Source organism: Drosophila eugracilis, unplaced genomic scaffold, assembly GCF_018153835.1.
Source record: "Drosophila eugracilis isolate 14026-0451.02 unplaced genomic scaffold, ASM1815383v1 contig_341, whole genome shotgun sequence".
Lineage (NCBI taxonomy): Eukaryota > Metazoa > Arthropoda > Insecta > Diptera > Drosophilidae > Drosophila > Drosophila eugracilis.
Window position 1 is genome coordinate 3,051 of NW_024573196.1, and position 122,813 is coordinate 125,863.

Here is a 122,813-nt window from a genome sequence, read left to right on the forward strand (position 1 = left end):
TATAAATATAAATATAAATATAAATATAAATATAAATATAAAATATAAATATAAATATAAATATAAATATAAATATAAATATAAATATAAATATAAATATAAATATAAATATAAATATAAATATAAATATAAATATAAATATAAATATAAATATAAATATAAATATAAATATAAATATAAATATAAATATAAATATAAATATAAATATAAATATAAATATAAATATAAATATAAATATAAATATAAAATATAAATATAAATATAAATATAAATATAAATATAAATATAAATATAAATATAAATATAAATATAAATATAAATATAAATATAAATATAAATATAAATATAAATATAAATATAAATATAAATATAAATATAAATATAAATATAAATATAAATATAAATATAAATATAAATATAAATATAAATATAAATATAAATATAAATATAAATATAAATATAAATATAAATATAAATATAAATATAAATATAAATATAAATATAAATATAAATATAAATATAAATATAAATATAAATATAAATATAAATATAAATATAAATATAAATATAAATATAAATATAAATATAAATATAAATATAAATATAAATATAAATATAAATATAAATATAAATATAAATATAAATATAAATATAAATATAAATATAAATATAAATATAAATATAAATATAAATATAAATATAAATATAAATATAAATATAAATATAAATATAAATATAAATATAAATATAAATATAAATATAAATATAAATATAAATATAAATATAAATATAAATATAAATATAAATATAAATATAAATATAAATATAAATATAAATATAAATATAAATATAAATATAAATATAAATATAAATATAAATATAAATATAAATATAAATATAAATATAAATATAAATATAAATATAAATATAAATATAAATATAAATATAAATATAAATATAAATATAAATATAAATATAAATATAAATATAAATATAAATATAAATATAAATATAAATATAAATATAAATATAAATATAAATATAAATATAAATATAAATATAAATATAAATATAAATATAAATATAAATATAAATATAAATATAAATATAAATATAAATATAAATATAAATATAAATATAAATATAAATATAAATATAAATATAAATATAAAAATATAAATATAAATATAAATATAAATATAAATATAAATATAAATATAAATATAAATATAAATATAAATATAAATATAAATATAAATATAAATATAAATATAAATATAAATATAAATATAAATATAAATATAAATATAAATATAAATATAAATATAAATATAAATATAAATATAAATATAAATATAAATATAAATATAAATATAAATATAAATATAAATATAAATATAAATATAAATATAAATATAAATATAAATATAAATATAAATATAAATATAAATATAAATATAAATATAAATATAAATATAAATATAAATATAAATATAAATATAAATATAAATATAAATATAAATATAAATATAAATATAAATATAAATATAAATATAAATATAAATATAAATATAAATATAAATATAAATATAAATATAAATATAAATATAAATATAAATATAAATATAAATATAAATATAAATATAAATATAAATATAAATATAAATATAAATATAAATATAAATATAAATATAAATATAAATATAAATATAAATATAAATATAAATATAAATATAAATATAAATATAAATATAAATATAAATATAAATATAAATATAAATATAAATATATAAATATAATATATAAATATAAATATAAATATAAATATAAATATAAATATAAATATAAATATAAATATAAATATAAATATAAATATAAATATAAATAAATATAAATATAAATATAAATATAAATATAAATATAAATATAAATATAAATATAAATATAATAATATAAATATAAATATAAATATAAATATAAATATAAATATAAATATAAATATAAATATAAATATAAATATAAATATAAATATAAATATAAAATATAAATATAAATATAAATATAAATATAAATATAAATATAAATATAAATATAAATATAAATATAAATATAAATATAAATATAAATATAAATTATAAATATAAATATAAATATAAATATAAATATAAATATAAATATAAATATAATATAAATATAAATATAAATATAAATATATAAATATAAATATAAATATAAATATAAATATAAATATAAATATAAATATAAATATAAATATAAATATAAATATAAATATAAATATAAATATAAATATAAATATAAATATAAATATAAATATAAATATAAATATAAATATAAATATAAATATAAATATAAATATAATATAAATATAAATATAAATATAAATATAAAATATAAATATAAATATAAATATAAATATAAATATAAATATAAAATATAAATATAAATATAAATATAAATATAAATATAAATATAAATATAAATATAAATATAAATATAAATATAAATATAAATATAAATATAAATATAAATATAAATATAAATATAAAATATAAATATAAATATAATATAAATATAAAATATAAATATAAATATAGAAATATAAATATAAATATAAATATAAATATAAATATAAATATAAATATAAATATAAATATAAATATAAAATATAAATATAAATATAAATATAAATATAAATATAAATATAAATATAAATATAAATATAATATAAATATAAATATAAATATAAATATAAAATATAAATATAAATATAAATATAAATATAAATATAAATATAAATATAAATATAAATATAAATATAAATATAAATATAAATATAAATATAATATATAAATATAAATATAAATATAAATATAAATATAAATATAAATATAAATATAAATATAAATATAAATATAAATATAAATATAAATATAAATATAAATATAAATATAAATATAAATATAAATATAAATATAAATATAAATATAAATATAAATATAAATATAAATATAAAATATAAATATAAATATAAATATAAATATAAATATAAATATAAATATAAATATAAATATAAATATAAATATAAATATAAATATAAATATAAATATAAATATAAATATAAATATAAATATAAATATAAATATAAATATAAATATAAATATAAATATAAATATAAATATAAATATAAATATAAATATAAATATAAATATAAATATAAATATAAATATAAATATAAATATAAATATAAATATAAATATAAATATAAATATAAAATATAAATATAAATATAAATATAAATATAAATATAAATATAAATATAAATATAAATATAAATATAAATATAAATATAAATATAAATATAAATATAAATATAAATATAAATATAAATATAAATATAAATATAAATATAAATATAAATATAAATATAAATATAAATATAAATATAAATATAAATATAAATATAAAAAAATATAAATATAAATATAAATATAAATATAAATATAAATATAAATATAAATATAAATATAAATATAATATAAATATAAATATAAATATAAATATAAAATATAAATATAAATATAAATATAAATATAAATATAAATATAAATATAAATATAAATATAAATATAAATATAAATATAAATATAAATATAAATATAAATATAAATATAAATATATAAATATAAATATAAATATAAATATAAATATAAATATATAATTATAAATATAAATATAAATATAAATATAAATATAAATATAAATATAAATATAAATATAAATATAAAATATAAATATAAATATAAATATAAATATAAATATAAATATAAATATAAATATAAATATAAATATAAATATAAATATAAATATAAATATAAATATAAATATAAAAAAATATAAATATAAATATAAATATAAATATAAATATAAATATAAATATAAATATAAATATAAATATAAATATAAATATATAAATATAAATATAAATATAAATATAAATATAAATATAAAATATAAATATAAATATAAATATAAATATAAATATAAATATAAATATAAATATAAATATAAATATAAAATATAAATATAAATATAAATATGAAAATATAAATATAAATATAAATATAAATATAAATATAAATATAAATATAAATATAAATATAAATATAAATATAAATATAAATATAAATATAAATATAAATATAAATATAAATATAAATATAAATATAAATATAAATATAAATATAAATATAAATATAAATATAAATATAAATATAAATAAAAATATAAATATAATATATAAATATAAATATAAAATATAAATATAAATATAAATATAAATATAAATATAAATATAAATATAAATATAAATATAAATATAATATAAATATAAATATAAATATAAATATAAATATAAATATAAATATAAATATAAATATAAATATAAATATAAATATAAATATAAATATAATATAAATATAAATATAAATATAAATATAAATAATATAAATATAAATATAAATATAAATATAAATATAAATATAAATATAAAAATATAAATATAAATATAAATATAAATATAAATATAAATATAAATATAAATATAAATATAATATAAATATAAATATAAATATAAATATAAATAAATATAAATATAAATATAAATATAAATATAAATATAAATATAAATATAAATATAAATATAAATATAAATATAAATATAAATATAAATATAAATATAATATAAATATAAATATAAATATAAATATAAATATAAATATAAATATAAATATAAATATAAATATAAATATAAATATAAATATAAATATAAATATAAATATAAATATAAATATAAATATAAATATAAATATAAATATAAATATAAATATAAATATAAATATAAATATAAATATAAATATAAATATAAATATAAATATAAATATAAATATAAATATAAATATAAATATAAATATAAATATAAATATAAATATAAATATAAATATAAATATAAATATAAATATAAATATAAATATAAATATAAATATAAATATAAATATAAATATAAATATAAATATAAATATAAATATAAATATAAATATAAATATAAATATAAATATAAATATAAATATAAATATAAATATAAAATATAAATATAAATATAAATATAAATATAAATATAAATATAAATATAAATATAAATATAAATATAAATATAAATATAAATATAAATATAAATATAAATATAAATATAAATATAAAATATAAATATAAATATAAATATAAATATAAATATAAATATAAATATAAATATAAATATAAATATAAATATAAATATAAATATAAATATAAATATAAATATAAATATAAATATAAATATAAATATAAATATAAATATAAATATAAATATAAATATAAATATAAATATAAATATAAATATAAATATAAATATAAATATAAATATAAATATAAATATAAATATAAATATAAATATAAATATAAATATAAATATAAATATAAATATAAATATAAATATAAATATAAATATAAATATAAATATAAATATAAATATAAATATAAATATAAATATAAAAATATAAATATAAATATAAATATAAATATAAATATAAATATAAATATAAATATAAATATAAATATAAATATAAATATAAATATAAATATAAATATAAATATAAATATAAATATAAATATAAATATAAATATAAATATAAATATAAATATAAATATAAATATAAATATAAATATAAATATAAATATAAATATAAATATAAATATAAATATAAATATAAATATAAATATAAATATAAATATAAATATAAATATAAATATAAATATAAATATAAATATAAATATAAATATAAATATAAATATAAATATAAATATAAATATAAATATAAATATAAATATAAATATAAATATAAATATAAATATAAATATAAATATAAATATAAATATAAATATAAATATAAATATAAATATAAATATAAATATAAATATAAATATAAATATAAATATAAATATAAATATAAATATAAATATAAATATAAATATAAAATATAAATATAAATATAAATATAAATATAAATATAAATATAAATATAAATATAAATATAAATATAAATATAAATATAAATATAAATATAAATATAAATATAAATATAAATATAAATATAAATATAAATATAAATATAAATATAAATATAAATATAAATATAAATATAAATATAAATATAAATATAAATATAAATATAAATATAAATATAAATATAAATATAAATATAAATATAAATATAAATATAAATATAAATATAAATATAAATATAAATATAAATATAAATATAAATATAAATATAAATATAAATATAAATATAAATATAAATATAAATATAAATATAAATATAAATATAAATATAAATATAAATATAAATATAAATATAAATATAAATATAAATATAAATATAAATATAAATATAAATATAAATATAAATATAAATATAAATATAAATATAAATATAAATATAAATATAAATATAAATATAAATATAAATATAAATATAAATATAAATATAAATATAAATATAAATATAAATATAAATATAAATATAAATATAAATATAAATATAAATATAAATATAAATATAAATATAAATATAAATATAAATATAAATATAAATATAAATATAAATATAAATATAAATATAAATATAAATATAAATATAAATATAAATATAAATATAAATATAAATATAAATATAAATATAAATATAAATATAAATATAAATATAAATATAAATATAAATATAAATATAAATATAAAATATAAATATAAATATAAATATAAATATAAATATAAATATAAATATAAATATAAATATAAATATAAATATAAATATAAATATAAATATAAATATAAATATAAATATAAATATAAATATAAATATAAATATAAATATAAATATAAATATAAATATAAATATAAATATAAATATAAATATAAATATAAATATAAATATAAATATAAATATAAATATAAATATAAATATAAATATAAATATAAATATAAATATAAATATAAATATAAATATAAATATAAATATAAATATAAATATAAATATAAATATAAATATAAATATAAATATAAATATAAATATAAATATAAATATAAATATAAATATAAATATAAATATAAATATAAATATAAATATAAATAAATATAAATATAAATATAAATATAAATATAAATATAAATATAAATATAAATATAAATATAAATATAAATATAAATATAAATATAAATATAAATATAAATATAAATATAAATATAAATATAAATATAAATATAAATATAAATATAAATATAAATATAAATATAAATATAAATATAAATATAAATATAAATATAAATATAAATATAAATATAAATATAAATATAAATATAAATATAAATATAAATATAAATATAAATATAAATATAAATATAAATATAAATATAAATATAAATATAAAAATATAAATATAAATATAAATATAAATATAAATATAAATATAAATATAAATATAAATATAAATATAAATATAAATATAAATATAAATATAAAATATAAATATAAATATAAATATAAATATAAATATAAATATAAATATAAATATAAATATAAATATAAATATAAATATAAATATAAATATAAATATAAATATAAATATAAATATAAATATAAATATAAATATAAATATAAATATAAATATAAATATAAATATAAATATAAATATAAATATAAATATAAATATAAATATAAATATAAATATAAATATAAATATAAATATAAATATAAATATAAATATAAATATAAATATAAATATAAATATAAATATAAATATAAATATAAATATAAATATAAATATAAATATAAATATAAATATAAATATAAATATAAATATAAATATAAATATAAATATAAATATAAATATAAATATAAATATAAATATAAATATAAATATAAATATAAATATAAATATAAATATAAATATAAATATAAATATAAATATAAATATAAATATAAATATAAATATAAATATAAATATAAATATAAATATAAATATAAATATAAATATAAATATAAATATAAATATAAATATAAATATAAATATAAATATAAATATAAATATAAATATAAATATAAATATAAATATAAATATAAATATAAATATAAATATAAATATAAATATAAATATAAATATAAATATAAATATAAATATAAATATAAATATAAATATAAATATAAATATAAATATAAATATAAATATAAATATAAATATAAATATAAATATAAATATAAATATAAATATAAATATAAATATAAATATAAAATATAAATATAAATATAAATATAAATATAAATATAAATATAAATATAAATATAAATATAAATATAAATATAAATATAAATATAAATATAAATATAAATATAAATATAAATATAAATATAAATATAAATATAAATATAAATATAAATATAAATATAAATATAAATATAAATATAAATATAAATATAAATATAAATATAAATATAAATATAAATATAAATATAAATATAAATATAAATATAAATATAAATATAAATATAAATATAAATATAAATATAAATATAAATATAAATATAAATATAAATATAAATATAAAATATAAATATAAATATAAATATAAATATAAATATAAATATAAATATAAATATAAATATAAATATAAATATAAATATAAATATAAATATAAATATAAATATAAATATAAATATAAATATAAATATAAATATAAATATAAATATAAATATAAATATAAATATAAATATAAATATAAATATAAATATAAATATAAATATAAATATAAATATAAATATAAATATAAATATAAATATAAATATAAATATAAATATAAATATAAATATAAATATAAATATAAATATAAATATAAATATAAATATAAATATAAATATAAATATAAATATAAATATAAATATAAATATAAATATAAATATAAATATAAATATAAATATAAATATAAATATAAATATAAATATAAATATAAATATAAATATAAATATAAATATAAATATAAATATAAATATAAATATAAATATAAATATAAATATAAATATAAATATAAATATAAATATAAATATAAATATAAATATAAATATAAATATAAATATAAATATAAATATAAATATAAATATAAATATAAATATAAATATAAATATAAATATAAATATAAATATAAATATAAATATAAATATAAATATAAATATAAATATAAATATAAATATAAATATAAATATAAATATAAATATAAATATAAATATAAATATAAATATAAATATAAATATAAATATAAATATAAATATAAATATAAATATAAATATAAATATAAATATAAATATAAATATAAATATAAATATAAATATAAATATAAATATAAATATAAATATAAATATAAATATAAATATAAATATAAAAATATAAATATAAATATAAATATAAATATAAATATAAATATAAATATAAATATAAATATAAATATAAATATAAATATAAATATAAATATAAATATAAATATAAATATATAAATATAAATATAAATATAAATATAAATATAAATATAAATATAAATATAAATATAAATATAAATATAAATATATAAATATAAATATAAATATAAATATAAATATAAATATAAATATAAATATAAATATAAATATAAATATAAATATAAATAAATATAAATATAAATATAAATATAAATATAAATATAAATATAAATATAAATATAAATATAAATATAAATATAAATATAAATATAAATATAAATATAAATATAAATATAAATATAAATATAAATATAAATATAAATATAAATATAAATATAAATATAAATATAAATATAAATATAAATATAAATATAAATATAAATATAAATATAAATATAAATATAAATATAAATATAAATATAATATAAATATAAATATAAATATAAATATAAATATAAATATAAATATAAATATAAATATAATATAAATATAAATATAAATATAAATATAAATATAAATATAAATATAAATATAAATATAAATATAAATATAAATATAAATATAAATATAAATATAAATATAAATATAAATATAAATATAAATATAAATATAAATATAAATATAAATATAAATATAAATATAAATATAAATATAAATATAAATATAAATATAAATATAAATATAAATATAAATATAAATATAAATATAAATATAAATATAAATATAAATATAAATATAAATATAAATATAAATATAAATATAAATATAAAATATAAATATAAATATAAATAAATATAAATATAAATATAAATATAAATATAAATATAAATATAAATATAAATATAAATATAAATATAAATATAAATATAAATATAAATATAAATATAAATATAAATATAAATATAAATATAAATATAAATATAAATATAAATATAAATATAAATATAAATATATAAATATAAATATAAATATAAATATAAATATAAATATAAATATAAATATAAATATAAATATAAATATAAATATAAATATAAATATAAATATAAATATAAATATAAATATAAATATAAATATAAATATAAATATAAATATAAATATAAATATAAATATAAATATAAATATAAATATAAATATAAATATAAATATAAATATAAAATATAAATATAAATATAAATATAAATATAAATATAAATATAAATATAAATATAAATATAAATATAAATATAAATATAAATATAAATATAAATATAAATATAAATATAAATATAAATATAAAATATAAATATAAATATAAATATAAATATAAATATAAATATAAATATAAATATAAATATAAATATAAATATAAATATAAATATAAATATAAATATAAATATAAATATAATATAAATATAAATATAAATATAAATATAAATATAAATATAAATATAAATATAAATATAAATATAAATATAAATATAAATATAAATATAAATATAAAAATATAAATATAAATATAAATATAAATATAAATATAAATATAAATATAAATATAAATATAAATATAAATATAAATATAAATATAAATATAAATATAAATATAAATATAAATATAAAATATAAATATAAATATAAATATAAATATAAATATAAATATAAATATAAATATAAATATAAATATAAATATAAATATAAATATAAATATAAATATAAATATAAATATAAATATAAATATAAATATAAATATAAATATAAAATATAAATATAAATATAAATATAAATATAAATATAAATATAAATATAAATATAAATATAAATATAAATATAAATATAAATATAAATATAAATATAAATATAAATATAAATATAAATATAAATATAAATATAAATATAAATATAAATATAAATATAAATATAAATATAAATATAAATATAAATATAAATATAAATATAAATATAAATATAAATATAAATATAAATATAAATATAAATATAAATATAAATATAAATATAAATATAAATATAAATATAAATATAAATATAAATATAAATATAAATATAAATATAAATATAAATATAAATATAAATATAAATATAAATATAAATATAAATATAAATATAAATATAAATATAAATATAAATATAAATATAAATATAAATATAAATATAAATATAAATATAAATATAAATATAAATATAAATATAAATATAAATATAAATATATATAAATATAAATATAAATATAAATATAAATATAAATATAAATATAAATATAAATATAAATATAAATATAAATATAAATATAAATATAAATATAAATATAAATATAAATATAAATATAAATATAAATATAAATATAAATATAAATATAAATATAAATATAAATATAAATATAAATATAAATATAAATATAAATATAAATATAAATATAAATATAAATATAAATATAAATATAAATATAAATATAAATATAAATATAAATATAAATATAAATATAAATATAAATATAAAATAAATAAATATAAATATAAATATAAATATAAATATAAATATAAATATAAATATAAATATAAATATAAATATAAATATAAATATAAATATAAATATAAATATAAATATAAATATAAATATAAATATAAATATAAATATAAATATAAATATAAATATAAATATAAATATAAATATAAATATAAATATAAATATAAATATAAATATAAATATAAATATAAATATAAATATAAATATAAATATAAATATAAATATAAATATAAATATAAATATAAATATAAATATAAATATAAATATAAATATAAATATAAATATAAATATAAATATAAATATAAATATAAATATAAATATAAATATAAATATAAATATAAATATAAATATAAATATAAATATAAATATAAATATAAATATAAATATAAATATAAATATAAATATAAATAAAAAAATATAAATATAAAATATAAATATAAATATAAATATAAATATAAATATAAATATAAATATAAATATAAAATATAAATATAAATAAAAATATAAATATAAATATAAATATAAATATAAATATAAATATAAATATAAATATAAATATAAATATAAATATAAATATAAATATAAATATAAATATAAATATAAATATAAATATAAATATAAATATAAATATAAATATAAATATAAATATAAATATAAATATAAATATAAATATAAATATAAATATAATATAAATATAAATATAAATATAAATATAAATATAAATATAAATATAAATATAAATATAAATATAAATATAAATATAAATATAAATATAAATATAAATATAAATATAAATATAAATATAAATATAAATATAAATATAAATATAAATATAAATATAAATATAAATATAAATATAACGCTGAGAACGCTCAGGAACTATATAAGAAACATAGGTGGAATTAATATAACAGATTCTTGAGATTCATACGCAGCGCTAGTTTATTAGCGTCTCCAAGCCAAAGCGATAATGCACTAACAATTACTCGATTTCTTCCTTCCGCCTCATTCGGTCGCCAAACGCAATTTATTTTGTTTTCTTCCTGGAAAATCTTTGAACTCTTGCACTGGAATTCTGCTTACAATTTAGAACATATTTTGCATTTGGCGGGTCAGTAAAATGAGTGATGATTTTTATTTTTCTATGTACAGCGACGCCTACAAAACACGGAGAACCAAAATCGCTGGGATCTCAAAATGTATAAAACCTATAAGGTTAGAATCAAATAAACATATACAAGCCTATTATCTGGCTATGCCTAACTCCCACCAACCACGAAAAAGTGCCGTATTCTCTAAGAACGCTGAGATATAAGTGACAGAATGATGGGATCAATGATGCCACCAAAGCGTAACAAATTTTTAGCATCTGCCCATTGCGACTTTCATCTTAAAATGTATGTTTTATTTGACCTTGTAAAAAACTTTCTTGTCAATACCCATCGATTTACCAATAAATAATCAAATATTTCACAATTTATTAAAAAATCTGCATAGGTTATAGAGCTTTATATAGGCAGTGACGTCACAACCAGTTATGCAACAGATGTTTCCAAAAAAGATGGTGCAAAAGGTTAACTTGGTTAGCAAAGGTCAATTTCTTTCAGAGCATCTTAAAAATAAGCTTTTCGATGCGATTTCAAAAACTTTTTTTAAAAACAAATTACAGAAATTTATAAAAAAAATACCGTTTTTCTCAAGAGGAAAGAATAATCGAAAAACGCAAGTGTGCAAACAGTTTCTTAACAGTGTCAAACTTGTGTAAACTTAAGATTTTATTTCTAACCCCATCCCATTGCAATGTTATGTTTATGTTTTTGCTAACTAACTAAGCACATTATATATGATAGCTACGTATTTAGAAAAAATGTACATTGAATATTAAGTGTTATTTTTTAAACGCAAAGTAAAAAATTTAGTTAAATTCCTTTGTGTAAACAGTTTCTTAATATACTGTAAGTAATCTAAACTATAAGAAAATAGTCTTTTTGATACATTCATATGCATGTATGAATGCATGTGTGACTTGCCTAGGGACCAACACTCTCCTTCCTTCTGAAACACTCTGTTCTAAAAATAAATAAAGACATACATAAATATCTATGTATTTGCTTTCATTTGAATGCAGATACATATGCACATAACATATAACATATGTATATATTTATGTACATATTAAGATGTATGTATGTATGTATATGTAGGTCTAAATAGCAGATAATTCCAATGAGCGTATTCACACAAACATTCTTTAGTTTTTCACCCATTGTCAGGTCTGATAATTTTTAGCTCTCTATTTGTTATTTTAAAGCTTGTTGTGAGCAATTTTCTTGTTTAAACCGCTATGTTGTATACATTATGTGGGTTTATCTGCTTATTGATGATTGGAAGTCATGTCTCATTAGCAAATGGTAAGTAAAATGTTTTTTTTTTATTCTTGCCTACATATGTATGTACATACATATGATATACATATGTACGATATACATATGTACATATGTTGTGGGCTAATAAGCCTGCTTGTCGTTTATGTATGTATGTATGTTGATAAGATGGCCAATTTGGGTCTACAACATAAAAGCAGCATCTAAGAGTGCATTTACTTATGCACTTCTCTAAGTAAAGTACATACATACATATGTACATATATAAGCAGAAAAGACCCAGCAGTTTACAGTTTATCAATTTTTATAAAGGAATCTTCGCTAAATTGGTTTTGATTTACATAATGTATTCAATACTTGCCTGCCCTTCACCCTTTCATTGACCATTTTATTAATTAATATGCAATGAGGAGAAGCACATACAAATAGAAACATATTAAAGCCATACAAACCAAAGTTATGCATATCTACATATTTGTATATACATATGTACTTACTTACATACATATGTACAATGTATGTATAAATTTTATTTTCGGTAATTGCTTTTTTGAAAATAAAGGGAAGTTTAAAATTATATTATGATACTGTTTACTTATGGTTTTAATTTTAGCCACAATTTTCAACTCCGCAAGTATTCTTTAAAGATGCATGAGCCCATTTGAAGCTGAAAATCAATTTTGCTCATTTCGATTTTTGCTATAGAATGAGATAGGAAAGTTCGCAAACCTTTATTTTACTGCCACCTCCATTGATTGATATAGATTTTCATAGCTTTCCGGGCGACATAAAACATACAAATCATTTCCGAGAAACTGGAAATCATTTCAACAATTACTTCAACAGATTTGCAATTAGTTGCAAAACATTTAAAAAAATTTTATTTATCTTAATTTTTAGGCAACTAAATGATAGGAAAACAATATAAAATATATTATATATGGGAAAGCATTGCTAACGGTAAATCGAAAATCAAGAGATTGTACACAGTTTCTAACTTGTGTAAACTTTAGTTTTGTAAGTGCCGCGACAATGGGATACCCTTTACATTTGTATTAAATTGTAAAATATTAATTTCCCATCAGGCATTGACGAGGCATACTTGAATATTTAAGTTTTGCGGCCTTTTAGGCCTTATATGGGTAGTGAAATATGCATATTTCACTACCCATATAAGGCCTAAAAGGCCGCAAAACTTAAATATTCAAGTTTTTAAGAAAAAAGTGGGCGTGGACAACTGCTGAAACAACTTGAACTGCAGTATCATCTTAAGCATACATATCGAACAAACGCTGCGCAAAAATATCTTAGATTTCAGAGTCCCAATTTTAATTCCAACATACGAAAACAGGTAGATATGCACGACGAGTGATTCTTATCAAAAAGCAAATGCCATAGAACCACATACTCGTAATTACTTACTCACACATACACTCACATGACATAAAAAGTGTGAAAATGAAACCTAAATAGGACGCTTTTCACCCCAAAGCTGTCTTGATTCCTGATAACAAATATAATAGATATTTTATGCCTTCTTTTGGAAACTCCATTACATATCAACGGTAAGGTCTTTCAGTCTGTATATAACTATATAGTGGCAAGGAATTTTAGTCCATATTATTAAAATGTTTGTCTTCGTTTGATTTTGTATAACATTTTGTTGTCAAAAACAAAAGATTTTTCAAATCGGAACATTATTTCGGTATTTATATAAAAATAAAGGTAAAAGCATCATATGAAAAAGGCTTCCTTTCGACTAGCAATATAAATGCTTTAAAATATTGTAAAAAAATATCGGGTATGTTATAGTCGCGGCACTAAACTGTCTTCTTGTTATAAATATAATAATAATGATGGTTGCATTCTTTCAAAAACTACTGGTCTTTGTCTGGATAAAGGTAGATACTATGTACACATATAGACATAATTACATGGTTGTATATTAACAAATACACTCGAAATGTTTTAATAAATACTTGCAATGTAAAAGTTCTTATAAAATAATTCCGTTATTATTGTCCGAGACCCAATTCGCTCTCCCTATAAACAAACTTAATAAACATATTTATATATTTAAAAATATAAATTGCAATTTTTAGGTAGCATATCGGATTATATAAGAAAATGCTGTATAGGTGGGCTTCGACATGCACGAGCCTCAGCGTCTTGCAAAAATGTCGATATATCTTTATCAATAATCCCACAACTCTGGCTTGGGCTTTGTCATTCTACACTTGACGTATGCTGTTCTCGAGAACTCGACCATCAAAATTGTGAATTAGGTCGACTCGCTGCTTTGGAAGGTACTCGCTGTGACAGCGAAGGAACTCTTACTTTTAATTCTTATTCAACATGTTGCCGTGCTTGTCAAATTGGATTGGCAGTTAAAGCAAGTAAAGTCAATTGTGAGGATCCATTATTTTCATTTCTTTCTTCAATTGATTCATATCGATTTTGTTGCTATGGGGCGAAAGATTTTAATGGCACAAAATCTAATATTGATCAAATCAGTAATGACAATTCTATCATTGAAGAAGGCGAAAGCCGATTGGATTCAAAAGAAGATATGAACGGTACTATTATTCTAACCGGTGACGGTAAGTTATTTATATACGTTAATCGAAACCCTAAATATATTCGTGTACATTTCCCCTTAGATGACATTTGTGGAAAAATTGGTAACCTTTGCGCCCACATATGCGAAAACACTTATGACGCATATCAATGTAAGTGTCATCCCGGATTTTTGTTAGATAACAACAACGTAACATGCTCTCCAGAAAAAAGTGAAATATGTCCTAGTGGCTACCACTTGGATAAAATAGAAAAAAAATGCATTGACATTGATGAATGCAGGGAAGATATTCACGAATGCAAATTTTCTCAATACTGCCATAATACTAATGGCGGATACCACTGCTTAGACGTGAAAACAAAGAATTGTTCCCCAGGATTTCACTATATTAGTGAACTTGATGAATGTAAAGGTAACATACTATATATATTTTAAGGAAACAATTTAAAAGAGGTAATGTTTTATATTTATATGGGGAAACAGAACTGAGGTTTAATTTGTAAATCCCTTATACATAGAGTAATGTGGTATACCATATCCCTCAAAATCAGTAGATCGTATCTCCTTATAGCAAATTTATATTTGTGGACAAGACTAAAAGTTGCATCCACATTTTTATAACTAGGTATTTCGGAAATGTGCAATTGAACAGCAAGGAGCACAGCTCCTTTTCTTCAACAGAGCATTTATGGTATCACTTGCTTGCTACAACGGATTTGTTTTGCCTAGAATAGTGAGATGGATACAATGGTACAATGAGAAAATGATTTTTTTACTCGTAGTCCATTCTCCAGATTGCACAATCTTATTAAATTTCTAACAGTTACGTCTCTTCGTAAATTTGATTTAGTTTTCCCTAACTCCCATAAACGGGTTAAATCAACTTTGATTTTGAATTATTTGACTCTGCTTCCGCAGATACTCAAATCTATCCGTTTTGGCTTAGCTTAGATAATTCACCTTTGCTATTCATGCTAATTTTTCGCTGTCTGAGCATCGCATATTTTATCTTACTCAGGTATTAAGATTTCATGCTCTATCAACTGTAACTGTTTTTAATTATGGAAATATGAAAATCTTACTTATGAAATATCTTACTTTAAAATAAACATATTTCTCTCCTAGATGATTACGATTGCAAAAAAGATGGTTCTAAATGTACTACGATCAAAGAGCTGTCATGTGATAGTGGATTTAGTTTAGAAAACGGCCACTGTACCGATATAGACGAGTGCTTCCTTAGCACATTTAACAACTGCAGTAGTAATAATAATCAGGAATGCGTCAACACTGTGGGAAGCTATTCATGCCGCTGTCAGGCTGGATTCAATTTTGATGCAACCCTAAATAAGTGCGTTGGTATGTTAAATTTATCTTTAGTTTTTATGCTTCCAATATATAATATGTATTGTTTCCCATAGATATAAATGAATGTTCAATAAACAACCACAACTGCCTTCCAACTCAGAGATGTGATAACACTATCGGATCATATATATGCACGGTATGTTTTAACATCATAAAAAGATGCTTCTTTTACATAGCTTATTCTAAACAGCGTCTTCAAAGCTGCGGCACAGGCTATACCTTAAATGCAGAAACTGGCAATTGTGATGGTGAGAACTTAATAAAACTACTAAAAGATATTTTCTATAAGAAGTAAACGAATAAACATTTGATGAATGATTGTATAGTGTATTGTATTATTGAAAAGTATATAATAGGTAGAAGAAAACGTTTCTGACTCTATAAAGTATATATATTCTTCTTCAGAAATAATAGTCGCGGCCCATCTATCCGTATAAAATCTGATATTAAGTTCAATTGTGTGTCCGTATGTCGGGAACTATAAGATTTATAAGAGCTTTATGATTATCCGTCTACTCGTGTCGCCGTTTCTTCGCACAAACATAATATTATTGGGCAAAAAAAACAAGAAGAATCGCTATAGTCGAATGCCGCGACTATAAGATACCCGTTACTGTTTTACACAATTTTAAAATATTCATTTTGCCACGCCACATATTGTCGGAGAAAGCTTGTTGGGTAACTGATAGTAACGTCACTGCCCATGTAAGGCCTTATAACCTAAATTTCTTCATAAATAGCAAAATAATGTTCCGATTTGAAAAAAGCTCAAACGAAAACATATAATATATTATTATGTACGACATAGTTTTCCGCGGTTCTTGGGCGTTAGAGTGGGTGTGGCCGGATAAAAACTAAAGGCAAGTTGCAGGGGCATCTGTTAAATACGCATTCTTAAACACACCTTTCTAGCTCTTATAGTTTCCGAGATTTTCGCAATTTTGATTTTTCGGGTTTTGAAGGCGTTACAGTGGGCGTGGCTTGATCGAAAAAAAAACAATTCGCATTGGGGATATTCGCTACGACCTGCATTATAATGCGCTCATAAAACTGTTATTTTTTTTTATTCTGCCTTCTCAAATTTCTACAAAAAAAATTAAATGTGCAAGCTAAAAAGTAGAAAACTACTGCATTATTATGCGCTCATAAAACTGTTATTATATATTTATTCCGCATCATAAAAACCTACATGCTTAATCCGACCTTTCTATCACTTATAGTTACTGAGATATCAGATTTTCTACAAAATGCGAAAACCGTCTTGTGAGCTTGGTAGGCGTAAGACTCTACGAGTTACGGGTATAAAAAGAACTGTTATTAAAATATTCAAATCTAATGCTTTCGGCTTTTAGTTTCCAAGAGACAAAATAATAAAAAGAAACGTTTTCCAAAAAATTTTTATTTTTGTTAAAAAAAATCCCTTTCTTGCATGACTAATGATACTGAAAATACGAACGAAGATCTGATATGTTCAATTAAAAGCAGAACCGGATACGTGAATAATGATGATATATTATCACACCCCAGAAAGACGAGCCGCTGGTTCGGAATAATGTACTTGTTAATAGAGCATTAAATTATTCATATCCACTGCTTTCGGATTTTAGTTTCAAAGTAAGAAAATAATAAAGGAAGATGAAGATGAGAAATAATTTTCTTTAATTTGAGATGTGTTCAGTTAAAAGCAGAATCGGACCATGAATTAATGAAACGCTTAATTCTTTAATTCTTTAACGAATCTGATATATTGTTTTACTCTACGAGTAACGGGTATAATAACAGGTAACAGCTATCTCATAGTCTCAACAATCGACTATAGCATTTCTTCTTGTTTTCAATCTATCATAATTCCATTGAACTTAATTTTATATTTAAATGAATTTTCATTTAAGATGATGATGAATGCAAGCTCAATACGCATAACTGTCCTTCTAACTATGATTGCCACAATACAAAGGGATCGTTTCGATGTTATAGAAAATTCTCCACAAGCTCAACCACTACCACGACGTCAACAACAGTTTCCCCATCAGCCTCAGAACATGGCCAATACCCATATTCAACAGCTGCACACCATAATCTTAAATTTGGCAATTTCACAAGATCCCAAATGAACTGTTCCTCTGGGTTTCATAGAAATAATCTTGGTGCATGTGTTGGTAACTAGAAAAACATTATATTTTGTATTTTTTATTATTTACCTTAACTAAAAGATTTTAATTTTAAAGGATAAAATCTAAATCTAACCCTTGGATATGATAAGGTCTCCGGCATTACTGAATCTTTATAATATACCAATATGAAAATTTAATATTTGTTAAAGAACTTACAACTTTATTTAGAAGTCGACAGAACGTATTTTAAATTATATTATGTAACAAACGGTTCTTGCCGTTGGTTTTATTAGTATTTACACCAACTACGTCGATTTGGTTCTTACAAGAGCTACAGAAATTAACGAATAAATATCTTTTATTGCTAAATAGATAAGATAGTAAGTGCTTTGAATAACTGAAATAATTTATTTTTCTTAGATACAAATGAATGTGTGGAAAACAATCCTTGTGGTAACCATCAACGCTGCATCAACACGAATGGGTATTTTCGATGCGAGGGCCTTCTTCTCTGCTCTCCCGGATACAAATCAACGGCAGACGGAAAATCATGCACAGGTAGTAAAAAATTAAAATAATCACTATACTTTCAAAAATTGAAAAGCTTTAACAAAATCGCACTTATTGTTTGGTCCCAAGAACGTTTGGAAGTGCGGTGCCTTTAAAAAGTCATTCTTTTGGCACGGTCATTTATGAGGGTTTAGTCTTAATTGTCAAACCTATTTTTTTGTCCAGGACATCAAGATCGCTTTTTCTATTCCTATTATATTTATCTGTCGACAAATCTATTGATTCTATTTATCATTTTCAGACAACAACTAAATTTGTATTTAAAAACAGTATTTTACGCTGTTCATTTAAATTGAGCAAAACTTATTTATTTAATACTGCTATCTTTATTTTCTGTCTCTTATTTATTGTTATGGATAAAAAACTATAATTTAACCCATCTGATTTTAATAATCTGATTCTTTTAAAATCGGCACAAATTTATACGGCTTGGCAATTTAAACTTTAAATAAATAAAAAATATAAATTTGGATATAATTAAAAACCGGGTACTTAGACAGAGTGTTAAAAAATGTTAATTTCATATTCTCTGCCATTTAACTTACAAAAAATTAAAATTATATTTTCTCCCATTACAAAAATTGAACATCATCTACAGGAGATTATCCTATTTACCCGAATTTTTAGAAGTATTTGATTTCTTTGCCAAAACCGGTACATATCGCAAAATCATTACTACCCTGCTATTAAATTAAATTCAAATAATAATAAATAAAAAGTTCGCTTAAAACACGAACAAGTGGATATCCTACTAAAAAGTGAAATATTTATATTACTTATATTTAAAAAAAGGCAGTTCTCTTAAAATGTTTTTTCAATTATTTTATTTAATTTTTTTTTGGCTTTTACAAATTTAACATAATGTTTTTAATTAACAGACATTGATGAGTGCGATTCAGGTGATCACAATTGTGGCGAAGGACAAATATGCCGAAATCGAAACGGTGGGTATGTATGCACCTGTCCGACAGGTCACGAGTTTAAGCGCCTCAGCACTGGTGTTAATGTATGTGCTGATACAAACGAGTGCACTACAGATCAACGGGTATGTCCATCCAATGCAAACTGCTTTAACACGATAGGATCTTACTATTGTGAGTGCAAAGCTGGCTTTCAAAAGAAAACAGGCAATAATAATTATACACAATGCTTTGACATCGATGAGTGCCAAGAGGTTTCGGGTCTTTGCCAACAAAAGTGTATAAACTTTTGGGGAGGATATCGATGTACATGTAACTCCGGATACCAACTAGGACAGGACAACCGCACATGCGATGATATAAATGAATGTGAAGTGCATAAGGATTACAAGCTATGCATGGGGTAGAAACAAAACGACTTATTTTTATAAAGCATTTGATAATTACTGTGTTCAAATTTAAGATTCTGCATCAATACTCCCGGATCCTATCAATGCTCCTGTCCACGTGGGTATATGTTATCACCAGACAAGAACTCCTGTCGCGATATCAATGAATGTGAAACTGATTCTATAAATCAGGTTTGCACAGGCCAGGTATGTATTTCATTCGCCAAAATAATACAATACAATACAATTTTTTCAAACCATTCAGTTTGAAAATTTTGTCAGGTTATATAAAAGTAAAATAATAATTCGCAAAGATTACAGCAACGTTAGATTTTGAAATAATTTTATTTTCTTCTGTTGCTTGAATTATAAATAATAAAATAAAAAATTAAAATATAATCCAAAAGAGCTCATTTATCATAAACATACTGCACACGCTTGCTCTTAAAAGAGAATTTGACTAAAAAAATAGTAAAGTGCACTACGTTCAAAAATGCACTTACCTGCGAATGCATGAGCGGAAAGAAAATAAGGACAAGATTCCCTTTCTTGTGCTGTAATTTGAATTAAGAATTTTATTTTTATTTGTATGTCTAGAATGACATTTGCACCAACACTCGAGGAAGCTACAAATGTACAACCGTTGATTGCCCATATGGATACACTATTGATCCAGACCAAAAAAAGTAAGTTTAAAAGTAAATCTGTATGTTGTAATAAATATTTACCAATTCCAATTACCAAATTACCAAAAAAAATCATTGGTTAAATGATTGTCTATAAGTAAGCTACCTTATCAACCAGCTCCAAAAAACATTATTGAAGATACGCTTCTTTTTCTTATGCAATAATTTGTCTCTATAATAAAGGCTCTTAGTTCGATAGCTGATTGGCAAAGCTAACACATTGACGCCAATTTTACTGGCATCTTAACCATACGATGTATGCTTCTTAACTGATATTGACGTCTTTTTTACCCGTTACTCGTAGAGTAAAAGGGTATACTAGATTCGTTGAAAAGTATGTAACAGATAGAAGGAAGCGTTTGCGACCCTATAAAGTATATATATTCTTGATCAGGATCAATAGCGAAGTCGATTGAGCCATGTCCGTCTGTCCGTTCATCCGTATGAACGCTGAGATCTCAGGAACTATAGCAGATACAAAGATGAGATTAAGCATGAAGATTCTTGAGGTCCCGGGACAGCGCAAGTTTATTACAGCATCCTGCCACGCCCACTATAACGCCCACAAATCGCAAAAAACTAAAATTGCTGAAATCTCAGTAACTATTGGAGCTAGAAAATTGAAATTCAGAAAGTATAATCTTTAGATGCCAGCGCATCTTATAGTGGTACTACTATCCGTCCACACCCACCCATACGCTCACAAGGCTCAAAAGACGGTTTTCGGATTTTCTAGGAAAGCTGATATCTCAGTAACTATAAGAGATAGAAAGTTCGGATTAAGCATGTAGGTTTTTATGATGCTCCCAATGCGAATTGTTTTTTTCCGATCAAGCCACGCCCTCTCTAACGCCCATTAAACACGAAAAACCAAAAATGCAAACCTCTGACAATAGCGTTTCCTCTTGTTTTGATATCCATCAATTAAACAAAAACTATCAAATATGTTCGGTATTTCGTAATTTGTTCGCAAGATTGGGACATTGGCTCATGGAACGAAAAAAAAATTGATTTTCAGAATCGTTTTTCTTCGATCTTTTAGACTAAAACTCCCAAAGCCCACTGGCTTCACTTAATTTTATTTTTTTTTAATTCTGACTCATTTGCAATAGTCCAATACGCGTTTAAAAATGGTGAATCACCAGGCTTTAAAATATCCTATTTTGAATTGAAATGTTATCGAAATGTTTAATTTCACATTAGGTATATAAGAGATAAAATCTCTTCGCAAACGAGCACTTTGAAACTTTAGCCACTCACTATTTAGAATTTTCATATACATTTATAATTTTTGTTCTTGCAGCAGGTGTCGACAAAATACTAATTTTTGTGAAGGGGATGATTGTTATTCAAAACCGTCAGCTTACACGTATAACTTTATAACATTTGTTTCCAAACTAATAATACCACCGGATGGTCGAGCCATTTTTACATTGAGGGGTCCACTTTGGTATGATAATATTGACTTCGATCTAAGGATTGTTCACATACAAGCAAATAGCAATATACAGTCGGCAACAGACAAGAATTTTGAGTAAGTTATTAATTTTCATTTAGTCTATAAAAAAAAATTAATTGTATAATTCTCAGCACTTTAAAAAGCAACAACCAAGTTAATGTGATATTGAGAAAATCTTTGGAGGGGCCACAGGACATTGAATTGGAATTAACTATGACGGTGTTTACAAATGGAATGCCTAGAGGAAAAAGTGTGGCAAAATTATTCCTTTTTGTTTCTCAATATAACTTTTGAAATAAATGCACATATCAGAAAATATTTTTTGTTACCCATTACTCGTAGAACATAAGAGTAATAGCCGAATTAGCCAAGTCCATCTGTCTGTTTGTATGTATGAACGCTGACTGAAATTTCGGAAACCCTATATATGGCCGCTTAGGTCTCGGAACTTATAAGAGATAAAAGATGGCACCAGTTAATTATTTTAAAATTAAAGACTTATTAAAAAAATTGACAACGGGAAAGTATCTCGTCCTTTTACCCGTTTATTTTCAACTTTATTTCAGTTATTGAATTTTAAATTTCCTAAATCAATTAACAATTGGTTGCACAACTTAAAGAATAATAATGAATATGGTCTTGTTGCTGTCATCGCCATTTACCGAATTTCTGTGGAGGTTTTAAATAAATCACAATCATCAACAAATTCAACATGCGTGAATGGAAAATGGCCCATTCTTCCATTTAGTTCCCCCTCCCATTGTCCATTAATATTTGTTTTGGTGACTTTGATAATATCACCAATTTCCAATTTCAATGCAGTCTTATCGTAGGCGTTTGGGACCCTAGACTGTTTTACGCGGGCGTATGCTGGCAATTTTCGCTGTATACATAAAAAATAATTATTTATATGGAAACATTTATTTTTAACACTTACATTTAAATCTGTTCTTTTTAGTGAGTTTCCCAGCAGATTGCTAGATCCTGTATTGGTGAGTTCATTTATATTATCTTCATCTATTGAATCATCATACTATAAACATATTGGAAATAGTTAATATTTCGGTTTACATTTACAGAAACAATTTATTTTTAACCAATCTACAATATCCCCTTTATTTACTTCATACGAAAAATTAAAAGTTAATTACAAAGGATTTTGAAACCAGAAAACTAAAAAGATTATTATGAAAAATTATTTGTTTTAAATTGTTAGTCTTAACAAAGAGTCGAAAATTTTTTTAATCTTTTATATGGCTTAAAAATGATTAAATATGTACATTTACAATTATGTGAAAATTACAACACGAAGATAATGAGACCAAGATAAGGTTTTCCATTAAAAAATCGCTAATATTAAGTACGCTCTGCATAAATAAAAACGTTCTTATTATATTATGATAGTGTGGTTTTAAAGGTTAATAAAAATATATATAGTATGAAATTAAAACCGACCATTCTTTCCGATATTTTATCAAATACCTAGCACATATTGGTATATATTGGATATGGCATAAAAAGTTTAATATTATTGTAGCTATATGTATATATTTGGCTTAAAAAAGGACAAATTTACAATAAAAAAACATTCTAGATAACGTAAAAATAAATGTGCAAATAATTCATACATCAGTGACGCCGCCTCAAAAATATTCTACGCACCGAATGTATATAAGGAACAGGTATTTGCCCAATTTTCCCAGATGAATTACGGGCAGTCCACCATTGATCTTCGTCTTTTCGAACCACTGTTAGAATTTCACCTCTATGGAATGGCAAATCATCCTGATCCTTTAAAAAATAGAATAAATTAAAGAACAAGTAAAGTATTAAAATATAACAATTGAATATGTGCTCACGCTGCCAACAAAGTCGAACTTTCCTATTACTTTTTCTACCCTTTTACTTTTACACGCAGGCCGTTTAAGAGGGGTTGTATCCAAGTAATGAAGTGTGTAAAAGGTCAATAGTTTCGGTAGATTATCGAATGACTGATCCCCAATGCGGTACACAATGTGATCCTGTTGTTGAACTTTGTTAATGATGTAGTTGCTAACTTTTGTATCTTCTCTAAAATCAAAAAAAATCTTTAAATATAAGTCTTTGTTATAATACATTTATACTTGAATTTGCCAGTTTACCTCATCGTACAAAAAAAAAATAACCTTCCAGTTAATAGAAGTCAGAAAGAGCTATATATATGTTATATATTATTAATTATTATATAAAGTAGAAAATAGATATACAGTGAATCGCAGATTATTTCGTCCAGCTACAAAAAAAGTTTGAATCGTTATTCCTGCTAAACTAAAAAAGATATCAAAAACGCAGTTTTTTAACAGGGAACAGGTTTAAACTAAAACGATTTTCATAATCATAAAAACAAAAAACTTATGTAATAAAAACAAAAAATTCAGACTTTTTCGTGCCACAGCTTTTTTCGTGCATCAGATTCTACTTAACTGCTGAACGAAATAAGCTGCGACATGAAAAAGGCTGAATTTTTTGTTTTTATTACATAAGTTTTTTGTTTTTAATATTATGAAAATCGTTTTAGTTTATAAGCATGTTAATATTCATATATTTTTTAGTTTAGCAGGAATAACGACTTTTTCGTAGCTGCACGAAATAAGCTGCGATCCTCTGTAAGTCGAAGTAGCAGTTTCTAACCTATACGTATGGTGGGTTTAAAAAAAGGTATTTCTGAGATACTTCCGTAAAAAAATATATATATATGCAGTAGTAATATTCAATCACTTTATCGGCGTTTATTTTACATTTTTATACTGTAAACAAAGATATTCTGACAATTGCATGTACATTTAATAACTTGAATGTCTTACCTTTCATTTTTTATTTATTTATTTTAATATATACTGCACACAAAGATAATCTGACAATTACATGTACATTTAATAACTGTAACGTCTTACCTTACACAAAGGACATAATCCCCGGCTATTGAGTTACTGTCACGGACTAGAAATACGCCTCGTTCCCGCTCGTTCATTAAAACTTCTGTAGCATCCTGCCGGGTCATGGGTCCAAAATACCAGCTATATAGAACAATCAAGAATATTTTTGTACCCACTTGCTACTAGTTTTAATAAAAAGTTATTTAGTTTACTTAATTTATTCAACTTTACCTGTTTCTATCAGAAACATCAAACGAATCCATTTCCGTGTTTAGTATAGCTTACTTATCATTAAGTTATACACAGAATCAGAATGAATCCAATTCCTGATATAGCTGATTTCTTAATATTAACCACTAGTCTTCACTATACGCATATTAAATTTATATCTGTAAAAGAACTTGCAAAATGGTTATTATTTGCCTCTTCTACATATGTGTATCCACTCTAGAGGTGCCAGAAACATAGAGTTTTTATCGATGATTCGATAATGTGCTCATAATCATATTCACTATATATGCTTAAAATGCAATACTTTCACGTAACACCGTATTGATAGGCTTTAAGTCGTTCTTATTTCATCCGTTTTCTAATAATAAGATATCACAATAACTCGTGCTGTTGCAAATCTATTTTAATTGTTAGGCTGATACCTTAGGCACTAATTTGAAAATAAAATGTAGAGGGATGTTTTCCATCATTAGATTTGACATTAGGTGAACCTAACCCCCTCAACATTAGATGATCCCAATAACATCATTTGGTGGCACAGGGATTTAAAATTTACTTGAAATATTTTCACAGTTTCGTAATGATTAGTAAAACTTGGAATCAGGTCGCATAATCCTTTCATAGTAGTTATTTTGTTTAATTGATATTGGATAAAGTATATCAAAGTGTTAGGAAATGCAGTGAATGTTCCGCAATTATAATTATATTATGAACTCCGTATAATGGCGCTAACTTCTATTTTTCAGTGTGAACATGCTGTTCAAAAATAACTAATGTACGATATCTGGAGAAGACTTGCACATTTATATCGGTGTCAGCGATTATTAATCGAATTTGTATACGCCATTTTGTATATGTGTGTTGCATATAGTGAAAATTCGAGAGGTCATAATGAAGTAAAATGTTTCAATCGAATAATATTAAAATACTCTTCTAAAAGTGTGGATTTTATGTTATACAATATATTAATGTTGAATGATTATTCAAACTGCTAGTAATTTAAATTGTGTATTTAACTATTGCTTATGTGTACACATCTGAATACTTACCTATATGTGTGTATTCAGTTCAATATGAAGTGAAAGATGTAAAAACTTGTTTCGTCCTCGGGCAAAATGAATATGCGTACCACAGTATAATTTTAAATATGATTGGGAGACATAGAAAAAAGTGGTAATATATGATATATTGCTAAATGGGTTAATTTATCTCAGAGTATGAATTAACATTGTTGAACAATGTTTATATAAAAAAAATTTTAATATTTATATATGTAAATATATACAACCATTTGTTATAGTTCATACACGGCTAAATCGACTCAGCTACAGATCTTGAATATATACAGTAATGGAAAACATAGTAACGTCTTTTTATTAAAATTAAAAAAAAAAACAACAACTAATGGTATACATTTATGACAAGTTTTGTAGATTATTGAATTTACTAGTTAACATCTGAATTTTGTTTTTAATCCGGACGTTGCTTTGTATCGGTATACTATTCATATAAGTAACAAAGTTTGTAGATTGTCTAATCAAAATCTAAAGTTGTTTAGCCTATTAAATCTAAATTGAATGAAGTAGTTTTAAGGATGCACTTCATCGTTTATTCAACTTAATAGTTAAAGCTGTACCGAATATTTTGTGTTGCATCCTTTAACTTATTTTATTTTCCTTATTTGAAAAAATCAGAATATTCTTCGAAATGTTGTAAAATGTTTAATGTGTTTGTCGAAAATTAAAAAAAAATTGTAAGCCATCATATGGGATCGATCATTAATTTGAAAACAGATGGCGCTAGTAATTGTACCCACTGTCGTTTTCTGTTGTTTATAGTTATAGTGTGTTCTGTTAAAGTTGGTTAACAACGTAATGATCTTATAATCACGGAACTGGAGAATAACATTCCTTCTTGTACTCTTTCAAATCATTTAATACGAAATTAAATCGTGAGGTCAATCAAAGTCAGGTCGCTATAATAATTGTAAAACTATTATTGGATACCTTCAGCTTTCTGTATGTGAAGTAAAGACCGTGATTATTTACAGAGTGATGGTGAAACTTTAATAAAAGATCGCCAATGACAACCAGTAGCTACGTTAGCATCTCTTGAATCTGCACGCTATATACATTTCATTTTTTATAGTTCATACACGGCTAAATCGACTCAGCTACAGATCTTGAATATTTACAGTGATAGAAAACATAATAACGACTTTTTTCTTCGTGCTTAACTTCATGTATCTAATTATATATTTATTTTGAACCATACGCAAGGAAAAAGTTTTTATTTATTTTGTTTCAAGTCTATGTTTTCGGCCCTAAAATAAAACAAGAAGAAACTATAGTCGAGTGCCGCGACTATAAGATACCCGTTTCTTTCTTATCCAATTATTTAATAATGATTTTGCTCGCAGAAATTGACGCAGCGACACCTTTTGTCAGGAAAAGCATGTTTATTACTACATATTTAAATAAATGAGGAAATAATGTTCCGATTTGAAAAATTGGCTAACCCAACTGCGTTCCTACATAAAGCGGTTTGCAAACATTCCAGCTTTGTTGAGTCTCGGTGATTTTAGTGACTTATTAGTGATTTGTAGGCGTTAGAGTGGGCGTATCAGGATGCTGATATAAACTTGCGCTCCCAACGTTGTATCCCTTATATTCAGCGTTTATACGTGCAGACGGACATGGCGTAATCGACTAGGCTATTAATCCTGATCAATTGATAACTGAGCAGTCATACAAAGCTTTGGCCATGCAAAAATCACGCTACTTCAGATGACCATTGGAATAAGGGCGAAGTCCATTACATTGATTTATCTACATATATCAGGGTCAGTAGTACTATATACACACTTCTGTATTGTCGGCGAGCCGATTGTCCATTGTTAGCTTTACCCATGGGTGAATCAAAAATCACCAAGGAAAGAATACACTTATTGTTAACACCATGAATGTCTTAAAGTTTGGAGAAAAATTTAACTTAAGTTCCTAAATCACGTTATTTTTTAATCGTATGCATCCACGATATCAATAATAAGCTATGCGTCACAGAATTAGTCAGCTTGAGATTTTGGGAAATATAAGAGATGAACATTTAACATTTAGTATTCAACAGATGCCCTTTTAGCTCCAAGTGGCTCCATAATATTTAGGCTTTTGTATTGGTTTGACCTTATACTTTTTCGCAATACCTATTAAATGTTTCTGGCAATATTTCGAAGGTAGTATAATTGTACCCGGCTTTAGTTTATATTGGTAAAATTATTATTTGAACATACGTTAACAAAGTAACGGGTATATAACAGTCGCTGCACTTGACTATAGCGTTTCTAGGATCTATGTAATATAAGTCTTTAAAAAATGTATTTTCTCGGGCCTTAAAAATGTTAGATAATGTCTTGTCATATATGTATAACAATAAAACAGAGGTATTTCATAAGAATCTATAAACTTATTGTTTTCATTGTAACAGCTTCCGTTATTGATCATCCAAAACAAGATATATGGCCGAAAACATATTCAATGGTACAACATCATGTCTAAAACCAACCATAGCTTTCGAATCAAGGATAAAGAGCTTAATTCTTCTAAAAACGGTGAGTATTATTAATAATAAATGTCTTCGTGACTTTTAAAACATTGTATTTTTATTTTAGGCAAAGAAAATGAGTGTAAAATTGAAAGAAAATATGTTTTTAACTCAACCCCCAAAACAGGTTGTTCAACAGTATTAGATAACGAGTTGGTCGCATTAGCAGCTTTGCAGATTTGTGATTATAAAAAGAATACTAGTGGCATTAAATGTATACCCAACGATCAGCTGATTAATCCCACATGCAAAGGCACCATCATTATCTCGTTTTTACCTCAAAAAATGCTTACACGACAACCCTATCATCTATTTTTCTTTCTCCTCCTTGTTGCGGTTCACCAGATTTCATTATCGCAGTCAATATTCTTAGACGATTTAAGTTCAAGGGACAACAGAACCATTTCACAAGAAAAGACGAATGGAAACAATAACTTAAAAAATGGCACAGGAAGTAACATGATTTCTGGAAACTCACCTATAGTGCAAAAAGATTATTTGGAAAAGTTAAATAATTTTGAGCGTAATGTCGCAGCTGTTCTAATAAAAGTAGCATATGGGACAACTTCTACAACCAAGCGAAGTATACCAGATACTAGTTACTCCTTGGGTCTAACCACTGTCGCTACACCATTTTTGACAACGCAAAGGTAAGCCAAAATTATTCTAAGAAAGCCAGAATAGAAAGCAAGCTTAGAAAGACAGAAAGAGAAGCTGTGTTTAGAAGATTCGATATGTAAATTGTGTTCACTACCGGGTTCTACAAATACGGCTATCTTTGGTGTCTACGGATGTTAACGGAAAATTCCTACGTTCTAAAATGACACAACGAGTTCAAAGTCTCAGATAAACGCTGCAGTTGTTTTCAAAATCACTTTAGTTAGTCTTGAGGGTTTGGCGTGAGTGCAACCTTTGTTAAGAGGCTTCCGACTGTAAGAAAAGACAGTTTACCAGTATTTGCACTTTCCTAATTACCCAGACTATACTCACAATACGATATATAGTCGATAACAATAATATTTTTGGTTTATTATTTTTTCAACTTTAAATCCATCGAAAAGGCTTACCTAACTTAAAAAACAAATTTAAAAATTGTATAGTAAAGCTTATCTTACCTCTCCATATACAGTGGATCCAGCTTATTTTTATTTTTTTAACGGGGAATATTAACATCCTTATTAATCTAAAACGATTTTCATAATCAAAAACAGTGATTGATCCGTCTGTCCGTCCGTCCGTATAAACTTTACGCAGCGCAAGTTTATTTCAGCATCTTCCCACGCCCACTCTAATGCCCACAAATCAAAAAAATAAAATCTTTGAAACTTCATTTCCCTATTTATTAAGAAATTAAGGTTATAAGCACTCACATGGGCAGTGCCGTCACTATCAGTTACTCAACAAGGTTTCTCCGACAATAGGCAGTGCTTTCGGAATTTCCAAATGCAAAATGAATATTTTAAAATTGTGTAAAACAGTAACGGGTATCATATAGTCACGGCACTCTTGTGGCATTACATTTTAAATATGATTTCTGTCATATGATGGCCACGGCTGCCTCGGATGTAGTCCAATCTGGACGTCCAATTTTCCATGGCTGTAACGTTCTAGCCATCATCGTTTTTGAAGATTCCACCAGCCCATAAAGCGCACCAAACAGTGCGTTTTTCTGGATGTAACGGTTATATGACATACACAATCCATAAAATAGTAAGAGAAGTTCGCGATAAATATTCCGCACAATTGCACTATTTGCAAGCTTTGTTCAGGCGTGAGTCTATTCATGATGAATTGACAAGCCAAACTGAGAATAAATCACTTAATAGCTGTTAAGTCGGCCGCCCTCTTCAACAGTAATACCAACTTAAAGTTTTATACCCCTAAAATAATAACCTTTATATATACAGTGATGAAAAAAATAATAGAAACGAATTTTCCCTTTGGGTTTAAATACGTATTTTTTAAAGGGAACGTGTCGAGTGGAAATTTTAATTTTCCTTTGATATATATACATCTATCTTACATACTAGAAAACAAAACAGCATTTAACTTTATTCATTTAGCTAAAAAATTATACTTAAGTTAAATTTTATGTTTTTGACCTGGAAATAAAAATAGAAACGAACCGACTAATCTTTATCTAAATTGACTAGTTCAGCAAAATTGAAATGTTTTCAGTTTTAATATTTTGTAGACTCGTCCCGGACTTTCTCCCACAAATGGTCCTAATTTTTTTGGGTTGAAAACCATATAAACGTTTTTTTAGGATGCACCACAAATGCTTAATAGGGTATAAATCGGGAGACTGGGCTGACCCATCCAATTTATCGCAGGATTCAATGTGTGTTTGGGATCGTTATCCTGCATCAATTCCTACTTCAAAGGCATTTCATCTTCGGCATATGGTAATATGTTTACATAGTCTGTAGCACACATATTGCCTTGTATCCAATAAACCAACACCTGAAGCAGAGAAACATTTCCATAGCATTATATTGCCACCTCCGTGTTTGATCGTCTTTTTTGGTGTATTTGGGATTGAATGCTGTGTTTTTTGGGCGTCTAACATGGGGTCTACAATCAGATCCAAACAAATTATTCTTTGTCTCATCGGACCAAAGGACATTTTTCCAGTTCCGCCGGGTCTCTTGGTTTTTGGCAAGGAAGAGTCGCCTTTCGTTATGCCTCTTGCTCATAAAAGGAACTCTCCTTGCTGAGTCTGTTAGTCTGTTGCGAATAGTGCGACTTGTTACGAATGCTTTCATGTAGTTTTTAAAATCCTTCGACGAAATGGCTCCTTTTTCGGCATCCTATAAGGGTCGTGTCAAATTTTTTAGAAGTGGCTCGCTTTCTGTTACATTTTTCCTGTTTGTTTGTATTGTGGATAGCAGAAAACACTAGCACTTTTTTTGAGCATTCCAATAGGTTGACAATTTGTCCCATAGATTGGCATTCTGCTTTTAATTTGAGGACTAGATTCCTCTCTACAGCGGTGCAATGTGCTCCACGACCAATTTTGATCCTTTTAAAAAAATTAAATGATAAAATGTAGAACAAATTTCTGTATTCCTTTTAATAAAAATATCCCAAACAATACCTTTTATTTTAATTTAAACCAAGAATAATAATAGATTTTGACAAAATATGACCTCGTTTCTATTATTTTTTCCACCCCAAGCACGAGGTCTTTTGACGAATTTCCATGAACAACCAGGTCACCAGGTCAACTAAAACTAATTTAATTGTGCCGTGTGTACATTAATGCTTTAGTCTATTTCTTTTGAGAGAGCGCGTCACTCTCATCTATGCCGTCGCTCTTCGCTGCCGATACGGATCTCCACACCCCTTCTTTTTTCTCCTGACGGAGCTTCAGGTTTTCGTCGGGTCCGGGAGCTCCTTTGATGCCGGAGTTTCCTGTGGCGTCAGAGTAGCTGAGGGAGACATCTAAACATCGGGGCTTACCGAATTAGACGACTTCGATGAGTCTGCGCCGATGATCTTTTTCAAATGGCTTACATTCCTGGTGTACGACTTACCACCACCAGAAATTTGAACAACATTTCCCTCTCGGTTAGTTACTCCATATGTGGTCGTATCGAATTTTGTCGTCAGCTTATTCGGGAATACTCCCTTTTTTTAGAGAACTTTGTCACCCACTTTTATATCGATCACTCCCGCTTTCCTAGCGTTGTCTGCTAACTCTTTCCCTTTCATTTTCTTCCAGACGTCCGTGTCTTTTTCTTCTAAATCAACAATTTCGCCAACGAGATCCTGTATACCAGGAATTTTGTCCCTTATCACTATGTTCAACATTAGCTCTATTGGTGGTGCGCCCGTGTTCCCATGTGGGGGAACGCTGTTTTCACAAAAATTTTTTAACTTGACGCTGACAAATTGCCTCCTATTATCAGTCGGTAATGTTTCCGGGAATCCCAATCTGGAAAAGATCTCTTCCATTTTCGCAATAATGGTTCGACTTGATGAGTTTAAACTCCATATACCGCGAGCAATAGTCAATTAGTACGAGTACATTCTCACCTGTTGGTAAAGGGCCCAAAGGATCGGCCGCTAAGCATCTCCAGGGTGCATTCGGGAACGGATGCCTTTTCATTGGGGCCCGATTTGATCGCATTGATACCAAAACGCAATCGCGGCACTCCTTAACATACTGTTCTGCGTCCCGGCGCTTATCTCGAGATGCCCTTCATGAGCGAGTTCAAGTACTGGTCTGCGGAATCTCTAGTCTTGTGCCCCGCAAAATAATATTTCCCACAATCGAGAGTTCCAAACGAAATGGATAGTACGCGCTAGAATTATTTGAGTTCCATTAATCCTGACCAAGGCATGTCATCAAGTCTATTATTTCCTCATCCTGGGTGCTCATCTCCGTGACCTTCGATATGGAGAGCGATCGAGGAATTGAGGTTAACACCACGCGAAATATGTGTTCCTCACCAGCACAGTCATAAGGGTCGGTATCGGTTACTTCGCAAAGTCTTGATAGTGAGTCGGCAATATTCTCCTTCCTGCCTTATATACTACGCGGAATCGGTAAGATTGTAATCGCAGCAACCACCTTTCAATCCTGGCCGAAGGTCGCGAAGTTTGGTTTAAAGATTGTCTCAAGTGGCTTGTGGTCAGTTATAAGATCAAACTGTAATCCCGCTATATAATAATACAATTTCTCAACAGCACACACCAATGCCAGGCTTTCTTTTTGTCTTTTGTTACTAGCAAACGATATTATGCGTGCATTATTCGACTTATCAAATTGCACCCACACTGCCCCTAAGGCCACTAGGCTGGCATCTGCGATCAAACAGGTTTTATCCTGCATGTTAAAGTATTGGAACTGTAGAAATCTTAGCTTCTTCCTGTGGCTTGCCCCAACAGAACGTTTCATGGCTTTTCAGTAATTTCTTCAAAGGCTCTGTATTATCCGCTAAATCAGATACAAATTTCCCAATGTGTGTGACTAAACCGAGAAAGCAGCGTACTTCTTTTTTATTTTTGGGTGCTATAAACGTTGTAATCACCTTCACTTTCTCGGGATCAACTTCGATCCCCTTGTCCGAGAGGATGTGACCTAGAAATTTAAATTTTAAATTTAATTTCTGTACTCGAAATACGCATTTCTTCTCATTTAGTGCTACGTTATTGGCTCGAAACATTTCCCTAACCTTCGCGAGTAATTTTTCATGTTCCTCAATATTGTGGCCAAATATTATTACGTCATCAATGTAATTTAAAGCATTCTGACAGGGGGCCAACATTTCCTCCATCAACCGTTGAAATATTTCTGGGGCTGAGTTCACGCCAAACATCCGTGCATCCGCTTGGATCGAAATAAACCGCGGTGCGTTATGAAGGTAGTAATTTATCGATTCGGTCAGCTCCAGCTGATGGTAAGCTCTTTTTAAATCGTGTCGCGAAAAATACTTGGCACCTTTCAGCTTGGACATAAACGTTTCGAACGTTGGCAACGGGTAGTTTTCTCGTTGTATTGCAACGACAAAGCTTTCTATCTGGTCCTTCCCAGTTGTCATATGGCTTCCTTTCCCTTGTACGGCATTTCCGATAAAAATGTCCAATCCTTTCGCATTTCCAGCATGTCGCGTTTCTGGCTGGGCAGTCCAAACTATTCTCGTGGTGCCCTTTTTGACCACATTTTCCAATAGCTTCTTTTTTAGCTCCAACGAAGCCCAGACTTCGATGATTCTATCTTTTAGGCAGATATCCTCTATCTGTTCTTTGGTCTCTCCAAATGAACATTTAACTATTTGGCGGCGAAGTCTCATCAAAAACTCTGTGAAACCTTCTCCCTCTATTGGGGTCACCGACCGAAACAAATGTCTCTCAAAAGCCGAGTTTCGCTGTAACGTCATTTTTCTCCTCCTCGTCAAAAGGAATTAATGCTCCCGGAACTACAGCCTAGAGCTGCGGTCCGCCCAGATGGAGAAACTTGTTTCTTTTGTTATATATGGATACCACGCCTCCCACTCTGTTCGCCATAGCGCTTTATCCATTCCCTGGCACAAGAATGGTTTTAACTCGGTCATGTTTAGTATAAACTGAAAACTCGGCCAAAGCTGCTTAACCTCCATTTGGAACAGATTCTTTTAATACGAAAATTACACTTACATTACAGCGTTCGCTCTTATTTTGATCTCGTTCTCTTAGGAAAAGACTGTTAGTGCAGCCGCCGGAATTTAATCGACTTGTGGTGTCACCCTTTTCTTCTTTTACATTTTCCTTTTACCACCTCCTACATATATATGTATATGGCACTTTATTGTCGGCTTGACTTCTCCACTTCTTTTTATACCCATTTCTCGTATAGTAAAAGGGTATACTAGATTCGTTGAAAAGTATGTAACAGATAGCAGGAAGCGTTTCCGACCCTATAAAGTATATATATTCTTGATCAGGATCAATAGCGAAGTCGATTGAGCCATGTCCGTCTGTCCGTCCGTCCGTCCGTATGAACGCTGAGATCTCAGGAACTATAGCAGATACAATGTTGAGATTAAGCATGAAGATTCTTGAGGTCCCGGGACAGCGCAAGTTTATTTCCGCATCCTGCCACGCCCACTCTAACGCCCACAAATCACGAAAAACTAAAAGCTCTGAAATTTCGGCAAATATTAGAGCTAGAAAGTTGAAATTCAGTACGTATAAACTTTGGATGTCAGCGCAGCTGGTATCAGTGGTACCATTATCTGACCAGACCCACCCATACGCCCACCAAGCTCAAAAGACGGTTTTCGCATTTTCAAGAAAACCTGATATCTCGGTAACTATAAGTGATAGAAAGTTCGGATTAAACATGTAGATTTTTATGATGCCCCAAATGCGAATTGTTTTTTTTTCATCTAGCACGCTCACAAAGCCCGAAAAACCAAAAATTCAAAAATCTCGGGAACTAAAGGAACTAGAAAGTTAGGCTTAAGAATACGTATCTTAGGGATGCCACTGCAACTTTCCACGAGTTTTTATCCGGCCACGCCCACTTTTACGCCTACAAACCTCGGAACACTGTGGCGTCTATAATAATATTATGAATGCCTTTGACGTTGTATAACTTATTTCTGTTTATATCTATCGACTTACCAAAGATTTTTCAAATCGAAAAATTATTTCGCTACTTATGAAGAAATTTAGGTTATAGGGCCTCACGTCACTATCAGTTATTCGACATGCTTTCTCCGACAATAGGTGGCGCATGGGAAATTTCCACTAACAAAATGAATATTTTAAAATTGTGTAATACAGTAACGGGTATCTTATAGTCGCAGCGCTCGACTTTAGCTTGTTTCTCATCAATTTGGCTGGTAGTATTTATAAAATACTTGGTAAATATTTAAAGTCCAGTTTTTATCCTCGTCGCCAATGTAACCCGACTTAAATAATGATTATCAAGTACGGTCTCAGATTCACTCTTTTATTAGTACCGGCACTGGCGGCGTTAATTTAATTTTTTTCTTATGTAACTAAGAAATGGTTAAAAGTGTGTAACAGGTAGAAGGAAATGTTTCCAACCCTATAAAGAATTGTCGATCAGGTCGATAGCCAAGCCGATTAGGCAATGTCCGTCTGTCCATATGAACAATGAGATCTCAGGAACTATACGTGATATAAAGTTGAGATTAAGCAAGCAGATTCTTTAGGTTCCTACGCAGTGTAAGTTTATTACCATCCTGCCACGTCCTAACGCCCAGAAAACACACAAAAAAACCAAAATCTCTGAGATCTCAGGAACTACTAGAGCTAGAAAGTTGAGATTGCGCATGTTTAATCCTCAAAAGTGATACAAAGTAAAAATTAAGCAGGTCATTTCTAACAATGCTCCCAATGTGTATTAATTTTTCTTGATATGATCATATAAACGCGGAAAACCAAGAACGCTAAAGTCGTGGTAGTTACCAAATTATAGTTATGAGAGCTTGAAATTTAGGAGCTCGTGGTGGTATTTTCATCCGGCAACGCCCACAAAAGACGAAAATCCGATTTTGTGAACTGTAAGATCTAGAATGTTGGGACTAAGCATGTATAATCTTGAAATGGTAGCGATAGTACCAATTTCTCAAAGCTCAAAAAGCTCTTACAGCTTTTTGTAGGAATGCTAAGTCCTTGGTAGCTATAAGGTATTAAAACTTGGGATTACGTATGTAATTTCCAATGATGCCACCAAAGTAAAACATATTTTGCGCATCAGACCTGGCCAACTCTTTCAAACTTCCACAAAAAACGGAAAACAAAATAAGCTAAGATCTCGGACATTATAAAAGTTAGAAAGTTAGGATAAAGCATAAACATTTTGGAAATTTTTTCGCTTAATTCTGATTTCTTTGGCAATTTGTGGCAGATATATTTCTAGAATGGTAGCAAAAGTTTTTCGGATTCCCAGATTTAAAAAAATCTAAAATAGTCCCACAACTGAAATTCCAAAAAAAAAAAAATAAATAAAACGCAATAGACCACAAAAAAAACAAGAGGAAACGCTATAGTCGAGTGCCGCGACTATAAGATACCCGTTACTGTTTTACACAATTTTAAAATATTCATTTTGCTAGTGGAAATTACCCAAGCGCCACCTATTGTCGGACAAAGCATGTCAAGTAACTGATAGTGATGTCACTGCCCATGTGAGGCCTTATAACCTAAATTCCTTCATAAGTAGCGAAATAATGTTCCGATTTGAAAAATCTTTTGTAAATCGATAGATATAAACAGAAATAAGTTATACAACGTCAATCAAAGGCATTCATAATATTATTATAGACGCCACAGTGTTCCACGGTTTGTAGGCGTATGAGTGGGCGTGGCCGGATAAAAACTCGTGGAAATACGTATTCTTAAGCCTAACTTTCTAGCTGCTTTAGTTCCCGAGATTTTTGAATTTTTGGTTTTTCGTGTTTTGTGGGCGTGGCTAGATGGAAAAAATAACAATTGGCATTATGGGCATCATAAAAATCTACATGTTTAATCCGAACTTTCTATCACTTATAGTTACCGAGATATCAGGTTTTCTTGAAAATGCGAAAACCGTCTTTTGAGCTTGGTGGGCGTGTGGGTGGGTGTGGCCAGATAATAGTACCACTAAAAGATGCGCTGGCATCCAAAGTTTATACTTTCTGGCTCTAATAGTTCCCGAGATTTTAGCGATTTTAGTTTTTCGCGATTTGTGGGCGTTAGAATGGGCGTGGCAGGATGCTGTAATAAACTTGCGCTGTCCCCGGACCTCAAGAATCTTCATGCTTAATCTCATCTTTGTATCTGCTATAGTTCCTGAGATCTCAGCGTTCATACGGATGAACGGACAGACGGACATGGCTCAATCGACTTCGCTATTGACCCTGATCAAGAGTATATATACTTTATAGAGTCGGAAACGCTTCCTTCTATCTGTTACATACTTTTCAACAAATCTAGTATACCCTTTTACTCTACGAGTAACGGGTATAACAAGAGGAAACGCTATAGTCACAATTTTAGAATATTTATTTTGCTAGTGGAAATTCCCAAAGCGCCACCAATTGTCGGAGAAACCATGTTCCGATTTGAAAAATCTTTGGTAAATCGATAGATATTGACAAAAATATGTTATACAAATTCAAACGAAAACATGCACTATAATATTCAGGACGCCACCGTTTTCTGCGGTTTGTGGGCGTGGCCAGATGAGAACTGGGGACAAGATGCAGTGGCATCTCTTAAATACGAATTCTTAAGCCCAACTTTCTAGCTATTATAGTTTCCGAGATCTTCACAGTTTTGGTTTTGTGGGCGTTAGAGTGAGCGTAGCTTGATCGGAAAAAAACAATTTGCATTGGAAGCATCATAAAAACCTACATGGTTAATCGGAACTATCACTTATAGTTACCAAGATATCAGCTTTCCTAGAAAATGCGAAAACCGTCTTTTGAGCTTGGAGGGTGTGGTCGGATAATGGTACCACTATAAAATGCGTTGTCGTCTAAAGATTATACATACTAAATTTTATTTCTAGCTCTAATAGATCCTGATGTTTTGCGGTTTGTGGGTGTTAGAGCGGGCCACCCATTTTAACTATTTTAAAATTAAAAACCATTTAAAAACATCAATTTGAGTAACTGTACATTTTTTTTCGTTTTTAATTCTCAGATATTCCTCGGTATATCAACAACAAGGTTTTAATGGTCATCAAAGAAATTATGAACTAGACTTAGAGAGAGACCATGCATTGCCAACTTCTGCTCCCAACGCTGACATACTAAAAAGTAATAATAATCCCACTTACCCAAACCCAAACCGCCATCACCCACATGATAGGGAGCGGAACAAAAACACCGCACAGTATAATTCGACTCCGATACCATCCAGTAAGATATCTCAATATGTTATTTTTCATATTTAATAATCCGAATTTTTGCAGTTCCCAACATTTTAAAAAAATCAAATGGAGGACAATCACCAACATCACCAATGTACCCTGGAGATATTCCGTCATATTCTCCACCGTCGCGAGCCTTCTTTACACCTCCACTGCCACCGGAATATCAAAATCCATTTGCTGATAAGCCCACCTTGCGTGGTACCAATAATGAGGGCCTTATAGCAGTTAATAGGCGTCCGATCCCACCGCCTAGCTTAATGCCCAGTCAGGACCGGATCCCTATTCGACCTCCAGATCTTGGGGGCAATAGTAACGATGCCGTTTTAAATCCGTTGGCAGACGCAAAGGTTGGTGATGATACAAAGCAGCGTCCTATTGAATCAACTATATCTCTTGGAACGGGATCCAATGTGTCTGTATCGGATCGTAAAAAAACACTAAATACCCCTGCACGTGCCAGTGGTGAAGACTTTTTAAACGAAAAAACAACAAGCAGTGAGGGACTGATGTCTCATGAACCAATTAAAAGACAGGAAGTCTTACCAAATATAAGACGCATTCTGGGATCGAATGGAAAAAATGGTGATATACCAGCAGTGCTGTTGAAGCAGGTAACTCAGCGACCTATAATTAGCTTCCGACATCCACCATCTTCTCCAGTTGTATTGGTCGATAAGAATTTAACAAACGAGACTACAGATGCGGATGGCTTCTTGGTTAGTCCAAACATTAATCAAAGTAAATACCAGCACGGTCAGTTGGACTTCTATGACAATGCTAATCACACAACAGGAACAACTCCATCAGCAGCTGCTGCCATTGGGGATGTATTAGCCACCTCGTTTTCGTACGCCACTACTAAGGCGGTTCTTCCAGGACATAAAGGAAAAAAAAGTAACACCGTTAAGGAACTGGGTCCGATCCCGGGCGGTCGCGATACTATTACTGGCTCATCAGCAGCTGCTTCAGCACAAACTACTTGGGCGTGGGCTTGGAATATCCACATCTATCTGTCAGTTGTAGTCTTTACTATTTTATCGGTTTACTCGCTATACAAAATGCTAACATATAACAAACTTACACATTTGTTTGCACAGTCGTATTTTGTATGCATCCATCTCATATTAATTTTAATTTGCATAATGAGAATATTTTTCCTATGCTTCGATGCATATAATGCTCATGGCACCTTTAACATGTTCACCTCGGAACTCCTGCTGAATCTACCCTCGACCTTCTTAACAGTTGCATTCTCTATACTTATATTATATCTCTTCCTCAAGTCTTTAAACCACAAAAACAATAGATACTCGGCTTTGATAAGACCACTGACAGTAGTTGTCGGCTGCGGAGTTCACGTTGTGCTTTGCATTACATTGCACTATGTTGAATCCTACACATTAAAAAATCATAATTTGTATTTTCAACAACAGCAGCAACAGCAATACATTCGTCGACAGCAACTTCATAGTTATCAAGGCCAAGTTACTGCTACAATGTCCCCATCGGCAATAATGCCACCGCCTCCTCGAGTCTTGACCCTTATATGTCAGATAATTTATATATTTATTTGTCTCAGTTTAGGGCTACTTTACCTATATATGTATCGTATTTTAAAACGTATTCTCCGCAGCAAATCTCAAAACTATATACACGGATATCAGAATTTGTCCTACGCTATACATATAACTATTGCTACGGCTCTTCTTTTTGTACTATTGGCTGCTATTCAGATATTCGGTGCTATATGTATTTCAGCATCGCGGCAAACTGATATAGTTGATGTCGATTGGATTCAATGGGGTTATCAATTCTCACTGCGTCTCATAGAGATAGCCATAGTAACTTTAATATCATGGGTAACTGGGCTTAAAAACAGTATAGGCCACGATTCTTTAAATACTGTAAATGGGGAGATTCGAATGGTTGGTTCTGGTTTGGGAACTATGGGTGCATTCGGTCAAGCAAGCGTTTCAAGTAACAATCCTATCAGAGAGAAAAATGCTGGCAACGGGTCCGGCACACACAACTCAAATGTGACCAATTTTTTTTTGCCGTGTACATCAACCTCTAGTCAGGAGCATTTTGAAACAGACTACCCAGCAATTTGTAACGCAAATACAAATCTCCATACGTACACTATGCGGACGGGAAAACTTATTTATGATGACAGTTATGCCCTAAATTCTATAGGGCCCACAACTGCTGCAACATCCTGCAGTCGCCCATGTGAATACCAGCTACAGGAGCCAATGTACCAAAGGCCCTATGATACAGGTTCGATTGGAAGTGCTCTCAATGGACCTAATGGTCAAAATTATCCCCAAGCTTCACAAAACCACAAGCAACAACATCAGTTACATCAAATGCGTTTTCACGAGCATCCCACCCATATGACTACGGACTACACCACAGATACTGCACCGGATCATTACGAAAATCCAAATTTCAGCTTGCGCACAGCTATCTTTGCAACAGCTGAACAAAAGTTAAAAGAAATAAATGACAAAAATGGAGTTGGTTCTACCTCAGATTCTGGATCGTCCCATCAGCAAGTTGTGTTGTTGCAAAACGACAATTGTTATTCTGAGCCACTGGAGCACGAAAACAAGCATTATGAATTTAACATATTTGAGCGCCCCGTGTTTAATGATAAATTAGTTTACAATGTTCAGCCCAACAGTGAATGTTTTGCAGATCGACAAAAAATATCGAATGGCCCCGAAAGAAAGTTTGATGGCAATGGTACAATAGATCGGAATTTCTTCGAAAATAAGATTACCGAGCGTCGCAATTCAAACTCAACCAATTCATACTCGTCCAATGCTGGTGGTGGCGGGCGATGTGCAAGTTATAATTCATATGAACGCGCATTTTTCAACGGCGTTTGCAATACTAACCATATGTCCAGTGGTGTAATAACACTTGGCGCCCCTGCTACAGGTCTTACTAGAGAGGCTACAATTGCCTCTGTTGGTACTCAAAGAATAATTGCCAATGGAACGCAGACGATAGGAATATCGGATAGAGCCGCCCATTTTTATCAGAGAGAAAATGGACGTACTCCAAACTTGAGGTCATTGCAAGGTGATAGTGACATGTTTAAAAATATGCCTATAAGGCAGCACCAACTACAAAAGCTACCTTATGATGATAACTCAGATGATGAAGAAGAGGAAGACGACATAATATCAGGAAGTAATGTAGAGTGTACAAACTTGATAAGCAACGATAACGGTTCTGTCACTATTGCAGAAGACAACGCTACAAATTCCGTTTCAATTAATAGCACAACATTACTTGCGGGCGCAACAGCGAACAAAAAATTGTCGGTTGACCCGCTTTTGCATTCCAAATTACATGCACAATTGCGCGCAAATAATGGAAAGTTTCATTCTGAGTTGTGCACTGCTTCATCAGCTTCGGTGGCCTCTGCATCCTCGAATTCATGCACAACATCCAGTGCCTCTGATAGTATGCTAGTGGCAGATCAAGGCTTTCTTCGTTTTCGCTCTATAGAGGATCAAAATGGTACCCAAAATGCAAATGTAGAGACCGAAAGGCCTGTTGTATCTTCTCTACGTTTCAAAAGTTGCAGTGCGACTGTAAATGACATCGATTGCTAAGATTCTTTAACATCATAGATAAATAGCTTTGCATGTCCTAGCCATAACCGTTTTTCTTTGACTTAATATCAATCAAATGCTGTTTTGATTGAATGTTTATGCCAATAAAAGTAGTTAAATCACCACTTTATAATATCTTCAAACTTGTGACTGCGAAAAGCAGAATTAAATCAATATATATTCAAACTTTAAGTATAACAATTTTTATTCGGTAAAATCTAACGCTCAAACTTAAAACAAAACACTTTTCAAATGAGATTTTAATGCTTAGCTGGGTTACTTAAAATCTATGCTTTCCTTATTGCTTTTATATATTTTTATTATTATTTATTCATTCATTCACAATTGTATATTTCGTCAATCAAAATCGCTTATTAATATAATAAATATATATAATAAATATGTATATAAATAATCACAATTCCTCTTTAAGATTTCATAATGTACACAATTCCATTGAAAACTTTTTATAAAGTGTAATTTTTTATTTTTATCTTGCAAAAACTCCGTGTTTTTTTATTGCACAGATCAATCGTTTAATGAAATATATACATATGGTATATAATTATTAAAAACTGTATAAATTTGTTTGATGTAGGCCATACGAATGAAAACAATCAGAATAAAATGAAAAACATTTTCTTATTTACATTTTTATTATAATTAGTTTGAAATACACAAATTCTTTAAAGAGAATATTTTCATGCAGTTTAGCATTAAAAAGTGTTAAAGTAAAAGCCTACTTATAGCATTTAAAGCATTCTCTTTTCTCTTTTTTGTGCATAGTGCAGAATAAACGTAAATTCTAAACATTATTGATATTTATAATAACGATCTATTTACTATAGAATATTCAGAAAAAATGATTTTTATAAGTAAAAGTGTCTGTTAAAAATAAACTTTAATTACATAGTACTGACTAGTTAAGGCTTTTGCAGATTTCTATTGTTAAAATGATTAAAAGTAAATGTATTCTTAAAAATACTTCTAATTTAAGAGTATGTGTAATCTTTTTATGCAGCACATTTAAGTCGTTAATGACATGTTAAGAAGCCATACATAAATTACTATTATTATAGATACGCTGTAAATATATTTTTATATCTATTTGAAATAATTCCCATAATAATGAAATACAAACAATATTTCTGAAATATAATTATCCTTTACTTTGTAAGCATTGACAAAGAAGCTACGTGTATGCACATTCTTAAATGTAATTACCTTTAGTAAAGTAGCCAGGCAAGAATAAAAATATAAAATACAAAGTTAACATACATCTATCAGTCCTACAGAGCACGTACTTATTTGTTACAACCTCATTTTCGCTTTGCAATTGTCATTAGAACGGAATGCAGAATCCTCGTAGAGAAAAGGTTATTATGTCAAACTGTCCGTATGAACCCAAATATTTCAGGAACTATAAGAGACACAAAGTTAAGATAAGATATTCAGATTCTAGAGATACGCATCGCAAGTTTGTCCAGCGTCTTTCCCTGCACACTCCTACGCTGGCCAACCGCAAAAAAATGTTTCCGTTTTCTGCAGGAAAACAGGAACTGTAAGTAAAAGAAAGTTAAAAGGATACTTGAAGTTTTCAATAATGGAAAAGGGCATTTTTATTATATAGACACATCCAGTGCATCGCCCATAAACCACGGAAAACTGTGCATCCTTAAAATATACATTTATATTTTGGTTTGACCTAGTTTAAATTTTTTGTGAATACCTATCGATTTGCCATGTGCTCACAGCTGAACATTACTTCACCAATATTTTTTAATTGTGTTGGATGAGGCTTCGCATGTTTTTTTCTGATAAAAGGTGGCGCTAATAAAACTGTTCAGGCAAATATTCTGATTCTGATACTGTAACTGGGCTTAACAACAGTATAGGCCACGATTCTTTAAATACTGTAAATGGGGAGATTTGAATGGTTGGTTCTGGTTTGGGAACTATGGGTGCATTCGGTCAAGGAAGCGTTTCAAGTAACAATCCTATCAGAGAGAAAAATGCTGGCAACGGGTCCGGCACACACAACTCAAATGTGACCAATTTTTTTTTGCCGTGTAAATCAACCTCTAGTCAGGAGCATTTTGAAACAGACTACCCAGCAATTTTTAACGCAAATACAAATCTATGCCCTAAATTCTATAAGGCCCACAACTGCTGCAACATCCTGCAGTCGCCCATGTGAATACCAGCTACAGGAGCCAATGTACCAAAGGCCCTATGATATAGGTTCGATTGGAAGTGCTCTCAATGGACCTAATGGTCAAAATTATCCCAAAGCTTCACAAAACCACAAGCAACAACATCAGTTACATCAAATGCGTTTTCACGAGCATCCCACCCATATGACTACGGACTACACCACAGATACTGCACCGGACCATTACGAAAATCCAAATTTCAGCTTGCGCACCGCTATCTTTGCAACAGCTGAACAAAAGTTAAAAGAAATAAATGACAAAAATGGAGTTGGTTCTACCTCAGATTCTGGATCGTCCCATCAGCAAGTTGTGTTGTTGCAAAACGACAATTGTTATTCTGAGCCACTGGAGCACGAAAACAAGCATTATGAATTTAACATATTTGAGCGCCCCGTGTTTAATGATAAATTAGTTTACAATGTTCAGCCCAACAGTGAATGTTTTGCAGATCGACAGAAAATATCGAATGGCCCCGAAAGAAAGTTTGATGGCAATGGTACAATAGATCGGAATTTCTTCGAAAATAAGATTACCGAGCGTCGCAATTCAAACTCAACCAATTCATACTCGTCCAATGCTGGTGGTGGCGGGCGATGTGCAAGTTATAATTCATATGAACGCGCATTTTTCAACGGCGTTTGCAATACTAACCATATGTCCAGTGGTGTAATAACACTTGGCGCCCCTGCTACAGGTCTTACTAGAGAGGCTACAATTGCCTCTGTTGGTACTCAAAGAATAATTGCCAATGGAACGCAGACGATAGGAATATCGGATAGAGCCGCCCATTTTTATCAGAGAGAAAATGGACGTACTCCAAACTTGAGGTCATTGCAAGGTGATAGTGACATGTTTAAAAATATGCCTATAAGGCAGCACCAACTACAAAAGCTACCTTATGATGATAACTCAGATGATGAAGAAGAGGAAGACGACATAATATCAGGAAGTAATGTGGAGTGTACAAAGTGTGTTCTGTCACTATTGCAGAAGACAACGCTACAAATTCCGTTTCAATTAATAGCACAACATTACTTGCGGGCGCAACAGCGAACAAAAAATTGTCGGTTGACCCGCTTTTGCATTCCAAATTACATGCACAATTGCGCGCAAATAATGGAAAGTTTCATTCTGAGTTGTGCACTGCTTCATCAGCTTCGGTGGCCTCTGCATCCTCGAATTCATGCACAACATCCAGTGCCTCTGATAGTATGCTAGTGGCAGATCAAGGCTTTCTTCGTTTTCGCTCTATAGAGGAACAAAATGGTACCCAAAATGCAAATGTAGAGACCGAAAGGCCTGTTGTATCTTCTCTACGTTTCAAAAGTTGCAGTGCGACTGTAAATGACATCGATTGCTAAGATTCTTTAACATCATAGATAAATAGCTTTGCATGTCCTAGCCATAACCGTTTTTCTTTGACTTAATATCAATCAAATGCTGTTTTGATTGAATGTTTATGCTAATAAAAGTAGTTAAATCACCACTTTATAATATCTTCAAACTTGTGACTGCGAAAAGCAGAATTAAATCAATATATATTCAAACTTTAAGTATAACAATTTTTATTCGGTAAAATCTAACGCTCAAACTTAAAACAAAACACTTTTTAAATGAGATTTTAATGCTTAGCTGGGTTACTTAAAATCTATGCTTTCCTTATTGCTTTTATATATTTATATTATTATTTATTCATTCATTCAAAATTGTATATTTCGTCAATCAAAATCGCTTATTAATATAATAAATATATATAAAAAAAATATGTATATAAATAATCACAATTCCTCTTTAAGATTTCATAATGTACACACTTCCATTGAAAACATTTTATAAAGTGTAATTTTTTATTTTTATCGTGCAAAAACTCCGTGTTTTTTTATTGCACAGATCAATGGAATATATACATATGGTATATAATTATTAAAAATTGTATAAATTTGTTTGATGTAGACCATACGAATGAAAACAATCAGAATAAAATGAAAAACATTTTCTTATTTACATTTTTATTATAATTAAAAAGTGTTAAAGTAAAAGCCTACTTATATCATTTAAAGCATTCTCTTTACTTTTTTGTGCATAGTGCAGAATAAACGTAAATTCTAAACATTATTGATATTTATAATAATGATAATAATTCTGAAAGTAAAATGATTATTTTACAATTCGATAACGCATTAACGGGTACTTCATACTTGACGCACTCGACTATTGATTGATTGATGACAGTGCATTGGTGAGACTCTGGTTATACATCTACAGTATATGCAGTTGTACAGAAATCAGTCGCTGCAAGCTAGGCACCAATAGGTCACTAGAACTCCGTGAACATCGTGGCAAGAGTTACCAAGAGCACTACTTTCAGAGATAGAAACAAATATGTAAGTCCTTACCTTTAACAAAATGTTTTTGTCATTCGTGCGGTCATAGACAGTCGCGCAAAATTTTATTGGAATGAACCCTCAATTACCTAGGAAATATTAATATAAATAGTTCTTGTCGGGAGTGGTCTTCGCCTGTTCTTGCAGCCCTTGAAATCTTGAATGTATCCAGTAACCGAAATATTAGAGTAATCGTCAGCAGAAAAAGTAACTAATACACCTACATATCTATTGATATTAAAGAATGCGATTTTAGGGGCATTACGGTTAATTGCCGAAAGATTCGAAGCTGATATATGTACATACATACATATGCTGTCCAAGGGCTAAATATGCACTTCTGTTATATTTAAATGTGAGTGATTTCAATGTAAAATTCTTATGAAAGAGCACGGCATATTCACATGTATAAAATGCCCTAATATCGCGAATCGCTTCTAAATCGCAACAAAATCGACCCGTTTTTGAAGAGTATGGTGACTGGCGATGAAAAGTGGGTCACTTACGATAACATAAGGCGCAAACGGTCGTGGTCGAAAAGCGGTGAAGAGGCCCAGACGGTGGCCAAGCCTGGATTGACGGCCAGAAAGGATCTTCTGTGTGTTTGGTGGGATCGGCAGGGAATAATCCACTATGAGCTGCTCCCCTATGGCCAATTCGGACCTGTACTGCCAACAACTGGACCGCTTGAAGACAGCACTCATGCAGAAGAGGTCATCTTTGATCAACAGAGGCCGAATTGTCTTCCCTCAGGACAACGCCAGGCCACACAAATCTTTAGTGACGCGTCAGAAGCTCCGGGAGCTCGGATGGGAGGTTCTTTTGCATCCACCGTATAGTCCGGATCTCGCATTAAGTGATTCCCACCTGTTTCTATCCATGGCGAACGCGCTTGGTAGTCTGAAGTTGGTTACAAGAGCGTCCTGTGAAAATTGGCTCTCCGAGTTTTTTGCCAATAGGAAAGCGAGCTTCTATGAGAGGGGCATTATGAAGTTGGCATCTCGTTGGGAACGCGCCATCGAACAAAACGGCGCATATTTGACTTAAATCGCATTATTGTAACCAATTTTGTGAACAATTAAAAATTCAATAAAAAATACTGCAAGACTTTTTTGACAACCTAAAATATATAATTCATGAAGCTCTAATACCTCAAATGGTATTTTGAAGTTGATGGATAACAAATTTTGTTTATATATTTTTTTCTGTTATGTAATTTACATATATTAATCACACATACATATCACATATCAGGGTCTTAAGACCCAGTATTATATGTTAGAAAAACAAAAATAAAATAATAAAAAATAAATATAATAATATTATTTAAAGAAGAGTATTTAAATAATTTTGATTTACATTTATTTTATCAATTTCAAGTTTCCTTTTGTTATTATTTTCTTATTAATTAATATTGTAACATCGATTCCCAAAACAAAAATGGATACTTAAACCAATAACCCAGAATTAATTATATCGATGTTTAAATTTGATTTCTTACATCTCTAGTGGTCAGTGTTACGATGCAAACACACATACATATATGCATGCATATATATAACTTTAAATTTCCAAAGCTTTATATCTAAGTTATTGGGGAAACTGGATTTGCGTTACGAAGTTAAATTATTTTAAAAGCTAACTCCTTATGTATACATTAGTATATGAACTTTTGTGTGTGTATTTTATTCCACATACTTTAATGCAGACATATGTACATACATATATGTATACAATAGTACTAATTGTAAACACGTTAAGGTTTTGAGTTCTTGTGTAGTTTGGTCGATTTAAAGTGCCTGCTTCATGAGGGGATTGGTTTTATTTTTCATATAATAAATTATTTACGATTATTGCTTTAAATTGAATATCATTAAATATTTAATACAAAGGAATTGCTGCAGATAAAGTGTATGTATTGTTGCAAGATTTAAGTTGTTTATATTTAATAGTGCATAATAATATACATATGTACATACTTATATGATATATGGAGTACTGATGCAGATCCTTATACTGATATTTGGAAATTATTTGTGCACATATATATATGTGTGTACATATGTTTATAGATGTATGTACATACAGATTCCACACTGTAATGCTCAAAAACCAAAAGTTGAATCTGAAAATCTATTTGAAAAATAAGTCAAAAGTTGTATTTGTTGTTTTTGTATCATGTTCATATACATATGTACATACATAAATACATTTAGGTTATTGTTGGGTATATGTATGTGCATATATATTTGAATAAATGTAATAGAGATAGCGACAGGACGCTAAATTAAACCAATATTATTTTATATACAGACTAACCATTTTATGATTATTAATGATAAAAGCTCTAAAGTGTAAAATAACATATAAATGTATGTATATAACAGTGTTGCACAAAGTCTAGGTACAACACATATGTTTTATGTCATTAGGGTATGAAAAGTAAAAGTTTATTTTCTATTAAATAAAAAATCAATACCTTGATTTAATGTTTCCTGTCCAAAAATAGTTTATCCAAAATTATTACACACACATCAAAAAGAGGGTAAAAATTATCTTAGCTTAAGAAATTGCCATTTGTAGAAAACTTATAGCAAAGATAACGTAGTGCCGAAGTTCTCTAAGAGTGTGTAATCTGTACTTTTCCACAAACTAAAATTATTATCTATAGATTTCTGTTGCCACCGGCTCTGTATCTTCTTCTCCTCGGAATCTCATTAAACCAGAACCCTCAATATCGCATTTTGTATTCCAACGAAAGTTGCTCATTATTCACTATTATTATTAAAATGCGGAAGCCATGCCATCTGCTGTTGTACAGGTCTGGACGCCATGTCGCTGAAGTACCGGGAACTATATGTGATAAAAGAATGAAAGATAAGAACTAATCTGACCTCACTCACTCTACCGCCCACAACCGCGGAAAACTGTAAAGCCCTTGTATAACACTTTCTTGTCCCTAACTATCGATTTACCAAAATAATTGCAAATCGGAACACTATTTCACAATTTTATATGAAAAGGTGGCTCTAATAAAGTGGCTCATCTTTACATGTTACATTACATGTTTAATTCGAACTTTCTATCGCTTATTGTTACTAGAAAATGCGAAAATCGTCTTTTGAGCTTGGTGGGCATAAGAGTGGGTGTGGCCGGATAATCGTACCACCATAAGATGCGCTGGCATCTTATAGATACTAAATTTCAGCTTTCTAGGTCTAATAATTTACGGGTTTTCAGAGATTTTAGTTTTTTAGTGATTTGTGGGCGTCAGATTGGGCGTGGCAGGATGCTGAAATAAACGTGCGCTGCATATGGACATCAAGAATCTTCATGCTTAATAAAACTTTGTATCTCTTATAGTTCCTGAGATCTCAGCGTTTATACGGACAGACGGACATGGCTCAATCGACCTCGCTATTGATCCTGATCAAGAGTATATATACTTTATAGGAAACGCTTTCTTCTATCTTTTACATAATTTCCAACGAATCTAGTATAAATTTTTACTCTACGAGTAAGGGGTATAAAAAGTGTATTCACTAGTATAAGTAATTTGTTTGCTAGAAGTAGTATTTTATAAATTAACTACCGTTTACCCCTTTAAATCAGGGTATATGACAAACTTTATTGAAAAAACAAAGGTTTTAGTTTTTAAACTAATGTATTAATGTATAGATAGTTGAATGTGATATTTTAAAAACCCGATCGGTGCGTCTTTAAATTATACTGGAAATTATAAACTTTATAGGGAAGCTGGGTTATAGTCCCTAAATTATGAGTCATTTATAAAAGCTATTGTTTAAAGTAACACGTATTGTCGCATATATTTCATACCATTATACTTTTTGTGGGTACAAGGTGCAAATACGCTTTCTTTGCTAATCTAATCCGCTAACTCAATTTTTAGATTAATAATTCCATTATCTAATGTATTCTTATGCAGTTACATAACATTTGGACTTGCTAAGATTATATAAACATACCCCTGTATTTGTTTATATATATATTCTTATCATGTTTAAAATTATCTTTTGTTTAAGTTGGAATTCAGTACAGGTACACAACTTTCGAAAATCATAAGAATTTTCTTACGATATACGCAACGGTAATATTGAGGGGTTCTTATCAAATCTTTTCGGCACCTATAAATACAAAAGTATTCCCATCAAGAAATACTATTTAAAAGCCTTAATAACAGTTTAGCTACAAAGCGCGGCGAAAACGGACTTTAAATTTTCGACGGCTTATAGACCATTTAGGAATCTTTCATTGCAAATATAAGAAAAGTGTTATTCGATCAGAAATACATACATAAATTTAATAACTGATAAGTCGATATTGCCAGATTAATTTTTTAATCCTACAATCATTTATGACAGCTATATAAAATAGGTAATGGCCTGACCAGCAATTAAAAAAATTATAATTATATTAACTCGTCCAAGTAATCCTGAAGCAAATGCTTGGTGTCTGTGTAGACCACGTTTATTGAGATATCGGAAACGTCCAAAAACACGAGAAAAACTGTGCCGTCCACATAGTATTAAAAATAAAGGTTTAGTTTGACTTGACATACGTTTTTAACAATACATCACAACCTGAAGTCTTAATAAATGTTTTACCAACAATTTACGGAACTCGAATGCAGCAAGCTTATATAATAATATTCCAATTAATCTATTTCTGTAATAATAATTTAAAGTAAGAGCTATTTTTCGGTAATTCGATTGCGAATAAAAAATAATTCTAATTTTCTACACCTTACTGTTCTCACGATCTCAGCGCTCACAGGTTAAAAGGACGAACAAGCCTAAAACGTCTCGCTTGCTAATAATAAATAATATATTATTAGAGGTATCGGTTCATTCTACCTTTTATAAACCTATATAAAACATATAGCTGGCTTCGGTCTTTTATCAGCTTCTAACATAGGTTTTTAATTTCATAAGAATAGGGGCGACTCTATCATAAGCATAATGTTGTTTTAACCTTCCTATCATAAAAATATTTAATTTATTTTTAATAATAAATTTCAGCAGTATTCTTCTTGGTTATTTTGACTTGATCGTAACAAAAGGTGCAGTAATATTTAAAACAACAATGAGTGTTCTATCCAAATATGGTGACTTCATTGCTGAAAAATGTGAGCATAATGGGCTTACGAAACACGCTTTTAGTTATGCTCTTGTGAGTAGTGCGATACTAGCACTTACCATAAAGGTGACTCTCCCATACGTAAAGACCGCAAATAATACATATAAACCAAATACGGAAAAAGAAACAACGAAAATCAAGAATGGTGTCCTGATATCATCTGAATCAGACTGCTTAGAAGAGGACTTAAAGCTTGCAGAGGCCGAAAAGTTGTTGGTTGCTCAGCAGCTGAAAAAAAAAACAAACAATTTTATTGAACCTGGGCTAAACAAGGATTTTTTAAAACAGCTAAAGATGCTGGCAAAAATAATGGTACCCCAGACCCTGTGTTACGAAACGGGATTACTGAGCATACATACTTTTTGCCTAATTTCTCGCACTTTTCTTAGTATTTATGTTGCTGCACTGGAGGGGGCCCTTGTTAAATTTATAGTTCGGAAGGACATTAAACAATTTGCTTTTGTGTTGCTAAAATGGTTTGGAATTGCTATCCCAGCTACATTTATTAATTCAATGATTCGATTTCTTGAAAGTAAACTTGCTCTCGCTTTTCGGTAAATATAAAATTTCAGTGCTTATGACGGTATAAGTCGAACTTTTTTATTTAGAACCCGATTGGTGCGTCATTCATACCGGCTTTATTTTAAAAATCAGAATTACTATAGAGTATCGAATTTAGACGGTCGTATTGAAAATGCGGATCATAGGTAAGTTCTTTGTTTTAAAAGTATAATAATTCAAACATCTCAAACTTTCTTATAGACTTACCGAAGATATTTCCGTGTTCGCTAGTTCTGTAGCGCACTTGTATAGTAGCCTGACTAAACCATGCTTCGACTTGATGCTAATTGGCTTGGCATTAATGAGATCATCCAGAAAAATGAAAGCTAACATTATAACAGGTTATTGATATTTTATGAGTAAATCCATTTCTGACTATTTTATTTGCATAAGCAGGACCGGCTTTATCAGTCGGTGTCATTGCCCTAACAGCCCACATTTTACGAATCGTTTCGCCAAAGTTTGGACAGTTGGTTTCGGAAGAGGCTAATAGATATGGGTACCTCAGACATATCCACTCCCGCATAATAACAAATGCAGAAGAAATCGCATTTTACGGAGGACATAAGGTAAGATTATCAAATCGAAGCCCCCAGGAATTAAAAAAAAATAGAGGGCACGTATTAAAAAAAAACTTATAAGCTTCGGTAAGGCGTTTATGTCTAACGTAAATTTGTCTCGGCAATGGATTTGGTTATTCTTGTAACATTTTTACAAGTACAGGTGTGTTATATTTAGCCAGGGTTAGTTATATCCATCACATCCATTGGTTATATTATAGTTAAGTTTATATTATATTGCTTAATTAACTTATGATTATTTGCTCATGAGTATTTGCTCCTCATGAGCACGTCTTTTCGTCGTAAACTGTTCTCTCAAACTCCGCGATCCGCATGACGCTTTACTCGCCGTTGGCTTCGTTCTCGTCGTCGTCTTACTCCTCTACATCTCATGGTCTCCTTCGCCAGATGGTCAATCGTTAACTCTTGGTTTCTGCTTCGTTGTTTAGGGCCTTCATCTGTTCTTCCAAACCAATCCCACATATATTTATGATCTGGATCAATTGCCAAGTTGATTAAGCCATGTCCGTCCGTCCGTCTGTTCGTATGAACGCTGAGATCTCAGGAACTAAAAGATATACAAAGTTGAGATTAAGCATACAGATTCTTGAAATAACTATTCAGCGCACGTTTATTTCATGCCTGCCACGCCTACTATAACGCCCACAAAACGTGGAAAACCAAAAACGCTTCAATCACGGTAACTATAAGAGCTAGAAAGCTAGGATATTCTTGAGATGCCACCGCAGCTCAAAGTTCGGCAACACTCAATATAACGCCCACAAAAGACGAAAAACTAAGGTCGTAGCAATAGCAAAAAACAGTAGCCGTATTCTCTAAGCGCTGAGATATCGGTAACATTACATGATCAGTGACGATGGTGCTGCTAAAACTCTTCTAGTAAGCTGATAGCCGTGTCGTGGCTCCTATCCTATATATGTATTATCGCCGAGGTTGACAAAAATGATACACTCGATTTGGAAGAGGTGCCTTTATTCTTTGGCTGTCAGCTCAAAAGTAATAAACAAACAAACAAACAAATCACGGCCGTCGACCAACGCCCGTCGTAAGACTTCGTGTGCCTTCCGTCGTGGTGCTCTTAGCTCATATCACCTTTGCTTTGTTAACTTGTATTCTAAAAATGCTACCGCTGCTCGAGGTGATATTTTAACCGGCTACGCCCACTCTAAAGCCTACAAGAAAACTGTGTCATCCATTTATAACATTTTTTTCTCAATATCTATCCATATACCAAACATTTTCAACTCCAACCATTATTTTGCAATTTATTAAGTTTTAATTATTAAACAGGGTTTTTAAGAAATGGTCAAGGTTTGTCAATTTCCGCTAAAAAAAAGATGTTTTAAAATTTATAGAAACAAAAATTGAATCATTCCCTAGTCAAGTAAAAGTTCATTAGCTGATGATATAAACTATTAGTTTTATTTAAAAAAGCTTATTATTTTAAAAATACGTAAGACAGTGACGGGTTCTTTATAGTCACGATTGTTATGTTAGGCATTGGTCCTTAAAAATATCTACATTTCGGCTTCGTCTTAAAGTCCTTAAAGTCTTAAAGTTAATATATGCCCACAACCTTTTTAATTGAATTTAATGTAATTTTTTATAAAAATATACCAAAGTTTAAAGTACATATATATTACCCCTAGTATAAACGATTCGATGTTTTTCTTAATCCATTTAAAAAAATAAAAACTAAAACTTTCTGTCTTACTTAAGATTCTCGATATCTGCGCTCCATATCTATTAAAACAAAAGCGTGTAATTCCCCGAATTCACTGAAAATGTACTCGCCTAAGATTACGATTACGACGTATTCTTAAACTATGGTATAATTAATAATTAATATATTTTAATATTGCGACATATTCTTAAACTATAATAAATATTAAAACATTTTAACCTTAAGAAGAATTTTATAATATTGTACCGCTTATTTAAATATCAAAAAATATTACGGAAATTAACTTTTCTGGAAGTGTAAAAATGTTTATCGAGAATTATAATAGAATGGAAGGGTTAGAGCCACATAGTTATTTTAAATTCGTTAACGGAATAATGAGTACCTGATAGTAATTAAGTATAGCGGGCCTTTTCGTTTTTATTGTATTTGTAGTCCGACCTAATTCGAAGCATTGCTGTTATCCTTTTTATATTGAAATTATTTTGGTTTCGAGTCTTTGGTTTCGACAGTTTACTCTGATCAAAAATAATGTACATATAAACTTGCAACATAAATATCTCGCCAACAATGAAATTAATTGGCTAATAATTGTATTATTTGATATAAATTAGGTGGAAATGCTGCAGCTCCGTCAGGCTTACAATCGACTTATAAACCAAATGACCACAGTTTTCAATCAAAAACTTTGGTTTATAATGCTGGAACAATTTTTTATGAAATATGTTTGGTCCGGTACGGGAATGATTATGGTATCACTTCCTATTCTGACAGGCAGTGACGTAGGATCTGGACAATTTCGAAATACGGCCTTTACGGAATCGCGAGTTAGCGAACGCACTCAATATTTAACTACGGCTAGGAACCTACTTATTTCAGCAGCAGATGCGATTGAGCGATTAATGTCATCCTACAAGGAAATCGTTTCTTTGGCGGGTTACACTTATCGGGTGGCTGGCATGATGGATGTTTTTGAAGAAACCGCTCAGGGAGTATATTGCAAGTCGAGCATAATAGAAAGTGGACAGCCGAATGGTATTATTGAATTCCGCAATGGAAAACCGGTTGCAAAAGGCCGCATTATTTATTCAGATGATCCGGAAAATATGGCAATAAACTTGCGTGCAGTGCCAGTGGTGACACCTAACTGTGATATAGTAGTACCAAAACTAACTTTATGCATCGAACCTGGTATGCATTTGTTAATAACTGGTCCTAATGGATGCGGAAAATCTAGCTTGTTCAGAATACTAAGTGGATTGTGGCCCATATACGCTGGAGAATTGCAAATACCACGTCCAGTAAATGATATCCCTTGCATGTTTTACATTCCGCAACGTCCATATATGTCAATTGGGAGCCTATGTGACCAAATAATATACCCCGACACGCAGGATGATATGAAACGAAAAAAAATAACTGAACATGAGCTAAGATGCATTTTAAAATTGGTGAGCCTTGAACACATCGCTCAACGGTAATTTTCTGATTTTTAAATTTTGTATGTTATGTTTTTATCTTAAAACACTTTCAGTGATAGTTTTGACGTTGTTCGTGATTGGAAGGATATATTATCTGGAGGTGAAAAACAACGGATGGCGATAGCTCGTCTGTTCTATCACAAGTAAGAATAATGAAATTTGCAGATGGATTAGTTTTATGGGCGGCCTTTATTTAGATATTAAGACTTAGCCAAATATTGTTTGATTCTGCCTAATGCATACATTCCTTCCTCTTAGGCCACGTTATGCCCTCCTTGATGAATGTACGAGCGCAGTATCTATAGATGTTGAAAGTTCGATTTATGAAATTGCTAAAGGTATGGGAATTACTCTGTTGACAATAACTCACAGGCCGACTTTGTGGTAAGTATTCATTATATAAAAAAATTTGAAGAAATTTAATTAAAATTATGCCTCTTTAGGAAATATCACACACATATTTTGGAGTTCGATGGTCTTGGAAGTTGGCAGTTTAGAAAAATGAATGCAGATGAACAACAAAAAGAACAATTTAATTTGTAATATACTATATAAGTTAAGCTAAAGCTTAGCAAAACAGTTTTAAGACATGTCTTTTTGGTAGGATAGTTTTGTCCGACAGTTATAATTAAAAATTTCAAAGTTCTCAGGAAATTAAATAAAGCTACTGTATTTTGACCAAATATTTGTGTGCCTTACGCCAATTATAAACGAATAACAGCATGACAACATTATTATATTTTTTCGCGCGGATGGCGTTGCTTGACTTACAACCCACCTCCCACCCGACCGACTGAGGGGCGCAGCCGTCTGACGTACGGCTCAGAACACGGGGATAGATCCGAGTGGATTAATAAAGATACGAGAACAAGTTTGTTTTGTACTAAATTGATTAGTATCAAAACTTTTAATGTGTTAGGAGAACAGTTAGAGATAATGTTATAAAGATTATTGTAGTTTGAACATAGTACCAAAGTTCGAACCCAGTTGACCTGGGTTACAAATGAAAAGCTTACCGGATGCCACTGGTAAAAAAGAGTAATGGATGAGGTTATTTTTTTGGGTTTATTTGTGGAAGCTTTACTCCCAATTGTAGATTGTTGAACTGAGTGTCCAGCGCAGAAAGCAAGCTGTTAACTTTGCGAAGAACAACCTGTAGCTGACCTGATTTTTGGTCTGCCTGATTTTTAGTCTGTAGATTGTTGAACTGAGTGTCCAGCGCAGAAAGCAAGCTGTTAACTTTGCGAAGAACAACCAATACCTGACCTGATTTTTAGTCTGCCGTATAAACGATCTAATTTCTCTCTGGGCTTCACGACATCTGTCACAACAGTAGTGTAGGCCAGAGACGGAGCGATCCAAAGCATCCGGTATGGTGGCTGACTTAAATCCTGCACCGTTGGAGTGCGCAATGTAATTGCACAACCAACAGGGGACGCTTGGTTGACACCGACACGATTTTATTATATTTTTTAACGCAACATACAATACCAGACATTTGGACAATTATTTACTTATCTACAAGCCACATTGCCTAAAAAGTTTTGGTCCCACACCACCAGATGGCGTCAATAAAATATTCCCACTTCTTAACTTATGAAATTAAAAAGAGCACTGTTAACAGTACTTAACGATCTGTCATTCGTTTTTATCTTACCTTTACTTAAATGTTGTATAATTCTAGAATGTTTTTGTTGAAGACGACGACAAAATATCGTGAATAGAGCTACTTAGCTTAGAGGGGTTTGCTTTAATACATTACTTTATTGTTGTCTTAGTAAAATTGTATATTTCAACCTTTATGTATTCCCCATCTAGTCACGCCCACTCTAACATCCACAAAACACGGAAAACCAAAAACCGAAGATCTCGGGAACTATAAGAGCTAGAAAATAGGAATACCTATTTCAGAGATGCCACTGCGGCTCGACCTGAGTTTTCAAGCAATCATTATATTAAAATGTATTTCTTCGTTTGACCTTGTATAATATTTTTTGTCAATATCTATTGACTTACTTTAGATTTTTATACCCGTTACTCTTAGAGTAAAAGGGGTAAACTAGATTAGAGTATGTAACAGATAGAAGGAAGTGTTTCCGACCCTATAAAGTATATATCAAGTATAGATCAAGAATGATCAGGATCAATAGCGAAGTCGATTGAGCTAAGTCCGTTTGTCCTTCCGTCCGTCCATATGAATGCTGAGATCTCAGGAACTAAAACAGATACAAAGTTGAGATTAAGCATGAAGATTCTTGAGGTCCCTGGACAGCGCAAGTTTATTTCCGCATCCTGCCACGCCCACTCTAACACCCTAACAAATCACGAAAAACCAAAAATGCGAAAATCTCTGAAACTATAAAAGCTAGAAAGAATACGTATTAAGAAGATGCCACTGCAACTCTAACGCCCACAAACCGCGGAAAACTGTGGCGTCCATAATATTATAGTGTATGTTTTAGTTTGACCTTGTATAACTTATTTCTGTTAATATATATCGATTTACGCAAAATTTTTAAATTGGAACATTATTTCGCTATTTATGAATAAATTTAAGTTATAGGGCCTCACATGGGCAGTGACGTTACTATCACCGTTTTCTATCTCTTATATTAACCGGGATCTCAGCGTTACGTCTACTCGAATATATATTCAAAGGCCTTTTTTCTAGCTGATGCGTCCTTCCCAACAAATACATTATACCCTATTATTATCTACGGGTATAATGTTGTCGTTAAAATTGTTTTTGTGTACGTCGGAGTAAATGTAAATAGGAAAAGGAACGAGTGAATGAACGGGTGCTAGTCAAAAAGCGCTTACTGGTAAAAATGCAGAACGAGACGGCGATCATATTATCGCACTGCGGTAATATAGTCAGTTTTTTCAAATTGTTGTGATATAGAAACCTACCCACGGGATATGGATCTCCGGCAAAGGTTAAGATCTTTTTTTATATACATAAAAGGTTTCGTACGTGACGCTGTCGGAAACTTATAGTTTGTGAGCTAATAAGGACAACGTTTTATATATTTTATTACATTTATATATAATTACTCTATAAAAAAGGGTAAGGATATTGCGTGAAAAGTATGTATCAGGAAGAAAGTGTTATCAACCTTACAAAGTATATCCTTGATCAGAATCAATAACCGCGTTATTTTAGCCTTATCCAAAGAGATAGAAATGTGGGATTAATGGTATTATATGCATTATATGCCTGCACGACGCGAGTTTGGCACTTACTTACTAACTATAATATGAGATATTTGGAGCTATGTATATATAATAGAATTTTGGGATTAAGTAGGCAGATTGCAGAGATGCTATCACAGCGTATGTTTTTCCACATCTAGCTAGTAATAATAATAATAATAATATATTTTATTAGAATACTCAACTATAACTCTACCACCGTTTTCGGAAAAAGTAAGATTAACTTTATTGTGAATGCGGTGAACGCAAAAAATTTCGTCATAGGACGTGGGAAACAAAGTTGGCGCGAAGTAACGTTAAGGAGCTTAGGCGAGTTAATCGTGTTAACAAAAAGACTAATTTGCCCTTCTTATGCCAGAGTTAATAGATTTTGATGTGTATAAAGCAAAGAAAGTTAGCTTTTTATGTAAATAAAGCTCCGCTTTGAAAGTAGAGTGACGGGAAACAGGAGGTGCAGTTGTGCGAAAACTTTTTCAATAATTTGTTAATAGTATAATTGTTTTCATACTAATATATTTGTTCGATATTAACGCGTCTTACTCTCTTATATAGCACAATGTAATCAACCTTTCGCCTTTAACGACGCTGGTGCTGGTATTAAGATTGAAATAAAAAGAACTATAACGTTACTAAGTAACATGTTGAAAAATCAAATCAATCAAATAAATGATAAATGCTAACCGTCGCTGTGCAAATTTAGCATAGTGTAAGCATCACGTTATACAGATCAACTAAAATATTTTTATCGGAAACATCATTGCATGTCTAATGTTATCGAGTCACATGAAAGTACTTTTGAGCATAGTAATTTAAAAGCGGATTTTTAATAAGATAATGGGTGCCACAATGGTAAAGCCTTTGGTTAAGAATGGGAATTTATTGGATGCGTTGCCCTCACAGGTAGTTAAATAACTATTTGCAAAGATTAAGAAAACAAAAATATGTTTTGTATTACAGGCAACCCTACATGTAGTTATGTTAGGTCTGGATTCTGCAGGTAAAACAACGGCATTATATAGACTGAAGTTTGATCAATATTTAAATACTGTCCCTACTATTGGCTTTAATTGCGAAAAGGTTTGTGTCTACTAAATAATTGGCAACGGTTATAAATTAAGATTGTTTTCATAGGTACAAGGTACTATTGGCAAGGCAAAAGGAGTTAATTTCCTAGTTTGGGATGTGGGTGGACAAGAAAAACTGAGACCACTTTGGCGAAGCTATACACGGTATTAAATATAAAATGATTTTTAAATGATTTTAAAGTCTGTTAAATTTCTTTCAGCTGCACAGATGGCATATTGTTTGTTCTTGATTCTGTAGACAGAGAACGAATGGAAGAAGCAAAACTGGAACTATTGCGCACAGCAAAATGCCCTGATAACCAGGTAAGGGCATATTTATTTTTTAACATATCTATAACTTAATAATTTAATTTCGTTTTGTATTAACATTTATAGCTGTTTAACTTTAAACTTAACTGTACTAAACAAGGTGTAAAGCTATACTTGAGTGACGCGGCTCCTGATACCCGTTAATCATTTTGAAAACAATAATTTTCTTATTTATTTGTTACTACTTATAACTTTTTCTTTCCTTACATCAGGGTTGCTCAACTTCTATGCTCTGAGTGCTCATTTGTTTTTGTAAATGCGCGGAGCATAGGGACTTGCTCGCCCATAAGCTTTAAGCGGTCGCGGCGATAATACACTAACAACTTTTCGTTTTCCTCTTTCCGCATCATTCCGTCACCAAACGCAATATATTTATACACGTTACTCATAGAATAAGAGGGTATACTAAATTCGTTGAAAAGAATGTAACCGGAAGCGTTTCCGACCCCATAAAGTATATATATTCTTGATCAGGATCAAAGAAGATGATTGAGCCATGTTTGTCTGTCCGTCTGTCCCTATGAACGATGAGATCTGAGGAACTATAAAAGGTAGGAAGTTGAGAATAAGCATGAAGATTCTTGAGGGGCGTACGCAAAAAATCACGAAAAACTAAAATCGCTGAAATCTCAGGAACTATTAGAGCTAGATAGTTGAAATTCAGTATGTATAATCTTGGAATGCCAGCCATCTTTTGGTGGTATCATTATCCGGACACACCCATTCTTACGCCCAATTATAAGTAATGGAAAGTTCGGATTAAGTATGTAGGTTTTTATGATGCTCCCAATGCGAATTGTTTTCTTCTGATCAAGCCACGCACACTCTAACGTCCACAAAACCCAAAAAACCAAAAATGCGAAATATTTGGGAACTATAAGAGCTAGTATGTTATGCTTAAGAATACGTATGTTGCAGATGCCATTGCAACTTGCCCCTAGTTTTCATCCCGCCATGCCCACTCTAACGCCCAAAACTCTGGCGTCTATAATATTATTTCGTTATTTATGAAGAAATTTAGGTTATAAGGCCTATATGGGCAGTGACGTCACTATGAGTTACTCAACATGCTTTCTTCGACAATAGGTGGTGCCTTGGGAATTTCCACTAGAAAAATTAATATTTTAAAATTGTGTAGAACAGTAACGGGTATCTTATAGTGGCGGTACTCGACTATAGCGTTTATTCTTGTTTTTTCTTGTTTCTTGCTGAAACATCTTTGAACAGTTGCATCGGAATTCATTCCTTATACCTTGTGTTTGCAATTTAGAGTATATTTCGTACTTGGCGGGTCAGTAAAAGGAGTCATGATTTCTTTTCTCTCAGTCCACAGCTGCAAACCAACGTCACTAAATATGCGCACGCTTTCTTGTATTTGGGCTAGTAAATGCTCTGCCTTAAGATGAAGACACAATTTTGAACTTCCATAGTAGAATTGCTCAAAAACTATGATTTAAAAAGTATGGCAACTTGTCTTCTGTATAATTCTGTATAATTCAGCTGCGAACATCTCATCGAACACCTTTGATCTCAACCCTATTAAACATTTTTCTTAAAAAAATAATAATTGTATATTTGTGAATGAACAGGCAAAGCTCCTCGAGACAAAACAAAAACTCGTTGATAAAAAGTACTTTACCGTACACTGCACACAGACTTGAATGTTATTTTATTTTTTTTAATACAAATATAAAGAATTATATAATTCCAAAATTTAAAAGCAAATAATTTAAGACGTTTAAATAAGGAGTAGTTACCTTTCGGAATTTTTCCCTCCAAGACAGTTTTGCAACAAGTGTGGGGACCAAAAAGTATTCTTGATCAGGATCAGGATTCGATTTAACAATGTTCGACTGTCCATATATCCGTCCGACTGTCCATGTATCCGTCCTTCCGTCTGCCCGTGGGAACTATAAGAGATACTCAGTTGAGACTAAGCATACAGATTCTTGAGATGACTTTCAAAAACCATAATAGCTAGAAAATTAAGAATTGATTAGTATTATTTTCACCAAGCGCGAAAAACGGTTGGCGCTTTTCGTAAGAATGCTGACGTCTCGGTTCCTTTTTGATTTGCTTAAACAAACAATTTGATTTTTATAATCTATTAATATGATTGTCCAAATTACAAACAGTGATTTATCCGACCTAATAGACTTTCATGATGTCCATCATCCTGCTGACCGATCGAACCCATATCTGCCAATTAATTGAACCTTTAAAATAGAATGAATGTGTTAATAAATTCTGTAGCGATTCTTAACTTCATTAAATACAGTTTTGTCGCCGATACAGAAGCTATATGCTACAACAATGGTGTTTCATTGGTCAGTTCAGATGCTAATTTTCTCTTTAGCTTTCTACTGTCAGTATATCGTTTACGACCTTTTTTTTCTGTTTTTATTGTCATAAGGACCAGTTAAAAAAAATGAGAAATGCGAGTGACTTATTCTACGTTTAGATAAGGTTCTAATGATATTAAAAATAAATGTGTAAGAAAACAAATACTAAATTCGTGTCATGAACAATGAAAACATCTAGACGGTAGTGATACCCCTGTGTGAACACCGGCAAAACAATTTCGTTCTATAATTCTGTAGAGGAGAACACATAAACACCAAAAAGATTTATTTTTAGTTTAGTAGTTTAGTTTACTTTAGTAAGCTGTTAAAAGTATAATATATTTTTGTTAATTTTTAAGGGTGTTCCGGTGCTGATATTGGCAAATAAGCAAGATCTTCCTAACGCGTGTGGTGCAAAGGAGCTGGAAAAACTTTTAGGCCTGAATGAACTTTATAACCCTATGCCGAATGTATCAACACTACCTAATTCCGAATCTTCCTCCAAAATTAATTTAATCGGCTCTAGCATCTTAAACCAAAGTATTACAGAAACATCGTTGAAAGAACACAAAACGCGTCACTTGCATTCATCAATGATCCACATAAACCCCGCTCTTGAAGGTAAGGATGACAAATCCTCGATTGGCGGAGGAGCATTCCCAACATTCATATATCCCCATTCGTGCAATAATTCTGACGTGGTTCAAAAAAATCAGAGAGACGTTAAAACTTGCTTTCATAGTATTAAACATAGCAGGGTTTCTTCCAACGGCATGCAATTCAGTGGGTGGTATATACAACCAACCTGTGCTATAACTGGCGAAGGCCTCCAGGAAGGTTTGGACGCTTTATATGATATGATTTTAAAACGCCGAAAAATAAACAAATCGTATAGAAAAAAACTGTAGCAATTATTATCGACTGTGACTAATTGTCAGTATTTCTCGATTGTCTTAGCTTTAGCACAATTAAATACAAAATGCACAATTAAGTTATGTTTTATTGGTCTGTAATTTAAATATTTAAAATAAAAAAAATTTGAATTAAAATATTTTGAAAAGTTATACATTTTGGTTCTTGTTACAAGGTTGGGAAAATATAAGAAAATATTTATTTATTTTTATACCCGTATTCGTACTCGTAGAGTAAAAGGGTGTATTAGATTCGTTGAAAATGATGTAACAGGTAGAAGGACTCATTTCCGGCTCTATAAAGTATATAAAGGGTGTATTTTTAGAGTTGGCATTACTGTTCAAGATGGCGAGCGATTTAACAGCTGTTAACTGAGAAAATAATATATACGTAACGAGTCCACTTTATCGTCGACAAAATCGATAAAGCGTACTTCTGCTTGAATGGCTACGTTAACAAACAAAACTGTCGCATTTGGAGCGAAGCTAACCCTCAAGTGTATGTCAAAACACCGTTACATTCAGAAAAATTGACTGTTTATTTAAAATAGAATGCCACAAGATTATCTTTCGAATAAAAATGTCATTGCGCAACTTTATTTCAGCGTCCTGCCACGCCCACTCTAACGCTCACAGACTGCGGAAAACTAAAATAGCTGAAATCTCAGGACATATCAGAGCTAGAAAGTTGAGATTAAGTATGTATAATCTTGAGATGCTATAGCTTTAACCATTATCCGGACACCCACTCTGACGCCTACCAAGGTCGAAAGACCGGTTTCGCCTTATGTAGAAAAGCTGATATCTCAGTAACTTATCCTCGTATAGCGACTCGATAATTCGCATCTGTAAGCGCAGCTCCTGTAGCGACTGCTTCAACTTGTTCTTTTTCTGGCGGATATGGCGCGACTAATTGATCTCCTGCTGTCCAGGTCCTCACGCAGGCTCTGAATGTGTGTGTCCTGCTCTATAGCCTTGCGCGTGTGCTCGAACTGCTGGCGCAGACGATCCAACTCCTTGGTTATATCGAACAGTTCATCAGTAATCTTCTTCCGATTGGCATTGGCCAGGTTGAATTTGCTCAGCTCATTGAAACGCGACTCGTACATGCGGGCATTTCCCTCAGCAGTGATGCACTCCTTGGTTTTCTTGTCCAGACGGTCCTTCACATCCTCTCCTCCCATGCTTGCTATCGATCTCGCCACGGCCACTTGGCCGTATCATCCAGAAGATGTCGCGTCTCCAGCAGCTCATCCTCGAACATGTTCTTAATATTCGTCGTCTCGCGTGTGATCGTGTCCGGCAGGATCGACGCCGGAAGCGGGAACGGAAGCAGTGCTGGATAATTTGTCGCAAGGATGTAACAGGGCATGATGTCGGCGATTACACGTTGAGCAGCGGGAGGATCAGCATCCACGGGTTAGGTATCCAGACTTGAGGCAAACGAAGCAGAGGGCAAGTCCTCGGACTTCATTGTATCGTTCATCAACTTGCAAGGCAAGGAACCTTGGGCAAGAAGGCACAGCATGTGATAAGATACCGCACAGGCCACACGGAGCAGGCGGCGCATTGGAAGGGAGTGTGTGAAATACCAGCACCACTGGTACCATCCAACTTCTTTAGCAACTTTCACCTGGATGTCGACGTGCACGTCCGTGGCTAGCTGAGAGAATTTCCAATATAAATCACTTCCGAATTCACTATAATTCAGCTCCTCTAATTCCTCCTGAATCGCGGCAAATCGGTCACGAAGACGCTTTTCTATTGACTCGTGGGTCATAATGATTGAGTCCTCGGTCAGAATAGCAGCCTTGACCATCTGATGCAGGACCTTCATTTCTTGACAGGTATCCTCTGCTCGTCTCCGCAACATCCTTTCCCTGCTTGAAGCAGCAGGTCCAACGGCTTCAGCTCCAGACTCTATAATGCAATTTATGTAAGTGCACGGTTATTACAACAAAAACAACAAGTTTCCGGCAAGTGGCACTTTTAAACTAATCACAATAATCAAAACGCGCTGTGATCACGTCGGGGTCATCAAAATTTTGAGCAACTAAGAGTTTTTAATTGCTTTAGAATAAATAAATCGTGGAAGTTCCATTTCCAAATTTTTATTACGAGTTCAAATCAAAACCAAAAACCCGTATCACGCCGTCTATTCCAGCTACTCGCTCTAACTTCTGTGAAAAAAACAAAGAAAGGAACTCCCAATATAATGCGTACATAGACAAGAACTCCCAATATAACGTAACAATGTTAATGGTTTAGGAATATTGAAAAACTAACCAACCCTCCAGAAAGCATAAGCTTACGCCTTCATCTTTACATTCATATTTTCCCGGTCTTTAAGTTTTCATTTCAAAAAGGTTTGCCATTTCATCAGGCAAAAATGTATTATCCGCAATCGAGTCAAAAATATTAAAATTTAAGGGCGCTACGACCAATTTATTGCCGCCATAATTTTTCTGTCAGAGCAACAATGAAGTGTCTAGTGGAAAAATTTGAATAGACAACACAGTACAAAAACTTCCCGTTCCAGTGAGACAAAGAAATACCCGAGTGTCGAGAATATTGCTGTATCAGTATCCACACGTCGTTCTCAAGCTTTGGCCATCTCTGTGGCGTCAAATCAAATTTACACAAGAACTTAAGCCACACAAGACCACCCACGTCGTATGTTTGTGAATCTTCATTAGATTCGTCTTCTTCTTTAGATTCGTTAGTATTCCAAATATGCTAATGGGCGAGGGGTACTCAAGTGGATCATGCATCTCCAAAAAATTGGGATCAGAGTCTGGACTTTTTGTAAGCGTGCCCATGGAAACGATATCGAGTTTTATACATAATGCCGTCGAATGCACTTCCACAGAAATAAAGAAAATTCATTGATATCGCAAACTGTTTTTGTTTAATTCTAAAAAATGTTGTATCGCGGTATTTTGCGCTGACGTATGCTGAAATTTGTTCTTCGAAAGCAACCTCTTGCACGCAGAAATAAGCTTCTGTTTGTTGGATAAGGGTGTTAAATTAGCTAAGACGTCTGAGAACTGCATCGGTACGCCGCAAGTAATCCTCATAAACGTAAAGTATTTTTATATTTGTCAAAGCACCGCATTAAAAAATGATACGATGTTTATATACTTTACTTTTTATATGCGGTACCAAAAGTTAGTATAACCTGATGCTTTACCTACAAGTAATGGGAATAAGAAGTAAATAAGTCTTTTCTGACTAAAGCAAGAAATGTATTTAAAAATTATGTTACATGTTAGTTATTTTTCGCAAGAAATATAATTTTTAAAGTTAATTAATTTTTGTTGTTGTCGTTGTCCTTTCCAATTTCGGGGTACTCCAATTTAACACCAGACTCACATGTGAAAATGGGACAACAATAAGGAAAGGAAGCGGTTTTATTTGTCTTCTCAGTATCCAATTTACACTTGTCATTCGCTAAGGGCAATGGGCCGCAATCTTCTACAAGTTCTAAAAGCCTACAAATTACATAGAATACAATTTGATTTTTTGTTATCGCTTTTAAATAATAACGTTACTTAGTTTCGTTTTCCTGATTTTGTACGCAAGTAGATCGACCGCAGAACGGTGTGAGATCCCAAGACTTTCCGGGCTCTACAGTAGCACATCGAGTGGAAGCAAAACACATCGCCGGAAAATCTAAAAGTTATATAAAATTTTATTAATCGTGAATCTAGTGTTATGTATAGTGTTATATATATAGTGTTATAGTGTTATATATATATATATATATATACATATATATATATAAATGTATTCTAAAAAATTATTTTACAATTGATGAAGAGAGAATTTTATGGTCGCTCTTTTAAAAATGACAGTTCACATGAAAACAATAGTTCGCAATATGATTGAACATAAAAGCTTGAATTATTCATGAATAACCTCAAGCTTTTAAAAGATCTTTAGCATGCATAATCAAATGTCAAATCACATTTTCTTCAATTCAATAAACTAATATGCGGAAAAATATTAAATTAATAACAATATTAAAGTAATAAAGTATATATATATATATTATTTACCCTATAAATATGCATGTGTATATCTACAAATTTTCGGATATTGCTTTACGTACCTCTCAGAACATCAGCCGGAATAAGTCGTTTGAAGACTCGGATTTCACCAGCATTGGTATCGTCATGCTCAGCTTTAACACAAGCTATTATAGTTATTATAATGATCAAAATACCAAAATTAAAGCTCATTTTAAATGTGCTTGAAATTTTTAAATTTTATAAATTTGTCACGATTTATAAATATAAGAAAAAACGCAAACGGAATCAAGCGCCTAAACAGTCTGCCTGTAGCGAAAGTTCACAACAAGTAAAACTCACTAGATGGATACACCTATACTTATGGGGAGTTCGTACATATATGCGTTGGCTACCTGGGTTAAAGCGTTACGCTGGCTTGAATGTAGCTTTGAAAGTTCAGTTATAAATAACCAGATCCAAGCTGAGTGCTTTGCTCCGGTTTTCATCTGCATTCATGTATATGACAATAGACACTATTATGCTCTTAATAGAGTACCTATGTCGCTGCTATGAAATTTTGTGTGCTTTTAAGTTTCGCTGAGAATCAGTCAACATATATTTTCATATAACTTCCAGAGTGATTTGCCATAAATGTTTTTTTTTTAATTTTATTTACCCTTATAGCAAAGTTTAGGCATTCATTTAGGCATGATGATCACGGTACTTGACAACAGCTTTTCTTCCTGTTACAATTTGTCAGCAATCAATTTAGACAGGGAAAATACTAGTTTAGACAGTGGTTGGTATCAATGTTATCCATTTAACCATGGATTGGTAATTGGTGTGCCCATTTCACCTACCTAACTATTTTGTTACCACGTTTGTATTTTTTCATTTAACCAATTTTGTATATTATTATTTTTAATTACACGCATAAGAATATATGCGACTTGAGCTAAGCTAAGGTGACGAAATCCAATCGACTATGGCGCTTTCCGATTACCTTGTAGGCAAACTGGTGTTTTTTCTATATAAGACCATACCATAGCATTATACTCTAATGTTATAATATATGCTACCTTTTATATGAAATAAGGATATGATATGATATTCTTATGAATACTTTTCTTATGCGTTCTCTTCTTCTCATTTATTCTGCATCGAAACGTAAATAAAATTAATGTATTTTATGTGCCACTCAATTAAGGATAACGTCAAAATTTTTATTTCCTTATTCTACATGATGATACTACAATATTGCGATCAGACTACCAAAATAAATATTTTTTATTCAATAACTAAAGTTGTACTTGTGCTTATTGTTCGCGCATACTTGATTTATAACTAGTAATAATTTTTTGCTCGTAACGTAAAAAGGTATAATGTGTTCGTTGGACATCTGAGTACATACCTCAGATGTGTGGAAGGAATGTGAACCTATAAGTATCCTAATTAACGGTCAATAGGAAAGCCCATTTAGTCATGCGCGTCTGTCCCGATGCCTACCACAGAAAGAAAAAACACTAGCATCTTTCTGTATTAATGCTGAAATCTCGGGAACTATACATGATGGATTAAGCATGCAGATTGTTACCACATGCCGCGGAAACCATTTTATATGAATGGTATCTGGGGATCCCTTTACATTAGATACTTAATGGCCATAACCTCCTTTATGCATATATAGCATACCTTTATGGGGTAAGGATTGGGAATGCCCAAAAGCAACAACATGGTAAAATCAACGTTTGCGTAATACTCAAGAAAATCAAGATGGACTTCTATATACGATATTATAGAGTTCTTTATATTACAAAGTTAGTATATAACTTTACTTGCTGATCTGCGACTTCCTGCACTCCGTAAAATCTCGCTGACTGATGCCTACATTCATCACCTTCTTGAAGGGTTTTTTTTCCTAAGTCCCAATAAGAAAGTATTATTGTGAGTAACTTTAGCCCAGACCGAAGCTTTCCTTATAGTCCATTCTTTCTTCCGTTGTTTCTGCCACCTTTTCTGTATTCAGGACTTTTTCGGAGTCAGGCAATACCAGGACCAACAGCCAATAATAAAATTATTTTCGTCAATACACTTTTTTTAAACAAAGGTTAGCATAGTAATGGGCAAATATAATTTTATTCTTTATTTTTTTAAAACTCATTTTATTTAAATTAAATTATCCAAAGGTTTTTGTAATTTCAGTCATATACTTTGTAATTCCTTAAATAATGTTTTATTTGGGTGTGGTGAAATGTTTTAGCAACGTCAATGGCATCATCCACCACCATTTCGTTTTTAATATCCTTAATTGATCTATTAGAATAATTAGCAGAAAATGATTCTTGAGAAATATTTGGTACATAAAGTTTTACGCGTGGAATCAAAAAAGAAACCGAACGGTCCGTTTCGTCATCATTGTATGGGCTATTATTTATTCTTTTATTTATAAAGGCAATCTTTCCAATGGCATATTTGATATTTAAATCACCGTTTACATACAAAGCTGAGGGGGTCTTGTAATTTTTAATCGCACTAGTTTTTCTAAGTAATATAGGCTTAAAATGGTGATTTCTCAAGTCGTTACTTTTCTGCAAAAAAGAAATAGGGCATCTAACATTATTAATACACATTCATTTAATGTGGCGATTACCTTTTTATCGATGGATGTAATGCGTAGACTTAATTCATTTATACTTCCATTTCCACAGTTTAATGGTCCACCAACATTAGTTGGTGTTATCGTACTAGGATATAGGGTGGAAGCTGAAATAAAAAATGTACTTTTTTTCTCCCTAGCCCACAGTTTATGTTTGATTTTCATTAGTGCAATGAAAGACAGCAGCAACATAAATATAACTGTACCAGTTGTAAAAATAAAGATTATAATAATCTTTTTATTAACTTGGCATTTCGTTCCACCATACCAGGAATGGCACTTGCATACTGTTATCGCCAGCTGCCCTTTGTGGATTGACTCGCTAATACATTTCCCGTTATAGTTACACTTAGCACATCTATTTATATTATCTGAACAATTTCGACCTGGGTATAAATCGTTATCAGATATATCTTTGTAACCCGTCTTACAACTGCAAGTGTAACTGCCAATCAAGTTAAGACAGTGAGCATTAATAGAACAATCATTAAAGTTATGATCAACACACTCATCAAAATCTAAAATTATAAAAGTCATTATATAAAAAAATGTTTTTAAGGCTTTACCTCTAAGTGATTGTAAATGTAGTCCATTTTTTGACATGAACAGACCAGTGCCGATTCTTGAGTTGTTACGTCGAAAATAATTTTTAAATTCGGATGTTAGTTGATCAACATCGAGATTTTCTGACAGCTATGTACATTTAAAAAATATATTATTATTATAAATAAAATGATTTTTTTAATCGTTCACCTGTAGCAAAAATGTAATTAATAAGGTATCATTCTTATCTGCAAAAACATTTCGTATTTGCACGCCGTGAAATATGTCCCTATAATCTGATTCCATAATAATGCGATTAGCGGCTTCTAGTAATATTCTTTTCATTTTATTGTTACGCTTAAAAGTATGGTTTCTTGAAGATGCGGCTTGAACTTTCATTTCGTATGTAAAAGAAGCTAAAACAAGATTATTATTATTTTAAATTAAATAATTAAATCAAAATACATACGTTTGCAAGGGCGATCCAAAAACATGCGACCAAAACTTGGTCGACACTCACATGAATTTAAAGATCCGGTATTATTAGCAAAAGTAACGCATATTTCATTGTTATTTAATTTGCAAGGTGGATGACAAGCATCAACAGTATTTTTTTTTGTTTTTGAAGGAGACTCTTCAAGAATTATATTGTGGAGTGAGCTTTTTGAGTCGCTTGTTGGGTATAAGCTTATTTCGTCTCCAATAAATTTATGGTTAGAAGTGCTTCCATTTTTTTTTTCAGTAAAATTTACAGTCGTTGAAGAACTAAAACCAGATGTCACTTTAAATTGATTCGCTAGAAAACTTGAAGTTTTCAATTTCGAAAACAATTTACTAATGACAACACTTTCAAGAACTTCTTGTGATTGTGTGTTCATTCTTGATGACGTTAATATTTTTTGTATAGCAATGGAAAGTGGGATTTTAATATATTTTTTTGGTGTGTTAAGAAACGAGTAATTATTGTATGTAAAATTGTTTCTATCACAAATAATGCCTATTTCAGAAACGTTTATTAAATTAATATATTTTGTTTTTGTGGGCTTTAATATATTAAAATAATCTGGTGTTTCCCGTGAATATATGGACGCATATGTAGACGGATTACATTTTTTTGTATTTATCAATGCCCCTGATATGGCTTCCCATACCACGTTTTTTTTTGATACAGAGTTTATATCATCCAGCGAAATTTCTGATGGATTAAGCATTTTAAAAGAGTATTTTTTTTCTTTTAATATAATGTTTGTGCAGTCCTTGTTGCATTTAATACCAGAAGTCCTAAATATTGACATTAATGAAATTGGTCTTGGATTGGTGAATGGTGTTACTGAATTGTATTGTGGACTGGCAATGAAATATTTAAAAGATATTTTTAACGCGTGTATATCGGTCAAAGGTAACTTGAGAGTATTTGACTTCTCAATGTGATTGTGCTCTTTTGTGCTCTCAGGTTTTGTAACATCAGTTATATGCCTAATCACTGAAAAACGTTTTTTCGATGAGAAGTCATATTCTTGGTAATTATTTGACTTTAATAACAGCGATGATTTGTTTGAATGCTCCTCTTTTTGACATGAATCAATAAATGGTTTTAACTTTTTATTAAGAATTCCAATAATATGTCTAGTTGTTTTACTGTTTGACTTATCACTATTATCTTGACTAAAAGTAGATTGAGAGAAAGATTTGTTTGTATAGATTATAGGATGATTGAATATTACTTTTGTTTTGGTATTTTCAAAGTAAAAACTATGTTGACCATTTCTTAATTTAATACTTTCTAGTTTGAATTTAGTACTCGCGGGATCCAAGTGTTCATGTACAACTCTCCTGTGTGTAAGCTGAACATCCATTCTATCGTCGTTCATAGATACTGTGATGTATGGCATCAATTCAATTTGTCCCCTTACGGTTGTTTCGTGTGGATCATTTACAAATTCTTTATTAAAAGTTAGAGGACGGCCATGCATATTAATTGTATGTCTACTGACGTTGTTTTTGAGTTTTACTTGTTGAAGAGCGCCATATGTAGATACAATAATGGGTATTTTATGGAGAAAAGTATGTTGTAAAGATACTGGAGAGATATTATTAATAAAATAAAAGTCAGATCTATTTGACACTGTTTCACCTTTCGCAGATGGCAGACTTAAACCAAATATTTGAGGTGTTTGAAATATATTTAAAATTTGATTTTTGTAAAAAGCAGTATTCAATCTAATTATTGATTGAGAAGAATAAATACCAATGCTCGAACTTTTTTTTAACCGTACATAAGATGAAAACCTTATTGTGACCGGTGGTTTTCTTATTTTTATCTGTATTGTTGAAGAATGCTGTTGTAGTAATTGATGATTTACTGTTAATGGTGGCGGTTTTAATATATTACCATACTTTATCATTATTCTTTCCTTATTTGAATGGGAATTATGTATGCTCTTGGAAAAAAATGAAATAGTTGAGTGCAATGGTTTCTGGGAAGTTAATTGATGACTAGAAGATGTAGATATGTTGCCGCTTAACAATGTTTGAGATACTTTCATATCGATATTTGGCCTTCCAAAAATGACATTATTCCTGGCAGTTATAACTTCACCGGGTTTTATGGATATACCGCTATAAATGAACTCGTTTCTATATACCTTTGATGTGTTTACATCGTCTCCGGTAGATAAAATGTTTGTTAAAGTATGCTTAGGCAGATATAAAGAAATTTTATTAAATATTAAATTTCTCAAAAAATCATGTGTCCATTGTTCACTATCTGACGGATATAAATTATTTTTTTTTAATTTATTGTACTCATTTTGCTCCAAAGGTATGTAAACTGGATTTACCCTTGATTTTGATATAGTTTGGCGTTGTAGTATATTTGGTTTTAAGTTTTTTTTAATATATGTGCTTTTGTTGGTTAGTGCCGTTTGTGTATGAACTAACTGTTTTTTTAATATTTGTGAAACAACATTTATTATTGGACGGAAACATTTTACATTGAATTTTTCAATAATACTCGAATGTAAAACTATACGAGAACTATATTTATCATTACTTTTTATGTATGTCGTAAAATTTTCAGAATTTGGTAATATTAAATTTGAATTATTTTTCTGGTAATTGTTCCTGCTGTTGGCACTAATAGAATTGGGCGATTCTTGTAAGCATGAAGGGATGTAATTTGAATTTAGATCTTTAAAAATATTCATAGCAGTTACTTGAATATTGCCACCTGCCGAAAGGCTTGCCATTTTAACAATAGTTTGGGGTTCGATCCTTTTTTGTTTAAGCATTAGTTCGGAGTTTAACGAAAGTAAAATATTTGTGTTCAATAGCGAACTACCCACAGTATGGGTTACTATATTTTGTATAACAAAAATCTGAAGCTTTAATTGATGGGTGGGAACTTTTGAATCATTTTGACAAAGTTGTTTTAATATAGAAATGTATGAAGACATTTCGGTCAAACTTTTATGTAAATTAGTTGTAGAGAAGGTTACAGTTTCCATTAAAGATTTTGTTGAGTATGTAAGCACATATTTAGATTGTTCTTTTTCAATTATTGAAGCTGATGAAATAATTTCTTTTTCCGACAAAAAAGGTAAATTAGTTATTTTTGTATTAATATCATAAGAAATGGTTGTTTGAAGAGACTCTGTGATAACGACTTGAGTAAGGTTATTTGTACTTGTAACATGTCTCGGTGTATGGACTTCATCAAATACTATTTTAATAAACAACACTTGACTGATGTAGGTATTTGTGATTGGAGATGAAACCTTAGACAAATGTAGAACATTAACGAAATGTGCAGGTAATGTCATTGTATTTATAATAGTATATTTTGAGGAGACTACAAACGGAGGTTGTTCCTGTTGGCCCTTATTTATGGTGTTAAAATAGTGATAAGTGGTTGGGAACATTGCAATCACTAGATCTGGTGCCTGAATACGATAAAAATGTTAAAATTTTGTAAACGTTTATAATAAATTGATTATTTTGCTTACCCTTGAGAAAGTGATGCCTGTTATCATTGGAATTCTTTTATGAAGACACTTCCGCTCTTCCGTTAGACTATTTAATATAACCATTGTTTGGTTTGCTACACTCGAACATGCATTTTCCACACAGGATGAGCGATAAGTGTAGGTGGTAAGACAAACTTTTGTAATAAAAGAATTATCTGGACGAAAAAGAGTGTTCTATGGGAAAAGATATTAGAATTTTCTGAAGATATTGAAATCATGTAAATGTCTTACCTGTAATTCAAAAGGCAATGTTAAAATCATCTGATATTTCAACGTACTTGGTGCCAAGGTAAAGGGTTGGTTAGAATGCTGAGTTAACAAAATAGTTTGACTTTTATTACTGATGAGCTTAGTCACCGCAAGGTTTTTAATATGTTTCTCCTTATCACTAACAATTATTAGTTCTACACCATTTGACATAACTCGAGTTGCTAGATTGTACCTATTCTCGTCCAATATTCGATCCCTCATAGAGCCATGTAAACCTTTATTTTCAAAGTCCAGTAAGTACCGCGAATTATTTTTCCCGGACCTGAATTGTGCTTGGAAACAAAAGTTTTTCGATAGTTTTCTATATTAATTCGAAAACACAATTTAAATATTTTATTTGAATGGAAAATATAGTCTGAATGGGATTAGAGTTAGAGAGGAAAACCAATATATTCACTTAAGAGTTGTAAGAAAATCCTTACAGACAAATAGTATTGGTTTTGTGAAATTTGATTTAAGATCGTATCTAAATGTGTTTTCTGTAAGACATAATTTTAATACAAACCAATGTTGATGTACCCCTAAGAGAAAGAATTATTTAAAGCAAAGAATTTTATAAGATGTTTTTGTTAGGTAAAAGTCATTTATTTTATAAAGAGCATTTTACATAGAAAAGCCTTCTTTTACCCCTGAATCCAATACGTTTCGATTATATCTTTCTCCAGACATTCAGTATAAACCGAGAAATGACACATGTTTTAGTGCAGTCAATTTACATTTACCAAAATGTGAAGAACGTATTTAAACCAAAGATCGTCATTACATTTACGTTTAAAATTAATTGTAATACAAAAAAATATAGTAATTTACTTTTATTGATCGTATATACTCGTATGTTAATTTTTGTATTAGTAAGAATAATTGATTAAATTTATTTATTAGTATACACATATATTCATCTTTAAATATAATAATAACAATAACAGAAAAAGGTACATGTACATATATGCATGAGTATGAAAATTACAGTAATGCTATATCTGTTTGTTTTAAAGACTTACAGAACAATTTTTTTTATTATATCCTATAAAGAAAAAATGAATTATTTTTAAAGAAAATAAATTTTGTCCTTCCCAAAATCTTACAATTATTATGGAGATATACTCAAGTACATTATTAGAGTATTATACATTAGTGCAGTATTATTTTTTTATTAAAAGGTTAATATTTGTTTTATTTTAATCTTAACTTTTAAGGTACTCATTATACATAAGATATTTATATTTACATACATATGTGGAAAAAAATGTAAGCTCGATCTGAGTCAAAACAATTTCTATCATATGCATACGCCAGTTAATGCAAACATTATATCTAGCTTTTTGTACACTCTATTAAGATATTACAGTCTACCGTCAATTTATTCAATTTTAAGTCAAAATCTTAATATTAGAATTGGCAACGATTAATCTTTTGTTACTTTATGAAGTTTAATTTTTGTTTACATACATACATAGTTGGGTGTTGAGGAAGACTACTGTTGAAATGTTTATTATCTTTGACTAGTAATCAGACATCTTCAAAAAGACACCCTCTTTCGCTTGTATGCAGACTCGATGAATACTTAATACTATAAAAATTGTACGTCAACTTTAATAACATAGCCAGCTATTTTAATTTTATACATTAAATCCATATTGGATTGTTGTTGTCGGCGGTGGTGTCGATTGCCTACTTGATTTTGCGTACCAAAGATCCACATCACCAACAAAGCTTCCTAACGATGCAGTTTGATCACTTTGTTCATGAAATGTCGAGTAACTTTTGCGATCTTTTGAGCCCAATGTTTTTTTCTTTAGTTTTTCGCTTTCTCCGGTATAGGAAATATGATTTATAGAATTAGTAGGCTTTATTTCTATAAATGCGTGCCTCTTCTGCAAGGTGACTGAGTGATCATTTTCGATTCCTATAGTTGACAATACAGTACTGAATTCACCGGGCCTACGTCCGGATACATAAAGTGTTATAACTTTTGGGTCTTGCTGTTCCATAGCTATCTGGCTTTGTCTACTGTGCTTATGTCCACCACTTACTTTTCGGGATTTTTTATGATGAGTTTTGATAAGTTTGTTATTTGAGTTAAAATCCGAATCATATCCAACATTTTCAATAGCATCCGATTTAAATAATGACCGTGATGTATCATCCAAGTCCTGTAGGTTTTCGCTTAAAAGTAGTTGTGGCGCTAATGTGTTCGAAATGACTTGAGTCTGTGATAAAGACTCCTGTTGTTGCTGAAGAAGTAACTGTTGCAACAATAAATTGTTTACATGTGCAACCGGACCAACAGACTGTATATTTTGAACGGATAGAGTATTAACTATGGTATCTACACTGTATTCAGTGGCGGTTATTGTTTGTGCAGTAGTGTCATAAACAGTAGTTAAAATCTTTTTTCCTTGAAATGTAACTGGAAGTATGGTTGATTTCCCATCAAATATCGTCGTTACATATGTGGAAGTGTGCGTGAGGTATTCAGTAAGAGGTTCAACAGATGTAGGTATTGTAGTCGATACAGCGTTTGGCTGTCTGACAGCACTTATAATTGGATGAGTGGGTAAATTTAAGTTTCCCAAAAGTAACTGGGAAAGCAATATGTTGGCGAGCGGCGCATTATCAGAAATTTGAGGCTGAATTGTAGTCACAATATACTCAACTGAATATGCTGTAGATGGAATAATATGTGAAAATGATGTCTTTCTACCCCGGATTGTCGTTGGTGTAAAAATAATTGAACTTGTAATTGATTCATGTAACAAATATTTTGTATGTTCTGTGGCACCAGCAACATTAATACTTGAAACTTCTCTATTCAAGAATGTAGAACTCAATCCGTTTGTTCCTAATAGTTGAACATAGTCATTCGGACCTAGTAGCTCGGTGCTTGTTTTTGCAGTGACAATGTTTTTGTACTCAGTTACATGTCCGCTAACTACCGACACTGTGACTTCAGATGGTATGAAATGAGTAACTGTAATAGAATGAACTTCATGCTCTACTGATTGTAATTCAGAAGGGTATTCGATTCGATTTCGCCCACGACCTCTTCCTCTTTTTAATGTATTGGAGTTCGAGTTTCGAGAACGAGGAGTACTTGATAATCGTCCGAGATCTACATTGTTTTTAGGGTTATAAGTAATATAGCTGTTTAGCCTGCGGCTGCTTGAATTTCCTGTACTTGACCCAACAGGACGCCTAATTGACATTTTTCCTGTTGTTTGTTGCCGTCTAAAGTTATTAGTGGAACTTGAACGTACAGAACTTTTTAAACTAGTATCTTTCTCTCTTAAAGTAAATTGAGGGCGTTTGGTTGTCATTCTAGTCGGGCGAATTGATCTATGATTAGTTGCTGTTGATGTGTCTACAAGGGTTGCCTGTGTGTACTGTCGATATCTTGATCCAATTCTAGAAGTAGGTTTTTCCCGAGGGGGTGATGTGGTGTCAATACGATCAAAGTCAGATCCAATTAGCTTTGATTCTTCTTTGGTAAATGTTGCTGTCTGGTTTTGTCGACGATATCGAAATCGGTTTCGTTTTTGTGTATCTACCTGCCGACGTACTCTCCTTTCATTTTTGGGTCTAGTTAAAAAGCGTAAAGACCGCTTTCTTCGCTGAACATTTTCCTGTGTGGTAACATCTTCGTTATTATTCGGGTGATATTCGTCAAATTCAGAATTAGTTTCTGGCACATTATCGTTTAATTTATTTTCATCCTTCTGCTGATTAAGGAAAAGTCCCCGTGGTGGAAAAAGTGTGTTTTGTGTTCTTGATCTTGGCAGCAGACCAATAGGTCTTTGTAAACTTCTAGATCGGGGCTTGGTTGTTGTTGTCGTTGTGCTGCTTGTTGTAGTTGATGTTTTCGATCTGGCTAATAATGGGTTTTGTCTAAGCGATATTCCTTGAGAACTGCCAGTCTGTCGCAAAACAGGAGCAAACCCACTGGGTCCATTTATAGGCCGTCGGAAACGCAGTAATGGGTTGTTGTTGCGTCTATAGTTTTCTTCATCATCAGCTATTTCGTCTGTTAAATCTTCTTCTTCGGCACTACTTTCCGAGCTTAGATCCTTTGCTTGTGTTATAGACTGTGTAGTCCTTACACTTGGTACTAAGCCAGAATTAGTTACATTTATCCGCAGCCGAGAGTTACTTATTATTCCAGACCCACGGAAAACAGGAATATTCGATGAACGATAAGAAACATTTACATTTTGCCGTCTAGAGCTATGTAATGGGCGTGAGGATAAGGCAAAACGTGTTTTCAAAGGTGAAAAGGTATCACTAGACTGCAGAGCGCCAACCGATTCGATTGAACCAATTAATGACTTTGTTTGACGCCCAAAGAGGCGTCTCGATGACTGAGCTTGAGATAAACTTTGTTCGTTGGGATTAATCGGAACATTGGATATCACACTCCGCCGCGACGAGCTATACCTACCAGCAGATTTTAAAGCAGGTGTTGCAGTAATAGTTGGTGTGACGTCTGATCTTGTTATTATGGTTGCGCTACTTGGGAGTATAATTTTCTGTTTTGGTGCGAATGTTGGCCTGTTTCGCGAGGCAAAAGGACGTATTACAGGTGCAAATGGTCGTTTCGTATTTATTGGTGTATAATTCTTCTTAACGTCTTCCCCTATTTTTGAGATTTGAGGGTCTTTTATTTCATCACTTTCACTTTTAACAAATTCTATTGATTCCAATAAATTATAATTTTGAGTTGCCATATCAAAGGATTTAACGGTTGTCGAAAGCAAATTGTCATCAGAAGTTTTCTTTTCAAAAAAAAAGCTTGATGTACTCTCAATTATCTGCGCATAGCGATTGCTTATGACAGTACCTATAACTTTTGATTGGTATAAGGTAGTTGTGCTGTTTTGAATGCGCTTTCCTTCAATAAGTCTTACTAAACCAGTTTTATACATTTTTTGGACGGATAAGCTATCATCAGGTAAGATCGTGGCTAAAATAGACTTTTTGGATTCGTCAACATATAGTCTAGTGGTGCTACTCGTTATGTTTAGATCTTGTCCCTCGCTGTTCATTGAAGATATGATTTCCGTTGTAAAGTACAATGTGCTTACTTTTTCCGCATCAATTATTTGCTTATAATCATAAAAAACAATTTTTGGGGTACCTGTTATGGTCGAGTAATCGTCTTTAATATAGGGCTGACTAGGTTTAATCATCTGATCTAGGGTCATAGGGCCTGGCGTTAAACTTGACACATTTCTAGGTGACACTACGTTAGTTACGGTTTCGTAGCGCGAATCGATAATTGTCATATTGACATCATAGGAAGTAGTATAATAGGTATACGTAGTAAAGTATGTGGTAATGTCAAATGGTAAGCTTATATCAGTGAAAGCTGAAATTTCAGTGTTTGCAATATCGGTTTCCCAATAAGTTTGCGTATTGAAACCATCTACAGTTGACTGGATCGCTTCATTATTTATTGTCTTTGAATCATCAACAATTATAACTGATACATTTGAGGGTTGTATCACATTGGATAATGTTTCCTCTCTGCTCAGAGTAGTAATCTCACCATCCTTTGCTAACTTAGTCCAATATGTAAATGTTGTAAAATAAGTTATCGGGAATGAAGAATGGTCTATGTTTACTAATTTTGTAGGCTGCAGAGTTTCAGTAGCTACGTTGGTTATAGTCTCAAGACGACTGATAACATTTGTATCATCACCTACATACATTGTAGTATAAAAGGTAAATGTTGTATAACTTGTTTGGAGAAGAAACGTTGCCGATGGTAAAATTTCCTCGGTATTACTTTCTGAGCTTATTTGATCGTCAAGGGAAGTCTGTGTAACTACAGTTATTTGATTTGTGCAGTTTAAACAACGACTCGAATTTACCACCATATTAAATGTCATAAGTTCCGCTTTTTCGATTTTTTGTTTGTCAGTAAGAATCTCGGATATCGAAAAACTATTTGGATAAGAAGTTTGGGGAGTGCTACTTTGAGCTTTGAGCGAAGTGTCAGAGATATAATTTGTGACTATTTCGATTTGCGATTGCACTTCAGTTTTATTATCCGTAAAAATTGATGTGTAATATGTATATGTTGTATATAGGGTCCTACTATATTTTATATCGTCGATATAAGTAGTTATTGTCTGGTGGGTTTTTTCCTTTTCAGTATTATTTTCTGTAGTTTCCTCTTTCACTAGACTAGCGATCTCAATAGGTATAGTATACTTAGGAGAATAAGTTGACGATTGTTGGGAAACATGTTGAATTGTGTTTTCAGAAATCTGGTTCTCTTCAATATTTTTTGATTTTAAGTCACCTTCCATCGCCAACTTTGAGGATACGATATTTGTTAAAATCTCGGTATGGCTAGATATTGTTGTGTGAGAACCTTCAAAGAAAGTTGTTAAATATGTATAAGTGGTAAATAGAGTTTTATATATTACATCATCATAACTATCATCTTCGCTTTCATTTTCGTTTTCTGTCGTCATATCATAATCCTCTAAATCTCTACATGTAGTTTCATCTACATCGTCTATGTCCTCAATGGATAATAATTCTCCTTGTGACTCTGAAACAGTGCCGTAGGACTCAAAAATTGTATTTAGCTCTGGTTTGTGTTTCGATTGAGAAGCTCGAATGCAATAATATTTAGTTGTTTGTACAATATCGTATTCGAAAAGTGGATTAGTGTTAATAACAATGCTGTCCTTACCAATAATTTGTTTGTTTGTTTCTAATTGCTTAGGCATTTGAGTAAGAAATACTTGAGATGTTGTATGGTTGCATAATTTATTACTGTTATTATCAATTTCATATCTCCCAACACCTGGTTCGCTAAGCAAGCTGTCTTTCTTGATGGCAAAAACAGTTTTATCTGTCAAACTTTTATGCATTTCATCACTTTTAGATATTTCGATTTTTTTTAAAGTTTGTTCTTGATCAGCGATATTTAACTTTAAGGTCGATGGGTTTCTCAGATCAATGAAACTAGAAAATGGATCATCATCCTTAAACACAGTTGTGGCGCCTTCTTGTTTTTGAATGTTCGGTATGGTGTGATTTGTTGCTGTCTTTAAATCATCTTGAGACAGGGATTGAAAATTTCCATTGGAAAAAAATTGATCAACTTCTTGAGGAAAAACGGAAGTTTCTAGCTTATTTAAATATAAAGTATGGAAATTCTTTTCCTTATCAGCAGTGAAACTAAAATCTGGCTCAAGAAGTGACACTTTTCCCAAGTCATAATTGTTTTCTGAATTTGCAACCGTTCTCAAAGTGCTTCGTGCTATTTCCAAAGATTGACTATTGTTGCTGTGATATGACTCGTTTGGTAGAGTTGGTTTGCCCATTATTGATGTAACATGCCCAAAATTCATACTGCTGTGAATAGTACTTGGAGAAAAAACTATGACACTATCACCAACGACGGTGGTAAACTCTGCGAATCCGTAATAAGTTATAGTAGCTAGGACTAGATTATTGTGTGATTGTCTTTGATGATCTTGGGATTCCACATTTTTATCTGTACGAGGTTCCATTAATTGGCCATGATTTCTTTCTTCCTTTGGAACAAAAGAGTTAGAAGTTGTTTCGTTTAAAGCAGATGTTGTAAACTGACCAACAGTGTTTTTTACTGTAAATGTTTTCAAATGTTCAATAGACAATACCTTATCGTCAACCATCTTATTCATTTCGTTTGTTTTTTGTACGTCAATTTTTATTGCGATATTACTGGGATCCACAAAATCTTGATACGTTAAGGGCTGATCAGAATAAACATTAAATTTCAAGTTTTTACCTATTGCGCTTTGTTGCATTACAAAGTCGGTGTTACCCACGAATCCTTCCCGTTGAATACGTATGCTATTATCAATATCCTGCCAATCAACGTCATCAGAATTAAAAATGTCATTCTGGGTCTGTAGCAATAGTGCTGTTTGCAGAGAATCTTCCTCACCTACCCAACTAGTAACCACGGACGGTTCAAGTTTTTCGTTTTCATAAAGTACTCTAGAACTCTTTTTAAGGTACTGCGCATAGAGGCGACCTCTATTTAAAGTAGTCCCTATAACCTTGGTGGAAAATTCTGTTGTTATTCCATCCTGAATAAATGTTCTAACGGTTGATGTCAAAACACCTATTTCTGGACGTACTGTCAAATACCGTCCATGAATATCGCCTCCATGACCTGATTTATTATTTACCAAGAGTATAGTTGTTATATCTGGTTATCCATTAAGGTAATTTTATACGATGGTAGTAGTTTTGCAAAAAATAAGTTATTTTAATAACAAAAAGTTGAAAATAAATATACATAGAAAATGAACATAATCATTTTGTAAAGGTTTAAAATGTTAATTAACATTTCCATAATGTACATTCCAAAAGATGGTGATCATAGAAAGAAATAAAGAAAATGAATAAGAAGTAGCACGAATATTTTAATTTTGTTTACTTAAAATCTAGTTTTAAATTATTTAATATTAACAGACATTTGTTTCGTGTTAATTAACGTACTCGTACTATATTAACATTTTATAAATTTTACCAATAAAGCACAATTACTTGGGAACAGCGTGATTTTTTTTAATATTCTTACCATCCCCTGCTATAGCTGGAAAAGTTGGCGTCGGGCTTAATAAATAAGACTGATCTGAAAAAAAATAAAATTTCAATAAGTCAACCGACATATTTTCTTCAATTTATATATTTATTTTTTTTTATATTTTATATTTTATATTTTATATTTTATATTTTATATTTTATATTTTATATTTTATATTTTATATTTTATATTTTATATTTTATATTTTATATTTTATATTTTATATTTTATATTTTATATTTTATATTTTATATTTTATATTTTATATTTTATATTTTATATTTTATATTTTATATTTTATATTTTATATTTTATATTTTATATTTTATATTTTATATTTTATATTTTATATTTTATATTTTATATTTTATATTTTATATTTTATATTTTATATTTTATATTTTATATTTTATGTTTTATATTTTATATTTTATATTTTATATTTTATATTTTATATTTATATTTTTTATTTTAAATTTTTTATATCTTTCATCTTTGATTCCAACTGGTTTTGCCGGATATGCTATTATCCCACAGTGTTCGAGTGTACGCAAATAACACCACATTTGTTAAGATTATTCAATGATATAAATGGGTTAGTTAATTCATCCATTTAACCTGGTTAGATTTCATGGATCTACATTTTTGGTCCATTTCCCTATACATATTTTTTTCACATTGTCCCACACCCATAATCATTATTAGACATAAAAATGAATTTTCTATTAAAAAGTTAATACCGAAAAGGTAAGAATTTGTTTAAAAGTTATTTGTAAGGCTAACGCAATACATGTAACCAAATCTATATTTAACAAATAAATAAAAACCTAATGAACCGGCGGCCATTGACGTGTGATTTTTATATGAAAGTGCGAAAATAGTATATATAAGCTTCGATTTGCAGTTTCTTTTCCGTTTTTTAGAGATTCCCACAAATACCAAATTCAGCCAAAGTACCTGTTTGAAACTGGTTATAGCATATAGTATGAAAACCTCATTCCTTTAACGCTAATAATACAGATTCCTGCTGTCTTAACTGTACAAAGTTTATTTAAATATACATATTTGTTTAATTTGTTTATTGAAGCTATGACACATACACCGTCGTTATATAAAAGTATTAGTGTATACGTATTTAACTTGTTGGGAAATTTTAAATTATGTAATTTTCTTAATACTCACTAATCGCAAGACAAGCTTCAATATGAGCCATTGTTAAAATGAGTGTTGTTAACAAAGCTAGATTCTGCTTATAATAAGTAGAATATGGCATGGTGATTCTCAAGTGTAACATATAGCTTTCCTTTAAACAACGATCAGATATCCTGTTTGTTTTGCGTGGTTGTAACATGTTTACCTTTAAACAAGTAAAAAAGGTCACTCTTTTACAAATGATTAAGTTGAAAGAATTTTAAAGAATCGCCCTTATGGGTTTTGTAGATTTATATTGAAAATGTATAAGCTTAATTTCACCGCCACATAAAAGTGTAAAACTTCAATGCTAGTTCTAAAATTGGTTTAAATATTCAAGAGCACGCACGTCTATTCGGAGAAGCGATGATCAGAGAACTGATTTCTTTGGCCCAATAACGAACTCATCCGGTTTTTTCCTTGTAGTAGAGCTTCACAAAGGTTGTTTTGCTGGTTTGACCAACTTTAATAGTTTCCATTCAACAATTTGAAACGACTTTTTATTAATAAAAAATGAAGCTTCGAAAGCTTTACTAATGGTTGTTTTAAGCTGTCATTTCGTTAAATTGCAAATTGTTGTCAGCTTCGGTTACACCCAAGGAATCCAATACAAGGTAGAGTGCAGCGACTATTGGTTAATTAATTGCAAAATATTTAGTTAGGGTAGCAGAAATTGACGCAATGTAAATTATTAATTTAGCACCATTTATATAATGTATTAAAAAATAATATTCCGATAAGAAAAATTATTATTTATTTTTATTTATTTAGTCGCTTGTGACCGGGTTTGTTTATACTGCGCTCGTAATTTTTTTAGACTTTTCAAGCATTAAACTAAATAACTAATATGTCAATGGAAGAAGAGTAAAAAAAAAATTTAACTAAAGTTTATTTTTAATAATAGTTTATTAAAGCGGTGTACAAAGTTGTTTCTTCAAACATACACATTTTTTTAATAGTGTGTTACACAAACATCAAAAAGGTTATACATTTCATCATCGTTTCGACTATTCTCGGCGTTATTCATAAAGTGAATCTGTTGACTTATGGTGTCAGCTAGGGGTAGAAAGTTAGTGTAATCATAATTTATTGTTACGTTGCATGGATGGGTAGGACCAGATAGATGTCGATCTTCTGCGATACCTGCGTTTGAAGCAAACATAGATGTCTCATCTGAATAAATATTTATGTTGTCAAATGTGCCAAACACTTCTTCCCCAGAAACCTGTTGTAATAAAATAGTTATATTATTTCAAAATCTCTATAATATAAATCTTACCATGTTGGCATTGTCTACTTTGTGGGAGGTAAAGCTTTGAGGCGCTTTTATAAATTCTTCTGGTCCTATTATAAGTGTGTCAAGATCAAGCATTTTTTGTGATATACTCTCTTTACTTATTGTTTGTGACTGGCGTTTTTCCAACTCCACTTCATTTACGTGATCGGTAGAACCATTATTTATGGATTCGAGAAAGTTAAACTCGGTAAAAGTTGTAATTTTTTTAAAATTTTTTGTTTTTGATATATCTAACGGTGTATTTTTCTTAGTAATTTTAGGTAATCTGGAATATTGAGGCTGAGAAGAAGTTTCATTATGCTTATAAGTTAACTGATCATAACGGTATTTTGCTGTTTGATTTAGTTTTGGATGACATAGTTTTCTATTTCGTATTCGTTTTCTGTCACATTGTTTTAGGTCAACTCCCAACTCCCAATAACCGCCTTTTCCTTTTTCCTCTCTTTTTCGATTGCGAAAGCAGTGGTGTAGTGATAAGTTATGTCTTATAGAGTTCTATACAAATAAAATATCCAATTACCTAAAGTATATACAGATTACACATTTAAATGTACTTACATTCCATTTCTTACGTACTCTAAAAAATGCAAACTTAGCCTCTATCCAATTGCATAATTGCTGTAAAGTTATTCGACCATTTTTAAGCATAGCCATCCCTATTATATGAGAGTAATTAAAAGGTGGTTTCACAGTGACATCAGTTTCATATTTGGCTGCAAACTTTTCATACTCTTTTAAATCCCTAATAGAATATATATACAACGTTTTAATTATGCACGAAAAAAATATTCATATCTTAAATACCTTTTTACTTTGTTAACAAATAATTCAAAGCGTTCAGATGGAGTTGCCCGCTTAGGGATTGATTTTTGAGCTTTCATTATTTCTGATTTTGGGCCACTGGAACATTTTAGTTTGATTTGGTTTCCATGGATGTATTGATTATAAGGAAATGTTGTGTCGGAATTCGTATTTGCATTTTCCTCGAAATTTGTAACATTGGTCCTCGGCCATGTTAAATTTTGATTTATCAATAGCCAATTGAGGTTAGTAAGCTCGCGTTCTTCATCGGAATCCTCTGTTTCTTGAATGGAAATATTTTCTTCTGTATATGATTGTTTTTGAGCCTCGCTCTTTAATAATGAAGTCCGAAGGTCTGTCATCGCCTGGTTTTTATAAAAAAAAAAGAATTCTATCATTTAATATGACTTCATATTGTAGTTACTCTGTTAATTTTAAAATAAATACATTAGCTGTAAATTTTATAAAACCATCTTTTTACGAAACCTGAAGCAAAGGCATAAATATGGTCTGATGTAATGATTCAAAATCTCTAAGGTGTAAAGGAAAAGTTTGAAGTTTTTCGGTTTACGAAAACATTATTATAAAATATGGGACCATGCCTTATTCTAATGCAAGAAGAATGAGAACATAAATAATGTCGAATTTGTAAACTATATTTATACCAGCTACTCCTAGAGTAAAAGGATATACTAGATTCGTTAAAAAGTATGTAACAAGTAGAAGGAAGCCTTTCCGACCCTATAAAGTATTTACATTTTTGATCAGTATCAATAGGGAAGTCAATTAAGCCATGTCCGTCTGTCCGTATGAACGCTGAGATCTTAGGAACCACATGAGATACAAAGTTGAGATTAAGCAGACAGATTCTTCTCTCTAAAGCCCACAGGCTGTGGCGTCCATAAAATCATAATCAATATCTTCGTTTGACCTTGTTTAACGTATTTTTGTCAATATCTATCGAACTACCAAAAAAAACCAAAGATTTTTTAAATCGGATCATTATTTCGCTATTTATGAAGAAATTTAGGTTATAAGGCCTCACATGGGCAGTGACGTCACTATCAGTTACTCAACATGCTTTCTCCGACAATAGGTGGCGCTTTGAGAATCTCGACTAGCAAAATAAATATTTTAAAATTGTGTAAAACAGTAACGGGTATCTTACAGTCCTATTATATTATAGATCTATTATAAGTTATATTTAAAAGCCAAAGTTGGTTCAATTTTAAGTTTAAAAAATATTCAAAATAAAGCTTTAAACACTGTAATTGTATTTTTTATATACGATATCAACCATTGTTGTAAAGGTGTATGTATGTTTTACAGAACATTTGCATATAATAAGCAGCGTTATTAAAACTTCGGCTTGTCGGAACTTAACTTCCATTCTCAATTGACTTAACAAATCTTTAAAAAAAAAAACGATAGAATCGTCAACCTCTGTTAGAAAAATGAATTAAAAATCAAATCAACTTCATATATAAATATACAGTTTTTAAGAAAATTTTAATAGCGACCTATTTCCAAAAAAAATAAGCATCGAAATAAATTAAAATAAGTTTTATGCACTACGAATAGAAAAATAATACGGTCGCGATTTTCCTGCGAACTTTTAAAGAATATTATGTAAGCACCATTTTACTGTGTACCTGGCTTGGTTTATTGGACGCCATTATAATAAACATATTTTTGAAGAATTGGAATATCTTTCATTAGTGAATCATGTTCTGATTTTTATTTACATCCAACATATTCTTTGTTTTGCTCAACTGCTTTTTATACTAAAAACTTTTGATATTAATAGTATATATTAAAAATGTAAAAGAAATTTAAAATGACATTTCACTTTTTTTATTTTAGAGACACTGTCTTTATAAACTTACTTGGAAGAACTGCCTGTCCGAAACTCTCTACCATTGCACCTGTACATTTGGCCTATGAACAACCCTCATTTTTATATATGTAATACCAATAAAAGACGACGTTAGGCTTATAGGGTCGAAGTGGCCGGTGCTTGAACGAGCACTTAGTCGAACCGACTATTTCGACCAAATAGCTTCCACACATACCCCGATAACCAAAAAGGTCACTGCAACAACCCTATATATAATTACCATTGTGCTGGACATAGTTAGCTTAGTAGATATAGTGAATCCACCACCATTCGTCTACTAACACAACCACTCATGAATTTATGTACCAAACATTTTAATAAATAACCCATTTACCTCAGCTTTCTGATAATTCAATTTGATATTTAAAAATGACCATATAATAAATGGAGTTGAAAAATTATTACACGATTTACGTATTAAGTTAATCCGTGTCTTGTATTCGAAGTCTTGTTAATTTTGATCAATATAAGAGGGAGTTTCAGTTCTTAATTAGATTTCGTTATAATCAGTAAAATATTGATAATCAGTCAGATGTCAGTCAAGAACTTTAAGGAATGCCCAACGCAATTGATTCAGTGTTGTTTCAAGCCCATAAAACGCTGAAACTAAAAATGTTAAGATCTCGAAAACTATAAGACCTAGAAAGATTAAATTGAGTATATACTTATATATAATTTAGAGATGACACCACAGCTCAAGTTGATATAATTTTTCTGCCCAGAAGCGGAACACATTGCCATCCATAATAACATTTTTCTATCATTATTTATCGATTTTCGAAATATTTGTAAGTTTCAAATAGGAACATATTTCAAAAAATTTTTTAAATGGCTTACTGGCCGTGACGTTACCGTCAGTTATTAATCATTCTTATTTCTGACAAACGGTTGCGATACTAAAATTGTTCTCTGCTTTAATATTTTCTATAAATATTAATTTTAAACAAGAGGAAACGCTATAGTCGAGTGCCGCGATTATAAGTTACCCGTTACTGTTTTACACAATTTTTAAATATTAATTTTGCTAGTGAAAATTCACAGTAATTGATGGTGACGTCACAAACCATGTGAGGCGGTGAGAATTCACAAGGCGCCACCTATTGTCAGAGGAAGCATGTTGAGTAATTGATAGTGACGTCACAAACCATGTAAGGTCAAACGAAGGCATTCATAATAATATTATAGACGAAAGGGTCTTCCGCGGTTTGTGGTCGTTAGAGTGGGCGTGGCCGAATAAAACAAGCAAGTTTGCAAGTTGCAGTGGCATCTCATAAATACGTATTATTAAGCACAACTTTGTAGCTCTTCTAGCTTCAGAGATTTTTGCATTTTTGGTTTTTCGGGTTTTGTGAGCATTCGAGTGGGAGTGGCAGGATGATGTAATAAGCTTACGCTGCGTAGGGACCTGAAGAATCTTCATGGTTAATCTGAACTTTGTATCTCTTTTAGTTCCTGAGATCTCAGCGTTCATACGGACAGACGGACGGACAGACAAATATATATATATATATATATATACTTTAAAAGGGTCGGAAACGCTTCCTTCTAACTGTTACATACTTCTCAACGAATCTAGTATACCCTTTTACTCTATGAGTAACGGGTATAATTATATAATACAGTAACGGGTATCTCATAGGCACGGCACTAAACTGTAGCGTTTCCTCTTTTCTTATATTTTTTTCCAAACCAGCCAATGCATACATACAAGTACTACAATAAATAACCAATAAAGATTTTTATAGTATTTTATATTTTGGGTATCGGGATTGCCCACCACAGAGAAATAAATACATTTATTCCAATTTACTATTAAGATTATTTAGTTTCAATATACATTTATTTAAGAAAATACTTAAAACGAATAAATAAAGCCAAATGAAAAGTATTTATTTATATCTTTGAATACATACTATATAAACAAAACATATTTTGAGGTGTGAATACGCAGCTCTATTTTATTAAGTACCATTTTATTAGCTACATTTTTTAACAATTTGTTAAGGAAACCCAGGAAACTTTTCAAGCTGCGTATCATGGCTTTGTTCAGCGTGCAAACTAACATATGCCGGCTGCTCTATTTCCCAGTCGGTAAAATTATTTGGTTCATAAACTTCAGTTATTGGTGGCCAATTTTTTATTTTGGAAATGTCGTGCTCCAGTCGCATGTATTTTTGCTTTGATGTGACCCAGTTCTTCTCCCGTTGAACTTGGTATTTTTTGAAAATCAGATATTCAACCAAAAATGATTCGACAAAAATGTGAGAAGTAAATGCTGCTGCTCCGTAAGCCAGCATTATGTATCGAAAACTCATAACAGGAGGTACAATGAGTTGAAAAAAATGAGCTACCCAGTCGCTGGGATAAATGACCAAATAGACAATTACGCATAAATTTACAATAAATGCAAAGCAGAGTGGGCAGTTCGACCACAGTGGTTTCCGATATGGCGCACCTTTAGAAAAAACAAAAGCTAGTATAATGTACTGGAAACTGGAAATGCAAAACATGGTGTAATTTTCATAACAACCCAAATGTTCCTCGTCAGCAGGTTGAAAAGGTTTGAACCACGACTGTTGGTGAAGATGAATCCAACCTAAAATGGGATGATTAAGAGTATAATTCTGCGAAGTTTTTTACGATCATTCACATCTTACCAGTTACCTGGAATCCAGTTACAACAGTAAGATGTAGTAAAATGGACGCTAAAGGCGTGGAGGATATTAATGAACTGAGAGGCACTTGTTTTACCAGATTTCCATTGAACGACTCAGTTTTGCCAAAAAAGAAGGCAAATATTGATATAAGTCCAAGGTCTACATAAAGATACTGTTTGTCTGTTAAATTTGAGTCGATTGAATAAAGAATCATAACAGATATAAACTGAACCAGCGAATAGGCAGCCATATACTTGAAAATACCAAACGATGTGACTAATGCAGCACGTCCTTCTTTAATAACTTTTAAAACCGCTGAAATCGTAGAGTTTCGTGATGTAAACGGTGACGCTATGGACGCTTCTGTGTCACTTAAGGAAATACCAGCATGAGCTACCTTTAGCGCACCGCAGTCGTTGGCTCCGTCACCACACATGGCAACACAGTAGTCCAAGTTTTGAAGTTCTATTACTAGTGCCTGTTTCTGATCAGGTGACATTCGTGCATAAATTGATCCACGTGTTAATAGAATTTCCATCTCCTTGGGAAAATGATCTTTAACAATTTGCCAAGTTTTACCATCCATTGCAAATACATAGCGTTGGCGCGAATTTTCGTCTTGAGCGTTTTTAATTCCAAGCTCAACATCTGCACCTGTTGCCTCATTGTGGGTCCATGTCTCTGTGGTCATTACACTGGCCAAACTATCACTAAGCGGCAGAGCGCTTTCTGCATAACCTGAGCTCAATTCATTAACTAATGAGTTTTTCGACTCCATTCGACAAAGTGTTTGAACACCGTCGCTAAATTCTCCTTTTCGGTTTTCCTCGGGAAAAATATTACCATTGAAACTTGATGACAAATGTGTTGAAGACATTTTACTTCCCAAATCTAAAGTATACTGTAACTTATAGGGTTTATCTGAAATATATTCTATATATTCTGTACCAGTAACACCGCTGTTTTTAGTATTCCCAACATCGTCAACCGGATCTGCATGTACAGTAATAACATCTTGCGATGCACTGACTATACCACAGTCACGAGCTACACTCATAGCAGTTAATATATTATCGCCGGTAATCATAATAGTTCGAATTTTAGCTGAGTTTAGCGCATTGATTACTTTCGCAGTATCTGGTTTGAGACGATTCTCGAGGATAACGAATCCAAGAAATTCCAAATTGCTTTCAACCTCTTCGCGGGTTAGACGCTGTATTTTTGTATAGTTCATTTTATGGACAAAAGCTTTAAATGCAATAGCAATAATTCTGTATCCTTTTGAGGCAAACGCAGACAAATGTTGGGAATAATTATCGGGTAAACTGTGGGGGGTGCACAGCTTCTGTAACATCTCAGGAGAACCTTTGCAGTAAACATTAAATACTTGGTCACTTAGACATCGAGAAATTACAGACATTCGCTGAAGATTCGAAGTAAATGGAAATTCTCTAACGATACCATGATCAAAATTCTTTTGAGCTTGCGAGATACCAACAGTAGCTAGTAAATCGTCAACAGAAGACTGCCGTTGAACATTTCTTTTAGTTTCCATATCCGGCGAAGGTAAAGCAGAATGGCAGACTCTTGGTTGTCTTAAAATTGTTGGGTAAATAATACCATATTTTTCATTATCTGGTATGTTCTTTGAATCTTCTAATACCCAACCAGTAGATTGAAACATTTTTAAGTCTAACGGATCCCCCATCATTGAGCCGTTCATTATTGTGATAGAATGGCACGTTACCATGCCAAATAGAAAATGATCGAAAGGTAAACGTTCCACATTTTTTAACGGTATTTGAAATTGATTAGTTGATGACTTGGGCACTACACCCCACATATCAAGTCCATCTTCAGTTAGAGTACCAGTCTGAAAGAAAGTAAAGATTTCAACATTAGTATGAAGGGAGAAGAAAAGGTAAAGAAAAGAATGCGGAAATTGTATTTTTAGGGTGCACTCTATAACGTACTCTATTAATTTTAAAATAAATATAATAGAAACATAAAGATCCATCTATATATGTATTTATTATTAACATATGAATGAGAAAATCGTTTTTATATCCGTTACTCGCAAAGTAAAAGGGTGTGCTAGTTTCGTTTAAAAGTATGTAAAAGGTAGAATGAAGCGTTTCCGACCGACGATTGAGCAATGTCCATGATATCAGCTTGGTATGCGTAAGAGTGGGTGTGGCCGGATAATGGTACCACCATAAGATGCGCTGGCATCTCAAGATTATACATACTGAATTTCTATCTCTGATAGTTCCTGAGATTTCAACGATTTTAGCGTTCCCTGATTTGTGGGCATTATAGTAAGCGTGGCAGGATGCTGAAATAAACTAGCGCTCAAGAATCTTCATGCCTAATCTCAACATTGTATCTCTTATACTTATAGACGGACGGACGGAGAGATGGACATGGCTTAATCGAATTTGCTATTGATACTGATCAAGATATCAGAGAAGGCTGAGGGTTGACCTTATAATTTCACATGAAAGGAAGGAAGGAAATCCCAATAATTTAACATAAATATAGCCCCTTTAAAAAATCAAAATAATTTCCGTTTGTAAGAATAAAAGTTATTGCCGTCTTCAGTAACTAATATTAAAAAATAAGAGCGTATAATCATTAAAAGTGATTAGTCTTCAATGACTAAGTCTTAAAAAACCCAAAAAAAAGATTAACATTGCATCACAGATACTTATAAACTTCACAGTTACAAATCAACGTGTAACTTCAACATTAATATAGCTACAAATCAACGTGTAACTTCAACATTAATATAGCCCCTTCAGAAAGTGTCAATATTTTAGGATTTTCCGTGTCGTCATCAAGACATCTACCAACAAACTTATTACCGTTTATTGCAGATGGGTATAAGAATACAGATCATAAGTCAATCGCAAACCCAAAAATATTTGGCCTTTTTTAAGGGGCCATTATGGAGATTTCTTTCCTTCCTTTCATGTAAAATTATTCAGTCAACCCTCAATGACCTGCTCATGCAATACATCTGAAGACACCCGAAACACTCAGATCATTTGAAGACACCCGAATCACTCATCCCGAAACATGGGTGTTTCAGAGACTCCCTTCATTTGCTATAAGCGTTTTGGGTGTGTGTGCATTAGAATCGTGTGCATAGAATTGAGTGGGTGACAAAAACGCAAACACACAAAACACCCAAAGCGATCTGTGCACTCGGGTGTGTGCTCTTTTTTTTGGTGTTCGTGAGTGCGACAAACACTCGAAATGTATAAGTGTGATTCGGGTGCCGAAAAAAGACACCCTTGACGTTCGCTACAAGATATATAATATATACTTTATAGGGTCGGCAACGCTTCCTTCTACCGGTTACATACTTTTCAACGAATGTAGTATACCCCTTCACTCTACGAGTAACGGGTATAAAAATGTAAAGCGAGTGTAAAAGTACCCAAAATTACTAGTAGTTTAAATATTAAAGATAATATTAATCATAAATTATATTTAGCGATAGCACAAACCTTGTCAAAGCAACAGCAATTTATGCTTCCTGACACGTTTATAGACCGAGGGGCAATGCAAAAAATTTCACTAGCCTTTAATCGCTTTTGCGCATAAAAACGACCGACCGTCATAGCCGCTGGTAGTGCTGGTGGCACTACAATTGTAATAAGGTCGAGTGATTCAACTGCTATCTTAACAGGATCCGTACCACGTAAAATCTGAAGATTTAAATTCAATTTAATTTATATTTTTAAGTTGATAATTATAAGTAATCTTACTTTTGTTACCAGCGTATAAATAAATCCAACACAAGCTATTAATGCCAGGAACTGAATAAATTTATACGAATCTTGTTCAAACTTGTAGTCAACAGGTGGGGGATAAAGAATAGATCGTATTAATTCTCCTTTGGCTGTTATGTTTCCAGTATTAATCACAAATGCCAATACTTTTTTTGATCCAATATAACGAGTCTGAATAACCTTGGTACCACAAAAAAGAGTGTGCCTAGCATGCTCCGTTTTATTAAATATCATGTCACGCTTTGATGGTAAAGGAGTTTTTGTCACTGGAACACTTTCGCCAGTAAGCATAGACTCATCTAGGATGCAGTTTCCTGATAATAATACTGCATCACACTGAAGCGTACAGCCTGATGATGGTATTTCAATTAAATCTCCCGGTACTAAAACTCGCGTTGGAAACTGCTTGGAAACACCTTTTGGATCAACAATCAAAGCGTTACCAGTATTATATACAGTATTTTGTAGCACATCTTGATTCTAAGAAAATAGAGAATTTAAACAAATGTAAACATTTCTATACCGTTATACTTACCTTTTTCGTTTGCAAAATAGAAATAGTAATACCAAATATGGACATCAAAAGTATTACGCAAGCATAATAGTAGTAATCATATGTAAACCAAAGAACAACCGAGAATAATTGAAAAACGTAAAAAGGGTTAAGAACTTCCAGAAAAAGCAGTGTCTTAACATCTCGCAAAGGAACCGTTATCTCATTATCCCCAAAAACTATTCTTCTTGAAATCTGTTCATTTACAGTTAATCCGCGTTGTTGATGATAATATGAACAAGGTATGTTAATATCAAGTCCATTAATTTTTTGGAAACAACTCATATTGTTGTTCCATGCGTATATTAATTGCTTGCAGCGGAAAATTCGTAAAGAGGAACATCCTAAAAAAATAAAATGATATTTACCAGATTAATAATATATTTATACAGAACATACTTTTAAAGTGCGCCGAGGTAAAATGAACCGATATTTGCAAGGTGGTTTCTACATTATTTCTTTCCATGTGCATCCCCTCTGAACGGTGGGATTCCCTTTGAAATAGTGTCCTGATGAATTTTATTTTTTAGTTTTGACTCAATCGCTTTTAGATTAAACAGATTAATTGGTACTTACTTAAGGTCGTTCACAGTAAGGACCTGAATTTTCTTAACATGGTACAATTTGTGCTTTCCTTGATAATCCTCGGTTATCAAAACATGTTCTGCCTCCTCCAAAGAACATGGAGTGCAAGTCGCATATAGGTACAAATGACGCCACCAATGTAACACAAGTCGCAAAAGACCACCTGTTAAGAATATACAGGCCCAGCAAAGTATAGTTCGTATATGGCATCGGCGATAACCAGAAACTTTCATTTGATCTTCTTGACCTTGATTTAAAATTCCAGTACATGGTTTAGAATCTGAAAATAAATTGATAAAATAACACACAAAAATAAATATAAATATTATTATCATAACGCTAATATTGAATTTAACATCTTTAATTATTTAGCTTCGGAATTTGTGTATAGGTGCATACCTTTTAAGGTTTTGTCGTTTATCATAGTTTACTTGCACTGATGTACGTTACAAATATCAAAGTAAAAATAAAGAGGTTAGAAACATCTAAGAACTAATAATACGTTGTAATGAAGTGCCTTATGTCAATTTAATGATTCTCTAACAAAAAAGATCAAACCAACTTCAATCAAAAAGTTGTAGCCACGATCTACCAACAAAATGGCTAATCGAAAAACCAACATCTGTAGATAAAAACCAAATGATAAGAGTCCAAAACGCGCACTGTTTCTTGTTTGGTCGCCTGAGCAATTATAGTCTTCTCGCCCTACAGGCTTCATTTAATTCCTTTATGCTTTTATAGAGCCCTCGGCTATTGCCCATTGTTGCTCGACTGTTACCAACAAAAACTACACATTATTTATATGCATGTATTATACACATGTATGTGCAGAGTTAAGAATAAAGTTAAACAACATTTTTACTGAAATTTCCTTTTCTTAATCAGCACCTACAAATCAGAAAAACACAATTTATTTATTACAGTTCAATCGTACACACGTCAGCACATTCGCAATAATGAATACAATTAATAACAATCTTCATTAATTTATTCACGAAAACGTTCGAACATATGTATACGTTAAAATGTTTGTATAAATCTTTATGTGCAGCTGGCATCTATTACACTGATCAATTCGTGTGCATATAAAAAACATTAACATACTGTTTCGACGATATATGTATGTATGTATGTACATGTGTACATAAACCTATATGTATTTATGTACATCCATATGTACGTACATATGTATGGTAATAACCTTTGCATTGTTATTCCACTTGAATTTGTTTTTGAAGTTATTAAATATTACATATTTTTAATAATGTGATCTGAAATAAAAATAAATTTTATACCCCTTACTCTTAGACTAGCCAAGTCTGTCTTTATCAATTCTGTGATCTCGGAAACTACATGTAAGAGCTGAATGTTGAAATTATGATGAATATTCCAGAAGCCAGAGCATATCATCGTCATATTTATTCATTCGTTCATTTCAAAATAACTATTTAATTTTGACTGAAAATGTGGCCCCTTTCTGTATAAACGTAAAGATGTCGGGAACTTTTGTGATCCGTAGAGTAGTCTTGACTAAAACAAACAAAAAGCAGTGCGCTTAAGAAAATACAAATTCATGTTGCCATTGCTGCTCGAATTAACTTAAACGCAATATTTAAATCAGATATATTAACATATTTAGTAACTAACCAACTTATTAAACTTTAAAAAAAAAAACTAAAATTACCAGTAAAGCCGCATTCAGCCTTTTTTATGCCGCAGATTAATTCGTGCACTTAAACTATATTCAAAAAACTATACATTTTACATTACATATTATTATATATTGTTATTTAGTTTTTAGAAATATAAAACTTATGAGTTACAGCAGCTGATCACAGCCAATTAAAATTTGTAAATGGTTTTAATTTGGTGGCGCGTCGAAACATTATAAGAGCACTGTTAAGCGACGAGCTACGAGCAACGAGCAATGATCCAAAACATTCAGCAGACACTTCAAGTTTAGGTGATTACACCAACCCAATCATAAACCCAAAAAGTCATAAAGACTTAGTGAGATGTATTAGACTAGACTATTTGCAAAACTTCCGTAATGGAAATAAGCTTCGGCAACAAGTTCGTCTTTAGTTAATAAACATGTTAATATCTCTACCTATGATATTGCCTTCAATTGTTTGTGTTGGTTTCTCAGTTATAGCACTACTTGAATTAATATTTTTTGACTGTACAAAATAAGCTGTCGTCGAATATACCTTAATTCTTGATCAGTATCAAAAGCGAAGCCGATTAAGCCATGTCAGTCTGTCCGTCCGTTCGTCTGTCCGTATGAACCCTAAGATCTGAGGAACTATAAGAAATACAAAGCTGCTTCTTGTTTTTATTTAACTTTGGGTTTATGGCTTTACATGATATTCACAGTAAGTTAATATATAAGAACACTTTTATTTGATTCCTATATTTTTCTATAACTGCATTTATACATACCATCGACAAGTCGGTGTGAGTCTTTCGGATAAAATTCATCTACATTAAGATCCAGAATGCTTGCTTCGTTTGCTTCACTAACACGTTTCTGGTCTGTGTTGTACTGTAGTAATGGCACAGATCTTGCTGGCGTGTTATTGCAGCCAGAAACTAAAGTATTGTTGTTCTCAACCTTTTTCGATTTGTTGCTTGTGCCTTTATCACTTTTTTTATGTTGCACTAGTGATGCCTCTGCATCACGCACTTCAGCAGATGAATGCCACCAACTAAGCTTTAAGTGTTTATTTTTAGCAGCTATACGAGAGAAGTGAAGATGCTCCTCCGTTTCAATTTCTGCAACTTTAAATTGTGTGTCTATATCCCGCATTGATGATGATTTTAGCTGCAACATTTCACAGCGAGAATTCGCGATCTCAGTAGTTTGGTCCTTATTTGTAAACATCTTAAAACTACCCAGAATTAGGAAAGCAAGCAATTTCGCAACAGTCAACTATAGCTTGAGTATACTGTGACGGTAGTTGGGCAACATGAATGTCAGCTAAACTTCTGGACTTTATAAAATAAATCGCTTAAGATGTATATGTAACTATCAATAAATTTCTCTAATAACATTTTTTTTCCAAATTGATCTGCTTAACTTGCTCAGAAATATGATACAAAATTGGGTATAATTTTAAGATGGCACATGTCTATCTGGTCACAATTTAAAATGTGTTTTTCCCCGCTGCTGTTCTCTGAATAAAAATTGCATTAGATGACCTGAGAGATTTAGAAATGTCTTCTTCAATATACTCCTAAGCAAGTTCTTCGTCAATCATCCAAAAGACGCGATTATCTTTGCACGCGCTTCTCAAAAATTCTGCTTGATGCACTCCTTCTGTACAATCTCCAAATTTTGTCTCGCCCAGCCGTGCAGAATGCCAACCAAATGTATTATTAGTAATGTGAACACACTGCAGCAGCTCTGCAACAAATCTCTTTTTAATAGCTCACTTCTTTTCAGGTTGTTCTTTATATCACCTTGAATGAATTCATTACGATACAAGTTTTCGGGTTAAATTTTTAGTTTGACAGGTTAAATATACGTACAAATTTTTAAGCCGATATCTTTAACAATTAAACGTTTCTTCGTTGAAAAAAATGGGATGTCACATATTTAACACCATTATATTTTTGGTACCGTTCCATTTTTATAAATAATCCTTGTCATTCATTTTTCTTGTATGATAGCCTTCATTTTATTAAAACGTATCCATTCTCTAAGTAATGGTACAATTTTCTGAAACGGAACAAGAAATTAAATATAGTCTTAATTTTAGCAACGAAAGTAGATTGTTTTTTATTTAAAATGTGCTTATCGTATATTACTGTCAGTAAATATTCATGCTCTGGAAAATTATTAAGAACTCTATCTATCTCACTTATACACCCCCATACTCAGACTATAACAAATAAATCTACATAAAACTATATCGCTTAAAGGAATGGAAAAGAACGAGCAAAAAGAAGTAATACAATCAGATGTTTCGAATATATTTATTATATTGTTTAGCGCTACTTGTAGATTAAAAAGCGTTTCCGATCCCATAAAGTATACATAATCTTTAATTTAGCCATTTCCGTCTGCCATTATGAACAATGAGATCTCTGGAAGTATTTAAATAGAATCTAAGTACAACGCCAAACAACAAATAAAAAAATTTTAGCTCACATCATATGTGCAATGTTTTTGGCAACCCATTACTAAATTAAATGTCTTTGCAACTCGATATGCAAAATTATTAAACTGTTTCATAGCACAGTGGTTTTAGAAATATAATATGTATGTTAATATTATATAGAGTGGCGAACTTAGTTATTGACGAAGCTAGCATACCAACCTTTATAGTCTTGTCCACTTTTAAAATAAACATTTAGCTAGCACCTGATTGGGTTTCCGTGTTTTGTGGGTATTGTAGTATGCCTGGCCAGATGCAGAAAAATAATGCGCTTTGGTGGCATCATTGAAAACTACACCACCTTTCTTTCACTTATAATTCCCGAGATCTCAACGTTCCTACAAAAAACGGAAACCGTTTTTCGACCTTGGTGGGTATATAGGATCGGAAACGCTTTCTTCAAACTATTACTTATTTTTTAACGAATACCCTTTTATTCTACGCGTAAGGGGATTTTACAAAAAAAGAACTGAATTTCACTGCACATATACATTAATTTCCTCAAACACTTTAAAAAACGGTCTGATTTGAAAAATGATTAATTAGCTAGTACAATATATGTTCATATAATGGTATCCATAAAATCTATATGTTTAAACGGAACTTCGTAATTTGTATGAATTAAAAAAAGAATTCCTGTGTTTTTAAAATGTGGCTTAATTAATTATTATATTATTATTATTAATTATTTTAACTATTTTAAATTTACATAAAAATCTTTCGAATTTTTGTTTTTAAAAATATGTACATTTTTAAATACACCTAATTCGTTATCACTTCGGTTAGAATTTGGTTTAACGACTGATTTCGCCATTATTTAACGTAAAGTTAAAACAATTTCTAATCAATAGCCAAAAATAGGAAACTGTGTATAAAAGAAAGGAACTGTGGAGATACAAATCTACTTAAACATAAAGACCAAAAAATATCATAACAAAACATAATTTTCAGTATATTTTTATGCCGCATCTTATTTTGTGTCATTTAGTCCAAACATGACATGAGCCCCGCCATGCTCGACTGCAGCTTTTAAGTGTTCGTTCTCTAGCTCGGTATTTGGCCGTCCCCAAACATATTGCAACCCATCCAACCAGCCCAATCACCACACTTAAATTTTATAGAGAATTTGTGGAAAATTTTGCACCTGGCAAACAAAAAAGTAAAAAGGTTAAAAAAATGTTTAAAAATTCCTGATGAAACCACTAGAAATGTAATGTTTTCAATGGTAACCGCCGAGAAGCAGAAAAAAAGACTGCCAAAATATTAAATTAATAGTTATTATTGCACAAAAAGGGCTGCCGGATAAAAAAAAATGCCGAAATAATGTTTTTTTTTTCCTTTATGTCAAAGAAGTTAATGTTTAGCTATTAAATATATTAATATTAATACCTAAAATATCGAATTTTATTTTTTGAGTTATCGTCTCTAGTTGACCTAGTTTTTGCTCTTCGAATGTACGAAATAAGTTGCGAGCTACTGTACACCATTTATTCTTACACCCGTGAGTTTAAAGCTTATTCTTTAATATCTCGACAAATATGTAACGGGAATTAAAATGTAATATGTAATTCAAGATTTTTTTTTGGTAATTTCGCTGCATTTATTGGCAAGTCAACTTCCAAAATCCAAAGTGTGATAAAAAAAAACAAGAAGAAACGCGACTTTAAGATACCCCTTACTCTTACACAATTTTAAAATATTAATTTTTCTCTTGGAAATAGACTTAGCGCCATCTTTTGTCAAAAAAGCAAGATTACTAACTGATGGTGACGTCACTTTCCATTAAAGGCCTCATAACCTACATTTCTTCATAAATAGCGAAGTAATGTTCTGATTTGAAAAATGATTGGTAAATCGATAAATATTAACAAAAAATGTTATACAAGGTCAAAATAAGGCGTACACTATAATATTATGGTCGCCACAGTTTTCCGCTGTTCTAGTGGGCGTGGCAGGATGCTAATATAATAAACTTGTGCTGCGTATGAACCTCAAGAATCTGCCTGTTAATCTCGACTCCGTTCTCTTATAGTTCCTGAGATCTCAGCGTTCATACGAAAAGACGGACGGGCGGACAGGCGGATATAGCTTATTCGATTTCGCTATTGATGCTGATCAAGAATATATATACTTTATAGGGTCGGAAACGCTTCCTTCTACCTGTTACATACTTTTCAACGAATCTCTGACAATAGGTGGCGCCTTATGAATTTCCACTAGCAAAATTAATATTTTAAAATTGTGTAAAACAGTAACGGGTATCTTATAGTCGCGACACTCGACTATATCATTTCCTCTTGTTTATACCTGAAATCTATTGACCATATGAACTCAAATCAAAAAACAGATCCTAAATATCTTGCCTCGTTCTTAAGATTTGAATTTTGGTCAGAAAAGTGTCAAAATTTCCTATAGTGCATCCGGAACTGTCTGCACGATTTATGCTAGACTCCGACTCCGAAAAGACTATTTATTTATTTAGTGACGAACTAAAATGTAATATTTTTGGACACTACTTTCTAAATATGGCAAAAGGCAAATGAAGTCATGAAGGAGAACAACTTGAATGAGTTATTAGAAAAATTATCAAATATTTAAGTTAAGTTAGTTTTATGTTTAAAAAGTATATTTTTCATATGAGATATTGCATTTTAATTTCCGTAACATATTTCTCAAATATTAATAAATGTATAAATTGTGTGCTGACTGTATATATAGATCTTAATATCAAATTATACAAACAAATGGCTCTAACAGTATTAAAATATAAAAATTCTGTTTCATTTGTTAGATTTAAAATTTTTTTTATGAAATGAAGGTACTGCACTCTTTCTTAGGACTAAGATAGGGACTGCGTCTATGTTTCGGATACTATTGATATAACTTCCCAATTTCATTAGTAATTTGTCGGCTTTTTTTTTTTATTATTATTTGTCACTTCTTATTTAAGATCACACACATTACATGTCTACACATTAAAGTATATATTAAGTTTAACAGTATGTTTTTGCAAGCGAACTCAAGAACTGAGTTTCAATTTTAATACGTCGAGTTTCTTGACCATTATATGTATGTACGTGCATATGTACATATGAATGGATGCATGTACATATGCAAGTATAAATCTTTAGTTCTAATCGTTATTTTTTCTTTTCTCTAACAAAGAAAGATATTAAGAAATTACAATTGGAGTGACAGGCAACCTCATTTTATCAGAGTTCTTTGATACATTATTTTAGTATTTAAGTTACATTTTTACACATACAAAAATAACATTTTAATGATCAGCAGTGCCAAATAAGATTACCTTAAAAATAAAAATACTGGTATACACGTACATATTTCTTAATTAATAAATTGTGGATTAACATTTATTTAATCATAATAATCAATATTAAAATTTTGTGACATAACATCAGCACAAGAAAACAATCTGCCCAAATATGTCAGAATGTGCATATAAGCACATTTGGATTGTTTTAATTTATGATATTAGATAAATTGGGAATAGCCAGCGTCTTAGCATTAACAGGCAAGAAAAAGACTTGAAGTACACATCCGAATATCACAAAAAAGATTTTAGTTACTTGGACACGCTGGTACAACAAATGTTGCACATAACAAATAAAATTCGTATTTGCGTTTTTCCACAAAACTATTAAAAAACCGATATTTTTCGAACAATTATTTATAAACACATTAAGAAGTACATATACATATTACAAAATATATAAAATAACTGAATTTAACAGACTATTTTTATTGAGTGTCGCACAGCAGTTTTACCGATGGTTTTGGGATGGTGAAATAAGAAACACAGGAAAGTAGAGAAAAAATTCCGATATCATATTCTTGACCAGTATTCGACTATCTAGTAGTTATAGAGAGTTACTAAATTGGAGAATATTAATATTCGAAACCCCCACTTCCGGTCCAACTACCGAGGAGAGATGTCTAATATGTTAAATGAAATTAGTATCCATAAAGCACTAAGAGTTGTACATAATGTGGATAACACTAATATTCGGTTTTTGAATATATATTTAACTTTAAACGCAAAGAAAATGTTTAAAGATAACTAAAAAAAGCAAATTTAAAAATGGTACGCTGCAGATTATGTTATTACCCAGATTATTTCATTAAAGGGCCATAAGGTGATGACCTGGCTGTTATACAATTGTCCAAAAGTCTTGGAAAATAAAGGTTTCGAAAGGAGGGCGGAAAATTTGCCCCTAATACACCATAAAATTTATCCAAATATGGCTAATCCTTTAAGCGATAATACACAAAATATTTGGAAAAGATTCCTTTCAATATAAAGTAGGAAAAATGAAAAATAAAAAACTGAATATTAACGTTATCCACAGTACATTATAAGGCAACGGCGAAAATGGCATTGAAAATATCCCATTTGTTGGTTTCGGAATTACAGACAATATCTTTCTAAATATGATATGTACTTTATAAAGATACACAATTAGTTACGAAATATTTCTTAATTTTTTTTTTAATTAATTCCAAATCTAGAAATTTTTGAAGCCGAAAAGTATGCGTCAATTGAAAGAGTTTATGAACATTTGGTAATTTTCCTAAACAGCTTAAATTTTTTAATAATGTTCCCGATGGACCACTTTTTTTTGCTATCCAATATGATGGCGTTAAACTTTATGCAAATTCAAATTATTTAAAACCGATTTTATATTCTTCCGGAAGAAGAACCAACGGCAACACTGATTAAATGAAATTTTGGATATGGTAGGAAAACGATAAATACGTACATATATAATTATCGAACTACTTTCTCAACAATTGCACGCCTTTGGTCTGGAAATTTTATGTAAATATATATACACATGACTTTAAATTTCAATATATATCATATGTTTAAATGTTTAAACTTATTATTTCTTATACTTAAGAATTTTGTATAATTTTTTTTTTTTGTATTAATTTTTTTGATTGACGTCATTCTATGTACGTATATCTCATTAATTAAAGCCTAAACTATATACATGTGTATGTATGTACGTATTTACAATGTCAATTTTAAAATATTACTAAATATATGTGTACATATGTACGTGTACATACATGCTCATGGAAAATGTATTTGAGCAATTGTAGTTGTATACGATAATTCGCGAAACGGTATAATTGTATGTACATAGATATGTATTAAAAATGATTTCTCGCTTTTCAGGTCTTAACCGTTTATCATGACGCTTGGTGAGATACGAGGCAAGAACGAAGTGCAACCAACAAGTGAAGACTCTGCAAAAACAATGAATTTAAATGATGGAATCTCCTTTGACAAAATTAATGGGAATATGAAACAGGTAATAAGTACAATACAAGTCACTTTTTAAATGTGCTTATCTATGTATTTATGTACACTTATTTTTAAGTGGTCGTTTTGTAAACGTACATATGTACATATACTTGTACAGATGTATATGTATGTATATACCAATAAATACAATATATAAATTATATATATATAAACATAGGTACATATATTTGTACAGTATATGTATATACCAATAAATACAATATATACATTTTTATAATTTCAAAAACAAAAAACTCTAAACACAAAAAAGTGCCAGTTTGAAATTCTAAAACATTCTTCTATGAATACTTTCATATTTTAATATTCTTATAAAAACTTAAAAGCTTCATATGTATGAATCTACTATTTATTTCAGCATCCTGCCACGCTCTCTCTAACGTCCACAAAACGCTTAAATCTCGGGAAAAATAGGTAGTTAGTTAGTTAGTTACCACCACATACCACGGAAAACCTTGGCGACCATAATAATTTTTCAAAATTATTTATTTACATTTAGGTAATAAGGCCTGAGATTGGCAGTCGCCATTAGTTGATCAACATGCTTTTTCTGGCAAAAGTGGGCGCTTTGTAATTTTCCGCTTACAAAATAAATATTTTTAAATTGGTTAAAACAGAAACGGGTATCTCATAGTCGCAGCACTCGACTTTAGCGTTTCTTATTTTTTTTCTTTTGTGTCAATCTTCAAAATATCAAATCAATTTCCGTTCATTTGATCATTATTAATTAATTATTGTATTATTTAGGGAAAAAAATATGTTTTTTTAATTCAACAAAAACCCTACTACATTTTCTTTGTTCTGTTGCAAATTATTGATTCCGATTTTTACACATCTAGTGATTTTTTGGGATAATCAAAAATAATAACAGATAATCGGTCACCGAAAATCTAAGAAAATAAAAAAATTAAATTATCAATCATAAAACGGCCGTTTATGTTAAATATTCGCTGACATAGTTGATTTAAGAAACCAAGCTGTTATTGGGTTTCGTAAGATTCGACAAGAAACATCCGAAACTTTTAGCAATTAATGAGAGTTCTCAAGTGATGCTGAAACTAAGATCAATTGATCGAATAATCGATTAGGAAGTAGTATATTTATTGTACGTAACAGGTAAAAGCCCTATAAAGCAGTGGTGCGCAACGCCTATGGTCTGAGTGCTCATTTGTTTTTGTAAATGGTCGGAGCATATGGGCTTGCTCGTCCATAAGCTTTGAACTCCCGCGGCGATATTACAAAATTTTTTAATTTTTCTATTTCCGCCTTACGCCGACTGCAATATAATTCTTCATTCTTTGTAACTTCTGTTTGACATTAAGGGTTTATTTCGCATTTGGCGGGTGAGTAAAATGAGTGATGAATTGACTAAAAAAGAGTTTCTATCTCTTTGCGCACCACTGGAAACAAACACAAAAACGTCAATAAATTTGTGTTAGTAAAATTAATTAATGCGAACGTCGCATTAGCATTGGCAGTATGAAAATTTATGTTGAAGTATAGTTCGATTGCCGATCAGAATACTTTTTCGTTTAATTGATATTTTTCTTAACATATGTTGATCTGACTTTTAAAATTAATATATAGTTTGTTTGTTTTTATTTTAGAACGAAACGACAATATCATTTTTACGAGCTGCCCGCAGTGGTGACATTAAAAAAGTGGTCGATTTTATAGAAAGTGGCCAAATATCGGACATAAACAGTTGCAACGCGGTATGTATAAAATGTTGATAAAAATAAATATTTCGAAAGAATTTAATAATTTTGACCAGTTTCTATTGTATGGACACGTCAGTTTGCTGTGATTATATCTAAAATATACAAGCGTAGTCCCAACTTCCAAGCTATTATAGTTTTTGCTAAACTGTATTTGATATGGGCTTATCACATATACTCTACACCTTTGTAATGGTCTTTGTCTAAACACAGCTTTAAGCTGTATACTATAATGCACAATATTTTTAAAAGAGGACAAACTTTTTTAATAGGAAGTTTCCAATTTTGGTGACTTTGAAAAACCCTATATGTGAACATATATTCTTTTTGAAATTAATGAAAAAAGTTTATTTTATTCTTTTATCCCTTTTAAAATTGTATAGTGATAATATAGATGGTTTTAAGTAACTTAACTAATTTTTAAGTTTTGACACTATTTCAGGCTACACTCGTTTTGTGGTTCTGATCTAGTCCTATTCCTATTATTATTTTTAAATTTGTTAACATTGTCTGTTGACTACATTCTTTTCTCTGCTTAAAAGGGCAAAGATTATATTCCAGAGACTTTGCTTTGAATCTTAAATTGGGCAAGAGATCATTGTTAATCAAGTCTCAAGTCTGTCGTTCGTACATATATAAAGTAGATTTTTTTTGCTACAGTCTGTTTATAATTTCAGAATGGTCTAAATGCCCTTCACCTAGCGGCAAAGGACGGATACGTTGATATATGCTGTGAGTTACTAAGGAGAGGTATCAAGGTGGATAATGCTACAAAAAAGGGGAACACAGCTTTGCACATTGCATCTTTAGCAGGACAACAAGAAGTTATTAATCAGCTTATTTTATGTAATGCCAATGTAAACGTGCAGTCTCTTAACGGTTTTACGCCACTCTACATGGCAGCACAAGAAAATCACGATTACTGTTGTCGGCTCTTATTGACAAATGGAGCGAACCCGTCATTATCTACAGAAGATGGCTTTACTCCACTTGCGGTAGCAATGCAGCAGGGACACGACAAAATAGTAAATGTATTACTTGAAAATGATGTACGTGGTAAGATTCGTCTTCCAGCGCTTCATATTGCTGCCAAAAAGAACGACGTAAATGCTGCCAAACTGTTACTTCAGCATGATCGGAATGCCGACATTGTTTCCAAGTCTGGCTTTACTCCATTGCATATAGCAGCTCATTATGGAAACATGGACATTGCAACTTTACTTTTAAATAACAATGCAGATGTTAATTATAAGGCCAAACATAATATCTCCCCTCTACACGTTGCTTGTAAATGGGGAAAATTATCAGTGTGTAGTTTGTTAATATCTCGAGGAGCATATATAGATGCGATAACTCGTGATGGCCTGACACCACTTCACTGTGCTTCTCGTTCTGGTCATGTTGAGGTCATCGAGCAATTGTTGATTCAAAACGCTCCCATATTAACAAAAACGAAGAATGGCTTATCTGCGCTCCACATGGCTGCACAGGGAGAGCATGATGAAGCAGCTCGACTGTTATTGGATCACGAAAGTCCAGTAGATGAGGTTACTGTCGATTATTTAACAGCTCTTCATGTAGCTGCGCACTGTGGGCATGTAAAAGTAGCTAAACTATTACTAGATTATTACGCAAATCCGAATGCGCGTGCACTGAATGGTTTCACTCCTCTTCATATTGCCTGTAAAAAAAATCGTATTAAAATAGTTGAACTACTGATAAAACACGGAGCTAATATTGGAGCAACCACAGAATCAGGTCTCACTGCATTACATGTTGCTAGTTTTATGGGTAAGTACGAGAAAAATTAAAGACTATAAAATTATTATAAAACTTAATATGCACCGTGTGGCCACGCAGTTTTAACTCGAGGATGCTTGCGCGTTTGGTGCCTCTTGCCTTTAGATGAAAATAAGAAAAAATGATCAAAGGCCAAGTGCTTTTAATTTCAAGCAATATCAAACAGAATTAAAACTTATAACTTTATAACTTTACATTGAAACATTAGTACTTCTTAACTTTTGAACTTAAAGATAATACATATTTAATACCACGTATATATGCTGTAGCTATATAAAAAGTGGTTACGGCCGATGGTCTTTAGTATCGTCTTCGTTGAAATGTATGTGCTGTGACCCCTGCGTGTAGACCTCGGAAAGAAGTATCGTGTGTTTATAGCGTGCAGCATTCAGATTCAACGCTGTCCTATGTCGATGCGACTCGAGAAAAACCTTTTCTTCTGTATCGTCCTCGGTGAAATTTATTCATTCCGCTGTCTAGTAGGGTAATTAGCTTAGGTGGCTGGTCTGTGTTTCGCAAAGTGATGTGACCCCTGCGTGTAGACCTCGGGAAGATGTATCGTAGGTTTCTAGCTTGCAGCATTCACCTACAACGCTGTCTTATGTCGATGCGACACGAGAAAAATCTTATACTTTTAAATTAATCTTAGCGTATGCATTTAGCACGTGAATAATGTCTGACTGAAGGAGATTAATATGAGATTACTCTATGAAGCTTAAATTGATGACGGAGATATCTGTGTGAAATTCAAACTCGATTTCTTATCCCCGTAATTTGCTTTTGCTGGTTAAAATAATCTTGCCTGAGTAGGGCGAACTTTCTAGCTCTAATAGTTCCTGAGATATTAGCGGTATCCATTTTTTCTAATTTATGGGCGTTAGAGTAAGCGTGGCAGGATGCTTGCGCTACGTAAGGACCTCAAGAGTCTGCCTGCTTAATCTCAACTCCGTATTTCTTATAGTTCCTGAGATCTCAGCGTTCATACGGACAGCCGGACGAACGGACAGACGCTATTGATACTAATCAAGAATATATATACTTTATAGGGTTGGAAAATTTCTTCTACCTACTTTTCAACGAACCTTTTATACCCTTTTTTACGAGTAACGGGTATAATTATATTTTCGGTTTAATTGACTATAGTGTTTCAAATAAATCACAAATTAAATAAATTTTAAATTTTATAGGGTGTATGAATATTGTAATATACTTGCTACAACATGACGCTAGCCCAGATATACCAACAATACGCGGAGAAACACCACTTCATTTGGCCGCTCGTGCTAATCAGGTATTGTCAAAAAATATAATTATTTTATTTTATCTATATAAGTTATTTTGATTTTTAGGAGGATATTGTTCGGATTTTGCTTCGCAGTGCAAATGTGGATGCCATAGCACGTGAAGGCCAAACGCCTCTACACGTAGCTTCGCGATTGGGAAATCTTAATATAATTATGTTACTATTGCAGCATGGAGCAGAGATAGATGCTAAAACTAAAGACAATTATTCGTCGCTACACATTGCTACAAAGGAAGGGCAAGAAGAAGTAGTTCAATTGTTATTGGAAAACGGTGCTCAACTAGATGCTGTAACCAAAAAGGGGTTTACTTCACTTCACCTGGCTAGCAAATACGGCAAGCAGAAAATAGCAGAATTACTTCTAGAAAAGGGAGCTTCTGTTGATTTTAAGGGGAAAAATGATGTGACCCCATTACACGTAGCTACTCATTACAATCATCAGTCAGTGGTAGAGACGCTTCTGGAAAAAGGCGCTTCGCCAAAGTTATGTGCGCGGAATGGTCAAAGTGCAATTCACATAGCTTCCAAAAATAATAATTTGGAAATTGTTCACAAATTACTAGAACGCGGTGCAGATGTTAACGATATAAGTAAGAGTGGCTTTTCTCCATTACATTTGGCTGCCCAAGAGGGACACGTTGATATGGTACAACTACTTATAGAATTTGGGGCTAAAAGCTTATGTGCTAAGAACGGTCTGACTCCATTACATTTGGCTGCACAAGAGGGCCACGTTGAAATATCCCGTATTTTGTTGGGACATGGCGCAAAAATTTCAGAGCGCACTAAAAATGGTTATTCTTCCCTTCATATTGCTGCACATTATGGCCACCTCGATCTTGTAAAATTTTTTCTGGAAAATGATGCAGACATCGAGATGTCTACCAATATCGGCTATACACCACTTCATCAAGCTGCTCAGCAAGGACATATTATGATTATTAATCTTTTATTGCGCCACAAAGCGAATCCTAATGCTTTAGCAAAAGTGAGTATTTCAATATATTTAAAAGCCCGAAGCGCTACTGCTCGGCTTTTCGAGCTTACTCAAAGTAACAAAATATTTTTTTTCAGAACGGTAACACTGCTCTACACATTGCACGTAACCTAGGATATATAACAGTAATGGAAACTCTTAAGGTTGTCACGTCTACATCTGTTGTTAACAGCTTTAGTGGTGTAAGCGAAGAAAAGTGCAAGGTAATGTCTCCAGAGCTGATGCATGAATCCCTATTTTCCGATTCCGATGACGAAACTGGTGATGATTTTTTGGATCATGATCATTACAAATACATGGCAACTGATGATTTAAAAGCAAATTACAGTCAGGATCACCAAAACTTTGATACTACAATTCCTGAACATCATGATACTGATGTGTCGGCTCCGTTTAGCCTTGAGAAAGGTAAGTTAAAGTTAATTTAAGAGTTAATTTACAAATCTGCAAATAGATAAAGGCCTAGAAACTCTAGAATAAGTGATCTGGCCATAAGTCAAGGAACGAGTACTTTATACTCTTATAACAATTGGTACCAGTGCTACTAACGCCGCAAAATATCCAGCACTGCAATGTTTAGCAGTACGGCATATGCACCTATACATCATGAGGTATAAAGGGATACAATCATAAAAATAATCTTTCATGTGCGGTATTTTTCTTGACAAAAGGTTTAAATATATATAATTTGTTTACGTTGACTTGAATGAGAATGCACAGGCCGATAATTGATCAATGCGAATGCGGAATTTGGAATGTAGAAGAATGTTTGAATATACTCGTACATATATAGTTTTTTTACTTTGATTTCATTCTATTTACTTTTGCTTACTAAATTTGAAGTAAAAATTCAACTATTGCAATATATGCAGTTAATTTTCAGTACCACATAAAAACAAATGAAATCACTAAAAAACAAAAGGTATAAGTACCACCATGAGATTCGCTGGCATCATACTTGTTCATACAGACAGACGGATAGACAGACAGACGGGCATGGCTTAAACGACTCCGCTATTATTCCTAATCAAGAATATTTGTTGGGAATCTTGGAAATAAGTAAACAATGAAATGTTAATGTTTAAGTCTTGAATTTTCTAAGGAATACTGATCAAGGACGCGGAATGCAATAAAGTATCTACATTGGAGCTGAAATCCACTGATATGGGAAATGATCGACCTCAGATCCAATTGGGGTAAGCTTGCGATGGTAGGTTGTATAAAGAAGCAGATTCTATTTTATGTATCATGTTTTAGGTTTTTAGTATCGTTCCTGGTAGACGCACGTGGTGGATCGATGCGCGGATATCGGCACAGCGGCGTGCGAATTATAGTTCCTCCGAAGGCCTGCGCTGAACCCACACGTATTACTTGCCGTTATGTTAAACCTCAAAGGGTAGTTAACCCTCCTCCTTTAATGGAAGGCGAAGCACTTGTAAGCCGTATTTTGGAAATGTCACCTGTTGAAGGGAAGTTTTTAAGGTAGACTTTGGTTTTATTTGCTCTCACAACAAATAATTGTTTTGTATTTTAGTCCAATAATACTAGAAGTTCCGCATTTTGGCGCCCTTAAAAAAAATGAGCGCGAAATTATTATATTGCGTTCTGACAACGGAGAAAGTTGGCGCGAGCATAACTTACATGAGACTGAGGAAACTCATAAAAACACAACTGGTATCGATTTTAATCGAATTGAAGAATTACATACAGATCGCATTGTTCGAATTGTTACACAAAATGTCCCGCACTTTCTTGCCGTTGTTTCGCGTCTTCGTCAAGAAGTGCACGCAATCGGGCCAGATGGTGGCACCGTCTTCTCTATGACCGTACCACAGGTGCACGCTATATTTCCACCTCATGCCTTGACCAAGAAAATTCGAGTCGGTCTTCAGGCACAACCAGTAGAACTGGTTGGATGTTCTAAGCTGCTCGGCCAAGGCGTTGGTGTCTCACCAATAGTCACTGTTGAGCCACGACGCCGAAAATTTCATAAGGCAATTACACTCAGTATCCCTGTTCCAAAAGCTTCTACAAAAAGTATGGTTAATGCATGCTATGGAAATGGAAATTCAAATTCACCTACTCTGAGATTATTGTGTTCCATTACCGGTGGTCAAACGCGTGCAACATGGGAGGATGTTACTGGATCAACCCCGCTGTCTTTCCATAAAGATAGTATAACTTTTACCACAACTGTTTCTGCCCGTTTCTGGTTAATGGATTGCCGAAATATCGCAGACGCTGGACGAATGGCTACGGAACTATACAGTCATTTGGCAAAAGTTCCTTTTTTTGTGAAGTTCGTAGTATTTGCAAAGCGCATTTCTGAAGCGGAAGCGAAATTTTCGGTGTTTTGCATGACTGACGATAAAGAGGATAAGACTCTTGAACAACAAGAATACTTCACAGAAGTTGCAAAAAGTAAGGATATCGAAGTATTGCAAGATCAAACAATTTATCTAGAGTTTTCTGGTAACATTGTCCCCGTCTTAAAGACAGGCGAGCAACTTTATACAAAGTTTCAGGCATTTTGCGAAAATCGGCTTTCATTTGTTGCTCATATTAAGGACCCAGAGTTTCCACATGGTCGCATCTGTTTTATGCCCGATAAAAAAGTCGGTCTGAATGAACTACCATTGAATCCTCTTTGTACTTTAAATGTGTCGGTAGATATGGTAACTATCAAAAAGCATCTTGCAAACAATCAATTTTTTCACTTAAACCGTGACATTAATATGCGTGGCAAATTGAATCAAAATGATGTTATTAATTCAGAAATAGAAGCCGATTCACCGACTACTAGACAAATTAATAAAAAGTCAAACGACATTGAGTTGATAGAAAACCAAACAATAACACTAATTGATATATGTAGCCATATAGGAGGTGACTGGCCACAGCTTGCAAAACAATTGGGTGTTCCCGAGTCCGATATCGAGCTGGTCAAAGCAGAGTACTTTAGTGACGACAGCGTACGTCAGAGCATGGTAATGTTACAGCTATGGCTAGAACATGGAGGAATTTTCACAGAGATTGAAATAGTTGAAGCTCTTTGCAAAATTGGCCGTGGGGACGTAGTGGAAAAGTGTCGTCATAATGCAGAGACCGTCAATAATAAAATGGAAGGTCTGGATAACGCAAAAATTAAGAAAAGTAGGGAGTATGAAGGGCCAAGTACGAACACCACAAAGCGTAACTCAAATACCATTAACACTGAAAACGGTAAGTTGATGGTTATAATTTACTAAAAATGATATTATAAACGTATTTGTGATTTATACAGAAAAATTACGTGATACACCTCAAGCATCACAAAAAGAAGATCTTGAATTGCATGAAAAAGGATCAACTTCTTAGGATAGGTAATTGAATGCTTTTTTCACTCAAATGTCTTTAAATATATATATAATTTTTTTCGCAGAAGGATAATTGATATCAAATAATAAATAATATTAAAAAATGCCCACAGAGTCAATTATTTGCAATAAAAAAAATATGTTAATCTTTTAAAATTCATTTTAACCATTATTTATTTAAAGAAGATCTTGAATTGCATGAAAGAGGATCAACTTTTTAGGACAGGTAATTGAATGCTTGTTTCACTCAAATGCCATTTAATATTTATATAATTTTAATTTGCAGAAGGATAACTGATGTCAAATAATAAATAACAAATAAAAAAATTACCCACAGATTTGCAATCATAAAAAATTATGTTAAACTTATTTATTCTTATTTCTACATTTTCAATCTAAAAGGAAAATATATAAACAAAGCTACAAATCTACAAGCTTCTTTACAATTGGAAATGAAACACTAGTTTAATAAACTATTAAATCATTATTGTTTTAATTTAAGATCTGTTTAAATATCAAGATATTTAGCTTTTAGGATGCATCGCAACTATAAGCTGAAAAAAGCTGATTAAATGCTTCGTGCACGAAAAAGAATATGCCATTAAAAATATCTCCAGCACCAAGCCATGAACGAAGTCCAGAAATCAAGTAGATATGTAGTTATCGTTATGACCCACTAAGAAAATCGGCTATAAAAATGGTCAAAGGGTAAGGAGAGTAAATGGGCATACTAATTCATCAAAAAGTGTGCTTTTGAGATATATATAATATATAGTCGATGTCGTCATGTTAGTCCGTCTGTATGAGACCTGGGTACTATAAAATATATAATTCCAAAAAAAAATTACAACGTTGAGATAATAATAAAAAAAAATGTTCCCAGCTGGTCACAAATCTAAGCCATATTAGCAAAGTTTTATTTGCTTTAAATTTGTATGGGAAAATTAAGACTTTAAAAATCTAGTAAGAATGTATCATATAAGAGGATGTACACCTTTTTTAAAATTTTCAATTTTCACCTAATTTCAAGAAGTCATATTTAATCAATATCTTTTTTCGATAATATATTTCAAAATTTTAATTAAATATCAATTTTTTAATAAATATCTATGCACTTATAATTCCTTTTAAAACTAAACTTAGTATTGTGATAGTCAATAGGCTCCCCTTTCTGACAAATCCTGTAATAGTTCTAATACCTCGTCTACGTTTAGGTATTTTATTCCAATTTGGCGATCACAGCGGAAGATTGAATTACAAGTTTTTAAGTCTTAAGTTTTTAATGTGCTCATGTATATAATTCTTTAATAAATTACTCTCATCTAAGGTTTTTATAACTTTCTTGATTCGTTTATTTTAAGCATTCAGGATAGCGATCTTATCAATGAATGAGGATTTAATTATCAAATTTGGCAGCTTTTTTAAATGCTTTAACTCTTATCAATATAATTTTATTTCAGTTTATCGAGAGGTCATTAGACAATATTATGTTAACTCGGAAATGTAATTTCCCGCCTTTTGAAATATAATAAATTATTGCAGGAGTAAAAACATTGAATAAATTGAATAAATGCGGTATTTCTTCTGAAAACCACCATCTTATATACGCATTTATTTAAAACTGTCGACTTAAACGAAATTCATTTTTAACTTTACCTTCATAAAATAACATTGTTAGTTTAAGGCTCTCCAAATGTATTAAAAAAGGTTGTAAATATTATTAACATTTTTTTTATTATTAAGTTTTGTATGAATTAATGCTATATCTTATATATTTATAATTATCTATTTTAAGTTTTATTCACTTAATGTTAAGCATGTGATTGGTATTATCTTAAGTCTAGTAATTTATATATATGTTTATATATCGGTTTAGCATAATATTTAGTACTAATTTTTAGCTCTTACAACTATGTAAAGTTTTTTAAGGCTAAAAACCTATCAGTCGACCGAAAAAATAATAATGAATTTTGTAGACTTAAAACTATTTTCATTATTGGTATATATATATATACAAAAGGTATTATATTCGTTGTGGGTGTCATTTTATTATATATTTGGTGTACTACTATAGATTAATGATACCAGTTTTTATTAACACTTGTGACGAATGATATAATTTTCAATTAAATTTTTTAATTTACATCAAGAAAATAATTAATATATAAATTGTGTTTGAAAAAAGATGAAAAAAAATACATGAATATGGAAGCATAGAGTTGATATATTGCATTTATCATTGTTTTAAAATTTATTAAAACTATTGGCAAATACATACATTATAATTTTTCTACATTATTAATTAACAAATCGCTTGCCCATTAATACATTTTTGTCAAGTAAACGTAAATATATTTATATGCTTATTAATAAATTGTAATATAATATATGTAATATGTGTTAAACAGTCTTTTGAATTGGCAATATCCCAATTTGCATTGTTCGGATTAAATAATTAATACATTTTTACATAATCAAAATTTCCAAACTATTGTAACACAGATTCTTCATAATCTTATGTGTGTTTGTAAGTGAGCTCTTAATAAATAAATATATATATATATATTTATAATCGCTATATATGATATATATATATTTATGTATATTTAGAATCGCTATATACTATATATATACATATATAGATATATATATATACATATATATATATATATATATATACTATATATATATATTTATACTATATATATATATATATATATATATATATTTATGTAGGATAGGAAATATATACAGACTAGAGCCCTATATAAATCGGCCAATAGTTTATCACAGCAATATATTTATTGAAATTCTGGGCTTGCTATTAATATGTACCTTTTTATAAATTGATTAATGCATTGGAGAATTCTTATTAGATCCCTTAAACTGCCTAAATTCAGTATAAACAATACTTATGAAATTTGTCTGTGTTTTGGGACAACATTTATTATCTCGCCTTCCCGCTTACTAAATGCGTTTTTTAGAGTTTTCTTTGCTTTTATTAGATTTGTGTTTCTGGCCGCATCTACACTACATTAAAACTTAATTTTAAAATGATGCCTTTAGGTAAACAAATTGGAATGTTAACAATCAAAAAGTTACGTCTATATAGTTGGAATTGCTTCCTTATTTCGGACAGGCGTATAGCAATTAATAATAATTTATAAAAAAAGTTCTTCACCACGTTTTTAATTCGAAAATATACTTTTACATTAAAAAAAAGAAGTGCACAAAGAAAATCATTTAGTCTTTTAAGTCCCATCTTATTATGGCATGTGCAGGTCATTTGGAATGACAAACAATTTTCACTTAATTTGTGTGGTAAATTATTTATATTTAAAGAAAATCAAATAAATTAACCAGGATCAAAATAAATGAAGTAACTTAAAGGACTGAACGAAGCAACTCAAATTTTAAAGCCATAAAGTTTTATTTTGTATACTTACCACACACCCTTTCATTTAAAACATGAAGGGACGTTATAGTCGGTTTTAGTGACTATCAGATACTCATTACTCTGTAAGTTAATTTCGAAATACTGGTGCTAACGAAATAGAACGCATGAATTGGTTATTTAAGTCATCTCTGGCTGAAGCCATATATATCAAGTTTATTTTGCCGAACCTTTCACATTTATTATCAGTACGCCACAGTTATTAGCGGTTTGCGCCAGAGTTAGAGTGGTCGGGGCCGTCTTCTGTAACTTCCGATGGAAAATTTCTAAAATCTCAGCGTTTATATGGACAGACAGACTATGCTAAATGAACTCGTCTATTGATCCTGAAGAATGAGTATATATACTGTGTAGGACCGACGCTTTCTTTCAGATGTTAAATTCTCTTTAGCAAGCACATTATAATCTTTAATTCTACGAGTATCTGGTTTGAAAATATATATTAGTTAAGAATATAGTTGTATATTCATAGTATAACATTTATGTATATTCTTACGAAGGACAAACCATTCTCGACTACGAAACAAAATATTTAC

At 30.2% G+C, this 122,813-nt stretch overlaps 10 protein-coding genes and 1 long non-coding RNA gene across 39 annotated transcripts; 5 read left to right on the forward strand and 6 right to left on the reverse strand.

The window, feature by feature from the left end:
- Positions 1–13,919: 13,919 nt before the first annotated feature.
- Positions 13,920–24,918, forward strand: LOC108108884 (fibulin-1). 2 transcript variants are annotated; one of them, XM_017217105.2, is made up of 14 exons: positions 13,920–14,089; positions 14,446–14,545; positions 16,621–17,118; positions 17,179–17,508; positions 18,222–18,455; positions 18,518–18,600; positions 18,655–18,712; positions 20,357–20,623; positions 20,999–21,136; positions 22,027–22,471; positions 22,532–22,664; positions 23,055–23,143; positions 24,447–24,677; positions 24,734–24,918. In XM_017217105.2, the coding sequence occupies exons 2-14, from the start codon at positions 14,479–14,481 to the stop codon at positions 24,894–24,896; spliced, it is 2,736 nt and encodes a 911-aa protein (XP_017072594.2). In that variant the 5' UTR covers positions 13,920–14,089; positions 14,446–14,478; the 3' UTR covers positions 24,897–24,918. The 2 variants fall into 2 exon arrangements, with proteins under 2 accessions (XP_017072594.2, XP_041674532.1); XM_041818598.1 differs by lacking the exon at positions 13,920–14,089 and having other exon boundaries at positions 14,362–14,545; positions 24,450–24,677.
- Positions 24,919–25,112: 194 nt separating this feature from the next.
- Positions 25,113–27,973, reverse strand: LOC108108898 (adapter molecule Crk). 3 transcript variants are annotated; one of them, XM_017217145.2, is made up of 6 exons: positions 27,749–27,973; positions 27,541–27,658; positions 26,462–26,623; positions 26,265–26,393; positions 25,540–25,635; positions 25,113–25,485 (listed from the first exon to the last, which is right to left on the reverse strand). In XM_017217145.2, the coding sequence occupies exons 1-6, from the start codon at positions 27,778–27,780 to the stop codon at positions 25,261–25,263; spliced, it is 762 nt and encodes a 253-aa protein (XP_017072634.1). In that variant the 5' UTR covers positions 27,781–27,973; the 3' UTR covers positions 25,113–25,260. The 3 variants fall into 3 exon arrangements, with proteins under 3 accessions (XP_017072634.1, XP_017072623.1, XP_017072613.1); XM_017217134.2 differs by having other exon boundaries at positions 26,265–26,387; positions 26,462–26,672; positions 27,536–27,658; XM_017217124.2 differs by having other exon boundaries at positions 26,462–26,672; positions 27,536–27,658.
- A 607-nt stretch (positions 27,974–28,580) lies between these two features.
- On the forward strand, positions 28,581–49,115 carry LOC108108672. 4 transcript variants are annotated; one of them, XM_041818604.1, is made up of 7 exons: positions 28,606–28,644; positions 31,232–31,355; positions 31,416–31,998; positions 41,492–41,709; positions 41,763–43,917; positions 47,508–48,511; positions 48,553–49,115. In XM_041818604.1, the coding sequence occupies exons 2-7, from the start codon at positions 31,295–31,297 to the stop codon at positions 48,921–48,923; spliced, it is 4,392 nt and encodes a 1,463-aa protein (XP_041674538.1). In that variant the 5' UTR covers positions 28,606–28,644; positions 31,232–31,294; the 3' UTR covers positions 48,924–49,115. The 4 variants fall into 4 exon arrangements, with proteins under 4 accessions (XP_041674539.1, XP_041674538.1, XP_041674537.1 ...); XM_041818603.1 differs by lacking the exon at positions 47,508–48,511 and having other exon boundaries at positions 28,610–28,644; positions 41,763–44,993; positions 48,568–49,115; XM_041818605.1 differs by lacking the exons at positions 47,508–48,511; positions 48,553–49,115 and having other exon boundaries at positions 28,581–28,921; positions 41,763–46,622.
- Positions 49,116–51,473: 2,358 nt separating this feature from the next.
- Positions 51,474–60,130, forward strand: LOC108108703 (ATP-binding cassette sub-family D member). 4 transcript variants are annotated; one of them, XM_017216822.2, is made up of 9 exons: positions 51,475–51,857; positions 54,986–55,657; positions 55,712–55,810; positions 55,866–56,005; positions 56,061–56,233; positions 58,541–59,403; positions 59,461–59,550; positions 59,666–59,791; positions 59,851–60,130. In XM_017216822.2, the coding sequence occupies exons 2-9, from the start codon at positions 55,050–55,052 to the stop codon at positions 59,948–59,950; spliced, it is 2,199 nt and encodes a 732-aa protein (XP_017072311.1). In that variant the 5' UTR covers positions 51,475–51,857; positions 54,986–55,049; the 3' UTR covers positions 59,951–60,130. The 4 variants fall into 4 exon arrangements, with proteins under 4 accessions (XP_017072340.1, XP_017072311.1, XP_017072301.1 ...); XM_017216812.2 differs by having other exon boundaries at positions 54,989–55,657; XM_017216833.2 differs by lacking the exon at positions 51,475–51,857 and adding an exon at positions 53,463–54,341.
- Positions 56,354–62,637, reverse strand: LOC108108770. 2 transcript variants are annotated; one of them, XR_001772491.1, is made up of 2 exons: positions 62,529–62,637; positions 56,354–56,792 (listed from the first exon to the last, which is right to left on the reverse strand). It is a non-coding gene; the product is annotated as an uncharacterized LOC108108770 (long non-coding RNA). The 2 variants fall into 2 exon arrangements; XR_001772492.2 differs by lacking the exon at positions 62,529–62,637 and adding an exon at positions 57,089–58,531.
- Positions 62,638–63,389: 752 nt separating this feature from the next.
- Positions 63,390–92,888, forward strand: LOC108108741 (ADP-ribosylation factor-like protein 4A). 5 transcript variants are annotated; one of them, XM_041818608.1, is made up of 5 exons: positions 63,390–63,523; positions 63,578–63,697; positions 63,752–63,849; positions 63,906–64,008; positions 92,517–92,888. In XM_041818608.1, the coding sequence occupies exons 1-5, from the start codon at positions 63,455–63,457 to the stop codon at positions 92,595–92,597; spliced, it is 471 nt and encodes a 156-aa protein (XP_041674542.1). In that variant the 5' UTR covers positions 63,390–63,454; the 3' UTR covers positions 92,598–92,888. The 5 variants fall into 5 exon arrangements, with proteins under 5 accessions (XP_041674542.1, XP_017072372.1, XP_017072382.1 ...); XM_017216883.2 differs by lacking the exon at positions 92,517–92,888 and adding an exon at positions 66,716–67,420; XM_017216893.2 differs by lacking the exon at positions 92,517–92,888 and adding an exon at positions 66,716–67,420 and having other exon boundaries at positions 63,390–63,520.
- On the reverse strand, positions 70,491–71,674 carry LOC108108752. The gene is made up of 3 exons (XM_017216915.2): positions 71,379–71,674; positions 70,819–70,939; positions 70,491–70,758 (listed from the first exon to the last, which is right to left on the reverse strand). Exons 1-3 carry the CDS (start codon positions 71,506–71,508, stop codon positions 70,575–70,577), a joined length of 435 nt encoding a protein of 144 aa, XP_017072404.1. The 5' UTR covers positions 71,509–71,674; the 3' UTR covers positions 70,491–70,574.
- LOC108108683 lies at positions 73,406–89,033 on the reverse strand. Of its 7 annotated transcripts, XM_041818600.1 has the most exons (10): positions 88,905–89,033; positions 88,547–88,721; positions 87,359–87,412; positions 78,733–78,810; positions 78,481–78,675; positions 74,946–78,417; positions 74,687–74,892; positions 74,500–74,626; positions 73,928–74,451; positions 73,406–73,865 (listed from the first exon to the last, which is right to left on the reverse strand). In XM_041818600.1, the coding sequence occupies exons 3-10, from the start codon at positions 87,359–87,361 to the stop codon at positions 73,476–73,478; spliced, it is 4,995 nt and encodes a 1,664-aa protein (XP_041674534.1). In that variant the 5' UTR covers positions 87,362–87,412; positions 88,547–88,721; positions 88,905–89,033; the 3' UTR covers positions 73,406–73,475. The 7 variants fall into 7 exon arrangements, 6 of the variants coding, with proteins under 6 accessions (XP_041674534.1, XP_041674533.1, XP_041674535.1 ...); XM_041818599.1 differs by having other exon boundaries at positions 73,928–74,626; XM_041818601.1 differs by lacking the exon at positions 78,733–78,810 and having other exon boundaries at positions 73,928–74,626.
- Positions 89,438–92,652, reverse strand: LOC108108760 (forkhead box protein O1). 2 transcript variants are annotated; one of them, XM_041818606.1, is made up of 5 exons: positions 92,540–92,652; positions 90,657–91,018; positions 90,411–90,594; positions 89,835–90,347; positions 89,438–89,780 (listed from the first exon to the last, which is right to left on the reverse strand). In XM_041818606.1, exons 2-5 carry the CDS (start codon positions 91,013–91,015, stop codon positions 89,508–89,510), a joined length of 1,329 nt encoding a protein of 442 aa, XP_041674540.1. In that variant the 5' UTR covers positions 91,016–91,018; positions 92,540–92,652; the 3' UTR covers positions 89,438–89,507. The 2 variants fall into 2 exon arrangements, with proteins under 2 accessions (XP_041674540.1, XP_017072417.2); XM_017216928.2 differs by lacking the exon at positions 92,540–92,652 and adding an exon at positions 92,306–92,425.
- A 1,531-nt stretch (positions 92,889–94,419) lies between the features above and the next one.
- On the reverse strand, positions 94,420–108,038 carry LOC108108791 (probable cation-transporting ATPase 13A3). Of its 7 annotated transcripts, none has more exons than XM_017216995.2 (10): positions 107,610–108,038; positions 103,674–103,863; positions 102,585–102,966; positions 100,134–100,422; positions 99,957–100,066; positions 99,540–99,901; positions 98,981–99,484; positions 98,720–98,920; positions 95,208–97,080; positions 94,420–95,146 (listed from the first exon to the last, which is right to left on the reverse strand). In XM_017216995.2, the coding sequence occupies exons 3-10, from the start codon at positions 102,949–102,951 to the stop codon at positions 94,551–94,553; spliced, it is 4,302 nt and encodes a 1,433-aa protein (XP_017072484.1). In that variant the 5' UTR covers positions 102,952–102,966; positions 103,674–103,863; positions 107,610–108,038; the 3' UTR covers positions 94,420–94,550. The 7 variants fall into 7 exon arrangements, with proteins under 7 accessions (XP_017072484.1, XP_017072476.1, XP_017072468.1 ...); XM_017216987.2 differs by having other exon boundaries at positions 102,585–103,604; XM_017216979.2 differs by having other exon boundaries at positions 102,585–103,863; positions 107,890–108,038.
- A 1,023-nt stretch (positions 108,039–109,061) lies between these two features.
- LOC108108777 (ankyrin-3) lies at positions 109,062–119,158 on the forward strand. 2 transcript variants are annotated; one of them, XM_017216951.1, is made up of 13 exons: positions 109,062–109,139; positions 109,503–109,638; positions 111,257–111,364; positions 112,045–113,158; positions 114,355–114,458; positions 114,517–115,458; positions 115,545–115,875; positions 116,570–116,663; positions 116,725–116,949; positions 117,002–118,689; positions 118,751–118,829; positions 118,889–119,049; positions 119,110–119,158. In XM_017216951.1, exons 2-11 carry the CDS (start codon positions 109,519–109,521, stop codon positions 118,822–118,824), a joined length of 4,800 nt encoding a protein of 1,599 aa, XP_017072440.1. In that variant the 5' UTR covers positions 109,062–109,139; positions 109,503–109,518; the 3' UTR covers positions 118,825–118,829; positions 118,889–119,049; positions 119,110–119,158. The 2 variants fall into 2 exon arrangements, with proteins under 2 accessions (XP_017072440.1, XP_017072448.1); XM_017216959.1 differs by having other exon boundaries at positions 109,100–109,124.
- The last annotated feature ends 3,655 nt before the right edge of the window (positions 119,159–122,813 follow it).

Excerpts from the sequence above, each read along its gene's own strand:
- LOC108108777 (XM_017216951.1), top strand. The coding sequence starts at position 109,519 with ATGACGCTTGGTGAGATACGAGGCAAGAACGAAGTGCAACCAACAAGT. Across the intron at positions 114,459-114,516 it reads TGGCCGCTCGTGCTAATCAG|GAGGATATTGTTCGGATTTT; the intron begins GTATTGTCAAAA and ends TTTGATTTTTAG. Across the intron at positions 118,690-118,750 it reads TACCATTAACACTGAAAACG|AAAAATTACGTGATACACCT; the intron begins GTAAGTTGATGG and ends TGATTTATACAG.
- LOC108108741 (XM_017216883.2), top strand. The coding sequence starts at position 63,455 with ATGGGTGCCACAATGGTAAAGCCTTTGGTTAAGAATGGGAATTTATTG. Across the intron at positions 63,698-63,751 it reads TTGGCTTTAATTGCGAAAAG|GTACAAGGTACTATTGGCAA; the intron begins GTTTGTGTCTAC and ends TTGTTTTCATAG. Across the intron at positions 63,850-63,905 it reads CTTTGGCGAAGCTATACACG|CTGCACAGATGGCATATTGT; the intron begins GTATTAAATATA and ends AATTTCTTTCAG.
- LOC108108791 (XM_017216979.2), bottom strand. The coding sequence starts at position 103,026 with ATGTTTACAAATAAGGACCAAACTACTGAGATCGCGAATTCTCGCTGT. Across the intron at positions 100,067-100,133 it reads CTTACTGTGAACGACCTTAA|GACACTATTTCAAAGGGAAT; the intron begins GTAAGTACCAAT and ends AAAATTCATCAG. Across the intron at positions 99,485-99,539 it reads CTATTTTGCAAACGAAAAAG|AATCAAGATGTGCTACAAAA; the intron begins GTAAGTATAACG and ends CTATTTTCTTAG.
- LOC108108672 (XM_041818605.1), top strand. The coding sequence starts at position 31,295 with ATGTCTAAAACCAACCATAGCTTTCGAATCAAGGATAAAGAGCTTAAT. Across the intron at positions 31,356-31,415 it reads GCTTAATTCTTCTAAAAACG|GCAAAGAAAATGAGTGTAAA; the intron begins GTGAGTATTATT and ends TTTTTATTTTAG. Across the intron at positions 41,710-41,762 it reads TTCGACTCCGATACCATCCA|TTCCCAACATTTTAAAAAAA; the intron begins GTAAGATATCTC and ends GAATTTTTGCAG.
- LOC108108898 (XM_017217124.2), bottom strand. The coding sequence starts at position 27,780 with ATGGATTCGTTTGATGTTTCTGATAGAAACAG. Across the intron at positions 25,636-26,264 it reads CTGTTCCTTATATACATTCG|TATGATGATTCAATAGATGA; the intron begins GTGCGTAGAATA and ends ATATGTTTATAG. Across the intron at positions 25,486-25,539 it reads TAAAAAGAACAGATTTAAAT|CGAAAATTGCCAGCATACGC; the intron begins GTAAGTGTTAAA and ends TTATGTATACAG.
- LOC108108752 (XM_017216915.2), bottom strand. The coding sequence starts at position 71,508 with ATGAGCTTTAATTTTGGTATTTTGATCATTATAATAACTATAATAGCT. Across the intron at positions 70,940-71,378 it reads TCCGGCTGATGTTCTGAGAG|ATTTTCCGGCGATGTGTTTT; the intron begins GTACGTAAAGCA and ends TATAACTTTTAG. Across the intron at positions 70,759-70,818 it reads AATCAGGAAAACGAAACTAA|GCTTTTAGAACTTGTAGAAG; the intron begins GTAACGTTATTA and ends TGTAATTTGTAG.
- LOC108108760 (XM_017216928.2), bottom strand. The coding sequence starts at position 92,341 with ATGTTTATTATAATGGCGTCCAATAAACCAAGCCAG. Across the intron at positions 91,019-92,305 it reads CGTCCAATAAACCAAGCCAG|GCGATGACAGACCTTCGGAC; the intron begins GTACACAGTAAA and ends TATAAAAACCAG. Across the intron at positions 90,595-90,656 it reads TTTGTTAACAAAGTAAAAAG|GGATTTAAAAGAGTATGAAA; the intron begins GTATTTAAGATA and ends ATATTCTATTAG.
- LOC108108683 (XM_017216790.2), bottom strand. The coding sequence starts at position 88,715 with ATGTTACAACCACGCAAAACAAACAGGATATCTGATCGTTGTTTAAAG. Across the intron at positions 87,413-88,546 it reads TGAAGCTTGTCTTGCGATTA|ATCAGTCTTATTTATTAAGC; the intron begins GTGAGTATTAAG and ends ATTTTTTTTCAG. Across the intron at positions 86,984-87,358 it reads TCCAGCTATAGCAGGGGATG|ATATAACAACTATACTCTTG; the intron begins GTAAGAATATTA and ends ATGGATAACCAG.
- LOC108108884 (XM_017217105.2), top strand. The coding sequence starts at position 14,479 with ATGTTGTATACATTATGTGGGTTTATCTGCTTATTGATGATTGGAAGT. Across the intron at positions 14,546-16,620 it reads TCATGTCTCATTAGCAAATG|GTAGCATATCGGATTATATA; the intron begins GTAAGTAAAATG and ends TGCAATTTTTAG. Across the intron at positions 21,137-22,026 it reads AGACGGAAAATCATGCACAG|ACATTGATGAGTGCGATTCA; the intron begins GTAGTAAAAAAT and ends TTTAATTAACAG.
- LOC108108703 (XM_017216822.2), top strand. The coding sequence starts at position 55,050 with ATGAGTGTTCTATCCAAATATGGTGACTTCATTGCTGAAAAATGTGAG. Across the intron at positions 55,658-55,711 it reads AAACTTGCTCTCGCTTTTCG|AACCCGATTGGTGCGTCATT; the intron begins GTAAATATAAAA and ends TTTTTTATTTAG. Across the intron at positions 59,551-59,665 it reads GCTCGTCTGTTCTATCACAA|GCCACGTTATGCCCTCCTTG; the intron begins GTAAGAATAATG and ends CCTTCCTCTTAG.